At 37.6% G+C, this 119,718-nt stretch overlaps 11 protein-coding genes, 4 long non-coding RNA genes and 3 pseudogenes across 27 annotated transcripts in view; 7 read left to right on the top strand and 11 right to left on the bottom strand.

The window, feature by feature from the left end:
* Positions 1 to 1,736: 1,736 nt before the first annotated feature.
* On the bottom strand, positions 1,737 to 2,907 carry LOC137727035 (disease resistance protein RUN1-like; annotated as a pseudogene).
* Positions 2,908 to 4,758: 1,851 nt separating this feature from the next.
* On the bottom strand, positions 4,759 to 13,334 carry LOC137725701 (TMV resistance protein N-like). 2 transcript variants are annotated; one of them, XM_088694495.1, is made up of 5 exons: positions 12,931 to 13,334; positions 12,042 to 12,546; positions 10,654 to 11,743; positions 8,482 to 8,757; positions 4,759 to 8,386 (listed from the first exon to the last, which is right to left on the bottom strand). In XM_088694495.1, exons 2-5 carry the CDS (start codon positions 12,539 to 12,541, stop codon positions 6,932 to 6,934), a joined length of 3,321 nt encoding a protein of 1,106 aa, XP_088550621.1. In that variant the 5' UTR covers positions 12,542 to 12,546; positions 12,931 to 13,334; the 3' UTR covers positions 4,759 to 6,931. The 2 variants fall into 2 exon arrangements, with proteins under 2 accessions (XP_088550621.1, XP_088550620.1); XM_088694494.1 differs by lacking the exon at positions 12,931 to 13,334 and having other exon boundaries at positions 12,042 to 12,924.
* Positions 12,377 to 43,911, top strand: LOC148696832 (uncharacterized). The gene is made up of 2 exons (XR_015962773.1): positions 12,377 to 12,504; positions 43,699 to 43,911. It is a non-coding gene; the product is annotated as an uncharacterized LOC148696832 (long non-coding RNA).
* On the bottom strand, positions 15,136 to 17,170 carry LOC148696834 (uncharacterized). The gene is made up of 4 exons (XR_015962777.1): positions 16,889 to 17,170; positions 16,717 to 16,794; positions 16,096 to 16,163; positions 15,136 to 15,263 (listed from the first exon to the last, which is right to left on the bottom strand). It is a non-coding gene; the product is annotated as an uncharacterized LOC148696834 (long non-coding RNA).
* Positions 18,620 to 21,933, bottom strand: LOC137740615 (uncharacterized; annotated as a pseudogene).
* On the top strand, positions 30,136 to 34,962 carry LOC148696833 (uncharacterized). The gene is made up of 2 exons (XR_015962776.1): positions 30,136 to 30,266; positions 30,670 to 34,962. It is a non-coding gene; the product is annotated as an uncharacterized LOC148696833 (long non-coding RNA).
* LOC137725707 (TMV resistance protein N-like) lies at positions 30,753 to 50,951 on the bottom strand. 6 transcript variants are annotated; one of them, XM_088694491.1, is made up of 8 exons: positions 44,541 to 44,759; positions 44,215 to 44,298; positions 44,047 to 44,105; positions 43,215 to 43,731; positions 41,977 to 43,081; positions 41,366 to 41,644; positions 38,868 to 41,273; positions 30,753 to 30,797 (listed from the first exon to the last, which is right to left on the bottom strand). In XM_088694491.1, the coding sequence occupies exons 2-8, from the start codon at positions 44,250 to 44,252 to the stop codon at positions 30,792 to 30,794; spliced, it is 4,410 nt and encodes a 1,469-aa protein (XP_088550617.1). In that variant the 5' UTR covers positions 44,253 to 44,298; positions 44,541 to 44,759; the 3' UTR covers positions 30,753 to 30,791. The 6 variants fall into 6 exon arrangements, with proteins under 6 accessions (XP_088550617.1, XP_088550612.1, XP_088550614.1 ...); XM_088694486.1 differs by lacking the exon at positions 30,753 to 30,797 and adding an exon at positions 50,838 to 50,951 and having other exon boundaries at positions 38,635 to 41,273; positions 44,541 to 44,608; XM_088694488.1 differs by lacking the exon at positions 30,753 to 30,797 and adding an exon at positions 50,838 to 50,906 and having other exon boundaries at positions 38,635 to 41,273; positions 44,541 to 44,586.
* On the bottom strand, positions 31,294 to 34,976 carry LOC137724835 (chloride channel protein CLC-e-like; annotated as a pseudogene). The gene is made up of 6 exons (XR_015962771.1): positions 34,500 to 34,976; positions 34,003 to 34,106; positions 33,434 to 33,758; positions 33,157 to 33,349; positions 32,303 to 32,792; positions 31,294 to 31,864 (listed from the first exon to the last, which is right to left on the bottom strand). The product of XR_015962771.1 is annotated as a chloride channel protein CLC-e-like (transcript).
* On the top strand, positions 36,373 to 38,413 carry LOC137725709 (uncharacterized). Its single transcript, XR_015962772.1, has 3 exons — positions 36,373 to 36,688; positions 37,511 to 37,687; positions 37,775 to 38,413. It is a non-coding gene; the product is annotated as an uncharacterized LOC137725709 (long non-coding RNA).
* Positions 50,952 to 56,581: 5,630 nt separating the features above from the next.
* On the bottom strand, positions 56,582 to 59,002 carry LOC137725540 (UDP-rhamnose/UDP-galactose transporter 2). Its single transcript, XM_068464266.2, has 5 exons — positions 58,658 to 59,002; positions 57,889 to 58,073; positions 57,598 to 57,798; positions 57,312 to 57,473; positions 56,582 to 57,210 (listed from the first exon to the last, which is right to left on the bottom strand). Exons 1-5 carry the CDS (start codon positions 58,782 to 58,784, stop codon positions 56,866 to 56,868), a joined length of 1,020 nt encoding a protein of 339 aa, XP_068320367.2. The 5' UTR covers positions 58,785 to 59,002; the 3' UTR covers positions 56,582 to 56,865.
* A 7,171-nt stretch (positions 59,003 to 66,173) lies between these two features.
* On the bottom strand, positions 66,174 to 70,086 carry LOC137724507 (ankyrin repeat domain-containing protein 2B). Its single transcript, XM_088694485.1, has 9 exons — positions 69,584 to 70,086; positions 69,448 to 69,492; positions 68,664 to 68,851; positions 68,076 to 68,288; positions 67,818 to 67,966; positions 67,517 to 67,676; positions 67,036 to 67,128; positions 66,682 to 66,821; positions 66,174 to 66,579 (listed from the first exon to the last, which is right to left on the bottom strand). The coding sequence occupies exons 2-9, from the start codon at positions 69,482 to 69,484 to the stop codon at positions 66,480 to 66,482; spliced, it is 1,080 nt and encodes a 359-aa protein (XP_088550611.1). The 5' UTR covers positions 69,485 to 69,492; positions 69,584 to 70,086; the 3' UTR covers positions 66,174 to 66,479.
* Positions 70,087 to 71,014: 928 nt separating this feature from the next.
* Positions 71,015 to 73,294, top strand: LOC137726425 (uncharacterized protein At4g08330, chloroplastic). Its single transcript, XM_068465352.2, has 2 exons — positions 71,015 to 71,232; positions 71,631 to 73,294. The coding sequence occupies exons 1-2, from the start codon at positions 71,207 to 71,209 to the stop codon at positions 71,980 to 71,982; spliced, it is 378 nt and encodes a 125-aa protein (XP_068321453.2). The 5' UTR covers positions 71,015 to 71,206; the 3' UTR covers positions 71,983 to 73,294.
* Positions 71,984 to 73,294, top strand: LOC148696831 (RNI-like superfamily protein). Its single transcript, XM_088694484.1, has one exon. It carries the CDS (start codon positions 71,984 to 71,986, stop codon positions 73,166 to 73,168), a length of 1,185 nt encoding a protein of 394 aa, XP_088550610.1. The 3' UTR covers positions 73,169 to 73,294.
* Positions 73,295 to 74,047: 753 nt separating this feature from the next.
* On the bottom strand, positions 74,048 to 75,376 carry LOC137724832 (putative transcription factor PosF21). The gene is made up of 4 exons (XM_068463510.2): positions 75,255 to 75,376; positions 75,029 to 75,161; positions 74,763 to 74,847; positions 74,048 to 74,124 (listed from the first exon to the last, which is right to left on the bottom strand). Exons 1-4 carry the CDS (start codon positions 75,374 to 75,376, stop codon positions 74,048 to 74,050), a joined length of 417 nt encoding a protein of 138 aa, XP_068319611.2.
* Positions 75,377 to 77,478: 2,102 nt separating this feature from the next.
* Positions 77,479 to 86,031, bottom strand: LOC137726003 (ankyrin repeat domain-containing protein 2B). 4 transcript variants are annotated; one of them, XM_088694482.1, is made up of 7 exons: positions 84,959 to 85,464; positions 84,163 to 84,375; positions 83,905 to 84,053; positions 83,603 to 83,762; positions 83,125 to 83,217; positions 82,752 to 82,891; positions 82,252 to 82,657 (listed from the first exon to the last, which is right to left on the bottom strand). In XM_088694482.1, the coding sequence occupies exons 1-7, from the start codon at positions 85,130 to 85,132 to the stop codon at positions 82,558 to 82,560; spliced, it is 1,029 nt and encodes a 342-aa protein (XP_088550608.1). In that variant the 5' UTR covers positions 85,133 to 85,464; the 3' UTR covers positions 82,252 to 82,557. The 4 variants fall into 4 exon arrangements, with proteins under 4 accessions (XP_088550609.1, XP_068316156.2, XP_088550608.1 ...); XM_068464853.2 differs by lacking the exon at positions 84,959 to 85,464 and adding an exon at positions 84,752 to 84,811; XM_088694483.1 differs by lacking the exons at positions 82,252 to 82,657; positions 82,752 to 82,891; positions 83,125 to 83,217; ... (1 more) ...; positions 83,905 to 84,053; positions 84,163 to 84,375 and adding exons at positions 77,479 to 77,793; positions 78,007 to 78,296; positions 79,148 to 79,547 and having other exon boundaries at positions 84,959 to 86,031.
* Positions 86,032 to 86,143: 112 nt separating this feature from the next.
* On the bottom strand, positions 86,144 to 89,255 carry LOC137726149 (ribonuclease 2). The gene is made up of 9 exons (XM_068465025.2): positions 88,995 to 89,255; positions 88,826 to 88,854; positions 88,486 to 88,559; positions 88,101 to 88,202; positions 87,978 to 87,981; positions 87,703 to 87,794; positions 87,349 to 87,510; positions 86,934 to 87,033; positions 86,144 to 86,426 (listed from the first exon to the last, which is right to left on the bottom strand). The coding sequence occupies exons 1-9, from the start codon at positions 89,216 to 89,218 to the stop codon at positions 86,389 to 86,391; spliced, it is 825 nt and encodes a 274-aa protein (XP_068321126.2). The 5' UTR covers positions 89,219 to 89,255; the 3' UTR covers positions 86,144 to 86,388.
* Positions 89,256 to 91,359: 2,104 nt separating this feature from the next.
* LOC137725580 (mediator of RNA polymerase II transcription subunit 19a) lies at positions 91,360 to 95,554 on the top strand. 3 transcript variants are annotated; one of them, XM_068464312.2, is made up of 7 exons: positions 91,360 to 91,889; positions 92,821 to 92,887; positions 93,304 to 93,593; positions 93,725 to 93,955; positions 94,217 to 94,276; positions 94,437 to 94,578; positions 95,161 to 95,554. In XM_068464312.2, exons 2-6 carry the CDS (start codon positions 92,857 to 92,859, stop codon positions 94,485 to 94,487), a joined length of 663 nt encoding a protein of 220 aa, XP_068320413.1. In that variant the 5' UTR covers positions 91,360 to 91,889; positions 92,821 to 92,856; the 3' UTR covers positions 94,488 to 94,578; positions 95,161 to 95,554. The 3 variants fall into 3 exon arrangements, with proteins under 3 accessions (XP_068320413.1, XP_068320414.1, XP_088550607.1); XM_068464313.2 differs by having other exon boundaries at positions 91,417 to 91,889; positions 94,217 to 94,271; XM_088694481.1 differs by lacking the exon at positions 91,360 to 91,889 and adding an exon at positions 92,327 to 92,655.
* An 18,664-nt stretch (positions 95,555 to 114,218) lies between these two features.
* Positions 114,219 to 119,718, top strand: part of LOC137725915 (disease resistance protein RPV1) — a 5,593-nt gene continuing 93 nt past the window's right edge. Inside the window, 7 exon segments of the mRNA XM_068464754.2 lie at positions 114,219 to 114,882; positions 115,359 to 116,460; positions 116,585 to 116,887; positions 117,025 to 117,471; positions 117,474 to 117,908; positions 118,257 to 118,842; positions 119,451 to 119,718. The exon segment at positions 119,451 to 119,718 is cut by the window's right edge and continues 93 nt beyond it. Coding sequence (XP_068320855.2) covers positions 114,365 to 114,882; positions 115,359 to 116,460; positions 116,585 to 116,887; positions 117,025 to 117,471; positions 117,474 to 117,908; positions 118,257 to 118,842; positions 119,451 to 119,718 — 3,659 coding nt within the window. The 5' untranslated portion in view covers positions 114,219 to 114,364.

Genomic DNA, 119,718 nt, shown 5'->3' with positions numbered 1-119,718 from the left:
CAATGAAATTAGCATTTGCAGTCAAGTAACAATACTGCTTTGAAAGCCAATCTGAACGAAGCTTGATGTTCACAGAAGATCCCTCACTTTGATAGCTGAACCAATTTGGAATTTCTTTTCTCGGACATATAACCTTAATCTTAGGCCAAGGAGTGTCCTTTGATGGAGCACTAGTTGCCTCTTGCATAATTATAATCTGTGCTTCTTCCATTATGTTGCTCCTTGCATTGTTATCCAATTTTGGGCAATTAATAAAACGTTTGCAAAAACAATCATGTTGAACCCAACCTTGTGTGAGTGCTGTCCTTGTACTTGACACTGTCTTCAGCGACGTGCAGCCTTGAGCTTCAACAATACATTGCACTGGGAGCTCTGGTAAAGATTGAGGCTGCTTGCAGCCGACTAAGAAGAGTTTAGACAACCGAGAAGCTTGTTTGATGCTTGCAGGTATGCTCCTAACCTTGGTTCCACTCAGATTTAATTCTTGCAATGAGGTTGAGCAAACGAGACCATCAGGGACATCCTTAAGGTGCTTGCAGCCACTAACGTCTAAAGTTTGAAGCCCAATTAGATTTTCAATAGACGAAGGAAGCATTTCCCGGCACTCCTTTATACCAAACTGATTCAAGTAAGAAATATTTTCGTTAGACCTAACTGATTCAGGCAACTCCTTTATACCACTGTATTGTAAATTTAAGTATTGGATATTTCCCGGCATTCTGGAAGATAGTTGAGACTCTTGTAGAATCCAAGATCAAGATGAGTAAGCTTGTCAAGATGTTGAAAATGCGATGGAATTTCAACCAAACTTGAATAGCGCAAGAGATTTATCTTCACAATTTTTAGACTCCCAGAGAGATTTGGAACTTCAGTTAAATTTGTAGAGCAATGCAGATCGATAGCTTCTAAGTTCACAAGTCTCTGTAGCAAGAGTCAAGAGACATATCAAGAATTAATATAATTAATTTCTACACTTGATTTTATACAAGAATTAAAATGGGCATATAGTATAATATACCTGCTCTTCTTTCCAAAGCTTCTTAACTTTGCTACTTGGCATATGAAACTCAACTAGATTTTCCGGACAAAAATTTGACGGCAAAGATTCCAGTGGATAATGAGGCCACTCAAGATAACGAAGAGAATCGGGAAGGTCTAGAGAAGTGATCATTCCGCCAAACGATCTTAGCATTATGAGATTACGCCACTCAAGATAGCGAAGAGAACCGTGAAGGCCTAGAGAAGCGGTCATTCCGCCAAACGGTTTTAGCATTATTAGGTTAGACATCTTTTTGAAGTTTGCACGTATCAATGCTCACTCCTCAATCATAGACCAATTAACGTTTATGGCTTCAACATTTGGAGTTTCCTGACAATAAGAAGAAAGTTTAAATGTGAATATATGTTTTCAACATGTTAAAATGTAACGCACATTTTTTTCAACATGTTCCAAATGTAATGCACATTTGGAACAAAGAGTATTTGCGATGGTAATGATGTATAACTCTCTTGGTCTAGTCAAATATCCAACATAAGTGTACCCTCATAACTTGTCTAAATAAACAAAATTTTGTTCATATTCCAAACACAATAAAAATTCATTCAAATTCTTCTTTTAACAGTCTAACTTCTTTATTTTAAATGAGTTTTACTTTGTTTTGTTATCATCTAAAGTTTGTAATTTTCTTTCCTAAAAAAAGAAAAAAGAGAGAATGCATTTGGCACTTACCGTGTTACTCTTCAATACACGATAGACATCCTCATTAGTGAACAACCAACTCCGTTTACTAGGATCTTTAATATGTTGTTCCTGAACGATTGTCCTTCTCATTTCTTGTAGTGAATCGTGCATCTCTATGAGAGACATATCTAAGAAAAATATATCATCCATCTCTATGGTTTGCCATCCTCGTTTTGAACCAATTGATATGAGAGACATATAAATGAGAATTCTAACTCCGGCTGTCATAAAGAATCTGCGAACATCTAACCTTCGTTTTACCTCATCCACGGGCCACCCTTTATAAAAACATGCTACATCCATAAATATCTCCTCCTCATTTTTTTTTCCAATCTATCATAACTTATTCTCAACACTTTCTGGATATCTCCACTGGAAAATCGTTTCAATTTGTTGAATTCATCTTCCCAGTCTTCTTTGGTTTTGCAATTGAAGAACAAGGACCCCAGAACTGTAAGAGCTAAAGGAATGCCTTTGGCATAATGCACAGCCTTTTCTGCCAACTCCTCATAATCTATTCTACGAGTACTGTTATTCTTGAAAGCACGCGAACAGAAGAGCTGAAGAGTGTCATCCAGTTTTAATACCTCAACCTTGTAGATATTATCCTCTTCAACAGTTTGCCTAAGTGTGCCCCGATCTCTACTTGTTATAATGATTCTACTACCAGTGCCATACCGAAGGCGATCACCAGCTAAATGTTCCATTTGCATTGAACTACTCACATCATCAAGAACAATGAGGACCTTTGTGCGGCTGAGCCTTTTTTGAACACTAGTTGATCCTATGGATAGACCTTCTTCCTTTAATATCTCCTTAAGAAGTGTTTTTTCCAAGTGATCTAGTCCATCTGCTTTTTCTGAGTTCTCCCTTACATTCTTAACAAAACAGGAAGCTTCAAATTTAGAAGAGAGTTTGTGAAATACAGTTTCAGCAAGGGTGGTCTTGCCAATAGCACGCATGCCCCAAATACCTACAGTGATGCAAGCGTCCGGTGAATGAATGCTTAATAGCGATTCGATCTTCTTGATGTGGCCTTCAATTCCAACATGGCCCTTTAAATCGCAGAATGATTCGCGACACAATTTGATCCAAATATCCTTTACAACTTCCTTAACTAAGTCGGCATCCGTCCTGGCATATATGATTATGAAAGAAAGCAATAGTTAGTCTTAAATATATATATATATATATATATATATATATATATATATATATATATATATATATATACCTTAAAAATCTTAGTACAAATAAAATTGTCACAAGTTTAAAAAAAATTTATAATTTAATACAAGTTAAAGAATTAGTTAGGGCTTGTTTGGTATCGTATTTGAAAATTTTTATAATTTCTGAAAACATTTCTTAAGAATTTTTCTTGAAAACAATTATCTTTAAGACTTAAAAAAATTGTTTGGTATGTGATTTAAAAGTTTTGAATCCTACAACTTAAACTGGACAAAGAGATCCAAAAAGAGGGGGCCAAGAGAGAAAGATGATAGAGGAGGAAATAAAGTAAGAAATGATCGGAGGAAAGTGAAAGAAGTAAAAGGATCGGAGAAGAAGGAGAGAAAGAGGAATGAGAAAAAGAAGAGAGTGGATTGGAGGGGAGATAAAAAAGGTAAAAACAAAAAACAAAAAAAAAAAAAAAAAGAGAAGGGGGAGAGAGAGAAGAAAAGAGAGATATATTTGAAGTGAGAGGGGAGGAGGGAGAGAAAAAAAAAAGTGAGTTTAAGTTTAAAAACTTTAAAAACTCCATTTTTGTGTTTTTAGATAATAGACTATATTTTTGAGTTAGTCTTGAATTCAATTTTTGAAAATAGTCATACCGAACAAGTTTTTAAGACCTAAAACTTGAAAATTGATTTTAAATTTAAAAAGTTGGATTCAAGTAGAGTAACAAACAGGCTTTATTTACCCATAATTTTTTGAATCCAAGCCAGATATGTTTACTGCATCCATCAAAGCATCCCTCCACTTGTGCACCTTGTCGATACTGTTCTCGAAACATTGTTCAAGTAGATCAAGTGCATAACTTCCCCGTTGTTTTCGTACATCCGATGGAAGGGTGTCGTAAAAAACAGGTATAAACAATTGGCCATGTTTTTCCTTGCACTCTAGGATATACACAAGCTCATCCAAACACCAAGTGGAAGAAGCATAGTCTTTCGAGAAAATGATCACCGAAAGCTGTGATTCCTCGATTGCTTCGAGAAGGGCAGTTTTGAAATATCACAACAAATACCACATGAATAATGCTCAACTTTAATATTTATGTTGTAACATCAAATTTCAAATTAAGATCCAAGTTATGTCCGTATCAATAACTTACAGTTTAAGCATAACAACTGTTCTTAGCATTTGTAAATAAGAAGGTGCAACTGTTCATACTAAAAAATAGTTAGGTGCACATAAATTGACATGTACTTGATTAAATTCGAGAAATTCGTCTTAGTGATTGAGACATTTGCTACAACTGAGAACAAAATAAGCTCCCACAATGGAATTGCACACATCAATGGAGAGTGGCCAGCGACATACACCAAACTAACATATACAATAAAGAATGCATTACATTATGTGTTGATGTTTGCTAATTACATCAATTACTAGGCCGGTTCTTTGATTTTGATCTGAAACTTAGTACTACTTCAAAGATCCCTAATGTTTTATTTAATAGACCTTTCCATACACATCATGTAATACAACAAGTTTCAAGGACTAACTAAATAGCGAAAATGAGGCGATCACAAAAATGATCAATCAAATTCTCTTAATTTTGCCAACTAATGAAGTTATTTAAAGGGTTTATAATCATATTTTGGAACATTAATCATTGATCGCTTGTTAAAAAAAAAGAGGTCGTGAAACCGACGAAACGCAAACACAACACCGTCATGGACATGAATTGCTTGTTGGTCATGATATGAATTAGATTTCCTCTTTAGACGGATTTACAGAACGATTTGCATACATTATGATAATATAACATGTCTAATACTAACAAATAAAGCACATTGATTTCTAAATTGTAGCTTCCTTCTCAATCTCGCATTAATTTGTACCTTTCTATATGTGCACGTTTTTGTTTCCCCACCTTGTACAAGTTGACAAATCCAAACATAAACTTTCTAATCAGCTCTGATTGTTGTATTTGTTGTGGCAGTACTTAATGGGCCGGGCTCATTAGGATCAGTGGTAGTTTTGAAATATCACAACAAATACAGTACCATTTTTGTCACAGAAAACAGAACGGGAAAATCGATTGACAACGAACCTTTTTCTACCTCAGAGTCTCAGACTATTGGCATTGTCCGTTGTCTTTTCATTTTGCTCCGAATCGGAGAAGAAGGGCAACCAAATCCCCGCTGTACGTCGTCGTTTCCTAAGGCATCGAAACCTTGGTTCTCTGAATTCGTGGTGTTCTGATTCATCCCGGCGTTCCTCACTCGTACTGCCTGAGAGCGAGTCGCTCTCGATTGATTCCATGTTCTGATCTTCCGCGAATCGCAATCCGACAGTGGCGATGGCGTCGGCGCAGAACCAATCGGCGAATGTGGATCTCTTCGATGCATATTTCCGACGAGCCAATTTGGACCGCGATGGCCGGATTAGTGGCAATGAAGCCATCGCTTTCTTCCAGGGCTCCGGTCTCCCCAAACAGGTCCTTGCGCAGGTACTCTCTCTATATGTATGCTTGTGTATATATGTATAATTGGATGTGTATGATTATATTTGTGTAATTATAGTGATGATCCGGATTTGATGCTGGTGGAACTGTGTTCCGAATCAGATTGATTTTGATTTTTTAGTCTAATTGTTGTTGAAGTGGTAAATGTGAGCTCAGGATCTCTTAATTCTCTGATCTAAGCTAAGATTTTTATTTCGTGTTAGTATAAATGCGGAATTGATGTTAAAATGGTAGAAATAAGTAGATGAAGGATTTATACTACAGTTAGTGAGGTTGATAGAGTTATGTTATCAGGTCATTAACTTACTTTCTGGTGTATCCTGCAGAATAAGATGACTATGGAATAGCAAGGATGGTTTTTTACAGTTCAAATATCTGACAAACCTCCATGTCTTTCTTTGATGGACAATAGTTTCTTATTAAAAGGCTTTCAACAACAACAACCAATGCCCGGTCCTGGTGCTCAGCACATGGCACCCCCAGCTGGGGGAAGGCCACGGAAGCCAGTTGCTCCTCCTCCTCCTGATGCTGAGGAAAAGCAGCAAGGCAATCAGCAGAAACCCAGAGTACCTGAATTGGAGAAACATCTTGTAAATCAACTGAGTACAGAGGAGGTTAACTCACTGAACGCAAAGTTAAAAGAAGCTGATAAAAAGGTACTTAGAACTTTAATGTTTCCCCAATTCTTTCATCTCGAGTAGCAAAGTTTTGTGTCCATGTTACTTCCTGATAAGTGTCAAATCATAACAAATATATCCCAAAGACTTGGAGAAAGAAATTTTGGATGCTAGAGAGAAAATTGAGTATTTCGTGGTCAAAATGTAATTCAGCCATCGAACTTGTAATGTATATTTTGTATTTCATTTCTTTGTGTATGCATCTTGCTTTTTCTTCGTTCTTTTTTTTCCTTTATCTTGTAGTGCGACGTATAGTTTTTCTTCTTAATTTTGGAATGTTCCTAGTCCTATTGAAGCAAAGACTCCTATAGTTTTATCGTTGTTACAAATTTGATGATTATATTATTAAATTGGTTCTGTGCCTTTCTTTTTTCAGCCTTAATTTGTTGTTATTTTTTACCCCACTCTAATAAAATGTGTCGCTGATCTTTGTTTGGTTCAAACAAGAACAGTGAGTTTTGCCGGTGCTAGTCCAGTTTGGCCATTCATAATTTTTGCAAATTGCAGTTCAACCATTGAACAATTGCATATCTCTGTAGTGTCGAATGTTCAAACTATCGCACTTGGTCATGAGATTTTTACTTTGCCCTGGCATAGCGTATTAATTAATGTCTAAGTTTATGATATAAAGGTCAATTTCAAGATGCCACTGCACTTGTAAATCAAGTTGTAAAGATAACAAATAGGATATTACACACTTGCCATAACTTGCGCTTTATATGTATAAAGTATAAACAATACTAAAATAATAAAACAATATTTAAAATAGGATATTACACACTTGTCCATAACTTGTGCTTTATGATGCTTAAGATTGTTGGATTAAAAGTCCGAATCATCTTCAGTTCCATTGGCTTCAGACTCATGATCATCACTTTCATTTGCTTTGGACTCATCACTTGATTCACTAGCTTCAAACTCATGATCATCACGTTTAACCCAACCTTGTGTGGGTGCTGTCCTTGTACTTGACACTGTCTTCAGCGACGTGCATCCTTGAACTTCAACATTACATAGCACTGGGAGCTCTGGTAAAGATTGAAGCCGCTTGCAGTCGACTAAGTTGAGTATAGACAACCGATAAGCATGTTTGATGCTTGCAGGTATGCTCCTAATCTTGGTTCCACTCAGATTTAATTCTACCAATGAGCTTGAGCAAAAGAGACAGTCAGGGACATCCTTAAGGTGCTTGCAGCCACTAAGGTCAAAAGTTTGAAGCCTAAATAGATTTTCAAAAGACGAAGGAAGCATTTTGACAGCTGTCCCTTGCAAACTAAGAGATACCAAATGTTTCATTGGCTTCAAGATTTCAGGGAAATTGGAAAATCTAGAGCAATTTTCGAGATCAAGTCTCTCAAGATATTTCAACTTACAAATGCTCTGTGGGATACTTGAAAACCTTTCGCAAGCTTCTAGATAAATACTTTTGAGAGCAGGGAGAAGCTCGATTGATGAGTGTAGCTCCTTAACCGCTGTTCCACTTAAATTTAAGAACTTCATATGTTCCATTGACTCTAGGATCTCAGGGAAGTTTTCAAGTTTAGAGCACCAAGAGAGATCGAGTTCCTCGAGACATTTCAACTTACATATGCTCTTTGGGATACTTGAAAGCCTTTTGCAATCTACTAGATAAATTCTTTTGAGAGCAGGGAGAAACTCGATTGATGAGTGTAGCTCTTTAACCGCTGTTCCACTTAAATTTAAGGACTTCATATGTTCCATTGACTTCAGGATCTTGGGGAAGTCTTCAAGTTTAGAGCACCAAGAGAGATCGAGTTGCTCCACATATTTCAACTTACAAAGGTTGGTTGGTAGACTCACAAGTCTCTTGCAATCAACCAATGATAATGTGGTTATATCCTTGGGAAGCTCAGAAAACTCGCCAAGGGATGTGCAGCCATCTAGATTAAAACAATCAGAAACTTTCATTTTACACCTGTTGCTTGGAAGTTTCTCAAGGTCTTTGCAATGACGTATATTCAAGTAAGAAATATTTTTGTTAGACCAAACTGATTCAGGCAACTCCTTTATACCAGTGTTTTGTAAACATAAGTATGTAATATTTCCTGGCATCTTTGGAAGATAGTTGAGACTCCTGCAGGCTCCAAGATCAAGACGAGTAAGCTTGTCAAGATGTTGAAAATACGAAGGAATTTCAACCAAATTTTTACAGCCCCAGAGATTTATCTCCACAATTTTAAGACTCCCAGAGAGATTTGGAACTTCAATTAGATACTCAGAGTCACACAGATCGATAACTTGTAAGTTGACAAGTATCTGCAACAATGAAATAGAAGTATAAAGAATTAATATAATTAATTTCTACACTTGATTTTATACAAGAATTAAAATAGGCATATAATATAATATACCTGCTCTTCTTTCCAAAGCTTCTTAACTTTGCTATTGGGCATATGAAGCTCAACTAGATTTTCCGGAGAAAAATTTGACGGTAAAGATTCTAGTAGATAAAGGGGCCAGTAAAAATAACGAAGAGAATCGGGGAAGTCTAGAGAAGCGGTGAATTGGTAGCCACCAACCACAATTAGCATTATTAGGTTAGACATCTTTCTGAAGTCTGCACGTTTCAATGCTCGCTTTTCAATGTAAGACCAATCAACCCGTATGGCTTCAACATTTGGAGTTTCCTGAGAATAACTAGAAAGTTTAAATGTGAATATATATATATATATATATATATACATACATATATATAATGTTTTCAACATGTTAAATGTAACGCACATTTGGAATAAAGAATATTTGCAATGGTAATGATGTACACGTGTCTTAATCTAGTAAAATATAAAGAAAACTAAAAGAAAAGAGATTCAAAATTTTGCATTTTAATAAAAAATCATATACTAATTTTATTTAATGATAAGAACAAAAAAAAAAAAAAAAAATACAAAAAACCAAATACGCGCTGGGTGCCCCCCCCCTCCCCCCACACTCCCCTCTTCTCTCATTGTTAGCTGCATTAAGAGATTTTTTTTTTCTTAGAACAATAAAAAAAAACTTCATATTAAATTACATTCCCCAGTTTTATTTTTTTGGTGTTGTCTTTCAATAGTAGTTAAGGTGACAAGATATTTTTCAATGTGCCTGGAACACGGGATGGTACACCACGTGTCTCTACAAGTGGTGAGATCTTGTGTTAAAAAATTAATAACATAAAAAATAAAATTTATCACCACTTACATAATAACATGCAATATACCACTTGTGCTCCGGATGCAAGGAAATTCTTTTTCAAGATGACACCCAAGTTCAAGAAATCGGATGGAGAGCTATATTTATTATTGTAGGTACGTAAAAAATATGTGGGAATTTTAATTTGGTAATCAAAAATAGCTTTTCAAATACAATTACTGAGAATATAATCTTCTCAAGATCTTGATCTAAATGATCACTTCTAGGTTCATCTTTTCGGTGTAATGGGTGCTGTTACAGGACCAAAAAGGGTTTGAGTTTCAAACCTTATGAAACCGAACCAAGAATTCGACACTATTTATAAAACTTGATCAATAAGTAGGCATTATTTATGGAAAGGGATCCTCTCCAGATATCTTCCGTCAAATCCACCCAATCAATCAATCCGGACCCTTGAAATTTAATTTAATAGCTAAAGTTATTATACCTTTTAAGGGGACCCCTGTTTTTAGCCGTTTGATCAAATTTCAAAGGGATTTGGTGGAAGGGATCCGGAGAGGATCCCTTTCCATTATTTATAAACTAAACCAATAACTAGACACTTGTATGAAACTAGACCAATAAGTAGATACTATTTATGAAACGAAACCAATAATTAGGCACTATTTCTAAAAGTAAACCAATAGGTTGAAATTATTTATGAAAATGGACCAAGAACTAGATATTATTTATGAAATATGACAAAGGACTAGATATTATTTATGAAAGTGGACCAAGAAAGAGATACTATTTATAAAATTGGACCGAATAACTAAGCATTATTTATGAAAAATGACCAAGAACTAACACTATTTATGAAAGTTGACCAAGAACTAGGCACTATTTATGAAACTTGACCAATAAATAGTGTTGTACCGTTCAGTTTCATAAATAGTGTTCAGTTTCATAAACAATGTCTATGATGGACATACGGGTCCCATGCATTAGGTTTTTTTTTTTTTTAATTTTCTTTACATTAAAATTGTGTCAGTTTCATTAAAATTTAAGTTACTTCATCATCTTTATTAAAATTTAATTCTTTTTCATTACTATTTAATTATTTTTTCATTAAAGTTACAGCTTGGGTTTTAGTTAAAATAAACTTAGCACAAGCCCTATTCATAAAAGTTCCCTAAAATGTATCATCCTCTACTTGTCTTAAAAAACAAAATTTTGTTCATATTCCAAGCACTTCCTAACACAATATAAATTCAATCAAATTCATCTTTTAACAATCTGATTTCTTTATTATAAATTAGTTTTACTTTGTTGTGTAATCATCTAAAGTTTGTAACTTTTTTTTTGCTGAAAAAAAAAAGAAAGGAAAAAAACTGAATACGTTTAGCTCTTACCGTGTTACTCTTCAATACATGATAGACATCTTCACCAGTGAACAACCTATTTCGTTTACCGGGATCTTTAATACATTGTTCCTGAACAATTGTCCTTCCCATTTTTTGTAGCAAATTGTGCATCTCTATGGTTTCCCTTCCCCATTTTGAAACAATTGATATAAGAGACATATCAATGAGAAGTCTAATTCCACTTGTCGCAGAGAATCCACAAACATCTAACATTCGTTGTACCTTATCCACAGGCTCCCCTTTATGAAGACATGCTATATCCAGGAACATCTCCTTCTCATTTTCTCCCAATCTATCATAACTTATTCTCAAAACTTTTTGGATATCTTCACTGGGAAATCGTTTCAGTTTCTTGAATTCATCTTTGCTCTTGCAATTGCAGAACGACGACCCCAAAACTGTAAGAGCTAAAGGAACGCCTTTGGCATAAGCCACTGCCTTTTTTGCCAACTCCTTATAATCTATTATACGAGTAATGTTATTCTTGAAGGCACGCGAACAGAAGAGCTGAAGAGCGTCATCTGGTTTTAATCCCTCAACCTCATAGATCTTATCATCTTCAACAGTTTGCCCAAGCATGCTCCTATCTCTACTTGTGATAATGATTCTACTTCCAATGCCATACCAAGGACGATCGCCAGCTAAACGTTCGATTTGCACTGAACTACTCACATCATCAAGAACAACGAGGACCTTTGTGCGGCTAAGCCTTTTTCGAACACTAGTTGATCCTATGGATAGACCTTCTTCCTTTAATATCTCTTTAAGAAGTGTCTTTTGCAACTGTTCTACCCCTTGTTTTTGTTCTCTCTCCCTAACATTTATAAGAAAACAAGAAGCTTCGAATTTAGAAGAGAGTCTTTGAAATACAGCTTCAGCAAGGGTGGTCTTGCCAATACCACCCATGCCCCAAATACATACGGTGATGCAAGCATCCAGTGAATGAATGCTTAATAACGATTCAATCTTCTTGATGCGGCTTTCAATTCCAACATAGCCCTTCAAATCGCAGGATGATTCGTGACACAATTTGGTCCAAATATCCTTCACAACTTCCTTAATTAAGTCGGCATCCGTCCTGGCATATATGATTATGAAGGAAAGCAATAGTTAGTCTTAAATATAATACCTTACAAAGTTTTTCTTTTTCTTTTTTTTTGGAAATACATCAATATTTTTACACTAAGAGGAGGGGCATTTCAACGAAGCCACACAAGATTCGAACCTAAGACCTCTCACTTCTAAGTAAAAAGGAATACCACCAGACCGTAGTACTAAGTGGTCATAATTTATACCTTAGAGAGTCTTAGCACAAACGAAATCGTCACAAGTTTAAAGAAAATTTATAATTTAATACAAGTTAAAGAATTAGTTACCCATAATTTTTTGAATCAAAGCCAGATATACTTGCTGCATTCGTCAAAGCATCCCTCCACTTGTGCACCTTGTCGATACTGTTCTTGAAACGTTGTTCAAGTAGATCAAGTGCATAACTCCCCCGTTGTTTTCGTACATCCGATGGAAGGGTATCGTAAAAAATGGGTATAACCAACTGGCCATGTTTTTCCTTGCATTCTAGGATATGCACAAGCTCATCCAAACACCACGTGGAAGAAGCGTAACCTTTTGAGAAAATGATCACCGAAAGCTCTGATTCCTTGACTGCTTGGAGAAGGGCAGGTGCGATTTCATCTCCTCTCTTAAGCTTGTCATCAATATAAGTTGTGATTTTTTTATCAAGTAAGGCAGCGTGGAGGTGGCTGGTGAAAGTACGGCGGGTGTCCACACCTCTGAAACTAATAAACACATCGTACTTTTTGGTATCATCAGCATCAGCAGGTGCAGCAGCGGATGAAGAAGAAGAAGCGATATCCATAACCTCTAGTTTTCAGACCCAGCAAAAAAAATGTAGTTGTAGAGAGATTAATTGTTAATTAAAGAGAAATAATATTATGACGTTGCACCGAATTAAGGAGAATAAACTTAGAATTGGCTTTTGACTACATGCACAAAGTTTCAACAAGTGAGAGACGAACGAAAATAGAAAATGGGGCAAGTAAAGGAAGACTAGTGATAAAGATGCAAACAAAACAAAGTGGCATCCGGTGACAGGTCACCAGCGAAGAAATTAACAGCAGACATAACAAAAATTAATTAGAAAATTAAATGCCAGCATAACACAACCCCAAAACTTACTAATTAAAAAGAAATGACAAAAAAAACAGAAAGAGCTTAAACAGTATCAATGAATAAACACTAACTAACCTCTTACAAGTTACCAATTTGACAAGGGCTTCTTTGTTTTCTCAACCTTCAAAATAAGAAAACTTCACCTTCAAAATAATATATCCAGAACAATTACTGTTTTGTATCATCGACATCAGCAGGAGCGGTAGCGGATGACGAAGAAGAAGACGACATATCCATAACCTCTAATTTTCAGATCCAGCAAGTAGTAGTTGCAGGGAGATTAACTGTGAATAGAGAGAGAGAGAGAGAGACTGGTTCAAAATTAAAGAGGATCCAATAAAGCAAGAGAGAGAGACGTTCAGACTTCAGAATTAAGGTGGATCTAATGAAACAAGAGAGAGAGGGAGGGAGAGGCAGACTATTTCAGATTTTACTTGAATTGGCTTTTGACTACATGCACAAAGTTCCAAGGCCCTTCTGGAAATGCCATGACTAAAAAGGTCTTGAATTTTCTCACTAAAAAGGTCTTTACGCGTACACGGTCTTGAATTTTCCCAGTTACTTAGTAAGTCACCAATTTCTCGCTACGTTTTCCGGACAATTTCCAAGTAATTTCAATTGAGGACATTTTTATAATTTCCAAAAGCAAATAAGTGAGTTCCACACTACAGAATCATGGAGGGCTAAGAATATAGTTGTTCACCAATAGAGACTGAACAAGATTTGGAACCTATATTTCCAAGCACAAGTGAGAAATCAACTCATTGAATTGTTGATGAAAAATCTTTAAGAGTTACAGACTTATTTTGTTTGATTTCACCATAGGATATTTCACAATCGTTACAACTATCAATCTCCCTACCATATTATAGTCAAATAAAACTAAACAGATCTTAATAGTTGAATAAAACTAATGAAAAAAAATTTCAAAACTTTTAATTTTAACCAAATTATTTCACAGGCAGCAACTTTGTGTATAAATTATTCAGGAGTTGTTTATATATGCACGACGTCGTTTCTTGGAAGATTATGGATTTATTCATATTGGTTTAGTCACTGGAATTTTTTATTTTTTGGACAAATAGTCATTGGATTTATTCATATGCAGCAACTATGTTAGAACTTCCGTAAAAAAAAAAAGTCATGTGCTACGCTATGAGACTGAATCGAGGGGCAAATCAAATGAGAAATATTGTAATACTAGTCCCTTGGCTTTAACTCATCTAGAGAAATTGTCCCTCAACTTAACCCAATTGAAGCAACAGTCCCTCAACTATGACCCAATTAGAGCAATGGTCGTTTCAATATAATTCATTTTGAAGGAATTCTAACGAAGTTAACGAAAAAGACCATAGTTGTGCATTTTGATGAGTTAAGGAACCAATGATAATGGATATTTAGTTGATGGACCATTTCTATAATTTTCTCTTTAAAAATAAACTTAGTCCAAGTCATTTTCATTAAAGCTCCCTTAGTTATTCATTAATAATTCAATGGGTTAGTTTATGACTTCTATTTCCAAGGCTATCGAGAGGTCATAAGAAGGTCCAAAATTTCATCTGAATATATGTGCCTTGGTGAAAGTAAGAAAGTCATGATTATGGTTGGTTTGATAAGGGATGTTGAATCCTGAACCGATCATTTTCAAGACAGGAATCTGAAGACTGATCCTGATTCGAAATTTCAGTCTTCTCGAATTTCAAAATTCTCGAAATGTTTTCTGTATTTTGGGACTGGATTTTTTGGTTTTGGGTTTGTGGGTTGAAACTTGAGATTTTGGGCTTGTGGGTTGAAATTTGGCCTTCGACTTAAAATTTTGTCAGCCCAATTTCATATCAATTGAAATTTGAGCTTTTTACCTTAAGCTAATCTGAAATTTCATACCAACTAAAATACCAATTCAGTAGAGAAAAATAAAGGATGAGAGACTACACAGTTGAGAAAGATAAAGGATGGCATGCCAACAACAATAATATATGAACAGATGTAGAGATTAATTTGGAAAAGTTCAAGATTAAGGGAAAAATCATCAATCAAACTCCATGAATAAGCAATGCGCGCGCACACACATAAAACACACAACACACACATACAAAACACAGACCATACATGACACACCCCGACCGAGATCGGAGCGTGCTGGCCGTCACACGAAGGTGACAAGCCATGTGCACGTGCGGAAGCTAATAAGGTAGTAATATAAAAGTACGAATAAATTAAAACTAGCATACAAAGTACTAAAACAAGTGCTAGTAAGTGAGATACAATTTCAGAGCAGGTCTACAGCAGTCAAAAGGAAAAATTGCGACAAAAGTACACCCGCAGGTGACCCTACGCTGGTGAGTATCTGTCAGAAAAGCCGGGAGAATCCTCTGGGAATACCACCGAAACTGCTAATCAACTAGAACCTGGAGGGGCGCAAAACAAAAGCGTGAGTGGGCAAAAACAAAGCTCTTTGAAAACCATTTAGCAAAATACATTCTAACCCCTCGCCGTAAAACCTGTATACTTCCCAGAAATAAATATATATATATATATATCTATGTATAGATATGCCAAACATGCTCAAGGGTATGCCAATCATGCTCAAGATATGCCATGTCGGAAATCTCATAATACAATGCAAGTGCTCAGGTATAAAGTATGTCAATAACATGTAATCTGGCAGCCGGAGTCACCTAACGTGACCTGTACGGCTGCATATAGAGTTCAAATCTCAAACTCAACAACTGAACCTGCCCACGAGTCGGAACCACCTAAAGTGGTCTGTACGACAGGCCTGAGTGTAATACATATATACGCTCTAGTGCTACGATCACGTGAAGGCTGTGCGAATAATCGCGGGTCACCTACGAGTCGGAACCACCTAAAGTGGTCTGTACGACAGGACTGTGCACCTAACTTGGATCCAAGCTGAGCGTGTGGTGCGGGAGGTGAACATCACGCGAAGGACTGTGCCCTACTCTGGGCGGGAGCACTAACACCGGGGGTGCAGGTTATGAGCTCTCTAAGCATCTCATACTACTACTGAATATAAACATGCATACCACTTACCTGGCACTTACCTGTGCGTCCACGGCACCCAATACGCATATATAAATGTATGCCACTACTAATGCATGTGATGATGCATAAACAATAATAATAAAGTGCATGGCATAACGTAAATAACCCATTTTTAATCAATTTCTGGGAATATAAATGTATATAGGTATATACGGAAAACAAAAGCCCACTCACTGGTATGTGGAAGGGTCGTAGCCCCCCCTGCCTCGAGTGCGAACGCTCGTCCTCGGGGTACGTGTCACCTATATGCGAAATAACTATAAAAACGTTAACTTTAAAGCACATAACCAACTTCTCGTAATAACTTCTCATACATTGCTCAAAATGGATAAATGAATATACCAACGTGCTCTACACAACCTCAGGATCACAACCATATTTTTAAAATAATTTTTGGACCTCTCATGCGCCCCCACGCGCCAAAATAGGCACGGACCTACGCGCCCCCACGTGCCATGCACACTGACGGTGTCAATTGACGCCGTCAGGAATATTCCGTTAAAATTCCGGAATATTCCGTTAAACTTAACCGGATACCGTTACTGCCGTTAGGAATATTCCGTTAAAATTAACGGAATATTCCTGTTTCTTCTCCGGCCTACCCTCGCCGGACTCCGGTCACCAGAAAACTAGGAAAACTTTAAACTCACTATTCTCCTTCGTTTTTCATCTATTTTTCACGTAATTTATACCAAAATGAAGCCCTAATCATAATCTACCACGTTGGACAAGTTTTAGGGCCTAAAAACAACGGAATCAAACTTTCCAAAAATATGAAAATTCGGCCAAACTTACAGTTCGTGGTTCCGACGTCCAATTCCGTCCAACGATGCACTCCCAAGCTCCTTGGGACCTCACCAACACATCTACAAGCTTCAAAAGTCCAAAAACTAACTAGATTAATCTTGCATGAACAGTGACTAAAACAGAGCTTGTAAAATCGACGTGAAAACGTCGAAGTCCTTACCTGAAAATGGTACCACTGGACTCCTCTCAGCCTCACGAACTTGATGGTGTACTTGGTTCCCTCGATCTGTTAAGGTTTGAGGGGTTTTGGGGTTTGTCCGTACGTTTTCAAAGAAGAAGAAAGGGAATGGGGCTCGGGGAACTCACAGAGAGAGAGACAGAAGTTGGTGCAGGTATGGGGGTGTGTGTGTGGCCCAAGGACATGCCAACACACAAAACAACCAATTACGTCAAAAAAAACGAACTAGGGGCAAAGTTGACAATTCACATGTACGTTTTAATAATCTCGGGATGGGATGTCACAACCTACCCTCCTTAATAGAATTTCGTCCCGAAATTCAAAACAACCAAATTACAACCCCTAGTGGCCAAAGAACAATCTAGGATACAAATCCCTCATCCGGTCTTCTGTCTCCCAAGTAGCTTCCTCGACTGAATGATTCCTCCACAAAACTTTTACTAAGTTCACCGTCTTGTTCCTCAGAACCTTCTCCTTCCAATCAATGATCGTCACCGGTTCCTCGTCATACGTCAAATCTGGGTTAATCTCAAGCGGTTGAGGAGGTATCACGTGAGATGGATCAGCAACATAGTGTCGGAGCATGGACACGTGAAAAACATTATGCACTCTAGCCAACTCCGGAGGCAACTCCAACCTGTAAGCTACCTCACCAACTCGTTCTGTGACCATGTATGGTCCGATGTACCTGGGACTCAACTTCCCCTTCTTTCCAAACCGCACGACACCTCTCCACGGTGAAAGCTTCAGAAATACCCAGTCTCCGATCTCATACACTCTGTCCGTAGCATGCCGACCCGCTAGACTCTTTTGCCTGTCCTGAGCTGCTTTCAGGTTAGACTTAATCACCTGAACATTCTGAGTAGTCTCTTCGACAATCTCCGGACCCACTAAAACTCTTTCTCCAACCTCAGACCAACATAACGGTGTGCGACAAGCTCTGCCATACAAAGCCTCAAATGGCGCCATGCCAATGCTCGAATGAAAACTGTTGTTGTAGGCAAATTCCATCAGATCTAACCGCTGGTGCCAAGCATCAGCAAACTGCAACACCGAAGCTCGTAGCATATACTCCAAAGTCTGAATAGTTCTCTCTGACTGTCCGTCTGTTTGTGGATGATACGCCGTACTGTAAAGTAGTCTCGTGCCCAAAGCTTCCTGAAAAGCCACCCAAAACTTCGATGTGAATCGTGAATCACGATCCGAGACAATACTCACAGGGACACCATGATACTTCACCACCTTCGAGATAAACAACTCCGCTAAACGGCTCAAAGAATACTTCTCTCTTACAGGAATAAAATGAGCCGACTTAGTGAGCCGATCAACGATCACCCAAATGCCGTCAAAGCCATTTTGTGTACGCGGCAACTTGTACACAAAATCCATAGTGATATTTTCCCATTTCCACTCTGGAACAGGAAGCGGCTGCAACAACCCAAACGGCTTCTTCCTCTCTGCTTTGACCTGCTGACAAACAGCACACCTGCTCACATACTCGGCTATCTCCCTCTTCATACCCGGCCAATAATAAAATGGTCGAATGGTATGATACATTTTAGTAGCTCCTGGATGCATGGCGTAAGCCAAGATATGTGCTTCATCGAGAATTTCTTTCTTCAACTCCACACTATTAGGCACAAACATTCTACCCTCTAGCATCAACATGCCATCCGAATCACGAACTCTGAGGTCTCGCCTCCTTCCTTGCCCTCAAGCTTGGATTAAATCTTGAGTCTCCTGATCAGCTACCTGAACTTCAAGCACCCGATCAACAAGAATTGGCCTAACTTGGAAATTAGCAAGTAACGCGACTTCTCGGTCTTCTTCTTCTAACCTCACTCCCGTGGCACGCAAGTCAGCCAAAAGAGGAACACGACTAGCGTGCAACGCATTAATGCGGCCCTGTGACTTCCTGCTAAATGCATCAGCCACTACGTTCGCACGACCAGGATGATAATCAATCGTGCAATCGTAATCGCTGAGCAATTCCAACCACCTCCGCTGACGAAGATTAAGTTCCCTTTGACTAAAGAGATATTGGAGACTCTTGTGATCAGTAAAGATCCTGCACTTCTCTCCGTAAAGATAGTGCCTCCACAACTTCAACGCAAAAATGATAGCAGCCAACTCCAAATCATGTGTAGGGTAATTCAACTCATGAGGTTTCAACTGCCGCGAAGCATAAGCAATCACCCTACCATGCTGCATTAATACACATCCCAGACCATTCAAGGAAGCATCGCTATAAACCTCGAAATCCCCACTATCGTCTGGGAGTGCCAAAACAGGTGCATGAGTGAGACAATGTTTCAACTGCTGGAAACTCTGCTCACACCTATCATCCCACTCAAATTTAACATCCTTCCTCATTAACCTCGTCAGTGGTAAGGCAATCACCGAGAAATCCTTAACGAATCTCCGATAATACCCCGCCAAGCCAAGGAAACTTCTCACCTCGGTGACGGTTCGCGGTTGCTCCCAACTCTCCACAGCTGCAACCTTTTGAGGGTCCACCAAAATACCCTTAGCAGAAATGATGTGTCCCAAGAACGCAACTTGATCTAACCAGAACTGGCACTTGCTAAACTTAGCATATAGCTGGTGTTCCCTCAACCTCTTCAACACCAAAGTAAGATGTCGAACATGCTCCGCCTTCGACTTAGAATACACCAGAATATCGTCAATGAAGACAATAACAAATCTATCCAGATAAGGCTGAAACACCCAGTTCATCAAATCCATGAAGGCGGCTGGTGCATTCGTCAACCCAAATGGCATAACCAGAAACTCGTAATGACCGTAACGAGTCCTGAACGCCGTCTTAGGGACATCATCCCTACTAATCTTCAGCTGATAGTAACCAGACCTCAAGTCTATCTTGGAGAACACACAGGCACCTCGAAGCTGATCAAACAAATCATCGATACGAGGTGACGGATAACGGTTTTTAATCGTCACCCGATTCAATTGCCTGTAATCGATGCACAGCCTCAAAGTTCCATCCTTCTTCCTCACAAATAACACTGGAGCGCCCCAAGGCGAAGTACTAGGCTGAATGAACCCCTTATCCACTAACTCCTGCAACTGCACTTTCAATTCCCTTAACTCCGCGGGAGCCATACGATAAGGAGTTAAAGAAATAGGATTAGTACCTGGAAGCAACTCAATAGTGAAGTCGTCTCGATCTGGGGGTAGACCAGGTAAATCCTCGGGAAATACATCAGGAAAGTGTCTGACCACTCTCACATCCTCAACTCTGTTAGGAACAGCCTTATCTAACACCGCATGAGCTAGATACCCCTGACAACCCTTAGATAACAACTTTTTCGCTCGCAGCGCCGAAATAACGCCATGTCTTACCCACTCTGCTCACCCACGAAAGTAACCACAGGTAGTCCAGGTCGGTGAAACGTAACTACTTTCCCGTAACAGTCAATGTTGGCACGATAGAAGTGCAACCAATCCGTGCCCAGAATCACATCAAAGTCCACAATATCTAACGGGATTAGATTGGCTGACAAAGCAACACCCTCTACGATCAATGGACATACTGGGTACACACAATCTACAACACATCTCTCTCCTCTAGGCATAGCGAACTCTAAATCGTACCCTAGAGGTGTGGGGCGAGGTTGCGTCACTTGAGCAAATGTATGAGAAATTACGGAATGTGTAGCTCCACAATCAATTAAGACTCTAGCAAAACAACCAAGAATGTTTAACGTACCCATAATCAAGTCTGGGTTGTTCTGAGCGTCCTGCAGAGAAATATTGTGAAGACGCCCCTGGCCCTGCTGACGTCCACCGCGGCCTCTGCTCGCCTGAACACCGCGTCCCTGAGCACCACGCCCCTGACTGGGCTGACCCGACTGTCTCGAAGACCCTGCACTGCTAGTGGCAATCTCACCCTGCTGATACTGTCATCCCTGATACCACTGAGAACCACCCGCTGGAGCTGGAGGGTACGGCATATAACCGCCCGAATACTGAGGATAGCCACCCTGGGAATGGGGATCCTGGGGATACTGATACTGCCCCGGAGCATAAGGGACAGCATCACCCTGATAGTGGTAAGCACCACCTCGACCCGTCTGGCCGTAGCTACTAGGACCCTGGATCTGCTGGAGTGGTGCAGGTGGTGGCATAAAGGTCTGCTGCGGTTTCTGCTGCTGCTGACCTTGGGGACAATTCGCCGCTCTATGTCCCATCTGTCCACACGTGAAGCAACCGCTGCTACCACGTCTACACTTACCGAAATGCCGGTTGTTACACCTACGGCAAACTGGGGCTCTGCCTCGACCACCATCGCCCTGCCTCTGGCCTCTAGCGCCACCAGAAAATCTACCTCCACGACCCTGTCCAGTGGCACTGAAGCCACCACTCGAAGAACTCGAACTAGCTCCACCTTTCTTGAAGTTCTGAGTCTGACGGGGCCCGAGCGATGCCTGACCCTTACCTTTGTCATCTTTCTTCTGGTTGCCGTCCTTCTTTTCATCAGTGTCGCTCGACATATTCTCAGAGTCCTCGATCCTCAACAGTATCTCATAGAAGTCCTGGTAAGTCTCGCTGTGGACAGTAGTCGCCATAGAACGCCACTTCTTCCTGGTGCCCAAATGGAAAAGACGAAGCATCTCCGCCGGATTACCAGCGACATCAGGATGGTAACGAGACAAGTCTGTAAACTTGCGGTAGTACTCATTCGCCGACATCTTCCGCTGTCTCAGTTCAGTAAACTCCTGTTTCTTACGATCAATGTACTCAGGGGGTACATACCTTCTCTTGAACAAATCCGTAAAAACATTCCAATTCGTCCTCTGATCTGGAGTCAACCTACGAAGCTCCTGCTCCCACCAGGCCGCAGACTCCGTATCCAGAAACCATGAGGTCGTCTCGACCCACCTCTCCATAGGCAAGTTCCCCTGATTATGCAACACACAGAAGGTCTTCTCAATGTGTTCCAACCACCGCTCTGCGCCCTCGTGGCCCTCACTGCCTTTAAACTTATCCAACTTCAGATTGTACATAGTCTCCAGAAGAGTCCTCTGGGGAGGGCGCATCACTGACTGAAGGGCTGTAGCAATAACTTCCCCCAACTGAGCAACATCGGGGAAGCTAGACTCAGAAGAACGACGTGGTTCCCGACGAGGAGGCATAATTCTGACAGAAGACACCAAAACCATTAGAATACTCACAAGGACACAGGACTGCCAAACCTAAGCTCTGATACCAAACTGACACACCCCGACCGAGATCGGAGCGTGCTGGCCGTCACACGAAGGTGACGTAGCCATGTGCACGTGCGGAAGCTAATAAGGTAGTAATATAAAAGTACGAATAAATTAAAACTAGCATACAAAGTACTAAAACAAGTGCTAGTAAGTGAGATACAATTTCAAAGCAGGTCTACAGCAGTCCAAAGGAAAAATTGCGACAAAAGTACACCCGCAGGTGACCCTACGCTGGTGAGTATCTGTCAGAAAAGCCGGGAGAATCCTCTGGGAATACCACCGAAACTGCTAATCAACTAGAACCTGGAGGGGCGCAAAACAAAAGCGTGAGTGGGCAAAAACAAAGCTCTTTGAAAACCATTTAGCAAAATACATTCTAACCCCTCGCCGTAAAACCTGTATACTTCCCAGAAATAAATAAATAAATATATATATATATATATATATATATATCTATGTATAGATATGCCAAACATGCTCAAGGGTATGCCAATCATGCTCAAGATATGCCATGTCGGAAATCTCATAATACAATGCAAGTGCTCAGGTATAAAGTATGTCAATAACATGTAATCTGGCAGCTGGAGTCACCTAACGTGACCTGTACGGCTGCATATAGAGCTCAAATCTCAAACTCAACAACTGAACCTGCCCACGAGTCGGAACCACCTAAAGTGGTCTGTACGACAGGCCTGAGTGTAATACATATATACGCTCTAGTGCTACGATCACGTGAAGGCTGTGCGAATAATCGCGGGTCACCTACGAGTCGGAACCACCTAAAGTGGTCTGTACGACAGGACTGTGCACCTAACTTGGATCCAAGCTGAGCGTGTGGTGCGGGAGGTGAACATCACGCGAAGGACTGTGCCCTACTCTGGGCGGGAGCACTAACACCGGGGGTGCAGGTTATGAGCTCTCTAAGCATCTCAAACTACTACTGAATATAAACATGCATACCACTTACCTGGCACTTACCTGTGCGTCCACGGCACCCAATACGCATATATAAATGTATGCCACTACTAATGCATGTGATGATGCATAAACAATAATAATAAAGTGCATGGCATAACGTAAATAACCCATTTTTAATCAATTTCTGGGAATATAAATGTATATAGGTATATACGGAAAACAAAAGCCCACTCACTGGTATGTGGAAGGGTCGTCGCCCCCCTGCCTCGAGTGCGAACGCTCATCCTCGGGGTACGTGTCACCTATATGCGAAATAACTATAAAAACGTTAACTTTAAAGCACATAACCAACTTCTCGTAATAACTTCTCATACATTGCTCAAAATGGATAAATGAATATACCAACGTGCTCTACACAATCTCAGGATCACAACCATATTTTTAAAATAATTTTTGGACCTCTCACGCGCCCCCACACGCCAAAATAGGCACGGACCTACGCGCCCCCACGCGCGGCCACGTGCCATGCACACTGATGGTGTCAATTGACGCCGTCAGGAATATTCCGTTAAAATTTCGGATTATTCCGTTAAACTTAACCGGATACCGTTACTACCGTTAGGAATATTCCGTTAAAATTAACGAAATATTCCTGTTTCTTCTCCGGCCTACCCTCGCCGGACTCCGGTCACCAGAAAACTGGGAAAACTTTAAACTCACTATTCTCCTTCGTTTTTCATCTATTTTTCACGTAATTTATACCAAAATGAAGCCCTAATCATAATCTACCACGTTGGACAAGTTTTAGGGCCTAAAAACAATGGAATCAAACTTTCCAAAAATATGAAAATTCGGCCAAACTTACAGTTCGTGGTTCCGACGTCCAATTCCGTCCAACGATGCACTCCCAAGCTCCTTGGGGCCTCACCAACACATCTACAAGCTTCAAAAGTCCAAAAACTAACTAGATTAATCTTGCATGAACAGTGACTAAAACGGAGCTTGTAAAATCGACGTGAAAACGTCGAAGTCCTTACCTGAAAATGGTACCACTGGACTCCTCTCAGCCTCACGAACTTGATGGTGTACTTGGTTCCCTCGATCTGTTAAGGTTTGAGGGGTTTTGGGGTTTGTCCGTACGTTTTCAAAGAAGAAGAAAGGGAATGGGGCTCGGGGAACTCACAGAGAGAGAGACAGAAGTTGGTGCAGGTGTGGGGGTGTGTGTGTGGCCCAAGGACATGCCAACACACAAAACAACCAATTACGTCAAAAAAAATGAACTAGGGGCAAAGTTGACAATTCACATGTACGTTTTAATAATCTCGGGACGGGATGTCATAATACACAATACACAGAACACAAAATTATCCGACTCTGCAAAAGCTTAACCATGTTTCTAGGCTATCAATGCAAAGCTTAACCATGTTTCTAGGCTAACAAAGGTACTAAAAAAAGTAGAATAAATTTCTTCCATCGTTGCCAGAACTTTGGGTATCTGACCTGATTCATCTAATAGGATACCCAAGCCTAGGATTAATTCCGCGCATAATTAAGAATTTCAATTATTCTTGTAGGGAATTAATTTGAGCTGGTTGAGTACATAAAGAATTGATCTACAACGGAATTCTTCCATAATTCAGGTTTCTATCACTAAATTCTTTAATTTTTAAATTGTATAATACACAAGTTTATTTATTTAAAAATTCTAATTTAAGTACTTAGATAAATTTTTACTATTTTTGTTAAATTAATAAATAATTATTCGAATTAATTAATTTTGTCACTTGAATGTTATGAAAAAAATGAAAATGAATAATATTTATAAGCATTTATGTTAAATTAACAATATTAAATATAACATAAACTTATAATATTTAGTAATATAAAAATATATTATGTTAAATTAATTTGTTTTGCACTCTAATTGTTATTTTAATTTGTTTTTACCATAATAGGTGTTGAAAATTAAAAGATTGCAATCGTGATAGAGTTCGAGGGTTGAAAGATAGAAATTGAAAATTCTAATAGTTATGCCTACATGGTAGGGATTGAAAGATTGTAGGCATCTTAGTGTCAACGTAATAGTTTGCCCTCGTAAAGTGGTAAAACATGGACAAGAGTTGGTTGACGATACCCTAAAATTTTGAAGCGTATACAACTAGAATTAATTTGTTTTTGGATCAAGCAGTTGCAAATGGTGTTGGTCCTGATAAGTTTAGATGTCATTGCAAAAGATGTTGTAATCGATATACTTTTGTTAGGAACACTATTGTTGAGCATCTCATATTGTATGATATGGATAAAGATTATAAAAACGCTTGGTGGCGACATCATGGCGAGCAAAACATTAGAGAGCAAAACGTGACAATTGGAGAAGAAGAAACATGAGATGAGGTGATTGGCATGCATGATTTTCTTAATGATGTATTTGTCCAACCATTAACAGAAGAAGGTGTTGGGCCGTCTACTGAACCCCCTATTTGGGAAGGGCGTCCAGAAGAGGTGGAGACTTTTTTTAGGTTGCTTGAAGAGGCAGATCAAGATTTGTGGCCAGGTTGTACGGAGTTTAAGAAATTGGAAGCAGTTGTAAGACTGTATCATATCAAGTGTTTAGCGGGAATGTTAGACGAGATCTTCACCACTTTACTGAAGTTAATTAAAAGAATGTTGCCTGAAGGGGATGGTTTGCCTTAATCCTGTTATAAGGCAAAAAAACTTATAAATGACTTGGGTCTGACATATGTGAAAATTGATGCATGTCCCAATGATTACATGATCTATTAGAAAGACACTTCGGATTTGACCGTGTGCTCGGTTTGTGGTAAATCAAGATATAAAATTACCAACACAGAGGATAGCTCGAGAAAAAAGATCGCAGCTAAGGTTATATGGTATTTTCCTTTAAAACCACGATTACAACGATTTTTTATGTCGAAGCATATGGCTAAACATATGAGGTGGCACACAACTGAATGTCCTAAGGATGAGTTTATGAGACATCCTTCAGATTCTCCAACATGGAAGCATTGGGATAATTTATATTCGGATTTTGCGTCGGAAATTCGAAATGTCCAATTAGGGTTGGTCAGTGATGGATTTAATCCTTTTGGGAAAATGAGGCATGACCATAACACATGGCCTATGGTGTTTTCTGTTTACAATTTGCCGCCTTAGATGTGCATGAAGCAACCAAATTTGTTGTTGTCTCAGTTAATACCAGGACCGCACAGTCCTGGTAAAGAGATTGGTATATACATGCGTCCATTGATTAACAAGTTGAATGAGAGGTGGGCACTCCCACTTATGATGCGTATTCCAACCAAAGTTTTATGATGAAGGCTGCCGTCTTATGGACTATAAATGATTTTCTGGCTTATGGAATGTTGTCAGGATGGAGTACACATGGCTATAAAGCTTGTCCACATTGCATGCATGATAAAGAATCTATTTACTTCTCGGCGAGTCGTAAGATTTGTTATATAGGGTATCGACGATTTCTTGAAGATAATCATAGGTTTTGAAGGCAAACCATAACTTTTATGGTCATCGAGAATATCGTAGTGCACCAAGGCAGTGGACTGGTTTACAATGTCTCGAAGAACTTTCTGCATTGAGATTTACTTTTGGAAAACCAAACAAAGATGATTCAATTTGGCAAAGCAGAAGAAGAACTTCGAGCAGTACAAGTAGTAACAGTCAATGGAAGAAGAAATCTATTTTTTATGAACTACCTTATTGGAGGCATCTATTTTTTATTATCAACACCCACGTAGAAAAGGAAATAGAACATTTCGACCTCCATCATTGTTCACGTTGAAAAGAGAAGAAAAAACTACGGTTTGCAAAGTATTGTCTACTATTCGGGTCCCCGATGGATATTCATCAAATTTGTCGCGATATATGCATGTGAATGAATGAAAAATAAATGGGTTGAAAAGTCATGGTTGCCATGTTTTAATGCAGCAGTTACTCCCGCTTGCAATACACTCGGTTTTGCCTAAAGCTGTTACTATGGTATTATTAGAGTTGAGTGCAATTTTCAGACAGTTGTGTAGTAAGAATGAGTCTGAGGAAGGATTCAAGTAACTGAATTCAAGAATTGCCTCAACATTATGTCAACTTGAAAAAATATTCCCTCATGTATTTTTTGATATAATGGTGCACCTCCCAGTTCACTTGGCAGATGAAGCAGCTCTTGCAGAGCCTGTTCAATATAGATGGATGTATCCAATTAAGCGGTAATGAATAAATTTTTATAAATTTTTTATTGCAGTCATAACTAATTAATAATTATAATAATTTGTATTTCGTTTTATAATTATAGGTATTTGCAAACATTGAAGCGCTATATTCGTAATAGGGGTCGTCCTGAAGGTTCTATTGCTGAAGCATATTTGGTGGATGAGTGTTTGTCCTTTTGTTCCATGTATCTTAGAAATGTTGAGTCTCGTCGTACCCGTAGAGGCCGAAATGAAGATGGTATTGGACGTGGAGTATTTGGTGGGTTATCAATTTTTGACTCGAAAAGAGGTTATATGGGTTCAGGAGAAAATGTGGAGCTTAACCTAAATGTTCTTGATCAGTGCCATAAATACATTCTAAATAATTATGATGGAGTTAGCCCAATTAGAAGGTAAGAACGTTTAATCATACATCTTAATGTTTTATTGCTTTTCTTAACTTTGAAAAATTAATTATCTAAATTTGGACATAATTGTCTAGGCAACATGAGGAATTCTTGAAAACTAAACATCGTCGAGAAAGGTTAACTATGCGACAAATTAAGGAACTAAGCAAGAAATAATTTCCAGAATGGTTCAAGCAACATGTGAGTTGATATAACAATCACATTAAGTTTTGCATTTTAATTATAACATGTTTATAGTTATTCTGTCAATTTTTATCTTCATACTTATTACAGATGAATTCAAGATGTCATGCTAATGACACGTTGATATCTCAAGACTTGCATTGGCTAGCTAATTACCCTAGTAGGGTTGTGAGTAGATATAAAAGTCACATGGTTCATGGGTTCAAATTTCGTATAAAATTTGTGGATGATAAGCATAAGAATCAAAATTGTGGTGTCTTTGCACCTGCAAATGTTCCTGGAGCAATTGGGCAAGTGAATTGTTATGGCAGAGTTGTAGATATGTTCGAAGTTAAATATTGTGGTCCTACTGAGACAGGAGATAAGGGTCGAGATGTGATGTTATTTAAGTGCGAATGGGTTAATAGTCAAAGTTTACTATGGTGAATTTCAATCAATTGGGATTTAAAGAGGATCCTTTCATATTAGCATCACAAGTATTACAAGCATTTTATGTGGAGGACACAATTTAAAGAGGATCCTTTCATATTAGAATCAATATTTCCATTTTTTCTTTAAATCAATTGGGATTTAAAGAGGATCCTTTCATATAGTCCGTCTATGTGTGCAATGATAGTGCGTCTAAAACAAGGTCCATTATACTATGTCATAATACAAATGATTCGATATTTGAAGAAAACAAAAATTCAACAACTTATGTTATGACACTTGATATATTAGACCGTATTTTCGGCAAATTAAAAAAATTTCTCCTATATGTGGAATTGAGTGGCAATTTGTCATTGATAAAAAAATAATGGAAATACTGTTCTTTGAATAGAGAACGGATCTTTTGCACAGAAAACTTTTGTTATTAAATGTAATTGGAAGGATGTTGAAACTTGAGCGATACATACGATGCACATACCACATGAATAATGCTTAACTTTAATATTTATGTTGTAACATCAAATTCCCAATTAGAATCCAAGTTATGTTCGTATTCATAACTTACAGTTTATGTACATGTGAGCAACTGTTCTTAGCATTTGCAAATAAGAAAGTGCAACTATTCATACTAAAAATAGTTAGGAGCACATAAATTGACATGTACTTGACAAAATTTGAGAAATTTGTCTCGGTGATTGAGATATTTGCTACAACTGGGAACCAAAGCAGCTCCCTCAATGGAGTTGAACACGTCAATGCAAATTGGCCGGCGACATACGCCAAACCAACATATGCAGTTACCAAAAAAGGGAAACTAGACAAGGTTGTAACTCCAATTAAGAATGCATTACATTATGTGTTGATGTTTACTTATTACATCAATTATTAAGCTGACCAGTTCTGAGGGTTTTGGCCTATTTTGTAATTTTGATCTGAAACTTAGTACAACTTCAGAGATCCCTAATGTTTTATTTAATAGATCTTTCCATGCACATCATGTAATACAATAAGTTTTACGGACTAATTAAATAGAGAAAATGAGGTAATCACAAAAGGGATCAATCAAAATGCCTTAATTGTACCAACTAATGAAGTTATTTAAAGTATTTATAATCATATTTTAAAACACTAAACATTGATCGTCTCGTTAAAGAAGAAGAGGATCTGAAACCGACGAAGCATGAACGACATGAGTTGCTTGTTAGCCATGATAAGAGTAGTTAATCTATATGGGTGTGTACAGATTATCAATTAGGTTTTCTCTTTAGATTTTTACAGAGCAATGTCTACATGTACAACTACGATTTACAGTCTGACAATATAACATGTCAAATATCCGACAACACAAATTATTCTGATTTCTAAATTATAGCTTCCTTCTTAATCTCGCATTAATTTGTACAAGTTGACAAATGTGCACGTTTTTGTTTCCCCACTTTGTACAATTTGACAAATCGAAAACATAAACTTGCTAACCAACTCTGATTTCTAAATTGTATTTGTTGTGGTGGTACCTAATGGGGCTGGGCTCATTAGGGCCAGTGGCAATTTTGAAATATCATACAACTACAGTGTCATTTTTGTCACAAAAAAATAAAATGGAAAAAATCATCGTTCAGTGTCCCCGTTGTCTTCTGATTTTCCTCCGAATTGGAGAAGAAAGGCAACCAAATCCTGGTCCTCCGAATTAGTGGTTTTCTGATTCTTCCGGCGCTCCTCACGCGTACGGCAGCCTGAGAGCGAGGTGCTCTGGATTGGTTCCATGGTCTGATCTTCCGCGAATCGCAATCCGACGGTGGCGATGGCGTCGACGCAGAACCAATCGGCGAATGTGGATCTGTTCGATGCGTATTTCCGGCGGGCTGATTTGGACCGCGATGGCCGGATTAGTGGCAATGAAGCCGTCGCTTTCTTCCAGGGCTCTGGTCTCCCCAAACAGGTCCTTGCGCAGGTACTCTCTCTATATACATATATGTATGTGCTTGTGTATATATGTATAATTGGATGTGTGTGTGTGTGTATGATTATATTTTTGTAATTGTAGTGGTTGATCGGGATTTGATGGTGGTAGAACTGTGTTCAGAATCAGATTGATTTTGAATTTGTAGTCTAATTGTAGTTGAAGTGGTAAATGTGAGTTGGGGATGTCTTAATTCTCTTATCTAAGCTGAGGTTTTTATTTCGTGTTAGTAAAATGCGGAATTGATGTTGAAATGGTAGAAAATAAGTAGATGAAGAATTTATACTACAGTTAGTGAGGTTGAGAGAGTTATGTTCTCAGGTCATTAATATACCTTCTGGTGTATCCGTTCGACCTGAAGTTTTTCCTAATTCTATTGGATAATGATGTTTAGGATTGTTGGATTAAAAGTCCGAATATCTTCAGCTCCACTGGCTTCAGACCCATGTTCATCACTTTCATTTGCTTCAGGCTCATCTCCACCTTTGGAATCGTCATCTTGTCTTGTTTCTTCTTCTACTTTTGTTTCCCTCGGCATGAAGACATGATCAAATTTGAGCAGTAGCATTTCATGTATCTTAGCATTTCTTGTATTTGTAAGAATTCAACGCTTGTTTAAACGATCATGGATAAGTACCCAAATTTGGCCTCTTGTACATGTTTTTTTCTTCACTGTTTTGAACTATTAAAAGTTAAATAGGAAGGCATGGAACTGTCATTATACTGTTGTATCCCAAAACCGAATTCTTTGGTCGGAACCCTAAAACCATGCTTATTTCAAGAATCGTAAGTTCAATCGGTAGTCCACTGCCCCTGATTTTGGTGCTCCAAAATCCAATTTTCCTCTTTCATTTGGGAAGAAGATGGGATTAGAAATTTAGGATGTCGTATGATGTTCATAGAGGAAGCATTTATTACTAGACTCAAACCCGCATTATCCTGAATGATTGGGCATAGGTGACTGATGTTTTTGAAAAGTTTGGATGTCAGAAACTAGGATTATAATCTGCTTAACTCATTTCTTTACTCAAACGAATTTTCATGTTTCATTAACAAACGATAACCTATACGGTATTGCAGTAAAACCAGTAACTATATTACAAGGCAAAATGCTAAAAGGAAAACCCCAATTTGACGGTTTCTCTTCTAACAACTTTGTATATGTTCCTGTGTCCATCAGTTGTATTTAGATTTGTAGTTGTTCAGGCAGAACCAACTCTGAGCCCTTTTCAGCAATCGAGCATCGACTGGAAGACTTGCTGAGTGTTCGGTATCAGTATCAGTATCAGACCCATCTATACAGAGTGAACTTTCAATTTCACACAGGTCACTTGCATTAGATGTCCTTTCAGCTGAAGCACCACTTGAAGATATCCCATTTGCAGTAGGGGAAAGCACTTCAGGTTGTTGAATGCTACTATTGTTTCCCTGTTTGAGTTTCTTAGTCTTCCCGATAACTTTTCTCCTCGTCTGTCCAGATGTAATCCACGAAGATAACCCCACAGCTCCAAGAAGCGGCAGCACAATACGATAATCTTGTGTCAATTCAAAAAGCAACAGACTCCTGCAAGACTAGCACCCATTCCAACCTGAAAATGGAATCTCTCCGATTGTCAACTCCATCCAGATTTTGGGATACCTTCAGAATTTAGCAGGCAAATACCAGAAAGAGAAATAATATATTCACCGAGAAAAGTTCAGACTTTTCAAGTTTACCATGGAGAATGATATTATGTACACTCCATGTCAATTGTCAAAAGACCAGTCGACACTTTAGAACTAATACAATTGCAGGAAACACATTCTACTTCTAAAAAGAAAGGTATTTGCCCCTGAAGGTAATGGCTGTAGGTTTCTGGATAATAACATTCAAATGTGAGTTTTGTTCTCAGAAATTATCAAAAATAGGTAAAAAAACATTATATCAAGCATACTAGTTGAACATTGCCAGATATTTCAATTTTCAAGGTAAACTATCTTCTAGATATGAAAATGACATTATATCAAGCATACTAGTTGAACATTACCAGACCGTATACTTACGGTGATGGTACTTCCAATACAGAAAAGATGAAGTATAGGATTGGACTGAGAACTGCAGAACTGATGAATTTTCCGTATGCCATTCCTGTTGCTGCACCAGTAAAAAGTGATGGAGCATAGTAGCCTCCAACTACTCCACAGGCTCGACACAATGAGGTTGCACCTATCTTGACCACTACCAACTGAAGAAACTGATCAGCTTAGAGGCCTTTCTCAAGTGGTCGAGATTCCAGCAAAATGTCAACGTCTCGAAACCCCGATAAAGAATTTCAGGATATGCCAATGCCATCAGCCCAATAGCCAAGCCACCCACGATAGGGAAAAAAAAAAAATTTGGTAGGCCAACGGTCTAGTGAAGATTGTCAACAAATACCAACATGTGTGATGTGCACTTTGATAAGGTTAATGAAACCAAGCCACATAGGACACCCAGCAATAGATACAGCGGAAGCTCAGAAAATGATACGAATACGTCTCATTATTAAAACCACACCTTTAAACAATAACTTGAACATCAACCTCTAGATATACTAAAGGTATGCCCGGAAAATTCATCCCGGTAGAGTGAATAAACTAGCGTTGTAACACAATCATATATGAAATTACCCATTTGGAACATGTAATGTAAATCAACTACCCAAATAATGGGAAAATTCAGAAACCATATTCACTAAAGGCAAATCACATTACCAGGAGCAAGTAAATACTCCAAGATTACGTACTGATGCCATAGTCAATTGCAGAAATGATTTAAATAAAAGAGCCATTTTTTGTTCACTCGGCACATAAGTTTTTATATATATCATTTTGAAGAATCAACAGATAATTGATAGTGTACCAGCAGGTGAGCAGAAGTCATAGTATGGGACCTTAAAGGCTGGTTCAGAACAAAGACCAGCTTCTGAAACTACAGAAGCTATCACAGCACTAAGTATGACCATAGAAGTGGTATTCACAAGTGAAATGGATGAGGAATTAGGTGGTGATGGACTCTATGGGAAAGAAACAACCGGAAACAGCAGCATTAAACCCTGTCAAGACAGAACAACAATTACAATGAGGGCATACTTGTATTGATAACGGCAGCATAGATATACACAAAACTGAATACCAACCAGAAGCAATTCCAGCAGCCACATAAGCGAGCTTTCTTTGTGAACTTTTATCAAACACAGCACCAATACCCTTGGCTATAGAAGTTCCAATCTCAACGCCAGGACCTCAGGACCTAACGAGTTCCCAGTCCCAAGTGTGACACAAGCAGCAATTGCCTTGACAAAAGGACACGATGCTGCCTTGAAACCATCAAAAACCGAAATAGGCACTCCCAATTTCACTAATAAATTCTCTCCTTTTTCTCCTCCTTGCTCATTGCCATTGTTATATTGTGAACCATCCTCAAAAGCATCTCGAAACAAGTTTATTATGGCAACAATCAAACTGTTAAAGGGTAATAAAGGATCACCATATCACAGTGCACTCAAGGCAACAGATTAGTGCTTACCATATTGGTTAAGTAATTAGTAGATAAGACTGTTATGTAAGATTGGTGACTAGGCAATAGACATTTATATCCTTTTGAATAGTGCATTGTGAAAGTTAATGAGAATCATTCTTCACATATTCAATCTCTCTCTCTCTCTAAATCTCTTGATTACTGCAAGATATTAGACTTCTACACAACCCTCCAGAATCACCTGCTTCTACATCTCCCATGTACTCCTTTCTCAGCCATGAAGCTCCCCGTTGCCGCATCCCACCCCAGAACACGTCACGTATCTCATGAACCTTCCCATTCATGTCAAAATCCCAGAAAAAGCTCAAAACTTTATGTATAAGCAAGCAAGAAAAAAGCAAAGAAAAAATGGGTAATGAGTGACGGAACCTGAGGTTCCGACCCAAATTGGAAATGAGGGAGTAGCCCCGACTCCTTATAACTTATAAGTTATAAGTTAAGGCAAGGTTCCTTAACTTTCCGATGTGGTACAGTTTTTCATAACCTCACGCGCCGCTCACGTGTTGCAGGACTCAAGCCAAACAGATGGACAACACACATCCTAATGCATCTCATGAACATTTACAATTTGTGTAAAATTTCAGATAAAAGCTCAAAACTTTGCAAACAAGCAAGCAAGAAAAGGAAAAATGGACGATTGAGTTATGGATAAAAATCAAACATACAGAGTAGTTGAAGGGGACGACGCCGATTCCGGTGAGCAGACCCACCAAGCTCGACGACAGCACTATCGTCCAGTTCCCTCGGCCACGGCCTTGTGCTCTGTTTTCATCTTCCCCTTCTTTTTGTTCTTCTGCTTTGTCATCGTCATCGTCATCGTTTTGTTGTTTTTGTTGCTGGGTTTGTTGGTTTTGAGGGAGGGAGAAAGGAGGTCTGAGAGTCAGATCTCTGCCATCTTCATCTTCCCCTTCTTCTTGTACCCAGCACTGGCATTTTTGGTGTTGATTGTTCTAGTTTGGGTGTTTGATGTGGGAGAGAATAGGAGGAGGGTTTTTTCCGGCGGTGATGAAGACGGAGGAGGTGGAGAGGCCAGGGGACATAAATGGCGGTGGAAGTGGGGGTTGGGGAAGCGCCGTATGCAGTCCAGGCCTCCCATTAGCTGCTACACCAGCTAATGGATAAATGTATGACAAAATAATTAAGTAATATTCATATTAATATAAAATAATAATACCCTAATTTCCTTTTCTTTTCATATTAACCAAATCAAGAGTTATCTTTTAATAGTATATTATTAAATATATCTCAAAAAAAAAAAAAAAATAGTAACTTATAGTCCATGATTGAAAACGGCACTTGGTGTATTAGATCATATTTTCAGTATACTAAAAAAATACTCAACTTTATTATTTATCTTTTAACCCCAAATATCCTATTAGAATCCAAGTTATGTCTGTATTCATAACCTACCGTTTACGCATACGTGAGCAACTGTTCTTAATATTTACAAATAAGAAGGTGTAATTATTTTTACTAAAAAATAGTTAGGAGCACATAAATTGACATGTACTTGATAAAATTCGAGAAATTCGTCTCAGTGATGGAGACATTTTTGCTACAACTGTGAACAAAAGAAGCTCCCACAACGAAGTTGACCATTTCAATCTAGAGTGGCCGACGACATACGCCAAACTAATATATACACTTACAAAAAATGGAAACCAGACAAGGTTGTAGCTCCAATTAAGAATGCATTACATTATGTGTCAATGTTTACTAATTACATCAATTATTAGGCCCGTTCCTTGATTTTGATATGAAACATAGTACTACTTCAAAGATCCCCAATGTTTTATTTAATAGACCTTCCCATGCACATCATGTAATGCAAGAAGTTTCAGGGACTAATTAAATGGCAAAAATGAGGTGATCACAAAAGGGATCAATCAAAATACCTTAATTGTACCAACTAATGAAGTTATTTGAAGGGTTTATAATCATATTTAGAATGCTAATCATTGATCGTGCCCTTAAAGAAAAAGAAGACGGGAAACCGACGAAACATGAACACAAAACCGTCGTGGACATAAGCTGCTTGTCGGCCATGATAAGAGTAGTTAATATGTATGGGTGTGTATAGATTATCAATTAGGTTTCTTCTTTAGACGGATTTACAGAACAATGTCCAAATGTACATCTGCAATTTATAGTCTCACAATGTAACATGGAAAATATCCGACAAACAAATGACTTTGATTTCTAAATTGTAGCTTCCTTCTCAATCTCGCATGAATTTGCACCTTTCTATATGTGCACCTTCTCAATCTCACATTAAATTGTAGCTTCCTTCTCAATCTCGCATTAAGTTGACAAATCGAAAACATAAACTTGTAAACCAACTCGATTTCTAAATGGTATATGTTATGGTAGTACCAGTGGTAAACACAAATACAACACAAATACAGCACCATTAGGACCAGTGGTAATTTTGAAATATAACACAAATACAGCACCATTTTTGTCACAAAAAATCAAAACGAAAAATCATCGTTTTTCTACCCCAAACTGCCGGCATCGCTCAGTGTCTCCGTCGTCTTTTGATTTTCCTCCGAATCGGAGAAGAAGGGCAACCAAATCATGGTCCTCCGAATTCATGGTTTTCTGATTCTTCCGGGCGCTCCTTACGCGTACTGCAGCCTGAGCGCGCGGCGCTCTCGATTGATTCCGTGGCCTGATCTCCCGCGAATTGCAATCCGACGGTGGCGATGGCATCGCCGCAGAACCAATCGGCGAATGTGGATCTCTTTGATGCGTATTTCCGACGGGCCGATTTGGACCGCGATGGCCGGATTAGTGGCAATGAAGCCGTCGCTTTCTTCCAGGGCTCTGGTCACCCAAACAGGTCCTTGCTCAGGCACTCTCTCTCTCTCTCTCTCTCTCTCTCTCTCTATATATATATATATATGTATATGTATATGCATATGTGTATATGTATAATTGGATGTGTGTGTATGATTATATTTGTGTTCTGAATCAGATTGATTTTGAATTTGTAGTCTAATTGTAGTTGAAGTGGTAAATGTGAGGTCGGGATGTCTTAATTCTCTTATCTAAGCTGAGATTTTTATTTCGTGTTAGTATAAATGCGGAATTGATGTTGAAATGGTAGAAAATAAGTAGATGAAGAATTTATACTACAGTTAGTGAGGTTGAGAGAGTTATGTTATCAGGTCATTAATATACCTTCTGGTGTATCCATTCGACCTGAGGGGGTAAGCAGACTTTAGAAATTGTGCAGTAGTGAAAACCTTCAGTATAAGATGACTATGGAGTATTTAGGATTGTCGCATACGGGGGAAATGTTCTTGGGTCAGGATCATATCGACAAATAGGTTCTTAAAGCTGTATATTTGTTTTGCTGAAGGAATTTCCGTATAAAATGATAACCAGGGGCACATTAAGTTAAATATTGATTATATGAATGCACTTTCTCATTAGCTTGAATTGCTGAACATAACAGGCTCAATCAATCATATTTTTCTGCGAGATGCTTTGCTGCTGGATGTTCATTCGTTGCATGATGTGTTCGTATTTTGATGTAAAAACTTACATATGCCATAGATATTTTGTAGATATAAAATTTAATTTGTCATTGGGAGTAATCTTTTGCTGGCCAATTGACATACGAACATCCATAAATGTATACTTTTAAATTGAGTCATGTCTAAATGTGCAGTCTAGATTGATAGAATGACTACCCATCATGCCGCATTATCTTTGATGGAGCGGTTTAGGGAGGGACGCCCTCTTCCAGCAGTGCTACCAAGCAATGTTATGTTTGATAAATCCAATATTTTTGAACCTGCAAATAATTACTCCAATGCTGGCATTGTAGCCTGGAGACCTGCTTCTGGTATTCATCCATAAAACAAATCACTTTTATATTTTGAAACATGTCTTTCTTTGATGGAGAATAGTTTTTTATTTTTCACTTTAAAAGGCTTTCAACAACAGCAACTGATGCCTGGTCTTGGTGCTCAGCACATGGCACCCCTAGCTGAGGAAAAGCAGCAGGCCAATTAGCGGAAACCCAGAGTACTGGAATTGGAGAAACATCTTGTAGATCAACTGAGTACAGAGGAGGTTAACTCACTGAACTCAAAGTTCAAAGAAGCAACCGAAGCTGATAAAAAGGTACTTAGAACTTTAATGTTTCCCCAATTTTCTCATCCTGAGCAGCAAAGTTATGCGTGCATGTTACTTCCTGATAAGTGTCAAATCATAACAAATATCCCAGAGACTTGGGGAAAGAAATCTTGGATGCTAGAGAGAAAATTGAATATTTCCAGGTCAAAATGCAGTTCAGCCATCGAACTTGTAATGTATCTTTTGTATTTCATTTCTTTGTGTATGCATCTCGTTTTTTCTTCATTCTTTTCTTCCTTTAGCTTGTAGCACGACGTATAATTTTTCTCCTTAATTTTGGAAAGTTCCTAGTCCTATTGAAGCAAAGAGCCCTATAGTTTTATCGTTGTTACAAATTTGATGATTGTATAATTAAACTGGGGCTGTGCCTTTCTTTTTTCAGCCTTAATACTCTGTAATTTTTTACCCTCTCTAATAAAATTTGTTTCGCTGATCTTTGTTTGGTGCAAACAAGAACACTGAGCAGATCATATTTTTGGCTCATTGCAGTTCAGCCATTGAACAAACACATATTTTTGTCGTGTTGAATGTTTAAACTATCGCGCTTGGTTGTGAGATTTTTAATTTGCCTTAGCATGGTGTGTTAATTAATGTCTATGGTTATGATATAAAGGTAAATCAAGTTTTAAAGATAACAAATAGGCTATTATACACTTCCATAACTAGCGCTTCATAATGTATAAAGCATAAACAATACCAAAACAATAAAGCCCTTGCCTAGTTGTTGTCTTATTTCTTGGTCAGACAAGTGAGCTATCAAAGTACAAATTTGCCTTAAAAAGTTTTTCCTAATCACTGTCATTTGCTTCAGACTCATCACTTGATCCACGACCCTTGGAATCATCATCTTGTCTTGTTTCTTCTTCTACTTTTGGTCCCCTCGACTTGAACACATGACCAAATTTGAATTTCTCAGCATCTTCCGCATACAATGGGCATATACCACAGCTTTCCACCGTCATTTTAGCAAAATGATGTGTGTAAGGAAAATTTTGAACTTCCTGGTAGAAGACAACAGAAGCCTCTTTGGCAAGTTTGTAAACATCAGGGGAGCAGTTTTTTCCTACCTCTTCACTTCTAAAGGCCTCATTCCACACATGCACGTGATGTTGGTCGTTGTAGTTGTTGCCTGGGAAATTGTACTCAGATCTGAACAGTTCATGGCTTTCACCCATGCACGTGAAAGCAGAATTTTTAACATCCAGGTAGAAGACAACAGAGGCCTCTTTGGCAAGTTTGTAAACATCAGTGTAGCAGTTTTTTCCTACCTCTTCACTTCTAAAGGCCTCATTCCACACATGCACGTGATGTTGGCACTCACAGTAGTTGTCGTAGCTGTCGCCTGGTATAATGTACTCAGAACTGAACAGTTCTTGGCTTTCACCCAAGAATTTGACCATGAAATGGGCTCTTACCCTCCAGGGTTTATACAGCACATTTGAAACCCGAGAAACAACAACAGAGAGAGCGAAACCAAATAAACCTGTTCGAAACCAATCTGGACAAAGCTCGATGTCTACTGAAGATCCCTCATTTTGATAGCTGAACCAATTTGGAATTTCTTTTCCTGAATATGCAATCTTAATCTGAGGCCGGCGATGGTACTCAAAAGGCGCAACAGTTGCCATTCGCATAATTGCAATCTGTGCTTCATCCATTATGTTGCTCCTTGAATTATTATCCAATTTTGGGCAATTAGTAAAGATTCTGCAACAATAATTAGGTTTATCCCAACCTTGTGTGAGTGCTGTCCTTGAACTTGACACTATCTTCAGCGACTTGCAGGCTTGAGCGTGAACATCACATAGCACTGGGAGCTCTGGTATAGATTGAAGCTGATCGCACCCGCGTAAGTCGAGCATAGACAACCGAGAAGCTTGTTTGATGCTTGCTGGTATTTCCAATATACGGCTGTCGCTGAGTTCTAGTTTTTCTAAAGAGCGAAAACAGAGAGTGGAAGGCAATTTTTCAAGTCTCCGACAGCCGTTAAAGTTGAGACGTTTAAGATTGGTTAAACTGGAGATACTTGTTGGGACATCCTTAAGTTGCTTGCACCAACTAAGGTTTAAATCTTGATGCCTACTTAGATTTCCAATTGACGAAGGAAGCATTTCGACAGCTGTTTCTTCCAAACAAGGAGACACCAATTGTTCCATTGGCTTCAAGATTTCAGGGAATTTGGAAAATGAAAATCTAGAGCACCCGGTGAGATCAAGACTCTCAAGATATTTCAACTTACAGATTGATGAGGGTAACTCTGTAACTGCTGTGTAAGATAAACTTAAGGACTTCAAATGTTCCATTGGCTTCAAGATTTCAGGGAATTTGGAAAATCTAGAGCACCTGGTGAGATCAAGACTCTCAAGATATTTCAACTTACAGATTGATGAGGGTAACTCTGTAACTGCTGTGTAAGATAAACTTAAGGACTTCAAATGTTCCATTGGCTTCAAGATTTCAGGGAATTTGGAAAATGAAAATCTAGAGCACCTGGTGAGATCAAGACTCTCAAGATATTTCAACTTACAGATTGATGAGGGTAACTCTGTAACTGCTGTGTAAGATAAACTTAAGGACTTCAAATGTTCCATTGGCTTCAAGATTTCAGGGAATTTGGAAAATCTAGAGCACCTGGTGAGATCAAGACTCTCAAGATATTTCAACTTACAGATTGATGAGGGTAACTCTGTAACTGCTGTGTAAGATAAACTTAAGGACGTCAAATGTTCCATTGGCTTCAAGATTTCAGGGAATTTGGAAAATCTAGAGCACCTGGTGAGATCAAGACTCTCAAGATATTTCAACTTACAGATTGATGAGGGTAACTCTGTAACTGCTGTGTAAGATAAACTTAAGGACTTCAAATGTTCCATTGGCTCCCAAATCTCTGGGAGATTTTCAACGTTAAAGCACCCATCGAGATCGAGTTTCTCGAGATTTTTCAACTTACACCTGCTGCTTGGAAGTTTCTCAAGGCCTCTGCAATGCTTTAAATTCAAGTAAGAAATATTTTCGTTAGACCAAACTGATTCAGGCAACTCCTTTATACCACTGTCTTGTAACTCTAAGTATTGAATACTTCCTGGCATCTTTGGAAGATACTTGAGACTCCTGCAGTACCCCAGATTAAGATGAATAAGCTTGTCAAGATGTTGAAAATACGAAGGAATTTCAACCAAACTATTACAGCCCTGGAGATTTATCTTCACAATTTCTAGACTCCTAGAGAGATTTGGAACTTCAGTTAGATCCTTAGAGAATGACAGATCGATAACTTGTAAGTTGACAAGTATCTGCAACAAATGAAATAGAAATATAAAGAATTAATATAATTTCTACACTTGATTTTATACAAGAATTAAAATAGGCATATAATATAATATACCTGCTCTTCTTTCCAAAGCTCCTTAACTCTGCTATTATGCATATGAAGCTCAACTAGATTTTCCGGAGAAAAATTTGACGGTAAAGATTCCAATGGATATCCCCGCCACTCAAGATAACGAAGAGAATCGGGAAGGTCTAGAGAATAGGGAGGGCGTAGAACAACGCATTTTACAATTAGCATTTCTAGGTTAGACATCTTTTTGAAGTCTACATGTTTCAATGATCGCTTTTCAATGTAAGGCCAATAAACCATTATGACTTCAACATTTGGAGTTTCCTGAGAATAAGAAGAAAGTTTAAATGTGAATATATATGTTTTCAACATGTTAAAATGTAACGCACATTTGGAACAAAGAGTATTTGCAATGGTAATCATGTACAAGTGTCTTAGTCTAGTCAAATATCCAACATAATTGTATCCTCCTCTACTTGTCTAAATAAACAAACATTTGTTCATATTCCAAACACTTCCTAACACAATAAATATTCAATCAAATTCATCTTTTAACAATCTCACTACTTTATTATAAATTAGTTTTACTTTCTTCTGTTATCATCTCAAGTTTGTAATTTTTACTTTCTAAAAAATTGAATGCATTTGGCTCTTACCGTGTTACTTCTCAATACACAATGGACATCCTCGTCATTGAACAACCTACTCCGTTTACCGGGATCTTTAATATCTTGTTCTTGAACAATTTTCCTTCCCATTTCTTGTAGCAAATCGTGCATCTCTATGGCTTCCATTCTCCAGTTTGAATCAATTGATATGAGAGACATCTCAATGAGAATTCTAATTCCAGATGTCGCAAAGAATCCACGAACATCTAACATTCGTTTTACCTCAACGACAAACTGCCCTTTATGAAAACATGCTATCTCCAGAAATATCTCCTTCTCATTTTCTCTCAATCTATCATAACTTATTCTCAACACTTTCTGAATATCTTCATTGGGAAATCGTTTCAATTTGTTGAATTCATCTTCCCATTCTTCTTTGCTCTTGCAATTGAAGAACAAGGACCCCAGAACTGTAAGAGCTAAAGGAACGCCTTTGGCATAAGCCACCGCCTTTTCTGCCAACTCCTTATAATCTGTTATACGCGTACTGTTATTCTTGAAAGCACGCGAACAGAAGAGCTGAAGAGCGTCATCCGGTTTTAGTACCTCAACCTCGTAGATATCATCCTCTTCAACAGTTTGCCCAAGTGTGCCCCTATCTCTAGTTGTGATAATGATTCTACTTCCAGTGCCATACCGAAGACGATCTCCAGCTAAACGTTCTATTTGCATTGAACTACTCACATCATCAAGAACAATGAGGACCTTTGTGCGGCTGAGCCTTTTTCGAACACTAGTTGATCCCATGGATAGACCTTCTTCCTTTAATATCTCCTTAAGAAGTGTTTTTTCCAATTGATCTAGTCCATCTGCTTTTTCTGAGTTCTCCCTAACATTCTTAACAAAACAAGAAGCTTCGAATTTAGAAGAGAGTTTGTGAAATATAGTTTCAGCAAGGGTGGTCTTGCCAATACCACCCATGCCCCAAATACCGACAGTGATGCAAGCATCCGATGAATGAATGCCTAATCGCGATTCGACCTGCTCGATGCGGCCTTCAATTCCAACAAAGCCTTTTAAATCGCAGGATGATGCGCGACACAATTTGGTCCAAATATCTTCAACAACTTTCTTAACTAAATCAGCATCCGTCCTGGCATATATATGTAGGAAAGTAATAGTTAGTCTTAAATATTTATACCTGACAAAATCTTAGCACAATAAAATCATCACGAGTTTAAAGAAAATTTATAATTTTGTACAAGTTAAAAGAATTGGTTAGTTACCCATAATCTTTTGAAACAAACCCAGATATATTTGCCACATTCGTCAAAGCATCCCTCCACTTGTGCACCTTGTCGATACTGTTCTGGAAACGTTGCTCAAGTTGAGCAAATGCAACCTCATAACTCCCCCGTTGTTTTCGTACATCCGATGGAAGGGTCTCGTAAAAAATGGGTATAACCAACTGGCCATGTTTTTCCTTGCATGCTAGGATATGCACAAGCTCATCCAAACACCACGTGGAAGAAGCGTAGTCTTTCGAGAAAATGATCACTGAAAGCTCTGATTCCTTGATTGCTTGGAGAAGGGCAGGTGCGATTTCATCTCCTCTCTTAAGCTTGTCATCAATATAAGTTGTGATTTTTTTCTCAAGTAAGGCAGCGTGGAGGTGGCTGGTGAAAGTACGGCGGGTGTCCTCACCTCTGAAACTAATAAACACATCGTACTTTTTGGTATCATCAGCATCAGCATCAGCAGGAGCAGCAGTGGATGAAGAAGAAGAAGCGATATCCATAACCTCTAGTTTTCAGATCCAGCAAAAAGATGTAGTTGCAGAGAGATTAATTGTTAATTAAAGAGAAATAATATTATGACGTTGCAGGAATTAAGGAGAACTTAGAATTGGCTTTTGAGTAGATGCACAAAGTTTCAATGAGTGAGAGATGACCGAAAGTAGAGAATGGGGCACATGATAGGCACGTATTTTCTTTAAAAAACTATACTTTAAATAAAGATATTCATATATTTGCAATCTTAACATGAACAAAGTCATCTCACTTCTCGGCATGTAAAGCTACTAGTATTTGAAAACCATAAAATGATATAAATGCAAACCTTTTCTCCTTGCTTTGCTCCCCTCACAATCGGTATCATCATCGTCTCCTGATCGATTCCTGCAAGTGATGTTTTGGTTATGTTTCGTATAGTCAATAAACATAAATCAGATTATTATGCATCCCAAAAAACACCACACAAAAAGGATGCAAAAAATCAACTTGAGACCTTTTTCTTCTGTTCTCTTCCTTGTTTTCTATTTCCATTGGCGCTTTCTCTTTCAATCTTTTGTAATGAAGCTTTTCAGAACCTCTGTTAAGAGAACCGTTTAATCCAAACTTCAAAAGGAAGACAATTGATCAAGATGCGAACAAAACAAAGTGACATCCGGTGACAGGTCACCGGAGAAGAAATTAACAGCAGACATAACAAAAATTAATTAGCAAATTAAATGCCAGCATAACATAACAACTAAACTTATTAATTAAAAAGAAATGACAAAAAATATAGAAAGAGCCTTTAACAGTATCAGTAACTATTAAACAGTGACTAACCTCTGACAAGTTACCAATTTGACAATGGCTTGTTTGTTTTCTCCACCTTCAAAATAAGAAAACTTCACCTTCAAAATAATATATCCAAAACAATTACTTCTTAGTTTTCAGATCCAGGAGTAGAGAGAACGAGAGACTGGTTCAAAATTATGGAGGATACAATAAAGCGAGAGAGAGAGAGAGAGAGAGAGAGTAGTTCAGAATTAAAGAGGATCTAATGAAACAAACGATAGAGGGGTAGAGGGAGACTAGCCCAGATTTTACCTGAATTGGCTGTTTGACTAGATGCACAAAGCTCCAGAGGCCCTTCTGGAAAAACTTTTGAGTAAGAGACTACCAGTTACAAAAGGATAAAAGGGGCACATGGGATGGGGCCCTCCCTTTCCGCGTTTTGCCCACACGGTTTTGAATTTTCCTTGATTAGTCTATCACCATTTTCTTTCAAGAAATTTCCAAACAATTTCCAAAAAAAAAATATGTGAATTCCACACTACATAATTATAGAGGGCTGAGAGTATATTTGTTCACCAATGGAGATTGAACAAGATTTGAAATCTGTATTTCCGAGCACAAGTAACAAATCAACTCATTAAATTATTAATAAAAAAATTTTAAAGTCATAGATTCATTTGTTTGATTTTACCATAAGATATTACACAATCGTTACAACTATCAATCTCTTTAGTATATTATAGTTAAATCAAATTAAATGTATCTTAATAATTAAAAAAAACTAATAAAAAAAAACTTCAAAAATTTTGAATTTTAACCAAATTATCTCACAGACAGCCGCTCTGTCTATAATTATTTTGCAGTTGTTTTATATATGCACGACCTCGTTTCTTGGAAGATTATGGATTTATTCATATTGGTTTAGTCACTGGATTTTAATTTGTCTGTTTCACCGCCGTGTAGCGTTTGGGTAAAGCCTCGTCAGCAGACACATGCCTTTGGAAAATCCATGGAAAATAATATTTTCCTAAAAAAATAGTATTTAATGGAAAAGGTCTGTATAGTGGAGAGATAGTATTTTAATAAAAAATAGTATTTAATAAAAATTAACAGAAAGGCACACATAAAGTGTATGAGAAAATTTCTATTTGTTTTTAAAATAGAAAGAGAGAGGAATTGAGTGATGGAGAACGTGGGAGTGAGAAGTTTTTTTTCTTTTATAATTAAAAATATATTAAAATTACATGTAAATAAGATTTAAAAAATAAAATAAAATTTGATTGTGTAAAATTATATTTCTAACTTATATTTCTTATTCATATTTTATTTTAATTAAATGATTAAATTAGTAATTTTATAGAAGTTTAATTGAAAATTAATGTTTTATTAATTAGTAAAAATAATATTTAATTGGCTTTTGATGTTGTCAAGGAAAACGCGCGGTTGGTAATTGAGGAGGAAGATATCTTGAGGCCACAAAAGAAAATGACAAAAGCAGTTAGGGATGAGAGAGAGAGAGAGAGAGAGAGAAAGCAATTGTAATGTCAGTGGTGAGTGGTGTGACAAAGCCCGAGCAGCAGATTCATGCCCCATGCGGGCAGTGTACGGTGTTGACGGTGGCATTGATTTGTGAGCGAGAACTACGATCTCGTTTCCCGCCGATAACTTGTCATACCATATTTAGTCTAAGAAATAATCAATGCACCCTAATTGTGTTTAGTTTAAAAAACAAGCGTGTGTTCAGTTTTAAAAATAATTTTAATGTTTATGTTCAGTTTCAAAAATTATGTATTACCCCCTATTCAATTTCAGAGATAACTAGAAAATTGCACGCGCCGCTACGGGTTCTGATTCCATAATGCATTAATCCCATTTTTTTCTACTTTTGAATGAATCAAGCATGTCCCTTTACGCGCTTTGCCCACACGGTTTTGAATTTTCCTTGATTAGTCTATCACCATTTTCTTTCAAGAAATTTCCAAACAATTTCCAAGCAATTTCAATTGAGAACATTTCTATAATTTCCGAAAACAAATATGTGAATTCCCTTATGGTTTAGCTTGATTACAATTTCCAACCTTGATATAGAAAATGCACAGCTCCCAAATTGGCTTCGGTGAATTAGAGTTTAGCTTGATTACAAGAAAGACAAGTGGTGGATTGCCCTTATGGTTAAATAATTTCTTTTCAACTCACTATGTTTTGGGCTCATACTCTCCCGCATCTCCTTAGTATATATTAGGGTAAAATATCCTTGTAATTAAAAAAAATAGCACTCTTTCTCATACAATTGATGTGTTTACACCTTTTACCTACAAAGTTTTGAACTTTGCCAGTTAGCGACCAATCTATTTCAAGAAATTTTCAAGCACTTTCGGTTGAATACCTTTTTATAAGGGAACTTTAACGAAAAACTATCGGTAGGTTCACTTTAACGAAAAACCACATTTTTACACTAAAAAGTCAATCCTTGTACTATTCACCTTATCCTTTATTTTGTTGTTATTGTTAAAACTCAAAGTTTTCAAGTCATTTTCATTAGTTTTCATTTTTTATGTTTCCTAGAAGAAAAAAAAAAACAAGTGAATTTCAAACTTCAAAATCTACTTTCACACTACAAAATCACGGAGGGTTGTCATTCGCTACTAGAAATTGCCTAAGATTGAAATCTGTCTTTCTGAGGCTATCAGGAGGTCTTAAGAAGCACATAAAATGTAAGCGAAAAAAACAAGCGGTGGATTGCCTTTATGATTGGGCCATTTCTCTTCAACTCACTATGTCTCAGTTCAAACCCTCCCGTCTTCTCTTAATAGAGATTAATGTAGAATATTGCTTGTAATTAAAAATAAATTAAAAAATAAAATAAAAAAAGAAAAAAAAGCAAGCTCTTTGTCATTCATTTCATGTATTTACACATTTTACGTACAAATTTTTGAACATTCCTAGTTAGTGACCAATTTCTTTCAAGAAATTTTCAAACACTTTCGATCGAGTACCTTTTTTTAATTCCTAAAAAATAAAAACTTTTGAGTAAGAGACTACCAGTTACAAAAGGATAAAAAGGGGCACATGGGATGGGGCCCTCCCGTTACACACTTTGACCACACGGTTTTGAATTTTCCTTAATTAGTCTATCACCATTTTCTTTCAAGAAATTTCCAAACAATTTCAATTGAGAACGTTTCTATAATTTCCAAAAAAAAAAATATGTGAATTACACACTACATAATTATAGAGGGTTGAGAGTATAGTTGTTCACCAATGGAGATTGAACAAGATTTGGAATATGTATTTCCGAGCACAAGTAACAAATCAACTCATTAAATTATTAATAAAAAAATTTTAGAGTCATAGATTCATTTGTTAAGATATTACACAATCCTTACAATTATCAATATTTCTACTATATTATCGTTAAATCAAAATAGTATCTTAATAATTAAAGAAAACTAATAAAAAAATTTAAAATTTTGAATTTTAACCAAATGATCTCGCAGGCAGCAACTCTGTCTATAATTATTTTGCAATTGTTTTATATATGCACGACCTCGTTTCTTGGAAGATTATGGATTTATTCATATTGGTTTTAGTCACTGGAATTTTTTATTTTTTTTGTTGGATCCAATAAAGCGAGAGAGAGAGGTTCAGAAATTTTTTTTTTTTTTTGGGAAAGCGAGAAGTTCAGAATTAAGGAGGACCTGATGAAACAGGAGAGAGAGAAAGAGAGAGAGAGAGAGAGAGAGAGAGAGGGAGGGAGGTAGGGAGGGAGACTAGTTCAGAATTTACTCAAATTGGCATTTGACTAAAGTTCCAAAGGCTCCTTGAGGAATATCAATGAGTGGGAGATGAAAAACGGGCACATGGGATGGGGCCCTCCCTTCTTGGCCTTTGCGTGCACGATTATAAAGTGTTCTAGTTAGTGATTAGTTTCATTCGGAAAGGCATCATTTCTAAATTTTTTCCGTCAAATTCATCGAATTCAGAGATTTAGACCATTGAAATTTGATCTATCAGATAAAGTTATTATAACTTTGAAAATGAATCCTTTTTATAGCCGTTTGATCAAATTTCAATGACCTAGATTTTCAAATTTAGTGGATTAGGTGGAAAAGATCCAGAGAGGATCCCTTTCCGTTTCTTTCACGCAATTTCCAAGCAACTACATTTTTATAATTTTCAAAAGAAAATAAGTGAATTTCACACTACTAAATCATAGAGAGCTCAAAAGAGATTTGGAATTTGTCTTTCCGAGCACAAGTGACAAATCAATTCATTGAATTATAGAGACAGCTAACCTACCCTTGGTGGGTCACCATAACACTCATGTTACGTCCTTGTTCGCTTATTATTAGTCTAAGATGTCACAGTAGCGTACTAAATGTACATGACTCTTCAATTAAATACAAAACCGACTAAAACATTTGAAAATGAACTAACAAACCTTGATATAGAAAATGCACACCTCCCAAATTGGCTTCGGTGAACTAGAGTTTAGCTTGATTACAAGAAAAACAAGTGGTGGATTGCCCTTATAGTTAAATAATTTCTCTTCAACTCACTATGATTTGGGCTCATACTCTCCCACATCTCCTTAGTATATATTAGGGTAAAATATCCTTGTAATTAAAAAAATAGAACTCTTTCTCATACAATCAATGTGTTTACACCTTTTACATACAAAGTTTTGAACTTTGCTAGTTAGCGACCAATCTATTTCAAGAAATTTTCAAGCACTTTTGGTTGAATACCTTTTTATAAAGGAACTTTAACGAAAAGCTATCGGTACTGTTCACTTTAACGAAAAACCACATTTTTACACTAAAAAGGCAATCCTTGTACTATTCACTTTATCATTTATTTTGTTGTTATCGTTAAAACTCAAAGTTTTCAAGTAATTTTCATTAGTTTTTATTTTTTATAATTCAAATTAAAAAAAAAAAAAAAAACAAGTGAATTTCAAACTACAAAATCTACTTTCACACTACAAAATCACGGAGGGTTGTCATTCGCTACTAGAAATTGCCTAAGATTTGGAATATGTCTTTCCGAGGCTATCAGGAGGTCTTAAGAAGCGCAGAACTTAGCTTGAATGTAAGCGAAAAAAATAAGCGGTGGATTGCCCTTATGATTGGGCCATTTCTCTTCAACTCACTATGTCTCAGTTCAAACCCTCTCGTCTTCTCTTAATAGAGATTAATGTAGAATATTGCTTGTAATTAAAAAAAAAAAAAAAAAAAAAAAAAAAAAAAAAAAAAAAAAAACAAGCTCTTTTAATAGAGCTAAATAGAGCTATGCTAAACCAATGCCAAATTCCCTCTCGTCTTCTCTTAATAGAGCTAAATGCTAAATGCTAAACCAATGCCAAACTCATTATGTCTCAGTTCAAACCCTCTCGTCTTCTCTTAATAGAGCTAAATGCTAAATGCTAAACCAATGCCAAATTCCCCCCGAAATTTAGCCCATAAATCGGGGTGGACTCTATCCAATATTTATCGAAATTTAAATTTTTTTAGATTAAAATGTTCATAAAATTAATTTACGATAGTCTACATATTGATTTTTTTTAAAAAAAAATTAATTTAACAAAAAAAAATAGCCTAAGTTCATTTTTTAATAATCCCGGGCTAAAATTGTAGGATAGAACGGTTGGAGTAGAAAAGCTGTTTTTGAGCTAAAAAATTTGACTTTTAGCCCAACCATTGGAGATGGTCTTAGTGAATATTTTACGTATTCACCCAATTTACCTGTGTTCTTTGTTTTTTAATGCCCAAAAAAATTAATAAGTTGTACAGTATATTTTAAAGCAATAGGAACATTTCAAAAATTAAGAAGAAAAATTACAAATTGTGCTACAAGCTAAAGGACAAAAAAGAATGAAGAAAAAGCGAGATGCCTACACAAAGAAATGAAACACAAAAGATACATTACAAGTTCAATGGCTGAACTGCATTTTGACCTGGAAATAATCAATTTTCTCTCTAGCATCCAAAATTTCTTTCTCCAAGTCTTTGGATATTTGTTAATGTTGTGCTAGGATAGCACCAAATCAATTGGAAACTAACTCAAACTAACCTATAAGAAATTATCAAATGAAATGCAAGAATGAAATAGAAAAGACATCAAGATTTCACAAAGTTCCTCAACAGTCAATGTAACTGAAGTACATCCTTAAAGCAGTAGGAGCTTAACAATAATTCACTATCAATCAACTGGAAATGTGTATAAAGTGTTTGGTTATATCTCTCACTCATCAAAGAAACAAACAAAGTAGAATATATAATAAATAATTTCCTTTCATACAAAGCTCAAAGCTAATTTACAAAATACAATAGAGTGATTACTAACCAAATGAGGGCAGCAGCTCTCTTCTTTTTCTCTAACAAGTGGGGCAGTCGGCGGCCTTGCTTTTCCTCTTTGCTGACTACCATGGGCTGCTGCTGCTGCCACGTAGAAACCCTAGCCACATCACTCGGCTTTCACATGTGGGCTAAATAGAAGGCCTATTTAATGGGCTTGTAAGATCAATTAAAGCCTGATGGAATTCCACAACAAATTCAACCGTTATGATAAAACACTTGTCAGGAACTAAACATTGTTAATCATCCATCACCCAGAAGAGGAAAAATAAACAACTTTAACTCTGGCTAACATAGAAGAGAAACATAGCAAATGGTCATTTACCGCAGTTGTAAAAATAAGTATCATCTTTGCATCATATTATAGGTTCGAACATGTTGGCTCCCTATCTAACATTAAAAAAGAGTAAATTGTAACTATGGTCTCTTAACTTTAACTCAATTGGAGCAATGGTCCAACTAAAAATTCATTACCATTGATCCTTCAACTCATCAAAACGTGCAGCTATGGTCCCTCAACTAAAAATTCATTACCATTGGTCCCTCAACTTTAATTCAACTGGAGAAATAGTCCCTTAACTTTAACCCAATTGTAGCAATGATCATTCCAATATAACTCGTTTTGACAAAATTTTTGACGTAGTTGACGAAAAGAACCATAATTACACACTTTGATGAGTTGAGAGACCCTAATTGTATAAATGGTTATTTCAACATAACTTATTTTGACGAAATTGATGAAAAAGACTATAGCTACGCATTTTGATAAGTTGAGGGACCAATGGTAATGAATTTTTAGTTGAGGGACCATTGCTCTAATTTAATTAAAATTGAGGAACCATTGCTACAGTTTACTCTTAAAAAAAATACATAAAAGAGAAACAAACAAAAGAAAGGAGCTTCAATAACCACATGGCACCTGTGCCTATAAAACACAAAGCCAAAATATGAATACAAAGACAATAGTACTACCTCTTGGTGGTCCCCTTTCAGAAATAGGTCGCGGGCTTGTTCACCAGTGATTTTCCCGCCTCTGTCTGTGTCAACTTTCACAAAAATATTAGTGTACTTCTGAACACCAGTTTGAGTCATCCTAGGCCATGAAACATATGATGTGTAAACTAATTCTCGTAAAAATCGTTGATTTCGTTTTGGTAAATTGGGTGCAAGGATATATAATTATTTTTTTGCCCTCAAACAATTCGCATGTGCTGTGCATGTGACCGAGTTGGATGGAAATTAGAAGGAAAATTGGCAAATCTAACGTCAGTGGGTAAATTAGCTAATTTTACAAGTTCAAGGGGGGTAACTGACTAAGATTAAAGTCCAGTCAGGAAGCTCCTTACAAGTTCTGGAGGGAAATCGACAAATACTCCAAATTTGAAATAGTGGAGAAGGCTCAGAAACATGCTCGATAGGTAAGTCATTATTATTGATTTATCTTTTAATATGGTCTACGACTCTACTATGGACATGATTATTTATATATACGTATAACTTAATGTTCATTGTTTATAGGTGTGAGGAGCATAATGATTTGCCAAATAAATTTTTTGTTAATAATAACTTAGATGTGTAAAGAACACACGAACGTAAACATATTTTAATTAATTTTTCCCCATAAAAATACTAAAATCAAGTTTGTAATTTTCTTTCCTTTTGTTGACATGTTTTCATTTTCTTGTAGGTTGGAGTGTATGGGTTGATTCAATCTTTTTGGTGACATTGACATCTCCTTTTAAACATAAGATTAAGGCCAAACATAGCGCAAGCAGGATGTAAAAGCTTATAATGATATATGAAATATTTTTTGGGGCATAAGGCTGCTATTATAGGGATTAAATTGGATTTGGATTGCTGAGTAGTAGTTTGTACAATTCATTTAACTTATGCATGTATGCTATATCATTAGGTAATAAATTTACTTTTATTTATTGCTGAAGCTTTATATATTTTTTATTTTATATAATAGGTATTTTATACTTGTTTAGAGATCTATCTTGCGGTAGAACTTAAGGGGGCGTTTGTTGTATCGGACTATCTCGGACTGGACTAGATTTAAAGGCTAAGTTGGACTGCCTTAGAATAGACTAAGCTAGACTAACTTAGTGAAGCGTTTGATGCAGTGTCGGACTAAGAAGCAGGATAATTAATAAATTCTAATATTATATTAATTTATCTATATCTCTATTAATATTTTATTCTTACTTCTCTCATTTTTTCCTTCTTTTTTCTGAAAACTCTTCCTCTTCTTCAAAAACCAGTTCCATACTTTGAGATCAAATCAAAACCAACTTCCTACAATTGCATATCAGAGGAATCGGACGACGGTAAGAGCGGGACCTTCCTTAGATGTTTGCGGCACAAAAGTCATTGTTGGAGCTCTATGTAGCTGCAATTTGGTTGGGTCGCCGAGAATATCGTCATAGTTCTCTAGGATTTGAGACGAGGGAATGGTCTCCCATAACTGCCGCCGCTACGACCTCAACACTGGGTGCTAGTACTTCGTCCAGGGCCTCCACCTTGTCGACTTCGAGTACCTCCGCCGCACCGGCAACTTCCTCCCCCCACCCAACGCCTCCGAGTCCTGCTGGGCGCCTCCCTCTACGACTAGTCTCTCGAAAATGGATCGCCATGCGCCCTCTGCACCACCAGAATGACCTTACAGAGCTCGTTCTTGACCGACGAGTCCGTCGGAAATGTCTCCACCTGCATGGCGTACCCGTCTTGGTGTGGTGCTGTGATCTCGTTGGAGAAAGGACGCAACGCAGACGAAGCAAGGTCTTCTTAGAGGGAGGACGCCAAGCGACGCAAAGGAGACAAAGCAGGTCTTAGCAGTCTCGTGGTTTTTGGGGGGTTTCGCTAAGACGACCTAGCGAGGGAGATAGTCCACACGAGTCTGGGCTAGTCTCATTTAAGTTAGTCCCCAAGCTTACCAAACATGGGACAATAATCCTACCCAATCCAATCCCACTTAAGAAGGTGAAACAAACGCCCCCTAAGAGTTACAGAAGGGCATATATGGTGGAGTGTTTTTAAATAAAAGTGTAAAACAAAATAATAAGAGTATTCTATAATTTCAAAGGTCAAAAAGTAGGAAGGACATATTTGGAGGAAAATGATCTTTGCCGGATCCTTTTTTTGGGAATCCCAAAGATCATATAATCATGTCCGTTCATCGTACATCGTACGATAAAAAATTATTTTAAATTTTAAATTTTAAATTAAATATAAATAGTACCTAACGAAAACTAATCACACGATGTACGATAAACGGACATGATTACACGATCCCCAAGATCCCGAGGAAAAGGATTCGGCGAGGATCCCTTTCCATATATGAAAGATCAAAGGGTAAAAAAATCAATAAAGTATTAAAAAAAAATGTGAGACAAGTAATTAAAGGTGTGTGAATATCACAATCCAAAAACTTTTGCTCAATCACTGTAAACATTCTCGTTCCTACCATTTGCCGTAGGCCCATAGTTATCTTGGCTTCCCTTGGAAACTCTTTTCCATGAAATATCCATTCCATCCCACATACCACAAGATTCATGCTCAAGTTCAATATCTATGTATTAATAACTTACACTTTACATGCAGGCACGTGAACAACTTTTCTTAACATTTGCAAATAGGAAGGCGCAACTATTCATACCAAAAAATAGTTAAAGAACACGAAAATTACTTAATAAAATTTGAGAAATTCATCATAGTGATTGAGACATTTGCTAAAACTTAGAACTAAAGAAGCTTCGGAATTGCATGCTTCAATGCAGAGTAGCCAACAACATACGCCAAACCAACGTATACAATTACAAAATAATGGAAACTAGATAAGGTTATAGCTCCAATTAAGAATGCATTACATTATGTGTCGGTCTTTACTTATTACATCAATTATTATGCCCGGTTCTTCGGTTTGATCCAAAAATTAGTACTACTTCAAAGATCACTAATGTTTTATTTAATAGACCTTTCCATGCATATCATGTAACGCAAGAAGTTTCAGGGACTAATTAAATATAAAAAATGATGGCGATCACAAAAAGGATCATTCAAACTAAAAACTGGAGGTCTCGGGTTCGAAAACCCGCTACTGGTGTGAAAGCTAGACTTGTGGCCAATGGGAGGCTGAAATGCCTCTGTGCGTCTTTTCGGCCCCCAAAATGGGTGGATAATCGTAGCTTGCCACTAGTTGTCCCACTCTTTTTTTTTTATTATTATTATTTTTTTTAAATGCCTTCATTGTACAAACTAATGAAGTTACTTAAAGAGTTTTTTAACATATTTAAGAACACTAATCATTGATCATCTCGTTAAAGAAGAAGAGGACGTGAAATTGACCAAACGCAAACACAACACCGTGAGGGACATGATAAGAGTAGATAATCCATGGGTGTGTTTAGATTATGAATTAGGTTTCCTCTTTAGATGGATTTATGAAACAATGCTTAAATATGTAGTTGTACCTTACAATCTAACAACATAACATGTCAAATATCCGGTAAACAAATCACTCTGATTTCTAAATTGTAGCTTTCTCTCTAAATAGCTTCCTTCTCAATCTCTCATTCATCAGTACCTATCTCTATGTGCACGTTTTTGTTTTTCCACTGTATACAAGTTGACAAATCTAAAACATAAACTTGCTAATCACTCCACCATCGTTCCTTTTTCAATCCTTAAAAGAGGGGCAACATCTCTCTTTAAGTGTTCCTGCATTGCAAATTCCAATTGGATTAAAAATTAATCAAAATTAATTATTTAGTTACTCTTTGCTAAAGCAGGATTAATAATTTAATCAAGTAACAAACTGCAAGTTGCAAACTTGTTTTTTATAGCCAACGTGGAAGTAATACAATACAAACCTTTGATTTATCTTCTTCTTCCGTCTTTTCTTTGATCAAGCTAAGCTAAGAGTTGGTGGAGAAGATAGTGAGCAATCTGACATATTATATTTACAATACTTGTGTTTTGAACTGAGTTTCGTTTTTGTAAGAGATGTGATTAATAATGCAATCGGATGTATATCAATAATGTGGTCGGATGTATGTATAACCTTTGGCATAAAAACTTTGCGACTTTGGAAATTTGTGTTTGAGATCTTTTACCAACTGGTTGTGGTCTACAAGGAGCGATATTCAAACTTACAAGCAAAGATACAAACAGTCTATCCCGACCAAATGAGATAACATGCATTTGCTGCTCTTTATTTGTTTATTACTTTAGTAGTAGTTTCACACCAATAAATAATTCAGACAGCTGATTGTCAGTAAAAGTTCACAACTAACTCTACACTGACGAATAACGAACTCGTGCAAAAGATGAAGATTGGATCAAAGGAAAAAAAAAAAGGAAACTACAAAATTGCTTATGTCTGTTTTCTTCTTAATAATGGCTGAAATGTCTATATGGTTAGTGGCCAAGATTGAATCTAAAATCCCAGATCTTCAAAGAATCAACTAGTGGACTAACATACGGGATCTGTTTTGTACATATCAAAATATGTCCCGTTTATGTAAGAGATGTGGTTAATAATATGATCGAAATTAATGTATGTCAATAATACAGTCGGATACACGTCAATGCGTGGTTGGATCCATGTAGAACTCATTTGGCGGATGGAAAGTAGGGGAAGAGGGAGGAAAATAGATTCTCAGAATTCAAATTTTAATGTTCATAACTGTTAAAAAAATACTACCATCCATCCACAAATAATTACTCAAAATATTGGCTAAAGGAAACATACCATTAATTCATTGTACTTCTTTCTGAATACTGAAATCCATATACAAAAATATTTTACAACCATCAACGGGTGGTTCAGCCTAAACGTCAATTATTAATCGATTTCTGACAAAAATAAATAAGAGGAAAAGAAAAAGATTGAACATATTTTGTGAATAAATGGAATTAGATGATGTAAAAGCGTGTGCTGGACGAGCAGATGAATGTCAAAACATGTGCTCATCCTGTATCTCAGAAAATGCCTTTGAGCAGTGAAAACCGCAAGATTATACTTTGGACTCGCCAATCACGACGTCTTTCAATGGACTCTCTGATATTCCCTCCTTCAGCGGTTTCAGATCCTCTTCTGACAAATGACTAGGGAGGACCTTGGATTGCTTCTCAGCCTCCACGGCCCAGCTGTATACGATCATGCCAAGAACAGCTAGAGCCATGCCAAGCAAGTTTTTGAATGTGAGCTGGGAATCGAAGAGTAGCCACCCCAATGTCAGGACACATACTGTTTTCATGTGGCCCAAAACCTGGAAAGAGACAGCTGAGAAGCGGCCGATGCAGAGGTACTGGCTGATGTTGCAAAACACTGCTAAGGAGCATGAGAGTAGAATGAACAGCTGCATACAATGGGATCACACAAAGCACAGCAGCTTCATTAGAAATTGTTCCTCGTAAACTCAGAAGCAGATTAAGATCAAATAGAAGAAGAAGCACTTACAAATGCACCAGTAGACAACTTGTAATCAGTAAGAAGTTTTCTGGTAAGAAAGTAATCAACGAATGGACCAAGAACAAGAAGAGATAGAGCTTGAATGGGAGCCGTCTTGCTGAGCAATTCAAAAGAGCCTATCGAGTATTTCTTTTGCAAGGAACCTATTGACTGTTGCTCAATCAACAAGAAAGTCAGATCAACAATTGTTTCAAGGTTCTTATACCTAAACTCAGATTCATGGTATAGTTTAAAAAAAAAAAAAAGAGAGACAGAAAATGAGAGAAATACTCACAATTTGTTGTAGGGATGTACACAAGATAGCCACACAGGCACACAGAAAGCCTTTAGCATTGACCTTCACATCGGTCACAGTACATATACCCACCCCTACAACCACTACAGCCACCGCAATCTTGACTTCCCGTGAAAAATGCTTTCCATGAATAATCCATTCCATCACACAAACCACCGGAATCATGCTCAACTTCGATATCTACACCATTATCACAATGGAGAAGATCAGAAATCAGATCACAACTGTGCGCTAAAGGAAAAATGGTTGGGCTAATAAAATGATGTTCACCTGATAAAATCCAACAGAGTTAAGCATGAGGCTCAAGTTCATCCCAGTGATTGAGGCATTGGCAACAAGTGAGAACCAAACAAGTTCCCACAGAGGAACATGCTTTGATGCAGAGTAACCGGTGGCATTCGACACCAAACCGACCAAAGCAGTAACAGAGAAATGGAATCCAGTCAAAGTTGTAGCTGCAAAGAAAAATATACAATCATCAATTGCCGGAAACCAATCCGCCAATGAATACAACTATTTCTGTGTGACATAAGCATGCTCTTGCAGACACATTCAGTGAGATCTCCTTATGAATCTAGGTCATAAACAAAGCTGAATCATGCGTAGTAATTTCAAATGAAATGTAGCTAAATCTACAGGGAATGATGACAAGTCAAAAAAGGCCTGCCATAGCTGAAGCTGCCATGATTGGCAAATAACGGTCCAATCGAACATGGAATATTATATTGGAATCTAATTGACTTATTGGTCCCTTGCGAATCAAATTTGAGGCCAGAAAACAATCAATTAACATTTCGAAATTGGGAAAAATGCAGTTCATCCTCAGATTCATGGCATCTACAAAAATTTGAGGTTCTTCACACAATTCAGGAAAATAAAAGCAACCCATTATTCAACAAGGACAACACTAAAAACCCATCAATCAAAAAGAAATTCCCACTTCAGATCTGTAATTAAATTGAAGATTAGGACAGAACCCAGAAGAAAAATAAGATAAGATTGGCAAATTAACACAGTTACAAGAAGGAGATGAACTGACCGAAGCCGAAAGCAAAGCCGTGGGGAGACATGAGCTGCTTGTTGGCCATGATAATGCCCACAGAGCTCACAATATTCATCCCCCAAGCTCCCACATCGGACACGGGAGACTTCTTTTCCTTCTCCATCTCTGCAATTCCGAGCGCGAATCAAAAACACCCAAAAACCCTTTTTCCAAATCCTCTCTTCCCCTAATTTGGATCTTGGTTTTTGAATTGTGATGCGAAGAGAGGTGGACAACAAATGCAGACAGAGTTGCAGGCTGCAGAAGTCGGTCGCCACCTCCCTCGAGAGACCAAGCTAAAGCGCAATGGGGGTTATATAAACAGAAAAATAAAAACAATGTACAAGACAAAGGGGATGGCTTTGGGATATATTGGCTGGCTAATTTAATTTTTTTTTCTTTTTTTCTTTTTTTTTTTCCTTTTTTTCCTTTTTTTTTTCTTTTTTCTTTTTTCTTTTGATGTATCTCTGAGCAATCCAGCATGTTACCCTCATATGGCCTCACATTCACATCCATTACCATTTTTAATAAATATCAAAATAATTATTTGGGACTCATGGATCAATTTTAAGTATGTGGGTTTTGATGGGATTTACCATAATTTCGTTTTCCTAATCTTGGTTCCAACTTTGGTGCCTTTTTTTTCCTAGTTATTAGGAAAATTTCATGATTCACTCTTTCATCTAGTATGAACTTTTAAATTTTGGATATGTGAAATCACTTGAACTTTCATGTGGACGGGAGCATAAATTACAGTGTTTGATAAAGTTAAGAAAGTAAATGGAAAATATAAAGTAAAAATGGGTAGTGAAATTAAAAAATATATATTGAAAATGAAGAGCTAATTAAGGTCAATATTTAATAAGGTTAATGTTATTTTACAATATTGGCGCATAGCAGCCAAAGTGATTGAGATCTATAATATATTTTGTAATATGCATAAATAAAAGCCGTTATAATTTTGGTAAAATGTAAAACAGAAGACAATAGACCGCATACAAACTGCAGTTTCGTGCTCATTTATTGTTGTTTACGACCAACTATTCATTAAGTTCTACCTTTGATTGAAAATTCTAACGGATCTGCTTGTGTTTATATTCCTATTTTTATATTTTCTTGAAAATCATTTATGGTATTTTTCCTCTCTCTTTTCATTTCCTTTGTAAAGGTGTAGAATTGTAACCGTGAAACGATGTAGTCATCGTGATAGTGTTTGTCTTTTGGACCATGCACATAGCAAACACAAAGTTTTTTATTCAATTATCACCTTCGATGTATGATTGAAACTAGAAGCCATGGAAGATGTCATATTGCGTTAGGATCGAGTGTAGCTAGCACGACATTATAGGTTTAGCCAATGCGGTAATATGGCTCTCGAATGTCTGCAGAGAGCGGCGACATGAATTTATCCTTTATTTTGTTTTTGTTTAATAATTTACCGGGATTGTCTTGGGGTTTGATTTTGATATGTCTTTAAAAGAGTTTACTGGTGTGATTGCTTTCTATAAGAGAGTTGCTTGATTTTAATTTTAATTTTGGTGTGCAACCTGTTTTGGATCTATGTGTAAAAGGTGGAGTTGTGTGATTTGCTGGATTTACTTCACTGGGTGTTCTAAGATCATAGTAGTGATTAGATGATATGATTTGATCTATGGGCATCGTATTCCATGTGACATGAGGTTTAACAGTTTTATGTTTGGTGTAATCTTGCAGTTCTTGATGAGCTCGGACAAGTGCGGGAAATCTACTCATAGTTTTGCAATTAGTAATGTTTTACTCCAAAACTTTTGAATTTAGTTTGCAAGAATAATTTTAGGATAGAATTCTTCATAATATATATTTGTAATACTTCTATTTTAGTGAATGAAACATCGTACTCTTTTAAAAAAATATAAGCAAATGTGAAGAGTTAAAAGTGACTATAGCATTAAACAGCGGTGACACTCCAGATTTGCACTTTACGTGTACAAGCTTTGCAAGCTGATCACGCGTTCAATGAATTGGATGCAAATGAAAAATGCATGAAGCAACCCATGTGAGAAGTGAGAAATCTGGAAGCAACCCATGAAACCTACCGATCCCCGAAAGTGTTGAATTTTGATTCTTTCTTTTACTTTGACCCGGCGGATAAGGAAATAATTTTGACTCTTCAATGAACAAGGAGAGTTCCTCTCAATACCCCATGTAGTTGTTTTACAGAACTTTATGTTTATAATCGAAATCAATTATATTATAAATTATTATGTAAAAATTATTTTTACAAAATAATTAATTAAATATGAGATTGTTTAGTTATCGAATTGTGTAAAAACAGACTGACGAATTCAATAAATAAATCATGAACCATGTATTTATCTATTACAATTTATTGATTAAGTGATATTTACAAAGTCATTTAAAATATGAATAACTTGAATCATAAGTATAAAATTCTATTATCCCTCTCAGTCCCTGAAAAGTCTTATTTTAGTGTTTTCAGATCCCAACTATGACTCGGCATTTTTTTTCTATTTTGGTCTTCTTTACAATGGCAGACAAGTATTCTTAAATTCTTAACGAAGATCAATGATGCATGGTCATTATCATTTTATTTTTCTTTGCCTAAGAAGATTAAATTTATATATATAATTTACAAATCAAATGATGTATCACCAATAAGAAATGAGTATATTTATCAACACTTAAGCAATAGTACAATCATCAACTTACCATGTCATTTAATTTACAAAATTTTGTCTATAATTTTAGCTTCTCAACCATTACCCTTTCTCTTTTAGTAGAGTGGAGTGCTAGTGAATCAAATAGTTAGTTGTTAGTTGCTAGATATGATTGTTTTTCGTCACTGCTTTAAAAAGTCATATGTTACTGTTTTATTTCTTTTACAATAATATTATATTCTAAGAATATATTTACTTATAAGGAACAAATATCATTCTTATTCACGTGGCTACAAACAACTAAGGAAATGAATGATATAATTGACATAGGAGTGGTTTATCTTATACGCATCTCATACATATTCCTTGATATCCATGCCATGTAAGTAAACATGCCTTTAAGGGAGGGGGAAACTCTGCCCTAAAGTGAAGGGGGATTAGGTTAGGTTATACAACGAGTCAGCCACTAATATATATATATATATTATCTACACTAAAGGGATATGGGAGTGGGCTAAGCCTTACAATGGGCTAGTAAAATTTGGTTCAAATCCACCTTTGACGATAATCGAATCTAAGACATTTCACTTACAAGTAAAAAACATTTCACTTACAAGTAAAAAGAATGTATTTAACTTAACACAAATATAATACACCATCGTCATCCATGTGAGTCTAATATGAGACTTCTCACTTACAAGTGAAGAGGAATATCATTCAACGTAGTTTTAGTTGGTTCATCGTTGTATTTAAAATCAAGAGTTGAGATTAAAACATTAAAAACACATTCATTTAATCTACCTATGATATCAAATCTAACTACGATGGACCATATATTATTGGACACTAGGAGACCAAAATAACATTTATGTGATATTATATATGAATACTCATTTAATAAAATGAGTGAATTGACAAGCTTATGTGACATTACGACTAATAGCCACACGAAATAACATTTATTTTCCGCACTTTTAAAGATAATAGAATTAAAAAATGTCGAATTCTGATTTAGAAAATATTATTTAATTACTTTAGATCCACTAACATTTAAATTCTCAAGATGCAAAGAAAAAAAAAAAGGAAAAAAGTATAATTTCCAGCCAAAGAATTAAGAAAAAAACAAAGAAACATATGTTGTTCCTCTGTATTTTCCTCAAACATAAACAAGTTGTTTAGACTGAAGCCAAAATGGGAGCAAAAGAAAGTTTGAGCAGGCTAGCAACTTAGCAACAACACCAACCCACATGACAAATTCATATTAAATTAATAAATGGAATCAATTTAAGAGCATCATAATAATAACACGAATATACTTTCTAGGATGCGTCTTCTTTTTCTTGTTATTTTATTTTTATGTTCGATTTCTTTCTATAAATAATTAAAAAATGAATAAAATTTCCTGTCCGTGCAGCATGCTAAAACCCTCAAGAAAAATATTGTATAATTGATTTTCATCCAATTGGAGTTTTGGTCATTAAATTAAAAGTTTGTTAGTGATTGTAAACTTTTCAAAATGTCACGTAATAATGATCGTTTTGGTTAATCGCGATTAAAACCTTTTTAATTTTGGACAAAATTTTTAATGTTGCTACCCAAAAGCACGAATGATTCATAAGTGATAAATTCACGAACCAATTCTTATGAATTTTTAATTCAGATCACAAACTTTCAATTGGACCAAAGTACATGGACCAATAATCGAATTAAGAAAACTTACATGAATATATGAATTCTCACACCCGTGCTTGTGCCTTCGTTTTTGCGTGGCAGACTTGTGACTCTGTAGAAGAGGTTCAAGCCTGCCTTTTTAGTATGCATCTGTGTATAATATAACCTGAATCGTTGGCCACACATTCACGCGACTGGGTTCGACTCCGAAGTTCTTTTAGTGTAGGCATGAAATGTTACGAAATGATGGTCAGCATCATCCTGACATTTCCGGGATGTGGAACACAAGGTGGGGTTGCCATCGGTACGGAATCAATTCGGAAACACCCAAATTCAAATCCCTGATCGGAGTCCTGTTCAAAATTCGCCGAATGTTGCGGCAGATTATGCTTCCTTTCATCAAAATTCCACGTTTCCTTGCACTTTACGTAGCTACCAAGAATACAAAGAGTTTGACTCACAACATGAATAACGGCAAAACAATTCTCCAACAGATTCTCCAGGAACTACAACAAATACGATACAATTACAATCAATAGTGGTACTCGCCGTGCGAAGAATGATTTGAATGTTGGTAATCAACTTCAGGAACATAAGCATCTGATCCAAAGAGCCCAACAGGGTCCTTCCCTCGGGCTCACGATGGAATTTGTTGTCCTTTATGTAGGCCTCAATTTCTGCAATGACCGAGTTCAGATTTGAATCTCGTCGTTCTTTTAGCGCCTTCAGAAAGTTGTCCGAGATGATATTCAGCATCTTCCTGAACTGGGATTTGTACTTTTTGAGAAGAGAGTACCCTACCGTCTGTTGAAAGCATTGAGCCATTTAGCTTAAAGATTTTTGTCCTACTTCTTTGTACAAAGAACATTTAACTTCTGTCACAACTTACATGTAGGAATGCTTTAAGAGCAACAGCAGTGTATCTGTTGGCAGGGAGAGCGTTTAAAAACCTCGCCAGCCATGCCCAACATTCTTTCAGGCCATGCGCATTTTGGACCCTAGAAATTTCCGTCTGCAAAAACATTCCGAGTTAGATGCTAAAGCAAATATAGCAGCAACACTTGATCATAGTGACCATAACTAAAGATGCCGAGAAAACATTAAAAATCCATTCAATCAGTTCTCTCCTCTTCGTGAGAGTTCCTTCTCCCCTTGTGAGTGTTTGTTTTTAACTACTTTCTCCCTCTTCTGTCGTCGGCCCTAGCTGTGTCCGGGGTCGGTGGCTGTCTCCCGTTTCTCTTTTTCTTCTTTTATTTTCTGCTTGCTCATTGGCCTGCGTTTTGTCCCCGTTGTTTCGGCCCAATTTACCTACACTCCTAGCTCTGATCCCCTCTTCTTCCAATCTCCGTTTCCCATTCACATCCTTATTTCTCTTCCTTCACCATCCTATCCATCAAACCTTGCTCTGTCCTTCCTCTATCTCACTCAATTTGGGCTCTGCAATCCATTTTCCTCTCGGAAGGTGCGCACAGCTTCGGCTTTGGTGGAAAAACCACCACCTTCCATGTGTATGCCTTTATTGGCATTGTTACTAGTGGGATCTTCTTCCCTCTGGTTTCCTTTCATATGGCTCAGACCACAATATGTGGCTCAAATCTCTTTGGTGGTGCTCAATGGAGGAAGGTTGAAGCTCTCTTTTCCACCACTTATGGGAATCGGTTGGCTGGTTCTTTGGTATTTGCCGGGGATGGAGGTGCACGACGGTGGATTCCGGTCGATGGCGGTTGTGAACTTGTGGTGCAGGCTGCTTCGGCTTGTTGTCTTTTTTTGTTTTCCTGTTGGGGCCCAATTCTCTGTTTGGGCTTTGTTTTGCTTGGAGGCCTTCTTTTTATTTTGTTCTGGACTTGTAATTGAGCCTCCTATTTTGTATCGTTATCGTTGTTGGGTTGTTAATACAGTCACATTTATCCAAAAAAAAAAAAAAACAGTAAAAATCCAAGCAGTAAGATCGTAGAGTCAAACCTGAAGCAGTGCCCCCATACAGTTTCATATAGGATTCTAATCGTGTCAAACAATTGTCAACGTTTTCGATCTTTCCTTCGTCTTCTTTGAATCCAAAAGCTTTATAGTAGGCCTCTTGTGATTGAAATGCCGACTGTAGTAAAGAAATGTCAAGAGACATTTCCAGAAAATTAAATTCCACCAAGATAAAGAAAATGTCAAACAGATATGGAATCCTATGGGTGGCACAGTCGGTTTGGTCCACCGGTTTTCGGTTCGGACAGCCCTGTTCGCCCTAGTTCGGTTTCTGTTCCAACAATCGGTTTAACCCAGTCTGACTAAATTCGGTTCGGTTTAGAGGTTTAGCGGTTAGGGGGTTAGAGTTTAGGATAATTTTAAATTTCCTCATTCAAATAGAGCGTCATAGGCGATATACTTGGAAATTTGAATTGAACTGCCAATTCGAGAAATCAGAATCGCCTGAGATTGGGGGAAGAGGTTTAGGGTTTAGGATTTGAACTCTTGAATTTGAGATTTACTGAGTTGGCGCTTCGTCTTCATCTTTTGCACACTTCAAGACAGTGCCGTTCAGGTGCGAAACGTCCAACACCGATCTCCCTGACCAAGACCCTTCGATTCCTATTTTTTCAGTTTCATAAACCAGCTCAGTGTTTCATACTAATATCATACAACCTTCTCTTTTTTTCTCAGTTCCTTATATCAATAAAAGGCTTCCTTTAATAGGGGATGACCATTCCCCGTTTCTATATGTAGAAATGATATACCAATGAGATCAAAATATGGATACACGCACAGAGGGAACCAAAACCGGGATTAGCCGCTTATTGGGCTTGGGACTTCCTCTTATCACGACTAATTGCACGACTAAGCCGAAAAGAGATATCTGCTTGGAGAGTCAATGTGGGACCTTAAAGCAAGCGAGAAACCGATAGGCAATTTACTAATGATAGTTTGCTTACTTAGTACATTCAAAAGGACATTTTAGCTACATGTTACCTCGTTTACTCACTTTGAATAAATTGAAATCACCATTTACGAGGTGGGCACAAAGAATTCTAGCTACATAAACGATTGGAAAGCAAAGTCCTGCTCAACAGGTGAACTACTGAGCTGCATGATATTGACGCATTTAGGATCAAAGTAAGAAATGAGATAAGTTCATTAATTGACGTGACATATATACACATCACTTGCCATATCACTTGACATAAACACGCAATCAATTATCAACTTCATTTTTCTTTCATTTAACAATGAGTCACATGAAATCCCAAAATAACAAGGGAAGCTACTTGTCATATGCCACACAACACGTTCCATGTCTCCCATCAGAATGCTTTAGGTTGTTACTAACAAATTCTAGCAATGTAGGAATCAGAAAAGGTAAACATAACATAGACAACGCATTAACTTATGGTGCAGATTACATCCTCACGCCGATCCAATCGTGCAAGCGGAATGAAACCAAACCAGCATACGCCTAACGTGAAACAACCGTAAGCATATGCCAACCATGACTTTATGAAGAATTACAGGAAGGCGTCCTTCTCGAGCAACTTTAGTACGTCGTTTTGGTTGTTCAGCTTGGCAACGTCGATCGGAGTCTTGCCATCCATGTTCTGGAGAGTACTGCAGATTCCGGATTCCGGAAACAAAAAAGTATTGAGTAACCTAAGAGTGGGGAAAATTATAATTCATATGGAAAACTTAAAATTTTAACAAGGGGCTTACACAGCTGCGCCATTCTCAAGTAGAAGTGCCACGCATTCCTTCCTGCCATAACCGGCTGCATAATGAAGTGCGGTGTTTTTGTTCTTATCAAGAGCATCAACTCTTGCTCCAGCCTCGAGAAGAACTTGAGCACACTTCACCTGAAATGATAAAAGACACATATAAATACCTCCGTATATTAAGGTAGAAAACCATTAAAGGTACTCTATCCCCCAACCCCTTTTTCTTCATGCGCATTCAGTTTTAGCAGTAGCTCGTGCTCGTATCCGAACTGCATGATTGACCCATATGCGGAAATGCTCCACCACCCGACGATAACAAGTAAAAAGAGAGGGACTCTGAAAGATCTCATACCTCACCATATCCACATGCAAAATGTAATGCTGTCCTCCCTTCTGAATCTTCCTCATCCTTGTCAGCACCAGAGGCTAGGGCAGCTTTCAAACCCTATTTGACAGATTGAAAACTTAAGCACTTGCACATCTGCTAACTTGGACTAGACATGTCGAATATATACAAATCAAAGTTTAACACACAGGTATATTCCCTGACACCACATGCTACGAAATCAGAACTCATGCAAGCTAACTAATAGGCCTAATTAGCATGAAGAGCCTGGGGTGAAAACCAATGAGTCTGAAAACAGAAATAAGTTTTTTTTTTTTTTTTTTTTTTTTTAATAGATAAACATATTTAAAAGGGTGGTGCTATCCGGGTAAGTTCTGACATTTTTCAAATACCATAATCATTCTTCAATTGCAAAATTTCTTATTAACAGCAAGATCCAACTAAATGGCACGTGAAGGGGTTAAGAGCAGACAATGGTGTATTCTACCTCCACATCACCAACACTAGCAGTTTGATGAACAATTGATTCATCTTCATTTCCAGCATCTTCAGCTTCTTCTGGTGGTTCAGCAGAAGTAGCTGCATCCCCAACTGCAAGACCCATTGCTTCTCCCAACTTCTGCAAAACATCTTTATCGTTCCAGTATCTGCAAAGCAGAATTTCCTTCTTTAGCTCACCCAAAGTTTGTACTCAATTAAACCCAATTCCAATACCATGTGTTAAAAAAGAAAAATTAAGGCTAAAGCATACAGTTCCCAACTTCCATAACAAATCTAGGATTACTTACCTCATCATAGCAGCTGGACCACCAGTTTCTATTTCTTCCAAAATAGGCTTCAAAGAAGGATCTTCTTTGATACGTGACATGCGTTCCTCAAGCTGATCTTTGTTTGATGGATTGGCGAAACTCTCAAGCATAGTATTCATAGATGGATCCTGCAGTAGAAAAATCAACAAGCTGGAAATTCAACAAATCAAACGAATTCCATTCACAACACTAAGAATAAATCAAATATAATCATGAATGCAGAAAGACCGGATATACCTGCATCAATGCATTACCGAGGCGCTCAGCCATGGTCATGAACTGAGGATTCTGCATAACCTGTTGCATGGTGGAATAGTATTGTTGGCTATCAAACTGAGGGACACCTTCATCAACTGACACACCTTCAAAAGTTTTCTGAAGTTGGTCTGCCATCTGATTGAATGAAGGATCTTTTGATATCTGTTCAGCTAGTTCCTTAATGCTAGGATCCTGTGCATATGACATAGAAGACACTTGTGAGCAAGAACCACGGACTGATTGAACTTCAGAACTCAAGCTCTCAACATTAAAATTTTTAAAGTTATACTAGTATTTGAGTTTTGGATTGGTAGCACAGTTTCACCCATTTCACATCGAGGTATAATGCCCCCCATTACTAGAGAATTCAATACATTGTGAATGGATGGCATAGTGCACATTGCTCCCTGAAATTCAGCGTAAAAAAGCCTATGCGCAGCTATAGAGGTCCGAGAGAATTGGATAAATTGTACTTTTAATTTTTAATTATAATCAAAATTATTCTTCCCCCATGCTCAGTCATTCAACTGTTTTCAAACTCAAAACGTAATAGAAGCAATAACATACATTCAGCAAGCCAGTCATGGCTGAGAAATCAAAAGGATTGGGAGGAAATCCACCCTCTGGAAGTTGGAAAGGGGTAGCCCCTGGTTGTCCTGACAGTGAGTCTCCAGATGATGCCTCAGACTTGGAACTTTTGTTCTCAGTTGTTTCAGGTTTGGAGCTTTTGTTCTCTGTTGGAACTGGCTTTTCGCCTGAAAAATATAAGATGAACGTGAGAGTGGCACACTCAATAAATTCCAAAAGACATTTTCCGTCTTCTGCATTCAGTTCAAATGAAAAAAAAAAAAACAAATAACAAAAGGATATGGGTAATAGTTATCCAACTAGCCAATTATCAAGCTTCACTATAAATCCGATTCCCCGCTCACCTATACGCTTAGTAATTTGGATTTTCAATTTATATATGAACGTGAGAGTGGCACACTCAACCCAAACAAACTGCTTCACCGCTCACCTATACCCTTGGTGCTATAAATCCGAATAAAAAACCAATATATAAAACTGGCTAGTGGCTACTAACCAAAGCATCCTTTGATCAATTTAAGAATCACATAAAATTAAACACCAAAATCTGCAAGAATTTTCAGCAAAACAAAGAATACTTCTGTCCCACCGTCGTACATCCTATTCCAATCCAGCTCCTAAATGTATATGTATACATATTATATATATTGTTTTAGATCAATCAAATTCAGCAGACTGATAGAAATCCAGATATGCTTGAATATCCAATCAAATCAACACACAAAAATATAATTCAACAGTTTACGCAAAACAGCAAGCATACCAGCAGCAGCAGGCGCATCCTTCTGCGTGGAAGCCATGGGAGCACCTGAATCGACAGAGCAATCAATCACCAATCAGAAAACAAAGTTTCAAGAAATTCACACAACGGATTGGGGAAAGTGCGAAAAGGATCGAACCTAATAATCCGGATGCAGGAGGTCCTCCGCAGTACGCAAAGAAGCGAATGCTTCAGAGACTTGACGAAGGGGTAGAGAGAGAGAGAGAGAGAGAGAGTGGGAGAGAGAGATCCTCGCACGCTTCGCTCTGGCTGTTGTGATTTGTGAAAAATGATGAAAGTACTGTTTTTATTTATTTTATTATTTTATATATGTATATGTCGTCGACATATCTATATAATCTCGCTCGCTATCTATTAGTCTTATCTAGGGGTAGCTAGCAGCTCACCACAACGACTCAGTGGGCCATCTCAATCCTCATCCCCTTCCCAATTCCCAAATGAATGGCTCTTTCTTTGCTATTGTTGACCACATTACTCTCACCTTTTGGGCTTTACAAACATATGGCCCACTCAATTTGCTCTATTTTCTCTTTACAACTTTTGGACCTGTCAGTAGATTGAATTTTTATACTATTTTGAATCGAATTCGATGTAACTAAGACGATATAAATCACGACCTTCAATTCAATTATCTGAATAAAATCGAACTTGATAATCTGATTATAAATAGATCTAGATATAAATTAAAATTAGTCTAATAATAATTTGATCTCACTTAATATAACATATTATTCGATTTATATATTTCAATTTATTTCCAGATCTTAAATAAAATCTGATACAAACTTGTTTACAGTTTACTTTAGGAGTGTCTACATTGGTTACAATATCGTCAAATCATGTCCCAATTTCGTGGAGTAGGTCTTAAATTCAAATTTCATACAAGATGCTTGTTGAATAAAAAAATGTTGTAGGAATGTGTCTTGCAACATGTGAGAGGCTAGACGAGTGATTGTATAATGTAGATCGTATCAATCAACATCTCACATTTCAATATACACAGTGTGATCTTGAATTCAAATCTCATTTACAAACTTTGTTGAATACAAGAAAATATTATTGTAAAAATTTGCAGTGCGAGATGTGAGAGGATGAACGATTGACTGTGCATTGCATGTCGACCAACATCTCACGTCTCACATTATGCAATTGCAAGAGTCATGCACCCGAGAAAACGATAAGAACGTCATAAAACCTAAGATGGAAGTTTTCTTGTTCACTAGAAAAAGTATAAGATTTTGTAAGTACGTTGGGAAAATGCTTTACTTTGGAGCCAAAAGGAAGAAATGTATCTCTAGTAATGAGAATTCCTCCCAAATATTTCATGTGAAACTAAGAATTGTGGACTACGGACCTGAAATTCTTCTGCAATCACTGAGCCACCCTAACCCTATGGTGTTGATATTTTGTCCGTTTTCAAAATAACCAAAACAACAATAATTATAATAATAACAATAAATAAATAAATAAATAATTTAATTAATTATAAAATTAAGGCAGGCCAGGAGAACCCAAAGTCCGGCCCATATCATATTGTCATGAGTCCAAGAACTTTGTCATCTGACAGAGTCTCCCTGTTTCATGCGCCAAGACGGCAAAATCCCTTGACCAGGTAACAGCAGAATTACGAACATCCCAGAGAAAAAAAAGACACAGGCTTTCCCCTCTGATAATATTGCCAACAATTTATTCAATGAATCGGAGGATATTGAGTCCGAATCCGATCCTGGGTGAGTGAAGGATGTCCCAAGCTCAAGTCTCCTACAGGTAAATTTCCCAAATTCCATTTCTGTTATCGATCTGAATCATCCATTTCAATTCCTTTGACAATGTTTCATGTTAAATTGTTTATCGTCTCACTGAAATAACCCCCTTTTTCATTAATTTTTTTAGTGCTTGAAATCATGTGTTTTGATTGTTGAAGATTGAATGTTTGACCTTCATCACTCTAATCTCATTGGGTCAATTGGGTTTTTCCCAACTAATATTCAGCAATTGCTTTAAAGTTTAAGTACACCTTGATCTTGTTAGTGTAATTTGATGATTGCCCAAATGTGCATGTTGTGCTAATCTTTAATTAGTTTTCTGGGTTCCTGAAACTGAAATGTACAATGCTTGATTGGTATGCTGAAATTGGTTGGTTTTATTTTTTGAATCTGTTACAGTTGTGGTTCTTGTGCATACCCTTTGAACTTGTCGTCTGCGAATCGGTTGACCTCTGAATCTGGCATAGGCTCTAACTATCAAAAGTCCATCAAGAAAGGTTTTATTTCATTCCTTACAGTTGATCTTAGTCGGTTTACTCAGGTTGATGAGGTAAACTGTTTTCCAGTCTCTTGGGGTCGTTATCGTTCAAAGACTAAACTCTTATGCCGTAAATGTGGGGTTCATATAGGTTATGGATATGGAGAGTCTTCTGTTCTTTGTGGTTTTGACTCTCCCAACTCATCATCTACTGCATCTTGTAGAAAGTTCAATATAAAAATACGAGCTCTACAACCTTCGGAAGAGTGCTAACATGAAACCTACTTGTACTTCTAGTACTTATTCTCTTACCACCATCATGGACTTGCCTGATGATTGCCTCGTCTTTATTTTCCAATGCCTTGATTCTGGCTCTGACCGTGAGTCCTTTGGCTTGACTTGTCATCGATGTCTTCGCATTCAAAATCTTAGTCGTCGATCCTTACAATTTCAATGTTCATTCAAACAACTTGACATTTCTTCATTATCACATTCAAATACCAATGTTACCATTAGAACCTTCCATCTTCACCGGCTTCTTACCCGTTTTCAACATTTACACTCGTTGTCCCTCTCTGGGTGCACAGAGCTACCTGATTCAGGCTTGTCCCACTTGGTAAATTATGGTTCACATTTGCACACCCTTAACCTGGAGTGTTGTTTAGGTATTACTGATCATGGGTTGTCTATGGTAGCTGCTGGTTGCCCCTCGTTGCAAGTTATCAGCCTTTACCGTTGCCAAATTACTGATTTGGGGTTAGAAAAGTTGGCTAGTTCTTGCTCAGTTCTAAAGGATGTGAATCTCTTGTACTGCTATTTTATTTCTGATCGTGGGCTAAGAGCTATTTCACAAGGCTGTCATCAACTTCAAGCGGTTAAGATATCACATTGTAAGGGCATAACTGGTGTTGGCTTTAATGGTTGCTCGTCAACTTTAGCTTATGTAGAAGCTGAATCGTGTAAGCTTGAGCCAGAAGGTATTTTGGGAATTTTAAGTGGGGGTGGGATTGAATATTTGAATATATCTGGTTTAATCTTGCAAAATGGTAGAAATGGTTTGGCAGCGATTGGGAGAGGATATGCCTCCCGTCTTAAAATTCTTAACCTTCGCCTTTGTAGAACTATTGGCGATGAGTCGATTGTCGCAGTTGCAGAATGTTGCCCACTACTTCAAGAATGGAACTTGGCATTGTGTCATGAGGTCAAAATAGTGGGATGGTCTTCTATCGGGATGAATTGTCACAAGTTGGAGAAGCTTCACGTCAACCGGTGTCGGAATTTATGTGATCGGGGTTTAGAGGCTTTGCGAAATGGATGCAAACAACTATCCGTTTTGTACATGAACGGTTGTCCTAAGATTACTTCAACAGCAATAGAGTTGTTCAAATGTTACAGGAGTGATGTTACCATTAAGAATGAAGAGAAAATGTGTATAGGTCCCATCTGGGAATTGAGATGATAGTGGATGAGAAAACAATTTGACTTATTTGATATGAAATTGTCTATTATTTTCTGAATATTCAACTTGCTTCGTGCAAGAAATGTGAATTTTTAATTGATAATTTGTGAAATTAATTTTGTGATGTATTTCATATGGATTGGTTGTAAATTAATTATTATGCTCGCGCTTGCCGAAAGTGACTCAATCACATATGAATCAATTAAACGTGTTGTCTCTTTGCACCTAATTTTGAATCCCCTTCCCATGGATTTAGATCAGAATTGTTTAGAATCCGACTTCATCAAATAAATAAACTAAAAAAAAAAAAAAAAAAAGAGAGAGGATAATATTGATAGAAAAATAAGGATCAGGATCCTCTCCTGAGCCTACGGTGAGGATCCTTCTGAGCAAGCCTATTGGACCGTTGGAATTTTAACCAATGGTTACAAATATGGGGCCCCATTAAAAGTTATAATAATTGTAATCGTTGAATAAAATTTCAACGGTCCGATGGGCTTGCTCAAGAGGATCCTCACGGTAGGCTCAGGAGAGGATCCTGATTCGAAAAATAAGTCACATAAAATGTAAATATTCTTAATTCAAATAAATCTAAACTTATTATAAGCACAAAAAAAAAAAAAAAAACAAAAAAAAAAAAACAAAAAAAAAACACATAAAAACATAAAAAGTTTATTTTCTCAATAACATCTGTGTCAACTTCTGCGGATCATGATGCTGCTCAAAACCCTACTGAAGTTTTCATTGGGAATCTGTGTGTGGACTCGGAGGACTTCCATGGCATAGTGATACCGCTACTAGGGCATTCCGTGCAATGATACTACGCCATGTGGAGAAAAAAACATTTGTTTGCTTCGATTCAGATCAATCTTTTTCATATCAATTTTTTGAGATATTGTTTGAGAAAACAATTCTTTTCAGATGTTGGACCTCATTTCTGATGTGATAATTCAAGGCTGTCATTAAACAACAAAATTAAGAATATATATTAGTTTGAGATCATAGTTCATGATAACTTAGTTGTCAACTAAATGCAAGGTTCCTCTTAAAGAAACGTTTTTTAATAGTAAGCGGTTAAGAGCATTCACTCCTACAATCGAGGTTTTGCGTTTGATTCGCCTGTCGTTAGTAATACCACTTGTGTGTGTGTGTCTTTTATGTTGTCTGCATTTTAATGGAACAAAGTTCATAGAAGAAAGACTTTTTAGTCAAAATGGTTATTGAGATTTGCATAACTCTTCACTTTGATCATCGAGATTTGAAATCAATACAAGTGGTCCATGAGATTGTCCACCATCAATCATTTTGATCCTTCCATGAATAGTTATGTTAAATAGAGATTAAAATGACAAAACTACCCTCAGTTTAATAAACAATAGGCCAAAATGATTTGACAAAAATTAAGGGTATTTTTATCATTTTATCCTTATTTAATGGAGATTTTTCACGAAATGACCAAAATAATTGATGATGGACAATTTTAGGGACCAATTCTATCGATTTCAAATCTCAGTGATCAAAATGAGGAGTTATACAAATCTTATGGACCATTTTGGATAAAAAGCCTAGAAGAAAACTAGAGAGAAGTCCTTACTGTCTTGCAATTGAATATCTTCCAAAATATTGTGTAGACATCCTTTCAATCTATTGTTGTCTGCAGTTATGCAACGGGTGTCTTCCTGCTCAAGAAAGAAAAAGATAAACAGAAAATTTGTCACCGTACATAATTTCAATGGGGCTTATAGATCGGGCCGTTAGCGTTCACTCCTACACCCGTCTTGCATTTGATTCCCGATCTGCTAATATCATCGGTATAAAAATGCAAGAAATATTTAAGGGTGCTGAATCATGTTGATTTACCTTCCATAGTTCCAACTGAGCAATCAGAGCAGCTGCTTCAAACTGCAACTTTTGTATGTTGCATTCAAGCGTCTGAACGTACACCTTCTTCCTTTGCTTGGACTTCATAGCCGACCTCCGGTTAGTCATAATCCTACAGATTTTAAAAATTAACGTAAGCATGTCACCGGCGTTGGTTTAGAACAATTTCTAGCATTACGAGTAACAAAAATCCTCGAAAATGTACCTTTTCGCAAGCTTTGGATCCCGTTGGGCGACTTCTTCAATAACTGCAGCCGTCCTTTTTTTGGTGCTGGAGATTGAGATGACATGGTCATCTTTGGAGAAAGTTGAACTTGAACCATACATTGTGTTAATGCTACCACTTCTCAAGCAATCAGAGAATTTGTAACTTGCACAAAATGCAATGGAATTCCTCAACTAGTAAAGTTGTAGTGACAGCCATTATATATATATACTCTCATGGGATTTATTTCCATAAATAGGGTGGTAAAAATTCCAGACATTGAATAATGGCTAGGAATTGGATTTCTGTGATGTTAATGTTTTGTAATCCAGGAACTGGGGCTTATGGATTTGAGTGCTTAGTAAACAAGGAAATATGTTCATACTCGTTTCCAAGCTTCTAATCCACGATCTAAACGGACCCAAAATGGAAGAAATTAGGTCAGTGCACTATACCGAAATTCACATTTCTGAATAACTCTAGATGGGATATTGTGATGTACATGAGAATTGGTTAATGGAGCACCTGATGTCTTATGTTTGATTCATTCCCCCAATATCGCTTGTATAGAAACATAAAAACCGATTAATAGAATTTCCTCTTCCACCGGATGTCCTACGTTCGATTCATTCCTCTAATACCACTTGCATAGAAACATAAACACCGATTAATACCATTTCCTCATGCAGCCGATGTCCTATATTTGATTCATTCCCCAATATTACTTGTGTACAAATATAAAAATCGATTAATACCATTTCCTGATGCAGCCGATGTTCTACATTTGATTCATTCCCCCATTATCGCTTGTATAGAAATATAAAAACCAATTAAAGCATTTTCTCTTGCACTCATTGTCCTACATTTGATTCATTTCCCCCAATATTACTTGTATAGAAACATAAAAACCGTTTAATAGCATTTCCTCTTGCACTCGTTGTGCTACATTTAATTCATTTCCCATAATATCGTTTGTATAGAGCATAAAAACTGATTAAAAGCATTTCCTCTTGCACCCGATGTCCTATATTTGATTCATTTCCCCAATATCGCTAGACTTCAGAAATATGGAAAACCGATTAATAGCCTTTCCTCTTCCACTTGTTGTCCTACATTTGATTCATTTCCCTAATATCGCTTGTAAAGAAACAATGTCCTATGTTTGATTCATTCCCCAATATCAAATATAAAAACCAATTAAGGTCGTCTCCAACCGAAGGGTTCAGAGGGCCAGAGGGCCGAAAATAGCCTGAAAACCGTCTTCAACCGAGGGCTAGGCCAGAAAATATAGCTTTCCTGTTGATTATAACCGATAGGATTGCTTAAAAAAAAAAATTTGAATACAACGGCTAGTCAACTAGCCGTTGTATTCAATATTTTTATTTTTTTATTTGGGTTTTTTGGGCCAATTTTTTTTTTCTTAAATTCTTAATTTTTTTTTTCTTATAAATACCTAAACCATTCATTAAATTTAAATTCTAATTTTTTTGGTTTTTTGGGTCAGTTATCGTTGTAGTTTTTAAATTGAAGTTGTTGAATTTGAATTTAAGTTGTAGTTTTTAAATTTAAATAATAAATTATATTTTGCTCTATGGCCCTTTGGCCCTCTGTTGGAGACGATTTTTCGTGACAGGGCTAAAACGAGCCTTATGGCCCTCTGGCCCTCGGTTGGAGACGGAGACAAATATGACCCTGTACTGTTCATTAAAATATTAATATCTTGTAGAATCTTGGAGGCCAGAGGGCTAAAACGAGCCATCTGACCAGCCATTGGTTGGAGATGGCCTAATAGCATTTCCTGTTGCACCTGGCAATGGCTTTTAAAGCAATATCTAGCTTACTGAATCATTTACTTTCAAAATATATCTATCACCCTTATCACTTTGTATGATATCACAATATTGTACAAAATTTTAATCTCCCTGAATTGGTTGTTATTAATCATACTATAACGAAAAGAAAAAAAATAACGAAACCGGCAAGTATAGAACGAGTTGGCGTGCCCATTGTCAAGAAAGACTTCATCGGAAAGAGATGAAATCTTGCCGTTGAAATTTCGACGCAAGATATTTTCTGTTGGAGTTTTCATGACGAATTTATCGACTAATAACTCTTTTTTAAAAGCCCTTTGCCGAAATAAAGTAATAATTTTTTTTATTTTGTTTGCTGTGGTGTTCAAGTTTTTTCATCAAATATGTAAAACCAGATTAAACTGACCTTCAAATTCATGGTCTGATAAATTAAAAGTTTCTAATTACAATACCTAATTAGTAATTAATTAAAAAAAAGTGCTCCCCACAAACACGCTTTATTTTCTAAGCCACAATCTCAACTCCAAAATAAAAGCAGTAACAAATAAGATAGCAATAACAACACCATAGCCAGCACTCCATCCCTTCCCTTTTTCTCCCAAATGGATTCCATAGAAAACATTTGCTACTGCAACTATGATCAGAATCCTTCCCACTCCTTGATGGTACCAATTCCAGTACTTTCGAACCTTTGATTCCTTCTCCGGTCGAACCAAAAGAGCCATAACCTAAAACCGAAACGAACCAAATCAAAAGAGAGCAATGCTTACACAATCAACCACTTCTTTAGATTTAATAATAAACCCTTCGCTTTTCGTATTTAATATTAACATTCTTGAAGTGACACTAATTATTTTACATCAGCATGATAACGTGGCACAGCCGGAGTATATGTAATTAGGTTAAGGAAGAAAAGGAACAAAAGAATGGGGACGAATTACCTGAAGGCAACCGAGGACAAGAACGAAGATACCAAGAGATTTGTGGGTGGAGACATCAGCATTGAGCTTATTGTTCAAGACAAATCCACATAGAACACCTATTATTCCGAATATAAATCCAAATGATTGAATGAAACTATGAAGATGAAACCAAAGTGGATCATATGGTTTTAGGTAACGAGCAATTATTACTCCAATTATCATCAAAATGCCCCATCCTAGCATGTTTAGTACTCCATGGCTCTTCCTTAGTCTCGAGTATGGACTCTCTGAGCTCGATTTACCTTGACCTGTTTCAAAATTTCATAAAAACGAAAGAAACGCTTATATTGCTAGATTGTGAATTTGAACTACACATTCAAACAACAATCAACATGACCAATAACATGGATTCATAGTTTGACAACATAAACATCTTACGTTGCCGGACAAACGGAGATTTAAGAAGAGAATGTTTTGCTTTTATATTACGATTAATTTGAAGTACAAGACAAAGCTAGGTAATAGATCAATTTATACGAAATTATTTATGTGGTACATGTTCACAAGGTTCCAAATAAAACAAGAAGCAGACAGGAAGTTGTTTTCAATGTTCCCCATCAAAATTGAAGCTCATGTTAGGGTAATTAAGCATCGGAATTTGCTCAACTCCTCATGTCCCTCCACACCAACAAAAAATGAAAAGACCTCTAAAAGCAAGCTCAACAAAGAAAGTCTCTACAAGGGTCTCAAAAGAGATTTTCGCTCTCTACACTTAAGAGAAATTTTACATACGGCCAACCATTTGCTGATTCTCTCACAAAAAGTGGGGACACATGTAGAATCGATGATAACTTAATAAAGGGGCCAAAGTGTTGTGTGTGTGGTCATATGAGTCAGGTGGTCTGGTAGTAGAACTCTAGAATTCTCCCTATTTTAGGGTCTCTAAATTTGTGTCTTCGTAAGTTTTGTGTGCTAGTTTAATTATACAATCCCCATTGACTTTACTCTTAACACTTTGATTAACATAGGTCAATGTAAAGCTAACTCAAACGGTTAGTTGCATTCACTTTTACATTTGAAGTTCTGCATTTGATTTCCCTTTCTCTTATATCGCTAAAAATTTAAAAGTCAACCTTGTTTTGGTTTCAGTTGTACTCACCTGTGATATAGTTTATGGATGTGGAGACCATGTCACTGTGCTCAGTCAATCTGTAGTTTGGAGCCACAGGCAGCAACCCATCTGGCCCAACAGCGTATAAGAGCCTTGATAGTGGCTGGTTGGTCTCCAATTGGAACCCTAGGTAGGTTCTGTTGGACTGGGATGTAAATAAGGAAAAGTTGCTTCCAATTTGAAGGTTCCCCTTGTTGGGCTCCACAAGGTTAGGTGAGGTCCCACCCAAGTAATACGGTTTGATCTCTCCTCCTGTTGGGGACATCCACCCCACAATTGCACTGGACCCCACCATCTGGCCATTGCTTGAGAACCCAATTGCAATGTATGAATTTGCAGCTGGTGCTGAGAGGACAAAGGTCCATAGGTTTGATGAGGTCTGTGAGTACTGCAAAAATAAGAGAGATTTTCATACACCACTTTGATCATTGGATGTGTTTGAGATTAATATCACAATGTATAGAGCTTTTGGATGGGACGTTTGTGAAAAAACGGACAGGTTGAGAAAATCTCAATTGACTTAACATTGCGATCAAGGTTTCAATAAAACTAAGTATATATATAGAGTTTTTGGATGTGGTGTTGGTTTTTTTCAAAAAAAAAAAATACAGACAGACATATTGAGAAAATTTCAGTTGATCGAAGTTCAATAAAATGGTGCATAAGTGAGATTTTCTCGACATGCACAAACCTTGAGTAAAGAGAATCCTTGCGTGTATCTATGTATGTATGAATGAATGATGGAAGAGATGCGGTTGACTTACTCTGAGGATGTAGTTGTGAGCATCCCAAACAGCAAGGCAATTGAGGGAAGCTGCATCAAATGGCAGATTGACATTCTGCAGGTTAAGAGTTGAGCTGCAGAAATCTGTTTGTGAATTCACAGTGGCTGATAAGCCAAAGATGAAGACGATGATGAAACCTATGAATGCCTTCATCTCTCTCCTTTTTTTTCTGTTTCTCTCTCTAGTTCTAGGTGGGTGAAGAAAACAGGTAAAGTAGTGGGGTGATCGTACGAATGTTTGAGTAGATGTATATACCTGGAAGAAGTTGACAAATGATTCAATATTGCAATGGGAGTTGATAAGAATAATATGCAGCTGTTGTAATCAACATGCCATATACTTTGGGCTCTCAGAACAATTATTTTTTAAGCAAAAAAAGTAACCTATATGAAATGTAAGCATTAGGTGAGCCGCATGTCCTAGCTTTGTTCTCATTCACCAAAGACCAAACTACTGCTTTCCAAGCACGCACTTCAGATTTGTGACATATGGAAGAATATGGGTTGTTTCAAAGCTTATATTAAGTATCAGACAAATAATGATTTTCGCATTTCAGTTTTCTTCTTTTGCAGTCCTCCACTTGTTCTTGTTACTTGACCTTTTTTGATTTACCCTATCAAGGAAAACGATATGGAAGGTCTAAAAGCATAACAGGGCTAAAAGCACTTTCAAATAATCGAAAACATTTGACACGAAAAGTTAGAAGTGCTTTCAGTGAACATTTTCTAGTGCTTTAGAGGTGTTTGTAGGAATCACTATAGCTTCGGCTTGTTGTCTTTTTCTAGTGCTTTAGAGATGTTTGTAGGAATCACTAGCGCTTTAGACGTGCAGGCTACTTCGGCTTGTTGTCTTTTTCTATTTTCCTGTTGGGGCCCAATTCTCTGTTTGGGTTTTATTTTGCTTGGAGGCCTTCTTTTTATTTTGTTCTCGACTTGTAATTGAGCCTCCTATTTTGTATCGTCATCGTTATTAGGTTGTTAATGCAGTTACATTTGTCCTAAAAAAAAAAAAACATTAAAAATCCAAGCAGTAAGATCGTAGGGTCAAACCTGAACCGGTGCCCCATACAGTGTCATATTGGATTCTAATCGTGTCAAATAATTGTCAACGTTTGCGATCTTTCCTTCGTCTTCTTTGAATCCAAAAGCTTTATAGTAGGCCTCTTGTGATTGAAATGCCGACTGTAGTAAAAGAAATGTCAAGAGACATTTCAAGAAAATTAAATTCCACCTAAATAAAGAAAATGTCAAACAGATACAGAATCCTATGGGTGGCATAGTCGGTTTGGTCCACCTATTTTCAGTTCAGACAGCCCGGTCCGTCCCAGTTCGGTTCTTGGTCCAACAATTGGTTTGACCTAGTCTGACTAAATTCGGTTCGGTTTAGGGGTTTAGCGGTTAGGGGGTTAGAGTTTAGGATAATTTTAAATTTCCTTATTCAAATAGAGTGTGATAGGCGATATAGGTGGAAATTTGAATTGAACCACCAATTCGAGAAATTAGAATCGCCTGAGACTGGGGGAAGAGGTTTAGGGTTTAGGATTTAGGATTTGGACTCTCGAATTTGAGATTTACAGAGTTGGCGCTTCGTCTTCATCTTTTGCACACTTCAAGACAGTACCGTTTGGGTGCGAACGCCTAACATCCAACACCGATCTCCCTAACCAAGACCCTTCTATTCCCATTTTTTCAAATTTTTTCAGTTTCATAAAACAACTCAGTGTTTCATACTAATATGATAATATCATACAACTTTCTCTTTTTTTCTCAGTTCCTTACATATCAATAAAAGGCTTCCTTTAATAGGGGATGACCATTCCCCGTTTCTATATGTAGAAATGATATACCAATGAGATCAAAATATGGATACACACACAGAGGGAACCAGAACCGGGATTAGCCGTCCTTATTGGGCACGAGACTTCCTCTTATCACGACTAATTGCACGACTAAGCCGAAAAGAGATATATGTTTGGAGAGTCAATGTGGGACCTTAAAGTAGGTGAGAAACCGATAGACACTTTACTAATGATAGTTTGCTTACTTAGTACACTCAAAAGGACATTTTAGCTACATGTTACCTCGTTTACTCACTTTGGATAAATTGAAATCACCATTTACGAGGTGGGCACAAAGAATTCTAGCTACATAAATGATTGGAAAGCAAAGTCCTGCTCAACAAGTGAACTACTGAGCTGCATGATATTGAAGCATTTGGGATTAAAGTAAAAAATGAGATAAGTTCATTAATTGACGTGACATATATACACATCACTTGCCATATCACTTGACATAAACACGCAATCAATTATCAACTTCATTTTTCTTTCATTTAACAATGAGTCACATGAAATCCCAAAATAACAAGGGAAGCTACTTGTCATATGCCACACAACACGTTCCATGTCTCCCATCAGAATGCTTTAGGTTGTTACCAACAAATTCTAGCAATGCAGGAATCAGAAAAGGTAAACATAACATAGACAACGCATTAACTTATGGTGCTGATTACATCCTCACGCCGATCCAATCGTGCAAGCGGAATGAAACCAAACCAGCATACGCCTAACGTGAAACAACCGTAAGCATATGCCAACAACGACTTTATGAAGAATTACAGGAAGGCGTCCTTCTCGAGCAACTTTAGTACGTCGTTTTGGTTGTTCAGCTTGGCAACGTCGATCGGAGTCTTGCCATCCATGTTCTGGAGAGTCCTGCAGATTCCGGAAACAAGAAAGTACTGAGTAACCTAAGAGTGGGGAAAAATATAATTCATATAGAAAACTTAAATTTTAACAAAGGGCTTACACAGCTGCGCCATTCTCAAGTAGAAGTGCCACGCATTCCTTCCTGCCATAACCGGCTGCATAATGAAGTGCGGTGTTTTTGTTCTTATCAAGAGCATCAACTCTTGCTCCAGCCTCGAGAAGAACTTGAGCACACTTCACCTGAAATGATATAGACACATATAAATACCTCCGTATATTACGGTAGAAAACCATTAAAGGTACTCTATCCCCCAACCCCTTCTTCTTCATGCGCATTTAGTTTTAGCAATAGCTCGTGCTCGTATCCGAACTGCATGATTGACCCATATGCGGAAATGCTCCACCACCCGACGATAAAAAGTATCATCATGCAGAAACAAGTAAAAAGAGAGGGACTCTGAAAGATCTCATACCTCACCATATCCACATGCAAAATGTAATGCTGTCCTCCCTTCTGAATCTTCCTCATCCTTGTCAGCACCAGAGGCTAGGGCAGCTTTCAAACCCTATTTGACAGATTGAAAACTTAAGCACTTGCACATCTGCTAACTTGGACTAGACATGTCAAATATATACAAATCAAAGTTTAACACACAGGTATACTCCCTGACACCAAATGCTACGAAATCAGAACTCATGCAAGCTAACTAATAGGCCTAATTAGCATGAAGAGCCTGGGGTGAAAACCAATGAGTTTGAAAACAGAAATAACTTTTTTTTATTTTTTATTTTTAAATAGATAAACATATTTAAAAGGGTGGTGCTATCCGGGTAAGTTCTGACATTTTTCAAATACCATAATCATTCTTCAATTGCAAAATTTCTTATTAACAGCAAGATCCAACTAAATGACACGTGAAGGGGTTAAGAGCAGACAATGGTGTATTCTACCTCCACATCACCAACACTAGCAGTTTGATGAACAATTGATTCATCTTCATTTCCGGCATCTTCAGCTTCTTCTGGTGGTTCAGCAGAAGTAGCTGCATCCCCAACTGCAAGACCCATTGCTTCTCCCAACTTCTGCAAAACATCTTTATCGTTCCAGTATCTGCAAAGCAGAATTTCCTTCTTTAGCTCACCCAAAGTTTGTACTCAATTAAACCCAATTCCAATACCATGTGTTAAAAAAGAAAAAGTTAAAGCTAAAGCATACAGTTCCCAACTTCCATAACAAATCTAGGATTACTAACCTCATCATAGCAGCTGGACCAACAGTTTCTATTTCTTCCAAAATAGGCTTCAAAGAAGGATCTTCTTTGATACGTGACATGCATTCCTCAAGCTGATCTTTGTTTGATGGATTGGCGAAACTCTCAAGCATAGTATTCATAGATGGATCCTGCAGTAGAAAAATCAATAAGCTTGAAATTCAACCAATCAAACGAATTCCATTCACAACACTAAGAATAAATCAAATATAATCACGAATGCAGAGAGACCGGATATACCTGCATCAATGCATTACCGAGGCGCTCAGCCAGGGTCATGAACTGAGGATTCTGCATAACCTGTTGCATGGTGGAATAGTATTGTTGGCTATCAAACTGAGGGACACCTTCATCAACTGACACACCTTGAAAAATTTTCTGAAGTTGGTCTGCCATCTGAATGAATGAAGGATCTTTTGATATCTGTTCAGCTAGTTCCTTAATGCTAGGATCCTGTGCATTTGACATAGAAGACACTTGTGAGCAAGAACCACAGACTGATTGAACTTCAGAACTCAAGCTCTCAACATTAAAATTTTTAAAGTTATACTAGTATTTGAGTTTTGGATTGGTAGCACAGTTTCACCCATTTCACATCGAGGCATAATGCCCCCCATTACTAGAGAATTCAATACATTGTGAAATGGATGGCATAGTGCACATTGCTCCCTGAAATTCAGCGTAAAAAAGCCTATGCGCAGCTATAGAGGTCCGAGAGAATTGGAAAAATTGTACTTTTAATTTTTAATTATAATCGAAATTATTCTTCTCCCATGCTCAGTCATTCAACTGTTTTCAAACTCAAAACGTAATAGAAGCAATAACATACATTCAGCAAGCCAGTCATGGCTGAGAAATCAAAAGGATTGGGAGGAAATCCACCCTCTGGAAGTTGAGAAAATTTCAGTTGATCGAAGTTCAATAAAATGGTGCATAAGTGAGATTTTCTCGACATGCGTAAACCTTGAGTAAAGAGAATCCTTGCGTGTATCTATGTATGTATGAATGAATGATGGAAGAGATGCGGTTGACTTACTCTGAGGATGTAGTTAAGAGCATCCCAAACAGCAAGGCAATTGAGGGAAGCTGCATCAAATGGCAGATTGACATTCTGCAGGTTAAGAGTTGAGCTGCAGGAATCTGTTTGTGAATTCACAGTGGCTGATAAGCCAAAGATGAAGACGATGATGAAACCTATGAATGCTTTCATCTCTCTCCTCTTTTTTCTGTTTCTCTCTCTAGTTCTAGGTGGGTGAAGAAAACAGGTGAAGTAGTGGGGTGATCGTACGAATGTTTGAGTAGATGTATATACCTGGAAGAAGTTGACAAATGATTCAATATTGCAGTGGGAGTTGATAAGAATAATATGCAGCTGTTGTAATCAACATGCCATATACTTTGGGCTCTCAGAACAACTATTTTTTAAGCAAAAAAGGTAACCTATATGAAATGTAAGCATTAGGGGAGCCGCATGACCTAGCTTTGTTCTCATTCACCAAAGACCAAACTACTGCTTTCCAAGCACGCACTTCAGATTTGTGACATATGGAAGAATATGGGTTGTTTCAAAGCTTATATTAAGTATCAGACAAATAATGATTTTCGCATTTCAGTTTTCTTCCTTTGCAGTCCTCCACTTGTTCTTGTTACTTGAACTTTTTTGATTTACCCTATCAAGGAAAACGATATGGAAGGTCTAAAAGCATAACAGGGCTAAAAGCACTTTCAAATAATCGAAAACATTTGACACGAAAAGTTAGAAGTGCTTTCAGTGAACATTTTCTAGTGCTTTAGAGGTGTTTGTAGGAATCACTATAGCTTCTAAGAGAATCTCAAGCGTTTCCATCAAAAAACGCGTACCAACGGAAGTGTTTTTCCCAAATGAACCTACTAAGATGAAAGAAGGTAAAATGGATTTCGTGTAACTTTAAATCGTCCAGAGGTCTGGTCAACCATAGCGTTTGGTAGATGGGGCAGACCTGGACCTACAGGTTAGGGTTTGGACCAAGACAATACAGCCAATCTAAAAACCTTTTCTTGATCTGTTGTGGCTTATCTTTTTCTAATAGAAAGAGCTCACTTTGTGAAGACCAACTTTCTTGATTTGCTCTTTGCAATTATGTTACGGGGCTACAGCCGGCAGCAGTGAAGTACAAAGCAAGAATATATGGGCGGCTGAACCACCTCCACCTCTGTCGGGGAGAGAGAGAGAGAGAGAGAGTTTAATAAGTTGCATGGTAAGAATTTACCACTTTTTATTTTGGGTTCTGAATTTACATTGCATTCTGGCATAATTCTGTAAGAGCAATGCTATGCAAAGCATTCCCAACTTTTGGGGTCTGAATATACACCACCACTGTAGCATACAGATGGACTGAGTTTCGTAGCTTTGCTCAAGAAATAAACTTAAATGAATTGATCAATGTACAACATGTCGACCTCTGCCAAGATCTTAGAACATCAGCATCAGGCACTTGAAATCTCAGTTTCACCACCGCCAAGCCCTGAGCATAGAGAAAAGGTGAATTATCTACAGCCCTATAACAATATTTAATAGCATATTATGCTAGAATGAATGTTGGATGACAAATTTATTCAAGAACTGTTGAATGATGATTAAGGTTCAAAATTATGAATTCACGAATGTACGCCCCCAATGGCCTGGAGATGAACATGAGATCGACTATCATATGTTTAGGCTTTCGTTATATTGTATGTTAAGAATGTTTTTTTGAAAGCCCTAAAGGACAGGCAACTGATAGAAGCATGACGATATGAAAGTTAAGAAAACCCAAAACCCCAGCAAGCACAAACATTTTAATCCCCAACGGCGGTCCTTTTGAATCCAGATTACCAGCTTTGTTGCAAGTAAGAAAGCCATCTACATCACGCTATCCGCAAATAATGAACATTTCAAACCAAATTTAAATCTGGAATTCGAAAGAAAAATGGCAGCCCTACGCTGTACAAATAAATCTACTTTCAGATAACTATGGGTTAAAGAAAGTTACCCAATGATGCATATGCTGGTATGCTGACAAAACTGGGACATGAGCTACTTGAAGCTAACTTGTCACTTAGACTGCCAGATCCAACCAGACAATCCCGAGGCTGCAGTAGCATAAAAAAATCAGAATACATGAGAAAATCTCTGCACATAATGAAAGTAGACCATGGAATTCCTCATTAATGCCCATCTAAACATAATCTCATTGTCCAATATGTTACTAGTTTTCAACATTTTTAGGAAACGACCTAATTCAATTGTTGAAACTCCAGTCACAAATGCCTGAAGTAAAATACGCCGGAAAGATGTATAACCCCCTCCCATCAAAACAACAGAAATTAACTCCCGACGTACAAGTGTATATTTTCTTTGATTCAGTTAAAGATAGGATCTAAATGAACTCTAGATAGGAGGCAAACCTGGAAATCCTTGTAGAAGCATAGATGAAGTTCCTCCACGGCCCCTTTTTTGCAAACCAACCTCGGGGTTGCCCGGAAAGCATTCTGAATAGCAGAAACAATGCCTCCAAGAGGATATTTTTCAGTATTGGATGGTACATATCCTGCTTCATTCAGGATTTGCTGAGGACAGGGAAAGGAAACTACCATTACACACCAAATACATAAAATGGACATACTCCAAATTAAACCAATTTTCTATTAAGAACCAAAAAATAATGGGTATGAATGAATTAACAAATGATGGACAGCCAAGTGTGAATACATGGCAGTGATAGTGTGAATATACAAAATAGCCATTTCTCTAGAACTTACAGTGACATTGTACTTAAAATAGACATTGAGGGTTGTCAAAAAGTAATTGTATTCATCTCCAACTACTGGAGAGGAGCAAGTCCCGTGCTTCTCTGCAAGAAACAATGATAATGAACGCAGGAATCAGAACTTGCAAAAGTGATGCATGCCAAGAAAAAAAGGTCATTGCTTGTAGGTCTGTACTCATTTGGCAAATTTTTTTAAAAGCAAAAGCTACAGACAAACAACTGACTTTCATTATTAAGCAGCAAAGGGCAAAAGGCAAAGATGCTTACCCCACTGCCATTGTAATACCATGCAATTCAGTCATCACGGAAACATAAGAATGAAGAATAGTTAGCTCAAAGTAAGGGTCATCTAGAATTGGAGAAGAAATTAAGTCCACAATCAATGATCACCTCATGACCCCAAAATGATCCTTTTCCACCACGGCAGGATGATGGTTTACCACAGCTTAAAGATGGCCAGTATTTATCTAAAGCATCGTGCAATGTTGAGATCTACACAGTAGATAAAGAGATAGTGGTGAGATTTACGGAACGCCACTACAAGAGACATTTAAAATGAAAATTTAAACATTTCTGTTTAAGCACCATAGTTGAAGATAAGGCGACATTAGTGTGGGTACTATATTCGAGTTAATCAGTATTCATTACATATTTCTCATGCGCTAAAAGAAAATCTTTCTTTTGCGGAGTTCCCGATTCATTTATGTGAGCAAGTAGAGTCTCAAAAATATTCACAACCCACAAACCATGTAGACACGAAATAAGAAATACACACCTCTTTATCATCAAAGGTTTTCTGTGTGCAACAGGCAGGCCAGGTTCCATCATTGTAGTCAGGCCACAATCCATCTGCCAGTCACACATTAAACGCCGGTTAGCATATCCCCCACACGTATAAATAAAGCATCAAACAACAGTCAATGGATAAAATACGGGTTGGACGACTTTGATCGTACATATTTGTGCCTTCTGAATTCCCAATTAAAGAAATTAGCTTCCAACAATATGAACCAACATGCCCTAATCAAAATATTTGAACTTCAACTGAAAAGTCAACTTAACTCATGCTTTTCATCTCTGCATTACACAATATTATACAAAAGCTTAATACTTACGGATTGTAAACATGGTTGGAGCATTTGAGCTGAAACAAGAAAAACCCAAAAAGTAGAAAATCAACTCAGAAAGCTCAACCTAATTTACCAAATTAAAATCAACCAAAACGAAAAAAAAAAAATCAATCTTTTTGAAATTAATAGTTAAAATAAGGAAAAGATTATGAACCCGCGGCAGCAAGCATTGGAGGAGCAACAATGGCGGGTGCGCCGACAGAAAGTGCCAGGCCATTGCAGGGCCAAGTTGAAGTAATCGAACTCCCTCTGCCCTCCTCCTCCTCTGCTTCCGATTTCGATTCCGATTCCGGCTGGCTTGGCGTCGATCAGGCACAGAGAAGCGGCCACCGCAATCAGTGCTACTGCAGAGGCGAATTGAGCAGAGAGAATAGCCATTTTTGAAGAGATGGGGAGAGCCTGTTTGATTTTCGGAGCGTCTGGTGTGATTTATAGGGGCGGTTAAGGGTAGATTCGTCAGGTTACTTGGGCAGTTGGGCGAACGGGAAAAAGCCCCGAATGGGCACGCTTTCTCCAATCATTGTGTAAGTTGTAACGGACGTTAATGGAATTTGTTTTGTTTTATATTTCTTTTTGCATTTGTTTTGGAGTTATTTTTGTAAAGGAATAAAAAGATATTCTTTGTTATATTCTCGTGTTTCAAGTTTCATATGACGATATTTATGAACATAAAATATAAAACTTGAAATTGTAGACTGATTTATAGTTTTATCTTCTTTTTATAGTATTCATGTTTTTGGAAATTTGGAATGTAGGGTTATGATTCGAATTTAGAAAATGGGAATGACTCTTTAGTTTGAACTTGAATCCTTAATTGATAATTTAAAGCTTGAAGTTTGTGTTTCGGTGGGGCTCTAAATTATGTGCGGGTTGATAAATTAGTCCATGTTCTAATTTTATGTGGCAATTATAATTACAAAATGTTATAATCATAGTTATCAGTGCAAACAATACAATTACAAAATGTTATTAATTATGGAAACTATTATCACTTAGTATTACGGTCTAATGGTATTGCTTTTCATTAAGTGAGAGGTCTTCATTCGATTTTTGCCAAATGTGAATTTGAATCATATTATTGTTAGTCTATTGTGAGACTAAGTTCGTCCATCTCTGCTAGTGTAAATAATATTATTTGTTAAAAAATTAAAAAAGAAGAAGAAGAGATTGATACTACACACAAGCCAAACAGATAATAAAGGAAACTAGTTAAAGGTACATCAACAAAGAATTTAAATGATGCAAAATCAGATGAATTGTAACGAAAGCGAATCCCATAGCCATAGGCCATTTGAGACACCATTGGCGCGCCCTAAATCCTCACCCCACGCCCCATGCCCTTCTGAACTTTCGTCGGCCTACTAGTTTGTCGCCCGAGTGTTTTTCTTCTTCTTTTTTATCCTAATATTTTTGGTTTTTTTGTTTTGTTTTGTTTTGTAGGTTCTAACTTTTTAGATTTTGTTTTTAGAGAGGTTTCCGTCTTATGTATCCTTTTTTTCTATTTTCTTGAAAAGTAAAGTTTATGTCCTCTTTAATTAAGATAAGCTTTTTTATTTCGTTTTAGACTTATTTTTTACTATGCTTCATGAAACTCGATTTCAATCTTACTTTGTCCCTTGAAACTTAAAAGTCATCACTTTAATCTTTGAAACTCGATTTTGATATCACTTTACCTCCTGAAACACAAAAGTTATCACTTTACTCCCTGAAATTCGATCTACTCCTTGAAACTAAAAAATCGCCACTTTATTTATTAAACCTCAAATGTCGCTTACATTGCCTTGTTTCTATTTTTTTTTTTTTAGAATAAGTTCATCCATTCAACATTTATAATTGGCATTATGCCAAATTTCCTCCTGAAATAAATGATAAGTAAACAAAGAACCAAAAAAAAAAAAAAAAAAAAAAAAAAGAAACCATCGTTCCTCTTCACCAACCATCTCCATTAAGAACACAAGAAATAACAAAATCAATAGAACAAATGATAAGGTGGCTGATAATGGAGGAAAAGGGATGAATGCTTTACAATATATAAAAATTAAATTTTCTTATTTTTTTCGTTTTAATCTATGTGGCACTATTTGATTTGATATGTGAACTTTATAATTGTGTCACATCAACAATAAGTGAGCCTTAATTATGCCATATACGTATACTTAACAGTTATTTAATGAAATACATATAAACAAATCAAAGTGAAGTAAATATTAAGTTTCAGAGAATAAAGTGACAATCTTTGACTTTGAGGAGGCAAAGTAAGATCGAAATTTAGTTTCAGCGAGTAAAGTAACGACTTTTGAGTTTTAGCAGGGCAAAATGAGATTAAAATCGAGTTCTAAGAAGTAAAATGACAACTCTCAAGTTTCAATGAGTAAAATATGATCAAAATCGAGTTCTAAGACTGATTACAAAGGTAAACAAATTTTAACCAATGAACTACAAGCGATTTGCCAAGCCATTTTTTGGTTGGGAAAATGGCAGAAAAGGACTAAAACTATTAAAGAAATAATAAAAATCTCAGAAAGAAGTCTGGAAATAGAAATCGAAAACCCTCTAACTCCAAAAGTCCAAACCCTAGTTTTAGTTGGATTTGTATATTAATCATTAAATTTTAGACACGCACATACTCCTCTCTCTCACCACTCTGTTCCTCTGTCTTCCCCACCACCTTCGTATTCACCAATACTCGACTCTCTCTCTCCCCTCGCTCTTTCTCGAACCTTCTCGATCTGCAAAAGCCCTAACTTGACAATTTCAGCACCACTCTTCCGAACCCCCAAACCCCAGCAGATTGGGAATCCGTAATTTGCTTCAATTTTCAGGTCAATTACAATCCCCCAACATATAACCCTATTTGCGTTCTGCTGGGCGTTTTGATTCTTCGAGCTTTGTTCGTCAATCACTCAATTGGGGTTTGGAATTTTGGTACTTGGCAGCTTTTAAAGTGTTGGGCAGCCGGGGAGGAAAGAGGAACGAGCTCTAATTACGATTTTGCCCTCGTGATCTGGGTCGCTACTAGTTCGAGAGCAATTCGGGATCCATGTCAGAGGTCTGCTCTTTGTTTTACCCTTTTTCCCACGCATTCTCTCTCGTACTTGTTTCAAGGCGTTGAATTTCTGTGTGTTTCTACGTGTTTTGAAGTCTGTGCAATTGGTACTTTGTCCAAGTTTTCATCTTTTGTAATATCAAGATTTTGAACACTTACCCATTTGTTGTTTTTGCAAACATTTGCTTTTGGGTTATCCGAAAAGTTGCTGGATTTCGTTATGTATTGACCGGTAGTTTCAGTAACAATAGAGATTATCCGAAAAGTTGTGGTGATTTTCGTGTCGTTTGGTTAAGAAAATATGGCAATCAAATCTGTCACTGTTAGTGAAATTCAAACCTTGTTGCATGCTTAGCCGCTTGCCCTAGTTCGGTTAAAACAGCAGTGGGTGTAGAGTTATTAGTGATATTCTTAGATTGGTGCTGCGTGAATCTATAGTAGGAAGGAGCCAAGCAAAATCTTTGTTGGATTAGTAAGGTAGCATTCTGAGTTCTTCTGTGGACGCTGATGACCTTGTTGAGTAGTCAACGTAAGTTTTTTCAGCGGTTGTCTTTGAGTGTTTGAAAGCATCCCCGAGGTTTATTTGCGGCACTGTTTTATTTGGGTTCTCTGGGAGAGAAATTAGCATAGGAAGCTCGATATTGTATACTTTGGCTTGCTTATGACGCATACAATTTAGTGTACGGTGCTTTTTTCTCCTGCCGGAGTCATCCCCTGCTGTTTTTGGTATTAGATATGTGAGTGGCTTTGATAGAAGTTGAAGTGCTAGGTATGCTCTGAATGTGCACCTCTTTGTCTGAATATATTATACTCAGACATTATTACACTTTGTTGGAGAAAAACTTTGAACATGTTCCCTATTTATTTTGGATTTTATTACTTATTGATATTTCTATGGTCTGTCAAACTCATGTTTTCTTATGTGACATCACAGTTGTTAGTGGGCCACCACTTCATGAAACATTGACCCATGGATCCTGAAGGAACAAAGTTTGGACGAGGTAGAGTTTTTTCAATATGGTGTTCCATTGCGGTTTTCTTTGTATTCCCTTCTTGGGTGAATTTATATTGGTAGTTAATTACATATTTAACAGAACTATTCATAGTTGAAGCACTCTTCAAAACCTCATTTATTCATGTATAGCACTTAATTTTGAACTAATCCAGAGAGCCATGTGGCCTCCAATGATGAATAAAATTTATCTCCACCCTTGCCCCATCTGGTTCGTGGATAAGCTATCACTACATATTTAAAATTTAATTTCAGATACTCAAATTTCATAACAAAACCTCTCTTAAAATATACTTATTTCAATCTACTGAGAATTTGAGTGTTTTGCTTCTATTATGTCAGTGAATGCATGTTTTGAAATTTAAGAGAATTTTATTTTATCTGTTGAAATTCTGTTGGATACAGGACCAAAAGAGTTGACTGGTGCTGTAGATCTCATAAGTCACTACAAGTTACTTCCCCACCATGAGTTTTTCTGCAAGCGATCACTTCCAGTATCAATATCAGACACACACTATCTTCACAATGTGGTGGGAGACACGGAAATCAGAAAAGGAGATGGGATGCAGTTGGATCAACTTATCCAGAGTACATCATATCCCCGGGATACGAAACCACGCATACAGCCTTTTGACCTAGATACTCTCAGAGAGGCTTTCCATCTTAGAGAAACGGCTCCTATTGATCTGCCACTTGTGAGACTTTTTTACTTATAATGGATGACAGTCTGTTATATTTCTTCTTTTCCAATAGATATTTGGTCCCTCAAAACCGTTTTCCTTTCCACGTTCTCATTGTAATTGATATTTTGTTTTGTCTTCTATAGGCAGATAAGGGGACTCCGACTATTGCAGGGAAATCAAAGAGTGAGTCTAAAGACAAGGAGAAGAAACACAAAAAGCACAAGGACAAAGACAAGGACAAAGAGAAGGATAAAGAGCACAAGAAGCGTAAACACCGTCATAAAGATCGAAGTAAAGATAAAGACAAGGATAAGAAGAAGGATAAAGGTGGGCATCATGATCCGGCCGGTGATCACTCAAAGAAACATGAAAAGGTTAGAAAATGGTACACATGTACTGTTAAATTCCTTTTCTTAAGCGCCTGGTAATATACAAGAGCGACAATAAAAGAATGGTTTTGAATTCTTTTTTTATCCAAATAACTCTGATAATGTCTGAAGTTATGAACTGCCATTGTTTGTTGCACGATCTAATTACAGTTTTTCCATTCACCAACACCAGATTTAATTTTTTTTCAAATGTAGTTGAATATTCAGAGGGATTCACATGTTTTAGTTTTGGTACTTGTATAACAGAAAAGGAAACATGATGGAGATGACGATCTTAATGATGTCCACAGACACAAAAAAAGTAAGGTAATATAAACATGGAACTTTTCATTTGGATTTACACTTTTGTATCTCCAATCCTTTCTTGAATGTTTTACTTGGGATCTGCATGATATGCCCACTATTGTTGTATAGTTCCTTTGCGTCTACATTTAACCAAGGTCTCTGTTTCTCACTATCTTTGCAGCATAAGAGCTCAAAACTTGATGAAGTGGGTGCAATCAAGGTAGCTGGCTGAAATGAGGGGATATTTTAGTAATTTTGTTTTCTTCAAATGGTCGTCGTGCATAGTCTGGAGGAGTCTTTCACCTGATTTTGTGTTTCTTGAGGTACACACCTTTACTTTTCCTGTATATTTAGGTTAAGATACTCAGTACTTTTAGTTTCTGCCTTGCACTGGCACCATTTTATTTCTTTCCTCTTCACAAACTGATGGGTCAACTATTCATTTTTATTCACACTTGATATGGCTTTATGGCCTCTGTAATATGTGATCAGTTGAGGTTGGCATGGAAATAACGATATATAAATATGAAGGCAAGGTAGAGAACGAGTTAAACGGCTTTGTCTAGTTTTAGGAAGTTAGATGTAGTACCAGCTGAGGTTGGTCAAACGCAATGCACGTGCACACTATTCATCTCATCTGTGTGGTAAAAACAATATTCCTTTGTAATATGTTGTTGAGAAATATGCATTTGGGGACTGTCAAGAGTTTGCATGTGATGTAGTTCTGTGGGCTTTTTAGTTTCTTATAAGTACTCTGTATATGCAGATCTTGTTTAAAACAATTACGCCATGCCAAAACCTCCACTCTCTTGTTTCACAAACATTCTGCTTTTAATAGGTGTATGCGTAGTATTGTATTGTTGCCATGGAACTTGGATACATGATACTTTTTGGTTTATGTGCAGAATAACTTCTGAACTGACTAAAGATTGTGATGAAGGTGAATTCACCTGCTGAAAAAAATGTGGATTAAAGGTAAAAGGTAGTGAAAGTGAACTTCTTTGTATAATAACAATGATCTAATATGACTGCCAGTAGTTTGCAAACAACTATGCTATTCTGTTTTCATGGCACATTGGATATGGTACCATGTCCATGGTATTACTGTATTTTAGCATTTTTTAGAAGTCCAGAATTTATAATTTGAGGGAGAGTTTGTACTTTGTAGCTTCCAGTTGTAGGGAAAAATAGGTTTAGGAAGAGATTGTACATATGATTCCTTTTGTTCCTGTTTTGTTGTTTCAACGGCTAACGCCTAGGCTTCTGTTCTCGCCTAAATTCTAATTGGTATCAGTGAAATATTCTTTGTGCAAAAAAAAAAAAAAAAAAAAAAAACAAAAAAACAAAAGAAAAGAAAAAAGAAGAAGTGATGATAGGTATTCGAGACGATCATTATTCCTGCTGTGGTATTGTATTTTGCAGTGCGTGACATCGTTCTTCTATGCTGCTTGGTCATGAAGGAAACTTTTCAGGCCTTTTTTCATATTAGGTTAGGTTTCTATATATTTTCGGGTTTGTTTGTTAGTAGCAGTTGAAACACAAATAGTATCCCCCAACCCTCCAAGATGGTGACTTTGGAAACGCGGTCTAGCCTTGTGTGTGACTAATTAGAGAAACCATTCTTGTCAGTGTCCAGTTTTACTAAACCCTCATGAGAGAAGCCTTCCTCGACATATGCAAGTGGCAAGGAAGAGAAAATTGTTCGTTGTTTCTGGCACCTTTTGGTGAGGAAAACAGGAGTAACCTGAAAAAAATTAGTCAGTTTAACTCTGATCATCATCATCTAGATCTTTTGGACGCTTAATCCTACGTTGAGATGTTATCATGTTGGGATTGAATGAGAGGTGACAGAAGGATTGCAGCTCGTTCACTTGATGTCACATATTTAGTAGCTCAAATATATTGGAATTTGGAAGAGCGTTTTGCTTATGAGGCATGTAGTGTTTGTTCGTTGTTGATTCGAAGGGAAAACAAAATGATTAGGTTGTTCTTATGGATTTTATCTTGATTTTATTTGGAGGTATAAGTGATAAGTTTTCGTTCTCAAGAAAAGCGTTCAGATTTATGTTTTGCTTCTAATCTTTAGGCCTTTGCTCATTCTCAAGGTATGTGTATCCCAACTAACTGCTGAAAACTATAACTCGATTGCGTCCAGCATTCTGCTGACCTCTATAACGAAGGGGCGGCTTTCTGGGACTTTTATGCCAACTGACTTATGATGAATTGTTGAATGCACCTCAGTTTATGGATGTTCAAGAAGATTGTTTATTCGCAGGCCTTTTGATGGAGCATAATTTATAGCTGTTTAATAGATTCTGTATATTGTTTCCCCAGCGTAATAAGGTTCCGGCTGTTGAACCAAATTTTAGTCCATATGCTTGATCGTTCCTGCTACTTCCAAATATCACTGTGGACTACTAAATTTTAGGCACTTGGAAGGAAGTCCAACTTTTTCCTCCAGGTCTGCACAAACACAGTTCCTTAATAATTCGAATAATCTCGTCGGCTACGCAAGCTTAATATTCAGTCTTTACTTGGACAAAGTTCTAGTGTGAGTTTTCTTAGTTGCTCACTAATTACTGCAACTCATCATACTACAGAGTTACATGTTTCTATTGTTTTGTGCTCCGGGCTCCAACTCAGGTTCCAAGATTTGATATTCGGGCACAAATAGATCAAGAAACGGTGTTGGCATCATTGTGGATAAGACTCTAGCAAAAGAAGTTGTATATGTTAAGAGGGTCGGGGAGAGAATTATAGCAATCAAGATTGTGATAGGACAAATACTCATCAATGTGGTTAGTGCATATGCATCTCAATTGGGGTTGGATAGGAGTTTGAAGGAGAAATTTGGGAAGGTCTTTGAGAATTGGTTCAAGGAATTTCTCAGATGGAGAAACTACTCAAAGAAGGAGATTTAAAGGGGCATCTAGATAATGAGACAGACAATTGTAGAGGTTTTCATGGTGGCCGTGGTTTTAGAGAGAGAAACAAGGAGGGGGAAGCCGTTCTAGATTTTGCTATGGGATACGATCTCTTCCTAGCCAATACCTTTTTTTTATTTCTTTTTTTCTAAGAAGAGAGAGCATGTGATCACTTACAAGAGTGGGTCATCAAAAACAAAAATAGATTTCTTTCTAACGAGGAAGGTGGACCCTATAACTGGTAAGGACTGCAAAGTTATACTAGATGGTGGAATTTAAAAGGAGAAAAACAAGTCACTTTCAAAGATAAGGTACTTGCCTAATGTGTTTGAGGTTTAGAGGGAAACGCTAGCCAAATGTTGGATTCCATGGCTAGTTGTATCCGAAAAGTTACAAAAAGGGTATTAGGAGAGTCTTAAGGGTTTTGCTCCACATCAATAGGAATCTTGGTGGTGGAAGGAGGAGGTACAAGATAAGATTAAGGTTAAGAATGAATGTTGAAAAGCCTTATACAAGGACAGAACCGATGAAAACTGTATAAGATAACAAAGAAGGAAGCAAAGAAAACCTTGAGAGAAGCAAAGCTAGTGGCTTTGACGACATGTATAAGTAATTAGATACGAAAGAAGAGTTGAATATCCATAAACTAGCTGGAGCAACGGAAAGGAAGACAAAGAGATTTGAACCAAGTAAGGTGCATTAAGGATGAGAATTTGCATGAGGACATAAAACTTCTGGCCAAATACAAAAACAATTCGATCCCACATAGTTATTGTAAAGCTTAGCATCATCCATTTCGTTGTTATTTGTGGAGTTGCTGGATTCTCTAATGTCCATATTAAAGCACCTAAACCATTGAAACGGTTTCGTTTCAAAAAACAGGGGTTATATTTGAAAAAGAAGAAGAAGGATGATATGATCTTACCGTAGCTGGCAGTCACATTGGTGGACTAGAGGAAGGAGGGAGCAGAGAGAAATGAGGGAGAGCAATCGGTAGAGATGATAGAGGAGAAAGAAGAGTCCCACATAGTTAAACGTGCAAATGGATAATCTTAATTATCATTATTTTTTTTATTTTAATAAGCAATTAAAAGTTTTTAAAATCTGCGTTAGTGACATGGCTATGCCAACTCATCCTACCTCATTTGGTTTAGGGTTTTGAATTAGGAGATTTGGTCTACTTAGCATTAGCCTTAATATTTATAGTTAATATAATAAAAGGGATTTTTTGATATAGGTACCTTAGTTTTGAATTTTCTAGATCAAACATCCATGCCTTTTAGTGATTTGATTAAACTTTTTTTTGTCATAATTTTGGTGCTATATGCACATTATATTGTATCAAATTTCCTATAATCTAGCCTTTTGATTACACTCTCCTCCGTTAGAGATAATTGTAAAAAAAAAAAAAAAAAAAAAGTTGGTTAGATTCAATTTATTTTCACAATAATGCTACAAATTAGCAATAATTATCTACGATTTAAGATATTTTCTTTCCAAAATAGTTTAAAATATTTTTAAATCCCCCAATATCAAACGTACCGAAATAAGTTTTTCTTTTAGTATGTTAAGAGAAAATAGGACTGAGAATAATATAAACGTACCAATACATAATGTGTACAAAATAAAACGTACCAAAATAAAAATAATGTACCAATATTAACAATATGTATCAAATCAAACGTACCAAAATTGCAAATCAACATACCAATTAATGATTTTTGTAAATTCAAACGTACCCGCAGATAATATATACGTAATGTATGGTACCTAATAATAATTTGTCAACAACTATACTTAAAAAAATAGCAAAAAAAATAATTTCACAAAAAAATTGAAAAAATTACATGGAGCTTTTATGTTGATAACCAACTATTTGAAAAAGAAAAAACCATTTGGAAAAAGAAATAATATTAAATGTTTGCATAACATAAAAAAAAAAAAAAAAAAAACTATGATGGAAAAAACATATTTGAAAGAAGAGAAAATATAGTTTAATTACAGTTTAATTACTAATATCTCCACTAAATAAGGAAAAGTGCATCATGCAGATAAAATGATAAATTCAAAAATTATTTTAATTTTAAAAAATAGAGGTGACTATTGGTCTAAGCACTTTAATCAAATTTTAAAAAGGCACAGATGTTTAATCTAAATGATCTAGAAAATCTGTAAGGGATTCTAATTGTCCCATAATAAAATTATTTGGACACACAAATTAACACACTGGCACCCCTGCAAAATTACCAACTTATGTTCATAATTAAGAGTTGACCAATATATATTTTGATTTCTATGACACAAAAACTATGAAAAAAAATGGTATATTCAGCACATTTCTTCCCAGGGACCAGGTTCCAAGACGGTTCACCCATCATATGGATGGGCTCTCGGTTTCTTATACAGTGCCGTTACTTCCTAATCTCAAGATCCGAGGCTTGAATGCCCGACTACCGCCTAGCACTTTTTAGAATCTTGTACCTTTGACATAAAGATGAATGAGTTTAGTAGCAATCATATATGTAGTATGAGATAAATCATAAATTGCGTAACGATATTGACAGCAAAGGAGATATACGAGTAAGAGTAAGATACTGCAAAAAAACCATCTAACTCACGATATGAGGTGAGAGAGACAAAGAGATCCATCATACGCGGTAAGAGAGATTTTGGCAGCAAGCGGTGTAGAAGCAGGTTTAAAGGAAACCATGTCAAACTATGTGATAGATCACGAGCATACTTAAGTTGATGAATGTGGAGGCCGGTTGAATAATGAAGTGACCTGTAAGCCTAAGAAATAACTGAGTGGCCCCAAGTTCTTGATGTCAACTATCACGATTCACGATATCATCAGTGTAGAGTAAGAAATAAATAGTGTAAGAAGAATGTTGATAAATAAAAAGAAAAGAATTTGCAAGACTCTAACAAAAACCGACATATAACAGAAAATAACTGAATCGTTAGGACCTTATATGAAGCGTCTGCTTGAGCCATGTAAACATCTTCCTGAAAATAATCATGCAAGAGTGCTTTTTTTTTCATCTAATTACCGATGTGGCCATGCACGAGATATATCAAGACTAGAAATTGTTCGAATAGTAGCCGATTTAATGGTACATGACTATATGTGTCCGCATATATAGTCAACGTCGAGGCGCTGTTGAAAACCCTGACCACAACGCCGGCTTTAAAACGTTCAACAATACTTCCGAATTACACTTCATACGAAAAAACTCAGTTGTAACATCCGGAGTAAAACATTTATTTCTTCATTCCTGGCTTGAGCCATTCAGAATGCTTGGAAGCTTGGGATTAACAAGTGGGTTCTCGATAATTAATAGACATTCACAGAGCATGAGAAGAAGAATATCGAATAGTGCTGTCAGTGCAAGTATTTTTTTTTTTTTTGAAACACATCAGTGCAAGTATTTGGTTGAATATGCCGTCACAAAACGGAGTCGCCACCGTAGGATGTGTTCTGCACTGGACTCGTGCCAAGCGCAGGTAGAACAGTGGTGGCGGAAGTGGATGCGACGGTATTGGGGACGGATCCGGCTTCTATGCACTCTCACTTGTTATACACTCTAATCTCATTCTATTTTGTGCGATCACGGTTAAGTCACGTCAATATTTTATATTAATTTTTTTTATAAAAATAATAAGATAAAAAAAAATAATAATATAAAATATTAACGTGACTTAAACGTAACCGCACAAATAGAAATAGATGAAAGTGTACGAGAAGTGGAAGGAGAGAGTGATGCGCTAGGGATCACTGCATCAGTGTAGGGTCTGGGTGCTGGGTGCTTGCTGGGTGCCGAGCGCGAAAGGCTGTGCAAATGGCGGTTCACAACAGGTGTCAGGTGGAGCTGGCTTGAGCTGATGGAAATGAGGAATTTTAAAAAGTAAGCAGGAACCCCGGCTCAGCATTAACAGGTGGTGTCCTCTTCTAATCCAAAATGATATCTGCCCCTCTAAAGCGAAATAGTTATTTTATAAAGGAATTTTTTAGTAGCACCTTACATATTATTGAGTATATCCATATAAATATTTATTATTAAATGGCTTATGTATCTTAACATGAAATGACTATTTAGCATCAAAAAATTTAAAAGAAATTGAATACACAAAAATTATTTACTAATATGAATCCTAACCCTAAATTGGTAGTCTAAACCTGAATCCTAAAATCCTAAAACAAAACCTCCCAAATTGATAGAAGCCTAAACCCTAAAAAAAAAAAAAAAACAAATTGTTACGAACTCGTAACCATGCGTACTTCATCATGGATTTTGTAAGAACTACAACATTTTTTTGTTATCAAAATCTATAACTACTCCACAACCTTTGATTTCTCGAAAAAAAAAGAAAGAATAAAACCATTATAATACAAACAATTTTTTCTCTAAGTGGTAAGCTTGGCAGTTGCCACTACTTTCTTTTTTCTTTTAAGTTTTGTACAGTAAAAAGAATTGAACCCATTATAATTTTGAAAAAAGAAAAAAAATTCATCCGTGTCCTATCATATTTTTTTTTTAGGTCAAAATTTTGTGAGATTGACTCTATAGATGAGTAACAAAGAGGGATGCAAATTTTGGATGTGTGCTCTACTAGTAACATAAACCAACAATTGAATATCATGTCATTGACCTCGTAATTAGCATTTACATGTTTAGCGAGAGTCTTGAAATTTGAAGGTGTGGTGAGAATGAACAATGAGAGAATGTTGAATGTGTGTGAAGTTTTATTTATTTATGAAACGATAGATGATATATTCATGACCAAAACCATTACAAGGCTAATCATGGCCAGGGACATCCTCAATGAGGGTGCCCATGATTAAAACCGGGGGGGGGGGTGGGAAGATCATCCCAAGTACATTCACGATTAAGCGTAAGACCAAAACGACTAAGTCTATGAGCAACTCCGTTAGCTTGTCGGCAAACATGGGTAAAAGAATCTTCAATGATTGTAGAGAGAAAAACCTTGATATCCTCAATTATCTAACCAAGAGATGAAAGATTGGTTGAGGAGTCCCTAAGTGCTTCCACAATCTGAAGTGAATCAGATTAAAAAATGATATGATGAAAACCCCTCGATATCGCCCACAGGACTGCTGAACGGAATGCCAAAGCCTCGGTTTGCTAGGGAGAGAAAGTATCCATAAAATGACCACATAAGGCTGTCATAAAAGAACCAAAATCATCTCGAACAATCAGCCCAAACCCACCAAGCTTTGAATCCTTGTTTTAAGCTCCATCAATATTAAGTTTGATGAAGCCGGGATGAGGGATGGACCATTTGGGGCATATATTTTGTGAGGTATTGGGGACGTACTGTGCCAACCTAGTATGGGTGAAGTCCTGCCACCAAGTTAAGCAGCGCCCAACAATCACGTCAGGGTTCTTGCAGGTACCAGACCACACTTTTTTATTACGAGCGCCCCAAAGACTCCATAAGATCATAAGCACCAAATCCAACTTGTTTGAGGGAAGAAATGTTATGATTGGATCTAGCCAATCCAGGAGGGTAGAGGGATGGAGATCACGCATCGACAAGCCAAGAGGGGAAAACAACTAGGTGCATTTAGCAAAGGGGCAAAATCGCACAATATGGATGACCGATTCCTTGGGGCCATTACAAAGAACACAAGAGGAGTCCAAAGTTAAATGGCAATGAGCAAGGTTAAAGCGGGTTGGAACAAATCCCCTACAAAGGCGCCATACACACACTTTTACCTTGGGAGGGACATTGGCATTCCAAATCTTCTCCCAAATCTTCACATAAGCTGTTGAAGAAGACGAAGATGCCCCACTGCTAAGAGGCAGAGACCATTGTCGAGCTAGGTGGTAATCGCTGCGCGCAGAAAAATGACCATTCTTCTCGAAATGCCACATCAGAGAGCTTGTGGGTGATTTGACACTGATGGGAATAGAGCGAATCACATTAGCTTCTTCGGGTGAGAAGAGAGAATTGAAGGATTCACCCTTCTAGCAATGGTGATCAAAATTGATAAGATTAGCCACCATGGTTAGGGTGCAATCTGAGGGTCGTGGGGAGAACAACTTGAAGGTCGTCGACAAAGGTATCTAAAGGTTCTCCCAGATTTTGATCCTAGAGCCCCCTCCAACCTGCCAACGAAGACCCAATGCGAGAATCTTCCTAGCAGCGCAAATACTTTTCTAACAGAATAAGGGATCCGAATTGACCAGAGCATCCCACTATCTTTGGCGCACTAAACGTGGGACGAGCTTTCTAGAAGGGAGGTGGAACAAAAATTTAACCAAATTTCGTTCCGTGGGACAGCGCGTTCCACTGTCTTTGGCCCACCAAACATGGGATGAGCGCGTTCTGTCCCACTCCGTTCCTTCCCATCCCAACGTACCTAAAGGAGCATGTTGGAAATTATTTAGCTTTAAGGACAAAAGCTACCAAAGAGTTTGGCTTCGAGAGGATCCGCCAACCCTGTTTAGTGAGAATGCCAGATTAAATGCATACAGATTTCAAAACCCAAGTCCACCTTCCGATTTTGGAGAGCACAAATTGTTCCAAGAGCTATAATGGATCATATTCTCCTCGTCATTCCCGTTCCACCAATAAGAAGCAATAAGCTTGTTCAAGTTATCACAAAAAAAATTTCGGGAGCAAGAATCATCCCATCGTGTAAATGGGGATGGCCTAAGCAACTGCTTTCACCAGAATTTCTTTGCCAGCAGGCTGAGAGGCTCACCTTTCTAGATTTGTAGACCTTTCCACAACCTTTCTTTAATGTACCCAAATCAATTGCTACGATTTCACCCCACTAAAGTAGGCATCCCTAGATATTTGTCATGTTTGCTCACACACTTAACCCTAAGTAGCTGGGCAAAGTGGGATTTGATCGGGGCCTTAACATTCCTACTAAAATAAACCTCACCCTTGAGTAGGTTGACTTTCTACCCAGATACGAGTTCATAAACCTAAAGAGCATTTGAGATTTATCGACATTCATTATCCCTAGCTAGGCAAAAAAGCAAACTGTCTTCGGTAAACAAGAGGTGGTTAATTGACGGAGCTACAGGGCAGATGGAGATACCCCTAGTTAAACCATCTCGTTCCAAATTATCCATTAGAGCTGACATCCCTTCTGCGCAAAGGAGGAAGAGATAGGGAGAGAGGGGGTCCCCTGATGAAGAACACGGGAAAGGTGAATAAAGCCCCGTGGGCACCTGTTGACGATGAATGAGTAAAAAATGGAGGAGACAAAAACCATTAATAGATCCACTCATCGATCTGAAAACCCTAGTTTGGAAATGATCCCTCTAAGGTAGCTCTACTCAATAGGGTCATAGGCTTTACTGATGTTCAGTTTGAGAGACAAAAGACCATGTTTCCCCTTACGACTCAGGAATAAGTGGTTGGAAATCTGACATTGCATAAACTGATCGGTCGCAATTGAGACATATCCCTGGGGTTTTTCTATATAGGGATAAACAACACCATAATGTAATTAATTTGTTTGAGGATTCTCCCGAAATACAGAAAAGACAAAGTTGCCCTGATGATATACCAATACCTCTGGAAGAAGAACAACGTCATTCCATATAGACCTTGTGTCGTGGAAGGTTTCATGTAGAATAAGCCGACCTTGATTTCCTCATGAAGGAATTCGAGATTGAGAGAATTATTCATTTCAGTAGTGACCCTGGGTTCGACAAAATTCAGCACCAGGACACAATTAGCAGTCCACGACGATGAGTAAAGATTGTCAATGTAAGAGAGAACTGCATCCTTAATAGCATGATTGTTCTCAACCCAGATCCTAGCCTCATTCGTGAGCCTATAATTCGGTTCTTGGTTCTTCGATTGTTAGCTCGTCTATGGAAGAAAAAAAGTTTTTATCCCTCTCTCGGATCTATAGCATACGAGATTTTTGACGCCAGAAAAAGTCTTCTTGGTCTAGCAATTCGTCAAGACGTTGCAAAAGATTAGCCCTAACTCCCATAGAATCCACCGATAGAAGATGTGAGAGAACGCAACCGAGTTTGGCACGGATCTTCAACATCTTCTCCTGTCGATCCCTGAATAACCTTTGACTTCATTTTAAAAGAGCAACTCTGGTTGATCGGATTCTTTTGGACCACTTGGAACATGGGTACGCCAACAAAAGATTTGGACCAGGCCTACATGATCACATCTTCACAATCATCATGACTGGCCCAAAACGCCTCAAAACAGAAGTTATTCCTTCATTTCTTCCAAGGTTTTGGAGTTCCGTTGACTGAAAGAGATAAGGGCACGTGGTGGATTTACTAGGGTTAAGGTGGGTAACCGTGGCCACGTCGAAGAGAATTTTCCATTGAGTTGAGACTAAAACATGATCAAGACGCTTATTGATCCCATTCGACCTATTAGTGATCTAAGTATGAGGAGGCCCAAGAATCCGAGGTCATGTATATTACAATCATTGACGACTTCTCTAAACCTTAGGATTTGATTGATAGGACGCGGAGGGCCACCCTCATTCTCATTAGGGTGTAGAAGTTTGTTAAAGTCACCACTAACAACCCACGGGGGAGAATTGGATGTCGCTAAGGACCGGAGCAGGTTCCAAGAGAGATGACGATTAGTCGTGGCTGGGTGGCCGTAAAACCCAATGAATTTCCAGTGGTTGGAATCACTAATAACACCAATTTTCATATCAATGAATCGTTCAGATGAAACAATGACCAACAGATTAATATCATCAGACCAGAAAAGATTTAAACCCCCAGATTGACCCTGAGATGGAACATTGAAGCACTTATCAAACCCTAATGTGAGCTTGAGGGGAATCAGAGATGCACTATTAACCTTAGTTTCACAGAGAAAAACCAAGGTAGGATCTTGTTGCTGGATTAAATCTTGCAAGGCCTGAACTTTGTGGATGTTTCCAAGCCCCCGACAGTTCCATATCAAGATATTCATGGATGACGACAAAGCTGAAACCCGTCAGCCTTCGCCGATCTAATCGTGGTTGATTTTCTCTTTGTACCAAGTAAACCCAGTTCATTTGCCTCCACCAATGCTTTGGACGGGCTAATGAACACGTCATAGAGGATGATGCCAGTTGGGGCTGTGATATCCGTCGATAGATTGGAACGTAGAGATGTATGTCCCCCATAGCTTCCCCTTCTTCCACTCCCTTTGGCTTTTGACCCCCGTGATTTAAGATTAGACAGATGTAGATGATGGCCTCGTTGGGGATTTAAAGCAATCCTCGCCTTATTCGCGAATGGAGAAGAAAGGACGGACTGAGGCCCTTTAACACCATCAGCTTACGAGACCATCTTGGAGGCCAGGTTGTAAGTCACTACGTTCAAATCTTAGACTGTGGGGGAGGGGGATGGAACAATTTAACACCTATAAATGGGCTGGCCCTTAACTCATCAGAAGCCTGGATGAGGCCTAACGAATTATCAAGAGCCCATGGAGGGAAAGATTTTGGATCATACCAGTCACTCTCCAAAGATAACCCATTGCATTGGTGAGTGACCCATTGGTAAATTGGGTTCCAAAACTGTCAGAGTGCCATTTATGGCCCAGATCTGAGGATGGGGTTGATCACGAGGTGGAAGGCTAGGATGGATGACATGTGACAGAATTAGTCATCGAATTGGAACACTGAGAGATCGGGATGTCAGAGGTGCCAAAAGACGCAGGCAGTACCACAGGGAATTTATCGCTGACACAAGTACCACCTGATGAGGCTATCATTTCTTTGTCATTACGTAAACATAAAAACGATTCATCGGAATATCAGCTTCGTCATCAGGAAAATCATAGAAATCATTAGCCAATCAGTCACATTTACGTTTTCAGTGGCTCTTATCGGCACCAGATTTGACAGTAGCAGATTTTGGTTAGAACAGGAAGGAGCTGGCTTTGGATCGGCGCAAGGCGCGAAACGAGTCATTGAATTTACTTTCCCCTAATGGTAGATGCAGAGCCAAAGATGGGTAACCCTTATAGTGGCCAAGCCTATTGCAACGGTAATAGAATATTCTCAATCCTTCGTATTTCAGGCGAATTACATATGATCCTCCAGTGGGGCAAGTGACGGAGAAGCTAGTCAACAACGGCTTATGAGAGTCGAAGTCGACTCGACTCATAAACGGAGAAACCCACAAAACGCAGTCACTGTCAGGTCCTCGACCTCCAAGACTCTTTGAACCCAGACACCTGGCGTTTTTCTTAGTGCAGAAATTACGGGGGATCCCATGGGCTTAAATCCATTATATGCCTCTATCAGCTTCAATATCATCAAAGGAGTGGTAGGAGGGCCATAGTTTCACTGAGCATGTATAGTCCTTGATGAACCAGGGATTTCCTTCCAAAAGTTTCCTGGCGACCTCATCCTCACCAACTGTAATGGCAATGATGTTTTCTTTAGCTCTAAGAACACGAACAACCCCCATCTTATTCCAGGCTGAGCACTGAATTTCCTTCACTACATTCTGAGATAGCTCATTGTCGGCAATAAGTCTACCCACCAAATGAATGGAGCCATAAAAACGTTCTTCCAAGTCAAGACTATCCTCAAAGGTAATGTTGAGGCAGTCGAGTAACTCCTCTTCTGCATTCATCGAAATAGTTGGCCCTAGTAAGAGCTAGGAAGAAATCCACAAGGGATATGTGAAGATTATGGGTGTGAGGATAGTATAGGAAAGTATGTAAAGTGTATTAAAATAAATTTTGATTGAAAAACTAGATATGGAGTGTATTTAACAATACATGAGGATGTTGATAAAACAACCCTTTTATAAAATAATCAATAAATGATTTTTATTTTTTATTTTTACAGTAAGCCTCATTTTCATCTTCCCTTCCTCAACCCTTTTAATCATATCCCTCAGATTCCTCCCGGTTGGCCTACAATACGGAGAAGGATTCTTTTTCCTCATATTCTCATCCCATTTCCTCATATTCTCTCATACATTGGTTTTTGTCTTATTGTTTCTATAAAAAATAATATAAATATTAACGTGGCTTAATCGTAACCATTCAAATAGAAGAGGAGGGAAGGGGAGAGAAATTAAGATGGGAGATAATCCTCCTCCTTTTACAACAACCATCGCCGTCCGTGGTTTGGTGTGACATACCACATCGCCCAGGGGAGTGATCTTTATATGTATATTCTCATCTCTACCTAGCACAAGGCCTTTTGGGAGCTCACTGGCTTCAGGTTCTATCAGAACTCCGAAGTTAAGCAAGTAGCACGTGAGAGCATTCCCATGATGGGTGACCTACTGGGAAGTTCTCATGTGAGTTCCCAGAAACAAAACCGTGAGGGTGTGTTGGGGCCCAAATCGGACAATATCGTGCTACGATGGAATCGGGCCCAGGAAATGACATCCCACATCACCCAGGGGAGTGATCCGTATATGTATATTCTCATCTCTACCTAGCACGAGGCCTTTTAGGATCTCACTGGCTTCGGGTTCCATCGGAACTCCGAAGTTAAGCGAGTAGCGCGCGAGAGCATTCCCATGATGGGTGACCCACTGGGAAGTTCTCGTGTGAGTTTCCAGAAACAAAACTATAAGGGTGTGTTGGGGCACAAAGAGGACAATATCGTGCTACGGTGGAATCGGGCCTGGGAAGTGGTCCTGCCCGGGCCGGGATGTGACAATTTGGTATCAGAGCCTAAGCCTGGCCGCGTGTGTGCCGACGAGGACGTCGGGCCCCTAAGGGGGTGGATTATGACATCCTACATCACCCAAGGGAGTGATCCTTATATGTATATTCTTATCTCTACCTAGCACGAGGCATTTTGGGAGTTCACTAGCTTCGGGTTCCATCGGAACTCTGAAGTTAAGCGAATAGCGCGCGAGAGCATTCCCATGATGGGTGACCCATTGGGAAGTTCTCGTGTGAGTTCCCAGAAACAAAACCGTGAGGGAATGTTGGGGCCCAAAGAGGACAATATCGTGCTACGGTGGAATCGGGCCCGGGAAGTGGTCCTGCCCAAGCTGGGATGTGACATTTGGTCCCATAATGACCTCGTTTCCTTATTGTGCACATATTTCTCCTAATGCTTAAGAACCGGTGACTTCACCTCTACTACAAATGTCCTACCTGCCACAGAAAGACACGGCCAACTCGATCGAGAACCGGCAATCTGCATAGCTTAACAGGGGCTGGAGCTTCAGGTGGTGTTCATGGTGGTGAGGATGATGTGGTTGTTGGGTGGAAGGCATACATTTTGGTGCAGGTGATGATGACTCCTTAGTTGAAAAATGTTTGGTTTCTGGTGTTGCAGACTGAGATGGTGGAGGGAGATGGAAGAGAAAAGGCCGACAACACTATCTTATGAAAATATTAATTTTTTTATTCTTTTAACTGTGGGCCAGACTGGTGGTGTAAATTGCAACTTAAATGCATAGATGTCAAGACTTAATTGGTGGAACTCTAGGTTAGCAAAAGTTCATATACCTTGACCTTAGCTTTTCTGAAGAACTCTTGTAATAAAGTTATCACTTGACCAACAAAGTACTAAACCCATGGGGCTTTCCTCCGTTCCCCTCCCTTCCAAGGATATGTCAACCATGGATCTCCCTCCTTTAATCCTTGTTTTGAAATCTCAACCACTGCACCGAAATCTAGTTTTGTAGACATGAGTAACCACCTAAATTTAAAACCTAACTACATTAGCTACAACAAAACCCAAAGCCCCCTATTTCAGGCCACTTTCATTAACCTCACCCCTTTCCTCCTTCCACAATTACTAGAGACCTTAGCTTTTCTAAAGAACTCTTGTAACAAAGTTACCACTTCTTCCTTTACCACTAATTCCTATACCCTAATGCTTAACGGTCCACTCTTAGTGATGAGAGATTCATCCCCTCATTCCCTCATTCTCTCTAGGTAGAGTATGGGTTTCGTTGGTTAATGGTCGCCTCATATCTGGGATTGTCATGCAACAACTATGTGATCCTGTTCAAGTGGAGAATTCTTCTCAAGGAGGTGAGGGTTATGGTATCACTACCTCATCGGAGGTTGCTCCTATTCGGGCAAGATTTCCCTCGCACAGCTCCCCGAGGAGGTGGCATTTTGGTTGGTTGTCAGTCGAGTTTCTGCTGCTTGGTTTGTTGCAAGAATAGTTTAAAGTTAGTTTGAAATGTTCCTTTGTAGGGCCTTTGGTGTAGGCCTTAAGGCTCGCAATCAAAACTAACAAGGATTTATGTGTGCCACTGTTATCCTTACATAATAGATTGTTGAATGGGTGTGAGTTAAGTCGATTACTTAAGCCCCAAGTTACTTTAACTTCTCGTTTATCAATGGATTGTCGCAGATATGTTAAGTTTGCATTAAGTTCTTTTCTTGCCTTGTAAACAAGGACTTTTAGTTCATAGTCTTATATGTTCAGAACAAAGGGAGTTCAGGGTACTTTCAACCACTATCTTGATCATAGTTTGCCTTTAATGAGACCAGGTTTATTAACTTAGCCAGATCCGAGTACAAATGGGTCTCTTAAGTAGAAAATAGTTGAAAATAAATTGAATGTATGCTGAAAAGTTCATTAAGAAACAGATCTACTAAATGAAGGTACAAAACACAAAGATTACGGTAAGATTTCACCTTGTCGGGCAAGGTTGAACTTCTTGCAGCCATTTCTCTTTAGGTTTACAGATGGTTGTATGCTAAAATGGATGGAAAGTAAACAAGTTTTACATGAGGGAATCGATACTACAATACTAAAGAGAGGTAGTAGAGCTTTTACAGTAGACAAAAGATAGCTTTTCTAAGGGAACTATAGCTAAAAGGACTGAATCTGGACAAGTTTTAGCTTTTTTGGGTATGAATTGGCTTGAGAGCAGAGTTTGCATGTCTTTTGATTGGTTGGTTGAGTGTCTTTGTCTCTGGTGTCTCTTTCTCATTTTATAGGCAATTTAGCCCGACTATCTTGCCTTTTTTCTTGGCCGATGGCTTTCAGGGCCAGTGAGTCATCTCTTATTTACTTATTTATGCTATTAGAAAGTGATTTTTGGCTAGTGGTGAGTTGGTCTATGTTAGCCATCACTTCAATCATTGGCACATGGCTTATGTTACTGCTGAGACAACCTCACTTTGTTTCAGGCTCGTCGACTGGGCTTCGGGCAAGTTCCCATTTGCTTTAGCATCCTTGATCCTTATCATTATAAAGCCCAATGTTAAATATTAACCCAAACAGTGTCCCCTTTAATCATTGTTAAGTCTGCTAACTGAGGCATTAATGATGATTAAACACTAACGGTATGCTTTACCTCGGGACTTGCACCACTTAAACAACCGATTACGAATAAACCTTTGCACTAACCCACGATCTCCAGCGTTAATTAACTGCTTGTTATATAACCTCCATTTAAATTTCTCGGCCAACACTTCTAGCGACCCTTATTATCTAAGTTTCCAGAATTCCCAGAATTTCCAGAATTCTCTTGCCTTCGCAGTTCTTCCTTGCTTTCTACCTTCAACCTTCTTAACTTTCTTCCCAAAAATCAATCAACCAATGGTACCCAAACTCTGTCCTGCATGCGAGTCCGACGAAGGGTTCGTCAATTTGCGTAATCGACTCAACGGCCTTCATCGCCCTCGGGCTAGCCTGAACTTATCGATTTTCTTTGAAGAAGAATGGTGCATTCTCTCCGGCTTGCTTGGATTTCCCAAGTCCCAATTGTGGTGGAAAATAACATGCCCTCTGCCAACTGGTTCGCCTCTAGTCCTTACTCCACCGAGGTTAGCATCTTGGCCTCTAAATGGTCCAATTTCAAAAGAGGCTACTCACTAATGAAGGATAAAGCCTAGTAGTAGTGGGTGGACGAGCTCGAGCCCATCTGGAAGCAAAAGTGGATGGCTAATGGAATCTATGAGCTTATCATGCTTTCCAAGGTCATGATTATAGTCAAGTCCGAGTTTCTGACCACAACTCTCCTTTTCTGGAACAATGGGACCAATACATTTAACTTTAGAATGGGTCGCATGTCTCCCATAGTCCTCGACATGGCTCAAGTCTTCATGCTAAGGCCCTTAGGCAGGTGTGTCGATGTCACCCACGATTGGTCCTCACCTTTTTGCCCGACTGCTGAAAGCTCGGGCGCCTATGAGCCCATTACTTGACTAGAATACAACCTCTCGACCTTCAAAAGCTATGAGATGTCATTCGTGGGCTTCATCCCATTTGCAAAGAAGATCTTCAGCCTGCCATCCTCCACTGCAGATATGGCTCAGGAACACATGTACTTCCTTCTATACTGGTTGAACCAACATGTGTTCCCAAATAAATCTAAATGAGTGAAGCTAGAGTGGATCCCACTGGTGGATGCCTTACACTCCTTTGATGATGTAGCCATGGGGCCCTTCTTTCTCGCACACTTCTACCATATTCTCTACGAGATAACCAGAGATGAACATCTCTGCTCTGTTGCTATCTTTAAAGCCATTGTGAACTCTATACGCTTGCGGTTATGTTCTTTGCAGATTCCGCTTTCTACTGTAAATGGACCTATTTTTCAAGAATGGAGAATTCCTATGTAGTTCTCCTTTTGGGTGCTGGTTGTTGGGTTGGGTTGTAAGCTGTTTTTTACAGCCTCATACCTTTTTTGTTTGTTTTTAACTTGGCCCTTGTTGCCATTGTTGTGTAGTAGTTTGTTGCTTCTTTTGGTTCTCTTTTAATACAATCATTCATTTACCCCAAAAAAAAAAGTTCCCGTACCTTGAAAATTCCTTGATGAAATGGCTAAGGCGCTGGACTGAGGTGTCTGTGGCCCAGTTGTAGATGAAGTGGGTTGATTGACGGCAAGAACCTTTGTGATTGATTGTTGTGTAATTTCATTTTGTTGTATGCGACAGTAAGAGAAGAAGAAAAATGGTAATGTTGAGAGACAAAATTTGTAGATTATATTTTTATAAATTACATGATATGTAAGTTGAAAATTAGAGTATTATTTAAGTGTTAATTAATATGCTTATTTTTTATTAATGACGTATGATTTAATTTGTAAATTTAGTCTATAAATTTAGTAGCATTAATCGGAAAAAAAAATTCTAGAACCAAAGAGAAAAACTTACACAAATAATACTGTGCGTAATATATATCCAGAAGAGTGACCCATTAGGGGTGGGCACGGTGCGGTTCGGTGCGGTTCCACCCCTAAATTGGAACTGGAACCGAAATATATTAACGGTTCGATTCGGTGCGGTTCCACTTAAATTTATGACTAGAACATTACGGTTCGGTCTACACCGGTTCCGATTCGGTTCTTGCCGGTTTACGGTTCCTAATAATAAATTATTTGAACACCAAATCATTATGCATTCAAATACATCTTCTAAAACTGATTACATAAAGTTGCATACAACACATCTTTTTTAATCCAAATGTCTTTGGTAGTGGCACCAAGTCAACAAAAAGAGACAACTAAAATACATATGCACTGGTCAATCAGTCAACAAACAAAAAAATGATGAAACAAATTGCAAGTTTTTAGACTTCAGAGAGCAAGCAAGAAGCAGCAGCTCCTGTACACAATTTTTCAACCTATTATACCATGACATGTGTGTGTATATATAATTTATTTATTTATTATTAATAAAACGGTTCGGTTCGGTTTGGCCGGTTCTTGGTCATTCGAAACCGGAACCGGAACCGGTTTGAACGGTTCGGTTCGATTTTTCACTCAAAGTTGACTTTTCCGGTCAACACGGGTTTTTTTGGTTTTTTTTCTTACAGTTCGATGCGGTTTTGCGGTTTGGCGGTTTTTATGCCCACCCCTATGACCCATCAGACGCTTATATGCTTTTTACCTTACTCCAATTAGCCACCGATTGACTTTGTTTTCTGAAAAGAATATGGATGACTATTGTTACTTTTTCTTGAAATGAAGTTTAAAAAAAAAAAAAAAAAAAAAACCTACACAAACAAAAAAAAAAAAAAAAAAAAAAATGAAAAAAAGAAAAAGAAAAAATGATAGAGAGAAACCGGAGGGAGTAGAAACCAAGAAGAAAATAAATAAATAAACATTTTTATTCAACTAATGACCATTGAAGTCTCCGAACACACTAAACGCGTAATTGACATTTGCATCTCTTGCAAGAATTGCTGGACGTTCACCTATTAGTTGCTTGTAATATAGTTTGATTATTCTGTCCAAGAGGGTAGTGAATCTAGTGATTTTCTAATTGCTCGATGGGTCTTATTAGATCAGCTCAGAGTGAAGGAGCCTCCTCCTCCACTAGTACTTCTTCTCCATGCAGTTATCATGTGTTCTTGAGTTTTAGAGGCGAAGACACTCGCAAGACTTTTACTGATCATCTCTATACAGCATTTGTAAACGCAGGCTTTCTCACATTTCGCGATGATAATGAACTTGAGAGAGGAACAGATATCAAGCAAGAATTGCAGAAAATTATCCAACAGTCACGAAGTTCGGTAATTGTGCTTTCAAAAGACTATGCGTCATCCAGATGGTGCCTTGATGAGCTTGTGATGATCCTAGAACGCAATAGGACATCGGACCATGTAGTTTTGCCAGTCTTCTATGACATCGACCCACCTCAGGTGAGAAAGCAGGAGGGAAGTTTTGCAAAATCATTTGCAAGACATGAAAAAGATCGATCGTTGAAGGACAAGGTGAAGAACTGGAGGGCTGCACTTACTGAAGTTGCAGATCTAGCAGGGATGGTCTTACAGCATCAAGCTGATGGGTAATTATATTAATTTCATTTATTACAATTGATGCATATTCATCTGACTGACATTTGATTAGATTTCTATCTGTATTATTATTACCTGGTAAATTCTGTTGATTTATCTGGCGTCTCTCTTTATGTATTGTCAACGTATTCTGATTGGAAATTTGATAATTTTGTGGGCTTTTACTGATCATGTCTAATTAATTTTGATTTCTCCCAATTTGTTCCATAAATACTAGTATAGTACCAACTAAAGTTTTGTTTCAAAACTTACCAGATTTCATGGACTATTTGTGTACTTGTAGTCTTGTATATTGTTTGTTATATCTTATATGCATCCCTAAACATAATGGGAAGAGGGGAGAACAACAGAAAGTTGCCCATAAGATTGTGAACAGTTTTCACAAAGTTTGATTTTACATTTTAGTTATGTTTAAATTAATCATGATGTATTTGATTTATTTTGCATTTTCATTGCAACTTTATAGGCACGAGTCAAAATTTATCAAGAAAATTGTTAAAGTGATTGAAGGCAAACTAAGTCGTACGCCCATAAGTGTTGCCCCACACTTAATTGGAATCCATTCTCGAGTCCAAAACATTAACTTATGGCTACAGGATGGATCAACTGATCCTGACATACTTATCATATATGGGATGCGTGGAATGGGAAAGACAACCATTGCAAAATGTGTTTATAATTCAAACTATAAAAGATTTCAAGGAACCAGTTTCCTTGAGAATATAAGAGAAATTTCAGGGCAGCCGAATGGTTTAGTTCAGATACAAAAGCAGCTTCTTTATGATGTTTTGAATGGCAAAAAAGTAAAAATACACAGTATTAGCCAGGGAGTGATTAAGATTGAAGATGCTATCAGCTCTAGAAAAGTTCTTCTTGTTCTAGATGATGTGGATCATATGGACCAGTTAGATGCGGTTCTTCGGATGCAAGGTCAGCTTTATCCGGGAAGTAAAATCATCATTACAACTAGCAATGCAGGGTTGCTAAAAGCTCGGCACCATGCCATTAAGGTTCATAAGGTTCAAAGTTTTGACAGAAGCGAATCACTGGAGCTCTTTAGTTGGCATGCGTTTGGGCAAGACTATCCCATAGAAGATTACTTGGAACTTTCAGAAAGAGTAGTACACCTCAGTGGAGGACTTCCATTAGCTCTGAAAATTTTGGGTTCTTCTTTATCCGGGCAAAGTACACTTGTATGGGAGAGTGCATTAAACAAGTTGAAAGCTATTCCAAATGGTGAAATCTTGAATAAACTCAGAATAAGCTATGACTCTTTACAAGATGACCATGATAAAAATTTATTTCTTCACATTGCATGTTTCTTTATTGGAATGGAGAAAGATGTGATTGTTAGAATACTAGATAGCTGTGATTTCTACACGGTTGTTGGCATTCAAAATCTCATGGATAGATGTTTGGTGACAATTGATGAATATAACAAGGTTAAGATGCATCACATGGTTCGGGAAATGGGAAGAGGTATTGTTGGGTTAGAGTCAAAGGAGCCTTGCAAACGTAGTAGATTGTGGAACCATAAGGATTCGTTTAAAGTATTGACACAAAAGAATGTAAGAAATTTATGAATTACGTGTTTTTAATTTTATAAATTTCTTACGTGTTTTTAGTTGTATACATCTGCAATGTTTGTTAACATATCCAGATTAATGTCTTCTTTTTGTTTTTACTTTTTAGGGAACACAAACAATTGAAGGTCTTGTGCTGAACATGGAAATGCATCCTGCACATACTCTTTCGAGAAATTCAAATGAGGTAGTTTTGGAAACCAGTGCATTCGTGAGAATGCATAAACTAAGACTACTCCAGCTTATTCATGTACAACTCAACGGATCGTTTCAAGAGTTTCCTACAGGGCTAAGATGGTTGTGTTGGCATGGATTTCCTTTTAATTCTTTACCCAATGACTTTCCTTCAGAAAGCCTAGTTGTTCTTGAAGTGTGCTATAGTAGCTTGAAACAAGTCTGGGAAGGAGAAAAGGTATGTCACCCTAGAGAGTATATCTCTTTACTTTCTTTAGTTTTAATTTTAGAGCTTTCAATGATTATATATTTGTTATATATTTACAGAATTTGACTCCCTCTCATCATTCCTGGTTTTTTTGGATTTCTTGACAGTTTCTTCCATCATTGAAGATCCTAAATATCAGCCATTCCCATTACCTTACCCAAACCCCTGACTTTTCACACGTCCCCAATCTAGAGAGTTTGATTCTTAAAGATTGTGCAAGCTTGGTTGATGTCAAATCCATTGGAAACCTAGACAGACTTGTTCAGTTGAATATGGAAGATTGCAAAAACATTAGGAAGCTTCCAAAGAACATTTCTACACTAAAATCTCTTGAAACGCTCATCATATCTGGTTGCTCAAACCTTATTGAGTTTCCAAAGGAAATGAGTAAAATGGAATCTCTGAAAGTGCTCAAAGGAGATGGAGTTTCAATACATACCATCTCAGAGGTCAACTTACAACCAAGAAAAAATCCAGAAATGTTTTGGGCTTCGTATGTGCCATGCAATTTAGTAGATTTAAGTCTTAGTGGCTGCAATCTTTCCAATGATGATTTTCCATTTTTCCTGGGGATTTCAGTAACCTTCAATCATTGCAAAAGCTAAATCTAAGCTGCAATCCAATTTCCACTCTACCAGATTGCATCAAAGTTCTTAAGAGACTCGACGAACTCTCTTTTTCTCAGTGTACGAGTCTCAAATTGCTTGCAGGGCTTCCAACTATCCGAGAACTGATAGTGAATGGTTGCCCGTCATTGGAAAAAGTAAAATTTCAATCAATGTCGTTCCAACCAAAAATCATCTTAGATGAATCCAACTGCAAGCTATTTGAGATTGACTCATACTTCAAGTTAGAATCAATAGAAAATGTTGATGTACGTATGATCAACCTTTTGAGCTTGAACAACTTGAAATCCGCAGAAACAATTATGTTGGACAGTACCCTGCACGTGTTCAAACGTGTGATGAAGAGGAAGATGCATCCCATCCAGGTCCCTCTCTCTCTCTCTCTCTTTCACACACACATACACACACAACATTCATTCATTTGAGAGAAGAGCATCATGTCACCATGAAAAAACTTGACCACAGTCACTAACATTAGTTGCACAAAACGAGGTGAGTAAAGCAGCAACATGTCTTTTACGTGCCTAATTATTAGCGACTTATAGCCCTTTTACCCACCTCATTATGTACAACTAACATTAGTGATTCAATGATTATACAAAGTGCATATGGACCCATCCCATGCACGACAGTCTTTCTCCACAAGATTAACTGAGTAGTTATTGTCTGTATACAAAATTAGTTCACTGATATAGATCATTTCCATGGCACAGGGATTGTATGAATATGGTGTATTCAGCGTATTTCTTGTTGGTAATGAGGTTCCAGGCCTGTTCAGTCATAGAAGTACAACAAAGTCGTCATTGTCTATAACTGTGCCTTTCCGTCTTGAAGAAAGGATTAAAGGCTTCAACTTCTTCTCTGTCTATGCAAAGCCTAACACTTGTTCTCCTAAGATCGATGTGAACACAGATTTACCCAACCCAATAGTCACTGTAGTGAAGATTGGCAGTGTAAATAGAAAGGACCTGACCTGGATCTATGGCCCATCATTCTTTGGTGTCCCAGGTGATGGAGAAGACGTGATATGGTTAAGTCATTGGAGGTTTGGGGGGCAATTAGATGATGGTGATGAGGTGACTGTTTCAGTATACACGCGATCTGAGTTTCAGGTAAAAGAGTGCGGCATTGAGCTTGTGTACGAGAGGAATAACCAAGGGGCTGCCATTTATCCATGTATCAGTGCGGGAGACTGGGCAGTTTCTGATGAGGTGGTCTCTGGCACATACTTCCTCAGCAATCGATATGCAGAAATCGATGTGTATGGGTCGGCATGGTTTAGCGACATCATTAAGACAGGTATATGTTCTTTTGGAGATGATTTATGCGTACTTTTTTCTTCATGCACACATCTATTTATATTTAACCTTCGATTGAATAAATTTCAAAAAAAAAAAAAAAAAAAAAAAAAAAAAGAAGTATATATATAATGTGTGCAAATTATTTTCCTGTTTTTCATCCCTTTTAATTACTCTTAATTTTAGTTCAGCTAAAAAAATAAAGAAAAAGAGTATCATTGATATTTTTGTTAGGACTTGGTACAAATTGTGAAGCACATATTATCTTATCGTTTGTTAAAAAAATTGTGAAGCATGTTACTCTAGTTTACTTTGGTGAAACCATATCAACAGGACACGATTGATAAATTAGATCACAAGTATTAGTGGATGAATATTTAGGCCGTTGATAAAGTTGTGAAATTGATCAACACATTAATTTCTTGAAATTTCCTCTGATATGACGTAATCAGTTTTCTTATGTTTGGTAAGGAGTAGTATTTTCTTATATCTTATTATCATCTCCTTCTCTTCTCTTTCATTCTCTCACATTTTTCTTTTTGTCTTTTTCTTCATATAAAAAATTTAAAACAAGATGTTGATGTGCTTTATTTGTAACTGTTTAAATAGGGAGGAATAAAAGGAGTGAGAGATTAGAAGATGACAGTTTTCTACTCCGATTGGTAGAGCAACGGAGGAGCAGCAATATTGTCGATTGCATAAATCGGATGATGAGAATCGTGATAGTGGTGGTCTGTATCCTTTACTGCGTCTACGTTTTCTCTTTTCTCCATGTCCTGGTGTCATGCCAGCAACTGGCCCCAATTCCCGATGTTCTAATAGTCTCCACCGTGTTCAAAACTTTACGTCTCTTGATATTTATCTATATTTGTACGGT

The sequence above is a fragment of the Pyrus communis genome, chromosome 5 (genome assembly GCF_041283825.1).
Source record: "Pyrus communis isolate YQ-2024b chromosome 5, ASM4128382v1, whole genome shotgun sequence".
Taxonomy (NCBI): domain Eukaryota; kingdom Viridiplantae; phylum Streptophyta; class Magnoliopsida; order Rosales; family Rosaceae; genus Pyrus; species Pyrus communis.
The sequence above is the reverse complement of the archived record's forward strand: the minus strand, read 5'-3'. Positions and strand labels throughout refer to the sequence as shown.

Bases quoted from the DNA above. Each gene is read 5' to 3' on its own strand.
- LOC137726003 (XM_088694483.1), bottom strand. From the start codon at position 85,132: ATGAAAGCATTCATAGGTTTCATCATCGTCTTCATCTTTGGCTTATCA. The intron at 79,548-84,958 runs GTAAGTCAACCG...TTATTTTTGCAG, and splicing joins CTCTTAACTACATCCTCAGA to TACTCACAGACCTCATCAAA. The intron at 78,297-79,147 runs GTGAGTACAACT...ATTTTGAAACAG, and splicing joins ATCCATAAACTATATCACAG to GTCAAGGTAAATCGAGCTCA.
- LOC137726425 (XM_068465352.2), top strand. From the start codon at position 71,207: ATGTCCCAAGCTCAAGTCTCCTACAG. The intron at 71,233-71,630 runs GTAAATTTCCCA...AATCTGTTACAG, and splicing joins CAAGCTCAAGTCTCCTACAG to TTGTGGTTCTTGTGCATACC.
- LOC137724832 (XM_068463510.2), bottom strand. From the start codon at position 75,376: ATGTATGGTTCAAGTTCAACTTTCTCCAAAGATGACCATGTCATCTCA. The intron at 75,162-75,254 runs GTACATTTTCGA...TAAAATCTGTAG, and splicing joins GATCCAAAGCTTGCGAAAAG to GATTATGACTAACCGGAGGT. The intron at 74,848-75,028 runs GTAAATCAACAT...TTTCTTGAGCAG, and splicing joins CTCAGTTGGAACTATGGAAG to GAAGACACCCGTTGCATAAC.
- LOC137725701 (XM_088694495.1), bottom strand. From the start codon at position 12,541: ATGGATATCGCTTCTTCTTCTTCATCCGCTGCTGCACCTGCTGATGCT. The intron at 11,744-12,041 runs GTAACTAATTCT...CATATATGCCAG, and splicing joins TTTGATTCAAAAAATTATGG to GACGGATGCCGACTTAATTA. The intron at 8,758-10,653 runs GTAAGAGCTAAA...AGTTATTCTCAG, and splicing joins ATGTATTGAAGAGTAACACG to GAAACTCCAAATGTTGAAGC.
- LOC137725707 (XM_088694486.1), bottom strand. From the start codon at position 44,252: ATGGAAATAGAAAACAAGGAAGAGAACAGAAGAAAAAG. The intron at 41,645-41,976 runs GTAAGAGCCAAA...TCTTATTCTCAG, and splicing joins GTGTATTGAGAAGTAACACG to GAAACTCCAAATGTTGAAGT. The intron at 41,274-41,365 runs GTATATTATATT...CATTTGTTGCAG, and splicing joins AGCTTTGGAAAGAAGAGCAG to ATACTTGTCAACTTACAAGT.
- LOC137726149 (XM_068465025.2), bottom strand. From the start codon at position 89,218: ATGGCTATTCTCTCTGCTCAATTCGCCTCTGCAGTAGCACTGATTGCG. The intron at 88,560-88,825 runs GTAAGTATTAAG...TGTGACTGGCAG, and splicing joins TCCAACCATGTTTACAATCC to ATGGATTGTGGCCTGACTAC. The intron at 87,034-87,348 runs GTTTGCCTCCTA...ATGCTACTGCAG, and splicing joins GCTTCTACAAGGATTTCCAG to CCTCGGGATTGTCTGGTTGG.
- LOC137725540 (XM_068464266.2), bottom strand. From the start codon at position 58,784: ATGGAGAAGGAAAAGAAGTCTCCCGTGTCCGATGTGGGAGCTTGGGGG. The intron at 57,799-57,888 runs GTGAACATCATT...ATAATGGTGTAG, and splicing joins ACTCTGTTGGATTTTATCAG to ATATCGAAGTTGAGCATGAT. The intron at 57,211-57,311 runs GTAAGTGCTTCT...CATTGTATGCAG, and splicing joins AGTTGTCTACTGGTGCATTT to CTGTTCATTCTACTCTCATG.
- LOC148696831 (XM_088694484.1), top strand. From the start codon at position 71,984: ATGAAACCTACTTGTACTTCTAGTACTTATTCTCTTACCACCATCATG.
- LOC137725580 (XM_068464312.2), top strand. From the start codon at position 92,857: ATGGATCCTGAAGGAACAAAGTTTGGACGAG. The intron at 93,956-94,216 runs GTTAGAAAATGG...CTTGTATAACAG, and splicing joins ACTCAAAGAAACATGAAAAG to AAAAGGAAACATGATGGAGA. The intron at 94,277-94,436 runs GTAATATAAACA...CTATCTTTGCAG, and splicing joins ACAGACACAAAAAAAGTAAG to CATAAGAGCTCAAAACTTGA.
- LOC137724507 (XM_088694485.1), bottom strand. From the start codon at position 69,484: ATGGCTTCCACGCAGAAGGATGCGCCTGCTGCTGCTG. The intron at 68,852-69,447 runs GTATGCTTGCTG...TATATTTTTCAG, and splicing joins GGATGCGCCTGCTGCTGCTG to GCGAAAAGCCAGTTCCAACA. The intron at 67,677-67,817 runs GTAAGTAATCCT...TCTGCTTTGCAG, and splicing joins GGTCCAGCTGCTATGATGAG to ATACTGGAACGATAAAGATG.